The sequence below is a fragment of the Paralichthys olivaceus genome, chromosome 1 (assembly GCF_024713975.1).
Source record: "Paralichthys olivaceus isolate ysfri-2021 chromosome 1, ASM2471397v2, whole genome shotgun sequence".
NCBI classification, from domain to species: Eukaryota; Metazoa; Chordata; class Actinopteri; order Pleuronectiformes; family Paralichthyidae; genus Paralichthys; species Paralichthys olivaceus.
This window is the reverse complement of record NC_091093.1, coordinates 20,913,314-21,042,423: the sequence shown is the minus strand read 5'-3', so window position 1 is coordinate 21,042,423 and position 129,110 is coordinate 20,913,314. Positions and strand designations below refer to the sequence as shown.

At 41.4% G+C, this 129,110-nt stretch overlaps 3 protein-coding genes across 4 annotated transcripts; 2 read left to right on the top strand and 1 right to left on the bottom strand.

Moving 5' to 3' along the window:
- The first annotated feature begins 19,132 nt into the window (after positions 1-19,132).
- On the top strand, positions 19,133-33,396 carry cdh15 (cadherin 15, type 1, M-cadherin (myotubule)). Its single transcript, XM_020079892.2, has 14 exons — positions 19,133-19,352; positions 26,184-26,351; positions 27,648-27,803; positions 28,298-28,442; positions 28,882-29,063; positions 29,144-29,272; positions 29,421-29,603; positions 30,301-30,545; positions 30,639-30,775; positions 31,105-31,335; positions 31,460-31,699; positions 31,898-32,046; positions 32,203-32,394; positions 32,513-33,396. Exons 1-14 carry the CDS (start codon positions 19,302-19,304, stop codon positions 32,711-32,713), a joined length of 2,409 nt encoding a protein of 802 aa, XP_019935451.2. The 5' UTR covers positions 19,133-19,301; the 3' UTR covers positions 32,714-33,396.
- Positions 33,397-33,495: 99 nt separating this feature from the next.
- Positions 33,496-41,193, bottom strand: spg7 (SPG7 matrix AAA peptidase subunit, paraplegin). Its single transcript, XM_020079893.2, has 17 exons — positions 40,760-41,193; positions 40,108-40,210; positions 39,929-40,018; positions 39,574-39,815; positions 39,331-39,470; positions 38,878-38,980; positions 38,650-38,775; positions 38,304-38,466; positions 38,017-38,190; positions 37,814-37,938; positions 36,731-36,833; positions 36,477-36,587; positions 36,159-36,274; positions 35,615-35,771; positions 35,124-35,287; positions 34,875-34,952; positions 33,496-34,613 (listed from the first exon to the last, which is right to left on the bottom strand). Exons 1-17 carry the CDS (start codon positions 40,961-40,963, stop codon positions 34,410-34,412), a joined length of 2,403 nt encoding a protein of 800 aa, XP_019935452.1. The 5' UTR covers positions 40,964-41,193; the 3' UTR covers positions 33,496-34,409.
- Positions 41,194-43,189: 1,996 nt separating this feature from the next.
- Positions 43,190-128,724, top strand: ankrd11 (ankyrin repeat domain 11). 2 transcript variants are annotated; one of them, XM_020079890.2, is made up of 14 exons: positions 43,190-43,631; positions 63,318-63,397; positions 107,562-107,707; positions 110,274-110,406; positions 116,981-117,154; positions 118,200-118,400; positions 118,505-118,647; positions 118,897-119,044; positions 119,167-123,607; positions 123,725-126,389; positions 126,538-126,636; positions 126,746-126,889; positions 127,001-127,093; positions 127,212-128,724. In XM_020079890.2, the coding sequence occupies exons 3-14, from the start codon at positions 107,621-107,623 to the stop codon at positions 127,395-127,397; spliced, it is 8,514 nt and encodes a 2,837-aa protein (XP_019935449.2). In that variant the 5' UTR covers positions 43,190-43,631; positions 63,318-63,397; positions 107,562-107,620; the 3' UTR covers positions 127,398-128,724. The 2 variants fall into 2 exon arrangements, with proteins under 2 accessions (XP_019935449.2, XP_019935448.2); XM_020079889.2 differs by having other exon boundaries at positions 123,722-126,389.
- Positions 128,725-129,110: the final 386 nt, after the last annotated feature.

Below are 129,110 nucleotides of genomic sequence, written 5' to 3'. Positions count from 1 at the left end.
TGAGGAGGGGATGAAAGAAATGAAAATGCAAAAGAAAAAGTCAGTGTGCGGTTTTGAATAAATGATACGCTAAAGATATGGAGATGAAGAAGGGGAAAGAGAGGATGTGCGAAAATGCGGTTGAGATAAACAGATGTGATGAACAGCCAGAGAACTAAAGAAGGAAAGAAACACAAAAACCTCTAGACAACCTCCCGTCCACACATACACACACACAAACACACACTCATCCGCCCACAGTCACCAGAGACCTGATTAAGAGAGCAGAGCTATCGATCTGTGGGCTGGCAGGCTAGGATGGATGAGCAGGCAGGGCTGCAGGAGCACCAGAGGACAGCTTCGGTGCCCCCAAATCCCTCGTCGCCCCACCCAACCACCCACGCCTGAGCTGAGAGCCGGCCAGGGCCACGGGCAGGAGGGCCGGGCTGCCACACTGAGGCCGCAGATGAGGGTCAGAACTGAAGAGTGTGGAGCTGGTGCACAGTTGTAGTTGATGTATTTTGGATGAGGGGTCTTCAGGACCAGGTTCCAGTGCTTGTGGGGAAACTAGTAGATATTCCCTCGACTTGAGCTTGACGGAGCACTCGTGCCCTTGAACCACCTCCACCTCCTCTTCTCTCCAACACACTTTCTCCCTGCCTGAGTCTGCTGGAGCATGGCAGAGGAAGTTGTCTGCAGATGGCTGCTTATTGGGCCCCAGGGTCCTGAAGGGTGGGTTATGGGGGACACCGGTGAGGTTGTTTTTGTGTGTCCTGTAGAGTAGAAAAGGTTCAAAGAGCAGGTGATGTTACAAAGAGATGAAGGAGAAGTTGGTATTCTCATGGTGCGATTTCACTTTTTATGTAAACCTCCTTTCGAAGGTGACATTTATTCCTCTGGACTAATTCCACCTCCTGTCCAGATGACGGATACATCATCTCAGAACATGAATCAGGTGGCATCACAGGATAACAAAGGATTGAAAGCGAATTACACTTTTATTACATCGAGCGCACTGATTGAATTCCAGCTCATTCAATCACTGATTCATTTTCTCTGACCGCCTTTCAGAATCTTATCCCAGCATGCACCAGGCCGAAGGCAGACAGGAATGCTCGACAGTTTGCAGCTCACACTGGACGGAGACCAATGGTCACATAGTTCAGTTGTAACAAACAGAAAAAGGACACAGGTATGAATGAAAACAACAAATCTGTGTGAAAATGTGCTTCAGAGCAAAAGCAGTTGAAGAGACACGTATTGGCGGCTGAGGGGTTCCAGTGGTTTAACCTCTCATCTTGTTGCGGTGATGTAGACGCAGGATGCTTCAGTGCACTGTTGAGTGTAACCACATGTGCAACCAGCGTATTCTCATTAAACCTGGTGCCACAGAGTCCCTCTGATCACCATGAACACACCCTCAGCCGTCAGTGATACTTTTCAAAGTGGTATGAAATTAGTCATAAAACATGAAACAGTGGATTTAAGGCACAATTAGAACTGATGAGATGTTTGTTGTGAATTGGGTGAGAGGATCTATACGCGTCTCTTTCCTGTGTGTTGGATCCAGCAGCCAGTTGTTTCAGCAGAAGGACTGGATCAGAGGATACAGATAACCTAGAAGTTGCTGCTCAAAGGTTCTCAGAGGTGCTCAGAGGTTGTCCAGCAGTAAAACCACAGCTTCCTGATGTACACTTATTTTTACATCTTGAAGAGACTTTATGTAAGTTGTCTGTGCCACCACATGTGGTTCACACCAGGAGTGGGTGGTGGTTACTTTTGAACAAAACCAAGGTAGTTCTTTCTCGTTTCCTGTCTTGGTTTTAAAGATTTTTAAATGACTCAGAGTTCAGATGATGATTTTTAGGCGTTTATTATAAAAACAAACAACAGATCCCCGGCTGGTTTAGCAGAGGTTCTGGACAGGAGACGTGGTTGTGATTGACTGAGCAGGACAGGCAGATTGTGTCTTAACAGGAGTTCTGAAACCAGGCAGGTTGGAGAGGGTGACGGGCAGATGGTGAGGCTGGCAGAGACTCTGAACCGGACAGGCAGACAAAGACGAGGCCGGACGTGGTCGGTCACAGGCACAGCTGGGGTGGTGAACCTGAGGCAGAGGCAAACAAGTGTTTAATAGGAGCGAGCAGACCGACTGGCAAAGCATCAAAGCAAAGGTAAAGTGTGGCTATAACATTTGTACCACTGCTGGTGACTGAACAATCTGGTGAAGACTGGAGGGAAGATGATGGTTTAACTGCTGCGTCTCATGAGGAGCTGACTGACACACATGTACAGGACAAACAACACATTAGAAGAAGGATGGAAACACATGGAAACATGAGGAAAAGGGGGATACAGAGGGAAACCTCCACACATAGTCCAGAGTTGAGCTTTTATTGCTCAGACATGACAGTGATGTCAATCTTCTCAGCACACTGAGAAATGATGAGTAAGCATACCCAACACATTGAACTATTTCTATGTTCCTTGACTGATATGATCTAATGGTGAGTAGTAAACTATTCCAAAGGTTAGAACATGAAATGTAAATAGAGATCGAGGATGTGGCTCCACTTCCTGCCAAAAATAAAGCTCAAATGATAACAGAGACTGCGCTGTAGTTTTTATAGTCGCATGAAACTAATTAAAAAGAATACTGGTTAATGAGCACTTGAACATACTACATACTAGTTTATAACCTGTACTGCAGCCATCAGCCACCATGGGGAGATCCAGATGATTTGGCTTAATTGTGTTCAGCTCTGGGAACATAGTAATGTGACGTGAGTCCCTATATGAATACAACAATTCCAAAGTGTGCCCAGGACCTGCAGCATGTAGAGCCTGAGATGCAATAATTAACATTTAATTTTGAGGTAAAATGAATATTTAAACATTACAGCCAATGCAGGGTGATGACACTGCATTAGAGGATTCAGAGGATTTGCATTCAGTCTACACACTGTGTTACTTTGAAAGTCATCCTCCGCTGCTCCGGCTCCTCAGAGGTCTCCGTCAGACTGTCATTCTGCCGCCAACATGAAAGCCGTCCATCATGAATGATTCTGCAGAAGAAAGAAGTTCATCCCTCGTCTCTTTTTAACACCGGCTGCATAATAAACAGGTCAGACTGAAGTAATGAGTCACAGACACACAGTGGCCTCTGCATTCATGGCAGAGCTCTAACAAACTGCTGCTCTGTTGTACATTTCTGGCACAAACAGAAATATCAAGCTACAATTATACAGTCAAACATTCACTTGTGCACACTTTTGACAGTCGCAAAAGGCTGCGGGCCTGCAGCTACTTGATCAACATGACAGGCTTTATGCATGTAAGTGGGTAGAGGGGAGGAGTGATCGGAGAATGACAGGCAGGGCTCCTCAGCCCCGGGGACACCCTGAGTGTACTGTGCACACACACACTCAAATGCACATCAGTGAATCCAGAACCCCACCAGGTCCGTGTGGGTACATAACCGATGCTTGTAGTGGCAGGTTGTTGTTTACATGGAGCTCATGTTTATTCTAAAGCTACTTACACCTCACTGGCTCAGCCTCAGGCTCCGTTCCTGTGAAACTCCTGCTGACTCGCTCTCTGTTTTCTCTTTGCCTTTTTCTCTGTTGACCTTTTTCATGCTTTCTATTCTTCTCCTCTCTTTCCCTCCTGACTCGTGACTTGTTTTATTTGTCTTATCATTTAAGATGAAGCATGTTAGACTTCACATTTCAGAGGGCTGTATGGTATAGTGTGATAATTACCTGTTTTCATCTGCGTTTGTTTGTTAGCAGGATTATTCCAAAACTACTGAATGGATTGGAAACTTGGTGGAAGGATGCAATATGGGTCACTGAAGAATCGTTTCAATTTTAGTGTGGATCCGGGGATTTTTATTCTCTTTCTTCAGGCGAGAGGGCAAACATCTGAAATTCTTTCTGACTTCCCAGTGAATAAATCATGGATCTTGATGTGTGCAATTTGGTGCAGCTTGATTAAATTTAAGGGGACTGTTGATGGAGCATGTGCTCTACTCAGTAACGTTCTAGTTTTCATTTGTATTGGAACATCTCATCATGATATTGCCAGTCAGTAAATATTTTAATGCTTTTTTTCCCATCGCTATCTGTGTCATTGGATTTGCAGTTAAATTACATTTCTTGGGAAAAAGTTAAAAAAACAGAATCAATACTGAATTATCATGTTTTAGCTCTCATAACTCGGCCCACTCCACAATGGAGAGAGACAAGGTCATGAGAGAATAAATAGCAGGCAGACTAGCTAATGATCTATCATTCTGGACAAGCGGCTGCACCCAAGAGCGGGCTGGCTGACAAGATCATTAATAAAAGCTGCTGGGAGAGTGATCGATCGGCTTGATGGATGATCAGAGCCACAAATACTATAAAACACCTGGATGTCAAGCCTCGTCTCTTTGAAGAGAGAGAGGGAGGGGGGAGAAAGAAAAAAAATCTCGACCCCGATGGGGAGTCGTCAGAGGGGATCAAACCCTGGCGCTCAACCTCTGTACTGTGCTGGAAAATGAATTCAGTATTGCAGGTGTGCTTTTATGCATGTAGCCTATCTGGACATAGCCGAGCTGTAAATCTGTCTGTTCTTGGTGCAGTCGGTGTGTGTTGTCGTTCCACAGACGCTCAGTGTGAGAGCATCGTTGTAATTTGAGGTGGATGAGGAAGCCGGCAGGTGTCGTGTTGTACAGGCTGATGCAGCAGTCCACTGTGGTGTAATGGGAGGTATTTATTATTGACGTGCTCCGCTCACACCATTACTGAGCTCTGTGGTGGTAATCTGTGTCTCGACAACGTACCTCCTTCTATCTCCTCTTTCTCCCTGCTCTATCTGTAGTATCTGCCAGTGTGTTACAGTGTCTCTTTTGTCATCTACACACACACACACACACACACACACACACACCTTACTCAGCAGTTCATCTCAATTCCTAATCTTTTCAGTAAGAGAGAGAATGAGTTCAGAGGGAGTGTAGTCTCCTTGCATGACTGCGTGTATCAATATCTGTACATTGATCTGGCCTCGCCTCTCCTCCATTCGTGCAGATATAGATTGGTTTTCCCAGCAGGTATCTGTGCCTAGAATCTGACTGATGGGCGGAGTGCATAAGAGAGGGTGTATTGAACCAGGGTGTCCCACATGCCACTAGAGTGTGTTAGACCGCTGAGCAAAAAAGCTCTGGGAGGAGGAAAGGCGGGGGGGGGGGGGGGGGGGGGGGAGGTTCTAATTCAGGCGAGTGCAGCAGATACTGGGTAAAGAGGAGTCACTGTCTTACCAATATCTATATTCATGCAGAGGTAAAGACAAAGTGCTGCAGTGATCGTTTTCATTATCGATTAAACTTTTGATTACTTTTCAATTTATTGATCAACCATTTAGTCCATAAAAGGTCACCAGTGAAAGTGGTGAGAAATGCCCATTGACCAGGAGTCCAACTTTTAAAGATATTCAATGTTACATTAGAGAACATCGAACCAGATTTGATATCATATTTTAGCTTTATAAAATATGAATTTCATGAATATATGAAAATATGGACTTCATAAATGATAAAAATGAATTATATTTCATATGCCCCACTCAACTTTCCTTGACTATCTGTTTCAGTATTAAAGAAGTGGACAGCCAAGTGACCTGATACTCAAGTTATTCAGCTGCACACAAAAACAACATTGAGTTAAACCATTTTCAAACATTGCATTGATATCATACGTTTTCATTAAAATACAATTTCTTTCCTTCCACTTATATTGAAACTAGGATTACTGGCCTGTGGTTGTATGCCTCCACCAATCAGTACAGTTTCAGTGTACAAACATTTTATTTCAGGCTCGTATGAAACCACTGTGACCTTTGACCACTAAATACGAATCAGTTGATCTTTGTGTCCGAGGGACAGCTGTTTAAAATCTGTGAGTGAACATTTGTGCCAAACGTGAAAGGATTCTTTTCAGGCGTCCTTAAGATCATTTTAGAATATTTATCTGAACATATATATAATAAGAAGAAATGAGATCCTGATTTATGCATTTAAAATTAATTCATTGATTTGTCCCCTACAGTTAGAAGCACCAGATTGACTGCACTGACTATTTTGTTGACTGATAATATGTAAAACCTAATGGATAAACTCTATAGAGTAAATAGAAAGGTGTGTAATCTGTGTTTGGGTTCGGAGTGTGTAGGATGTTTATGTGTGAATGCATTTTGTCTGTACGTGTCTGTGATGTTACCATCAGTGCCTGACCATAAATCAGAGGCCCTCAGGCCGTGGGATTGCCCATCTCTTGGCTCCACGTGTAATTACAAAGCTGACATTTAAACAGCAGCAGCCATATTTCACTCGCGCCAGCACCGGACGCAGAGTGGTCTACGGATGGAGTAAAAGTTTTCAACCCCAAAAAAAAAGTCAGGAAAAAAAATCAATAAGACATAGAATGCATTCTAATGCCTTGTTAATGGACCCACATATTAATTATTCAGCGGTGGCCATTTTGTCTGCTCATTAAAGTGGCAGCTGTGAGGAGAAATGTGCAGCATTACTCTGGCCTGCTCTGCAGCTCGGGCAGCATTATTACCTCATTGTCCTCCTCCCACAATGCAACATGTCCGCATGTGCTTATACCCTCTCATAAAACTGATGTGGATTTGTTGGTCTGAAGATCCATCATGGTTCTATTTCCTGGTTCCTCTAAGATATGTTATCTCAGTGTGTTTAGAGGAAACATTGTTTTTTAAGTTGAATGCACCATGTAATGTAATGTGAATTATTTCACATCAATCATGTCATATTATTACTTTTATTTAATTGCTTGTGTGAGATTCCTATTCGTTGTTATTTTCTACTCATTGTGAATGAAAAAACACCTTCATCTTTCACTTACCTTCTTCGATTGCTCTTCTCCATTATACACATATACTGTATATATGTCTGAAAGATGGTGAAGTGTTTGTATACAGGCTGTGAGAACTGACGTATAATTTAACTTCAAAACTGTCTTAAAAGAGGCAAAGCAAGATTTCAAATGATGAAATGACCTGATCTTTGTTTGATGGCTTTTTCCCATGGCTAAGTTTTGTGCTAAATCTTTGAACATCATCCATATTTACAAAATCAATATCATTTTTTCACAGAGGATTTCACAGTTCACTCTAAAAGGGAAATTGGAAAATAGAAACATTTAGAAAATGGGTTTTTAACCTTTTTAGGCATGTTTTTGCAGCCTGCATGTTACATATTGTGATATTGGAAGTAGATTTAAAAATCCATGAAGGTTCAGTAGTGTTGAGGATGAGGGTGAACGTTGCTGCTGGCAGGTTGACCCGGTGGTTAGGAAATGTATCTGAGGTGGGAGCTGTGAGACATGGGGGGGGATTAAAATTCCTGTTTGGCCTGCTGTCAACCTGCGTCTGCTGACTGCTAAGAGAAGCCACTGCGTGACGGGATTCCTAATGACACTGCAGCAGCTATTGCCACAAATTGCTTTGACTTGATTTATTCCTTCTTTTACAAGCCATCCACCCACTGCTGATCCTCCTTCTTCTTCTTCCTTCCAACATTGCCATTCAAGCATTCAGTTTCTGTCTCTGTCTCCCTCTGTCTTCGTAGACACATACACTGTGTGCACATGGGATAGCTTCTCCTCTTCGTCGCCATGCCAGTGGCAGGGAACATCTGTCTCTAGGTCCCCCTGCCACACAGTGTTAGAGTCAGGGTAGGTCACTCACTCGACTGGCCAGTTTTCTAAAGGCCTGTGGGCAGAGCAGAGCAAGACTGGCTCAGAAATGAGGGCGTCCAGGCGGAAACTTGTCCCCAGGTCCATCCTGCTTTGCCTGCCTCATGCAATTTGTATCTGTTTGTGTGTTGGTGTATGTATGTATGTGTGTGTGTTTGTGTGTGAGAGAGAGAGAGCTTTTGCAAGTACAGACAATGAATTTGTAGGTCAGAGGGCAGCAAGGCATCAAAAACAACTAAAGGCTGTTCTACAAGTCCTCGCACCCTGTGTGTCTTTTTCTGAGCTTGTTCAATGCTTGTCTTTCTGTTTGACTTTGTGAAATATGCGTGTGTGTGCGTGTGTGTGTGCGTGTGTGTGTGCGTGTGTGTGTGCGTGTGTGTGCGTGTTTCTCCTTCTTGCAGCAGTGCACAGCCCGCAGTGATGCATCCCTGTGCTCAGCCACTGTTTGGCCAGTTTTAATCTCCTTACATTTAGACTGTTTAAATTGTCTCAGTTCAGTTAAGTTCCTATTTACCTAAGCAAAGTGGAATGCTATCAGAGGCAGCAGGCAGTCGTCTGCCAATCACACAACAGATAGCTCCTTCATGCAGCAACCGCCCAGATAAGAGGAGAAAGTACTGTTTCATCAAATACTGGAGGGAATAGGGGCTGAGCACAGGCAGTCTGGACTGGGTCACATCAGCTTTCTACATACTCCATCACAAAGTTAGTCTTTCTTTAGTTCTTAAGTAATACTATAGCTTCCAAGGAGTGATTTACAAAACTGAGGAGCACCTTTAAAACTGTGTCTGGATCTGTAGTAGTGTCCAGTCAAAAGCAATAATCAGCTATGTAAACATGAAATCACAAATGTGACTACTAATTATAACCGTTTTAGAGAGGCTGGAAATATATATTAAGGTAGGTATCTCCTTGTTTTATTTCTATGTTCAATAATGCAGTTTAGAGTAAAAGGGAAATGTCTAACTATGCCAACCTACAGCTAATGCTATTTAGCTAGCCCTGGTTTGAAGAAAAATGACATGAATCTGTGTGTAAAAGTGTGCAGCAAGAAGTTTAAGACTCACATGTATGCATTAGAGAAGGATTTATTTAAATTTTTATTTTTATTTTATGGGTCTGCAAATTATAATTAATTTACAAATGATCCTTTAAGATTTTTTATAGAACTAAACGTGTTATTTCTTTGAAACAGAGAGATCCCTTGATAAACTAGCTATTTATTAATGCTAAGGCAGCACAAGATTTTTACCATGCAACGTGTGAAAGAGTGACTGTGAAACAGTTAACACAGTTCAGCATGAATAAAGAATGAAGTTCGCAGTAGAAATAAATAAACTATTGATAAATATTTGCTGGGGAGAAAACTGAAGCATTTCTCTAATTCAAATTAAATATTATTCTCAAAACAACTAATTGAACTGAACTTCAATAACTGTTTTTTATTTTGCTTGTTCCAAATTATTAAACTATATAAATGAAATCTCTCTGTGCTGAGGTTATAGTGAAGCTGAATTTGGGCTTATAAACATAGCGGAGGTTTCTGGTGCGTTCATGGTCGTCCTGTCCCTTTCTCTGTCCCTTTGTCTTCTTCAGTTTCTTTCATCTTGAATTCCTCGTCATTCCTCTTCTTCAACTCCACAGTTTTTTTTCCTCTCCCACAATCAGTTCATTTTGATATCTGTAACTGTCTCTCTCTTTCCATATCCATCCATCTTTTCCGCATGCCCTTTTCAGGAGGTGGGGTATTTATCATCTTTATACCTGGAGGTTTGAGGGCTGTGCACTGGCCTGATAGATGGGCGAGCCACTGATGTGCAACCACCTCAGGAGACACAAACCAGACAGCTATTTAGTAACTGAACAAGACACATTGCTTTTTCTTTTATTGTTTTCAAACTGCAAGGATGTGTGTGTGTGTGTGTGCAGGTGTGTGCGGTTTAAGAGGAGCAAGACAAGTAAGGAAAGAGAGGAAGAAAAAAAAAACAACAGATGCTCCTTTGCTGTCCAGAAAAATGCAACAACTGTGCACAAGATGGGCCATTATCCATCTATAGTGTATCACAATGTTGTTGACAAATCAATGACTGACAGTGATGACTCTGTGTTACAGCAAACACAAAGCACTCAGACAGTCTCCCTGCCTGCTATGGAGACTGCAGCGAGGGAGCACTCGGGGCAAGGGTACTCAGAGCCAGGAGGAGTGTGTGCATGTGTGTGTGAGTGTGTGTTAGTGTCAGTGTGTGACATGGAGAGTTTTCATAGAGCATGTTTGTGTTTGCTTGCCGCTGTGGGTGTGCAAATTTAATGTAAACCCACCAGAGATCCTCATTAAACCTTCATGCCATTGATCAGATTTTATGAATCGTGCATATTATTGCTGAGTTGAAATATTAACATTAATTTAAAAAACTCCTCTCAGCCTGACCCAGACTTTTTCCTGGTTTCCTGGAGTGCTGAGGTTAACACAGCCGCTTTAGTTCTTTAACACAAATCAGTCTTTTCACAAGTGTCTGCAGAGGCTTTAACGTGAGACCTGACCTGTTCCTGGCTAAAGCTGCTCAGCATTCATATCCTGCAGACTGGAAATCTTCAGGAATCACACGTGCAGCCTGAAGCGGACTGTGCTGCAGAACAAGAACCCATCTGTGCAGACAAACTGTACAGAACATGGGATTCATGGTTAACATGCATGCTGAGACAGGGTCGGAGAGGAGCGTGTAGTGAGTTAGAGAAGACTTGCAGCGTGAGCCTTGTGTAAAGAGAGGGGATGGGCGTTAGTATGAGTTTGATTGACAGGTAGTGTCAAAGCCCCCTGTGGACGGTGCCAGGGGCAGGTCACTGGGGTGAGAGCACTGTTGCCCATATAGATATAAACGCTTGAGCGCTTGACTGCTGTCTTTGCATATGGGCCTCACTGCTCAAGACCATGAGTCTACTGGTTCTTAGTGAGTGATGCTGGTGTATTAGTTCTCTTGTTCTTCAGGGACACATTGATAAACATGTTTTTCATCTGTTGACCGTGTTCAGCCGTCAAAGGGCAAGACCGTCCTCCCACAAAAAAAAATTCAAAAAACCCAGAGGACATTCGTGCAGATATGACCCAGAGTTATGTTTTATCAGGAGGTGACGTCTATTAGTCTTGTCAGGCGGCATCAGTCTTTTCAGCAAATGCCCGAAAACATGTTTACATTCAAGTGACTGAGTCGTCTTTTGGCTGAAATAATATGACGGAGGAGGGGAGGCGGTCAGGTGACGTTATAGAGTGATTCCGCTTTTTATTTCCTGTTTCATACTGAGGGTCAGCGTTGTTTCTTTTATTGCTTTTCACAATGACAAAGATTGTTTAACCTTAAAGAAGCACAGCCAAGTTGTTTTGAAAGTTATTGACTTTTAATCATATTTATCTGACATAACTCTTGTTGTCAGAAGGGATTATAATTCAGATAAAGCTCCTGACGGTACTGCTGTGTGTGGTCATTTATTTGAAGGGCTTGTTGTAAAAGGCTCCTCAGATGCTACATTTATTGTTTGAAGTAATGGAATTGAGTTGAGTACAGTACAAGCATCCAAGGAAAGAATATAAAAATCACGTCATAACTTTTGTTCATAAACTCTTGATTCAAAACCCTTGAATGTTTAACACCAGTATGAATTACAACAAAAAAAAGAAAAAATACCAGAAAATGATTGGTGGAGAAAACATATTTATAATGATAATGTAAATATCAGATACATAATTTAAATATATGGATATTTTTGTGAGTGTGGGGAAGTGAGTGTAATTTTGTTCCCAGCATTTAAAGCGCTAAGAAACAATTTACCTTCAAGTCATAGAGCAGCTGTTCTTACAAAAAAAAAGTCATCACCATGTTTTAAAAACACTTTCTGCTGTTATTTCCAGAATCCTCCAACCATCTGCTTGGTTCCTGTTCAAGATAAAACTATTTTCATACTTGAAAATGTCCACTATAGAAAAGAAGAAGAAACATGTATATTGGAATATTACAAATTCTGACAATCTTTTTCCTTTTTTTTTTATTAGACAAAAGAGATGATGTCGTGCAGCAGACGGGACTTTTTTTTCATGCAGATGGCGAGGAGGTATTTTTGAAGTACCTTCAGAGTAGAGATGAGTGTTTAACTACTTAGAAAACTGATGCAGACACACACACACACACACACACACACACACACACACACACACACTGAGAGGTCAGAGTTCAGGGTCAGTGCAGAACAGCCTCCGTGCTGAGGGACAGTCCCTGTACTCAATACAAAAGGCTTCAAAATCTGTGGATGTATGTACAGAGGCTGGAGGAGGAAAGTAAAATCCCTGTGAGTGTCATTTTCAACTCATCTGAGCCTCAGACGTTCTCCCTGCACAGACACAGGAGGGAGGGGAGCAGCGGGGGAGAAACAACAGGGGGAGCTGAAGGGGTTAAAAGGGAACAACGTCAGCGGCACACAGGCAATAAGACAAGTGTCGACAGCGACAGGAAAAAGACGGACGCTGCCCATGTGCCTATGTCTCCTCCGTCACCCGACCCCCACCCCCCCTCCTCCTTCCCCACCCCCTCCACTGCAGACGAGCATATGTGGGCTGACAACATGACATTGCCGGTGAAGAGAGGGAGGGACAGACAGAGAGAGAGAGAGAGAGGGGGAGAGGGAGGACCAGGAGCCTCTGCAGCCCTGACGTCCCCGACTCTGACAGCTGATGGAGGCAGATTAGGCTCACGCATGCACATAACTGTCACCCACCTCCAACTCCACACACACATCCCCGTCCAATCCTCTCCTCATTCTACCCCCCCCCCCCCCCCCCCCATCCACCCAAAAAGACCTCTCTCCACTCCTCTCCATCCCTCAGCTGCTCCTCCTCTCCTCCTCCTTCCCTCCATCCCTGCTCCGGCTGCACAGAGAGCAGCAGTGACTCCAAAACTCTCCTCCCTTTCCTCCTTTTAGTGTACACACACAGAAACAGACACTTTAACACACATGGTTTGCAGAGAAAGCGACCATTACCGGCTCAGCACCGAGGGGATGATGTTACACAGATGGCTTTTGCATCACACAGAGCTTTGTGAATTTACACTGGTACAATGTTTATGCTTTTGCTTTGCGGGCCATGACCCAGCCGTATTGACAGTCAGGGTCGTAACAACCGAATCGAGATGCAAGCCAGCAACCGCAGTGTCGAGACCTGTTACTGAGAGCAAGTTCACGCAAGCCGTCTGCCTATTACAGTACACAGCGGATATCCATTACCATAATGTCTGTAAGCCCCATGACTCAAGTGCCCTCACGCAGCCCTGACACGGTGAGCTGGAGTTATGAACACTGATGCATTAGCTGTACAGGTACACACATAACTTCACTATGCATTGAGATCTTTGTGTCTTATCTCACAGTGGATAATGGGGTGTGTTTGTCTGGTGGGAGGTCGTTGTTTGAAACATAGAGGAAGACAAAGAGTGTGTGTGTGTGTGTGTGTGTGTGTGTGTGTGTGTGTGTGTGTGTGTGTGTGTGTGTGTGTGTGTGGCTTGTGTAGCTTGTGTAGCTTGTGTAGCTTGTGTACTGTATTTCTGAGGAAGAAACAAAAAGCTGACATTTTACTCTCCAACAGAATAGGTTGAGGTGAGATAAAGGAAAAGGAGGTGTGTGTGTGTGTGTGTGTGTGTGTGTGTGTGTGTGTGTGTGTGTGTGTGTGTGTGTGTGTGTTGTGTGTGTGTGTGTGTAGCAAGGCAGACGTCCACCCTGGGACAGTATGTCATCGATTGAGCTGCAGGAAGAGGCCTATTATCTCCAGCCATGGTTCAAGCGGGGGAGTCAAGTGTGTCATATGTGTTGGCTCTAATTGGCAACCCACCCTGGTGGAGGCTGACTGGGGGTGAAGGCAGAGCTGCAGCGACGCGACCACCTCACACACTCACCCCCCACCACTGGTGCCTTTGGTTATGTTTCATTATTCTGTTTGGTGTTTGAGTCGCTGTTGTTCTGCACGGAGACAGATTTGTAAACGAGATGAATGTTCACAAATATCCTATTGAGCAAAATGACAAGCTGACGTAAACAGAGGGATTATTACAGTGCATTGTGTTGTCCTATATTTGTGTTTGTAGTTATATATGATGCAAGGCTTTTTGGGATTAGCCGGCTGCACTTTACTGTTGTGAGCCAGTCTCTGTGTTTTTTCTGCTCGATATTTTGCCCTCCATCCTCAGGGTCATTATTTGTTCTATTCTTCAGACAGATCTCTTATCAGACAAAACCTCAAGTCTCACAAGTTTCCTCTTTTCTTGTCTCTGCAGCTCTGTGCTTACACAGTCTAACACTGCCCCCTACAGGTAAACAAAATCACTGCATTCTATGCAAAGATAACTTTGAAAACACAAAAAGACCTGGTTTTGGCTCATGAGATTACAGTGGATGGAAAACACACGAAAACAGCAGCATGTATAATCAACAGCCACAATCTGACTGATGCAAAAATTTAAAGTAAGTTCTGTATATGAGCCAATTCATTTGTTTGCTTGGTTTGATATTTTGAAATTGTTGTGATACAATATAAATAATTCAATATGAATAGAGAAAGATTGATGTGATGGGAGATTTAAAAACAAATGACTCTGCCAAAACTTAAACAGATCTGATGCTTTGGCAGCCAATCAGTGACTCGCACTGATGATGCCAGAGGTCTTAGTCAGTTGTTCACTGACAAATATCAAGAGACACAAGCTGCAGCTATAGAGTTGAGCAAATATAAATAAATCAAAGTATCCATATAATAAAATGATAAAAGTATAACTATGAAGGGGCAGCAGAGTGGATCAGTGGTTAGCCTCACAAAAGAGAAGGTTGTTGGTTCAAATCCTGAGGGTTCTAAAGAGATAAATGTGTGTCTATGTATGTTGGCCGTGTGATTCGCTGGCGCCCTCTCCAGGGTGTACATCGCCTCTTGTCCAATGTCAGCAGTATACAGTAGATAGTGGATTGATCGATAGATAATGATTTCTGTGAGGATGCTGTGTTAAACCACGTATGTCACCATTAGAGATTTCATCCTTGTTTGTGATTCAAACCTTAAAGAGATATTTTGTTTTTCTCATCAGGCAACAAAGGTTTCATTATTTTTTCAGTGTTAAGAGCTTTTAATGAAACCATGATAACCTTCTTCATTGTTTCTTCACAGTAGATATGTCGTCAGCACTGTAGCCACTGACGACAGACAAATGTGAAAAACAAGTTCCTCTGCCCCCTCCCCACAATATCCATCATTAATGGTGTTACTGTCTGCCTGGAGCGCAGACAGATCCCACGTTTGGTGCCTTATTTTCCGATCAGTGGGGCTCCGAGCCACCTGTATGTTCACAATATCGTGTAGTTACATGACTACAGCTTCAAGAGTTCTACAAGTCTGCTTCCCCATTATCACCTCAGTGGGTCCAGAAAGGAGCAAGCCTTTGAAATTCTCATTTCTTTGTGCTCTGCTGTGTCTGATGTTGACTATGAGGTGCAGTGCACGAATGTTGCCTCTGTCTGTCATCGTCTTCCTTGTTCAGTAAAAAATCAAGATGTATATTCAAGAAGTTCATGTGTTTTTTGTAACATCTTTAAATATCCATAAATTATATTTATTACCTCCACCAAGGAACTTATATTTTCACCGCAGTTTGTTTGTTAATTTGTTTTTGAGCAAGATTAAACAAAAACCACTGATTGGATTTCCCTGAAGCCTATAGGAAGAACGCTGTATAGGTCAGGGATGAACCAATTCAATTTTGGTGCGGATACGGATCAGATGTTGGATCCAGGAATGTTTTATCAATTTCTTTATCACTGAGAAACAGAGAGTTTTCTCAGGGAATCATTTATGGATCTTGATGGAAAAAATCAGACACAATTAGGGGACTGATATTTAGAGTGTGTGACATTTGGTGCAGCTTGATTTGATTTAAGGTGAACGTTGGGCCTTGGTGGAGATATGCACTCTATTGTGTGCTTTTCCATTTGAACTGTCACCCGAGCAAATAACTCTGAAACTGTTCCTTCCTTGTGGATTACTATTTTGAAACAGAGGCTGAGCTATAGCTGCATTGCTAGCGAGCATGGATAATAGAGAGAGCACAATGGACTGCAGAAATCCATCATAACATTTATTTAAGAGGATGTATATAAAAAAAATTTTTTTTCATAAAGCAGATAAAGATATATGATCATTAATCATCATTGAGATGATTGTGAATAACACATTTGTATTTTTAGAAAGGAACCTCTTAGCTAACGCGTTAGCAAACAGTTTCTTTTAACATTAGAAATAGACGTATTATCAACTTCTGAAGTGATCATTTCCTAGAGTTGTGTTTACATATTATTCTTTTAATTGTAGAGGAAACTTGGCTTAGATTGAAACTAGGCCACATCATTCATTTATGTGGCAAATAAATCCTCTACTCAGGATTTCTGAGCACATTTTCCGTCAAGGTTACACTCTTATTTTGAATAGATTCTGTTTTTCTTGCTGCTGCTTGTCCTTGTGTTTTCTTTATTTCATTTATATTTCTGCCAACAGTGGGCAGCAGAGCTCTGTCTCTGAATGTGTAGGAAATGTTTTGAGCAAGATTCTAATTGGTTCAACTTTATAACTTTAGCTTTACCTTGAGTTTATGAGAAACTCACCTGGACGCCTTTTAATCTGATCTATCCAAACTAGATTATCAACTGGAGAAGAGGCACTCCTCTAGTACATCTGACTGTCAGGTGTGTGTGTGTGTGTGTGTGTGTGTGTGTGTCTGTCTGTCTGTCTGTCTGTCTGTCTGTCTGTCTGTCTGTCTGTCCAGGCATTCCTCATATTATGGGGACAAGAAGAGGTCCTGTAATGGAAAAGATGAAGACATGTTTTAAGGTAAGGTCAAGTTTAGGTTAGGTTTAGGCAAGTAGTAACTATGGTAACGGTCAGAGAAAGTCTGCAGGAAATAAATACAAATCAACGTAATGTCCTCTGAATGTCTCATGGAGACATGACTGTGCGTGTGTCTATCTATAGTTGTGAGGGCCGATTGTGGTTCAATACCATCATTGTGAGGACATTTTTCAAACAGCCCACAAATTCAATGGGCTGTTCGACGGTTAAGACTTGGTTTTAGAGTTTGTGTGTGTGTGTGTGTGTGTGTGTGTGTGTGTGTGTGTGTGTGTGTGTGTGTGTGTGTGTGTGTGTGTGTGTGTGTGTGTGTGTGTGTGTGTGTGTGTCATCAGTGTGGCTCCTGCCAACTGCCCCATCCTAGAATGACAGAGACAGGTGCTGTCAAATCGCCCCTTTATACCAGACACACACACATTCATGAACACACATGGAAGCATGCGGACACCCACTCAGCATGCAGGGCCAGTCTGCCAACACATTCTCGCTGCTCTGCTTTCTAGCGCCAGTCTCTCTACTGTAATATCAACAGTCTCTCTTCTCTAACTGTACATTCATAACTCAGCCGTGATCTTCATTTGTGTGTCACCATTTTCTGCCGGAGCGAGTCTTCACTTCAGCTTTTCAGTAGAATTTGTTGTCTGACCTGTGAGCAGAGCAGTGTCTGCGGTAAACGAGGAGCCAATGTGGCCCGACTTTGTTTACGTTCTAAAGATCCGTATCGACCGTTGACCTGTGAGCAGACTTGCTGAGAGGGTGTTGATGAGTAGCGTGGAGGAGACCTGGACTCTGCACGTCTAATGGTCCCATAATGCCAAACACATCTTCCTGCAGGTTTTCTCTCCCTTGAGGGCGTCTGTCCTTCAAAACAAACCAACCTTCTCAACTTTTTCCCTCTGAGGCGGACAAGCAGCAAAACACTTGTACGCAGGCATTCCTCGCTTGTACCTGATGGGTCATGGCAACGTTTAGTGACATTTCAAGCATCACAGTCATGGCAGTCTGTATTTTGACATCACTCATAGAGCACCATAGATCTTCATCTTCTGCTTTGACAGAGAGTCCAAAATAGCAGGCGATCAAAGGGTTGTGTGTGAATGTTCTGAATATGTGAGGGTGCAACTCACACCACACGGCACAGGGAGGTCGCACATCCGACCTCACGACATCAAGAGTCATCTGAAGAAGATGGATTCGAAAAGAAATCCTCTTCTAACCCTCTGAGGACTTTGACAGAACAGTAAATTGTGTTGTCGAGTGGGGTCTGTAAAATACACAAACATGTTTTATTTCTATTTCTTTGTTATCATGTTGATGTTAGAGGACCTACAAAGAAATCGAACTGTTGAATTGATTTTCGTGCCTATTTAGTTTTAGAATTGACGTCATTAGCTGTTTTTTATGGAAACTAATTTCCACCACTTCATCATTAAAATTAAAACATTTTACAAAATAATAACTCAGTATCTCAAAATACTGAGAAATTCTCAAAAATGAGACATACTAATATAAATAGTGACTTACCTATTGGTATGTTTTGCTTTTTTGGTTTTGTAAATCTGGGTTTTGGGCTGTTGATCAGACAAAAACAAATTGTAAATGATTTGTATTTGCATCTTACTTTTCTCGTCTTGATAACTACTCAAAGTTCTTTACAGTACAGATTTCCATTCATCTTTTTTACAGACACATTCATACAGTGCATCTATGTGCAGCACCTCTCTCTATGAGAAGTGGTTCATTATCTTGCCCAAGGACGCTTCAGCATTCAGATTGGGGAAGATAGGGATAGAACTGCCAACCTTCTGGTGGGAGGACGACTGACTTTACAAGACATGTAAAGATGTCAATTTGTCTCTGAGAAACTGTGATGTCCATTATTTCACCAACAGCAGAAATGTTATTAAAGTAATTTGAAATGCAAGCCCTTATTTGTTAAGGCTCCCAAGGTTGAACTACTTGACCCAGCTGCTGAATGGTGCAGTGCCAACACTGAAAACAACCAGCGTTGCTTCTGACTTCACATTATTCTATGTTTGCCAGAGCTCAAAGACTTTAGAACACCTTTCAGCACTTTTCAACAAGCTACATTTAAAAAGAGAATTTTAAAACACATTTTTTTTAAATATATTTTACTGAAATGGTGATTTCACATTTCTGCTTCGTATGTTTTGCTCAGAAATGTGTTGAAGTTTACTCACACACTCATTTTCATCAGGTGGAGACAGACTCCATCCACACTACCAACAGCTGCCCTGCCTCTCTCTCCATCTCTCTCCCTCTCTCTCTCTCCCTCCTCCACTGGGTTCATGAGTGACAGCACATGTGCTGGGGTACTTGGGAGGGCCGCTGCTGAAATTCTAACCCCCTACCCAGCGACTGTGAGACATACCCCAGCTATGGACAGGGAGGAGCTGTGAGAGACGGGCGCTGGGAGAGGGAAAGGGGGAGAGACAGAGGGAGAGACTGCGTGAGCAAGAGGACAGAGAGAAAGAAGGAGAAGGTTTAGGGTTCGAGAGTTTGGCCTTGTTGTCCAGTGGAGCCACTCAGGAGCTCAGGTCCCAGTTGGAGGAGCCTCAGATCTTTGATTCATCAGTGGTCTGTTTATACTGAGTTTCTGAGTGCAGGTACTGAGGATGGGGATGAAGATGATGATGGTGTGTCTGCTGGGTTCACTGCTTAGTCAGGTAAGAAACAGACTTTACCTCATGTTGATTTATTTGAGAATTGAAGTACGTTTGTCCTTGTTTCCCGTTTGAGTTGAAGACTTGAAAAGAATTTAAGGGACAGGTGCCCGAGCAATGGAGCTTGTAGGAGTGGTGTTTCCGAATTGTTTAAAAATGTCCCCACCCCACCCCTTCCTCTGCTGTATGGGTCTAGATTTAACCTACTTCCAATTTTTGGCTCCTCTCACTTCCTGCTCCTTCAGAGTGCGAGCTTGGCTGCAGAGTGACCTCCCACTGGCCCTGCTCCTCAGATACAACATTTATATTCTTACCTGAGTGATGTCCTCAACAAAACATCAACTTATTTTCATCAATATGGAGGCACTGCACCGGCTCTGCAATCAGAGGTTGCGGCCGATATAAACACTCGAGTTGTAACGAGGATGATGAAGCGTCCTGAGGAGGACGAGACTCCAGATGTGTACAGAGGGCTCCGGGCATCATTAGTCGCCCCTGTCAGCAGACGCCATTATGAGTTCCAAAATGGATGACAATGTAAACTGACGTATTACCAACTGCACTTCCAAACACCATCAGTCTTTCTCTGTGTTTGGAGTTGTAATGCAGCCAAGGTTGGGAGGGTGAGTGACGGAGCCATGGGGGATTCTTGGGGAACGTCATAGTAAATAATTTAAGCCATTGTGAATGTTGCAGATTCTGTGTAGCTTTTTTTGTGTGAAGATTTTTGAGAATCTTTGGAGTCTTTATTTTAACCATGTGCTACTTTTGTGGTTTATTTTCATATTCCACTATCTGACTTAAAGCCCGAGAAAATATTTTTTGTGTATTTTGACCATGGAAGTCATAAATCACTGACACAGCCAGGGGGAAAACCAATTTGTCACAGTGAGGCCCTGACGTCCTGTGACATTACCCAAAAGATATTTCTGCTCAAGTACTCAGGACTTTAGTTATAATTTTATTTCAGTCACCAGAAGTAACTTCTGAATGATCTGAAGGCAACAACCTGTAGTTCATGGATCCTGATGAAGACAAATCTCTCATATTAAGGGGTCTGATGATTTGTGCAATTTAGTTTGTGTTAATTAAAGAAAGTCGATTTTTACATTCATGTATAAATCCATTAACTTATGAAGTGATGAGTCGATGACTGTAAAAAACATTGAGGCCGAAAAACAGAGGAAATGGACTTGACTGCTCAGTCAACCAGTTTTATGATCGGGACGTTGTCTTTTTATCGTTTGCTCCCCCTGAAACCTTAGTCAGTGTAAAACAGCTCTCAGGTATCCACGCCCAGCAGGACGACTGATTCAGACTCTAAATCCTCTGACTGATTGTTTCCGATGAGTGAGACCTTAGCGCCAGCTGGCCTCTGCTACAGTCTCTTGATTTGTACCCAATTTCATGGTCCAGAAGTGGCCCACTCCTCTTTCCGCCAGGGGGATTACAGAGCAGGACAAATGGCATCACGTATGCATCTGGGAACAGCTGTGGCTGCAGCCCACTCCTCACCTCAACAGACACCCACCACCACAGGCCCGAGCGCCGTCCGGTTCAAAACGAAACCAGCTCCCTGAGAATGAATCGAGCGCAACTGACGCACAAGTGGAAGCTATCAGGTGACACTGGGAGCTTTCACTTGGACTGCACTGACAGCTGCTGGTGGTTGAATTCATCTGATTCAGATTATTTACTAATTAGAATTTATAGCATATTTCTGTTCATTTTACTTTTTGAAGAATAATATACAAAGAAAATATGAGTAATATCTGTAGTGATTCCGCACATGAAACCATATACGTCTCTAAAAAAGTCAAGTTCAATACAGTTTTCTCTGGTGACTTTTGTTTAAATTATTAATTTGATACAATAACTGTGGCTCCATGATCACAACCCCACAGACTTTATTTCCATATTACGTCTATTTAGTTTTATTTTCTGACAAAGGAAGTGGAGATGTGTTTTCCATGTCATTTTAAACTTAAACTCTGGAAATGCATATTATATGTAGGCTAATCTGTAGTTTGGAGCAATAATACAACTTTTGCTTTCTTTTATTAGTGTAATTTTTTTATAAGCTTGTAGCAAATGTTAGTTAGCATCTAGCGATTTGGAAATACAGTCTTGAAATTCTGTAAACAGACTCTATCAGTGTTGTAAATTCACTCTTCAAAGGAATTCACCACCAAAAATGAAACTTCTGAGTTTCCAGATGTTCAGTATGTTCCAGACGCTTCACTGTTCCTCGTGACGCTTCGCTGAACAGCTGTATTTAGTAATGCTGCTGTTTAATATGAGGGAGTCATTTATAAACATTTTACAGCCCCTTTAAAGCCGTCATTGGATTAGTAATTTATATTTCAAAGATGTACTTTTTTTTTTTTCCAAATCAGATTTGCACCACAGTAAATAGACTGAGTGGCACTCAGTAGAGGGGATTCCTCAGCCAAGGCCCAACAGTCTCCTCATGGAACCACATTTAAAATCACTAGAAACAAAGGTTTTTGATTAGATCTTTATTATTAAAGGATTGTTTTCACTAGTTTGTTTCATCTAAATTGTATGAATTGTTGTTTTCTTTACCGTAGAATGGGCCCTTTATATTTAACAACTTTATATTTACATGGGGGGGTCCTCTCTGTGGAGGCTGCCATGTCGTCCAAACCAGACAAACCTTCAGCTGCAACATGCAACTTCACCTCTAGATGTCACTAAATTCTACACACTGAACCTTTAAGTATCTTTAATCCACCACTTGTCAAATAATTTCCATGTACATTTTTTCCGTGCCTCCACATTTCTCCCTCTATTGAGTCCTCCCTTTAGACTTACTTGAATGTTATAACCTTGCTCAGCATTCCTACAGATCAGACATCTGCTCCAAAGAGGACACACACTGGTAGTGGCACCATAAATAGGGTGTCCATACCGATGCTGGGCAGTCATGACTTAGCAAAGAGTGGGGTGTGGGACCAGGGTGGTTTATGGTGACTGTGGTTGAACGTCCAGTAACAGAAGTGACCAGGGAGGCACCTGTGCGACCTCTTGGCCTGCGGCTGAAGGAGGTGTCAGACGTGCTAGACGTTGCTTCTCAGGCTGAGCAGTGAGTTGTTCCTGAGTTATTTGCATGACTGTTCCTCTCACACAAGTCTGGAGAGGAGACACTCTGATTGAGATAAAGATAGAAACAAAGATTCATAAACAGTTAGAGTGGGCTGTCTCTGGGCGGAGGTGCTTTTTTACTTACTCAAATGTTACAATGAGGGATTTTTGAAAAATCTGTCAGTTATTAAAAACATCACAGGAATTGTGGTTTTCCCAGTTACATTTCTTTCTTTCACATTCAGTCTCATTTGTGTGGCGTAAACATTCCCCACTTCCTGTAGGCTACCAATGCTTTAAGCCTGTGCCAAACAATCTGAAATCAGGGTGGTTCTGAGGCATGCTGGGAAGGCCGATTGTAAATGCTCATTAATGTGTCCTTAAGGCACAATGCAAGAAACAGGAGACAGCATATACCTTGGCCAACAGTCCCCTAATGAAACCACATCTAAATTCATTAGATCTTATTTTTATCTGATTCCGCATCAAATAATAATAAATATCAGTCCACTAAAAATGACTGACATCATGATCAGTAAATTATTCTCTGACAAATCAATGCGATGTTAAAGAAATTAAAGAAATGATCTGATCTGAATACACAACAAACTTTAATGGTTAATTTCTTTACCCATCACACAACCTTCCAACAGGTTTCACGGTAATCCTTCTGCTCGTTTTTGTGTAATTTTACTTACAAATAAAAAAAAACAAATGGACAGGAGTGAAAACATACAGAGATGATGATAAATTCAAAACTGAATTTTGATAGTCCCATTTCTATTTACCAGTCCTTTCCTAAAGACAGGACATATTCAAAATAGGTTTCTAGTGAACATCTGTACTTAAAATCAATAGAATACTAAGTACACTTTAATTCTTGAATCCAGCATCAAGGAGGAGGAATCAAGCAGAACTCAACAAACATTCCTCCTCAGCAGCAGCAGAGTGCTTCATGACTCCTGTAGTGAGGGCATATCTTCCCCAAACAAGCTGTCCATACCTATGTGAGGGCCTGAGGTCAAAGGTCAAGCTGTTTTAGTGTCTGGGAAAAGCCTCTAAAATGGTTGATCTGTGTGTGGTGTCGTCACTTTGACTGTCAGAAGAGGTACTTGTTGGTCTAATTGGTAACGTGACACTTCCATTCAAGTTTCCTCATCTTGGTCTGGTAAAAACATTACAACAGATACTTGCAGCCACTGTTCCAAACACAGTGTCATGTTCAGACTGAAGACACAGGACATGACAGAGATAAAGGGTGTTAAAAAAGTGTTATCTGACTTTTTGTTGTGGTTTTCTTCAGTATTTCCACATTAAAGTTTGTGTCTTCATTTTTGCTCAACTTAAAAACAAGCAGCAGACTTTAAATTCAGTCCACAATTCTATATTGACCAAACATTTTCAGATTTATTGCATTCATGTGCTGGTGTCTGAGATTGTTTTACATTTCCATTTGCTGCATGTAATTGATGATCAGTTACATAACGTACGAACAGATATACTATTTACTTTTTACATTCTGCAATATTTACACATACTGAATACATCAATTTAGAAGAGAAATGTAAATGATAATAAACAGGAATTAGGAAAAATATTCTGTAGCACATGCAAGCTCTCGTTTTTTACCATTAATGGATGAATTGTTTGAATCACGGCATGTTGGTCTGTCAGCTGGTCATCAAGAAAATAAAAATAAAATAAGAGAAATTATTCATATTTTAGTTGCACTTTTGTGCACTGAAGCTTTAAAATGCCATAGAGGAGAATTAAGCAGCCTAAAGAATAAGAAGCAGCGTTAAGATTTAAAGAGTTGTTAACAAAAATCATTAGGTTCCAAATGTAATGATGAGATATAGACCAACATGTATAATTAGTTATTAATCCACTCCAATCCAACAATGAATCCACACCAAATTTAATGAAAATTTGAAAGTCTCAATGAATCAGAACAGTAATTCTAAAACATTATTCCTCCATGCATATTAGAGGAAGAAAAATATGACCTAGACCAGCAAATTAAAAAAGCTACCATCTTATTTTCTAAAATGAAATCTCCAGGACCTGATGGTTTTAACAATGATCTAGATGTTCTGCATTTGCATATATATCACGCATCTTTTTGCCAAATCAACATTCATCCTTAGATCCTGATAAAATCTTTGAATTTAACCAAATGTCAAAACTAACATCAACCATTATCAACCATATCATTTATAGTACTAATGATGAAATTCTAGCAGGATTTTAGACTAAATGTAGTTTTTTTTATCAAATTCATCTTTGTATATTCTCATGTAGACGTTATCATGTCACACTTTCATCCTAAATGTTCTATGGTAGTAAAACAGGATGTACTACAGAGACGTTGTGTGTCTTCATGATGAATTTGCTGTGTGGGCATTCTTAAAGACGAGGTGGTTCACAAATCAGTCAAACTGAGAAACTACTATATTTGGCAAACAACTGTGATGCAGCTGTTATTGATTTTGAGGTTAAATATCTATACACAGCATGTGCTACACTGGAGGAGGTTTGAGAGCTTGTATATGGAGAAGGCTTAAACATGGAAGTGGATATCTATCAGGATGAATTTGTGTGGGTGACAGGCACTGCTGGAATGCGACTGTAAACATCTCTGTGGATGTGTAGATGAGGACGGCTTCGAAAAGTTAAATAGGTACGGGCCGAGAATATAGAACAGTCTAAGATTAGCCTGCCCCCTGACTTGGCCGGCAGATGCCCGCCATGGTTGCCATTCCCCGCTGTACTGTCCAGCAGCGTGCCAGAGGATCGGAATATTAGCCCACCCACCCCTGAAACGAGGGATCACAGGCCATTTAGAAAATATTCACAATTGTATCCACTGTTTTAGTGAGTTCATGTTCAGTTATATCTTAGTTTATGTCTGGTCTCATTGGACTGTGACTTTGAGCTGTTAAACATATGGGACGTAATGCTGAGTCCAGTGAATTCCCACAGAGGAAGCAGCTCACGGAAGTGTAATGTTGGACATGAGCGTGGGATGGTGTTTTGTTGATGCACGTGCATGTACTGTATATCAGTGTGTGGGTGTGTGTGGATGTGTGTGTGTGTGTGTGTGTGGATGTGTGGGTGTGTGGGTGTGTGGGTGTGGAATCCTGCAGCAGAGCAGATCCGTAAGGTGACCCCAAACTCCCAGTCAGGTGCAGAGCTAAGCATAAAGGGGGAATTTGTGTGTGTGAGTGGGAATGCGGGTGGGAAAGCACAGGGTCTAAATCCACAGTCGACAGCTGTAGCGTGAGTGTGTTTCTCATGTGTGGGTGTATTTGTGTGAACATGGTGGGGACAGCAGTGTGTTGGAGGAGGAGGGCTTGTGAAATGAGCGTGAGTGTTTGCGTTTCCTCGTCCTGAGATGAATCTGCGCTCAGTTCAAAGGGAGCTGACAAAGACGTGTATTAGTGAGTGAAACCTGAAGCCGTGGCCCCTCAGACCTTCTGCCCTGAACAATCCCCGCTACAGCTAACATACACAAATTCCATCAGGCCTGTGAGAGTAAATAGCACTGAGGGATACTTAGGATATTGATTTTAACAGCTGCATATAACTATAATGACGTTATTTGTGTCGTTCCCTGAAGGAGGAAGACTGGAAACAAAAACTTCAATTGACTTATCCACATATTATATGTCTATGTTTGATGTAATGGAGGTTAACTCTGAATTAACTGCATGTTCCTGTGACCGTCAGGCATGGAGCTCTACAGAACATCATCAAAATGAGGAAGAGCTTCATCCTCAGGCTCTTTATCCCTGGAGAAATCAAGGAAGGGGATTGATCCGGGTGAGGAGAGACTGGATCATCCCTCCAATCAGAGTGTTGGAGAACAGCAAGCAGGTTCCTGAAAACCTTGTCCAGGTAAAAGCTTCAGTATATAACATCATGAAAGATAAATGCAGATCTCTGGTGTCAAAAGTACTTAAACTAAAGGTTCACAATAAAGTCTGTTGAAAAGCACGAGTCAGATGTCTGATGAAACATATTTGTCCGGATGTGGTGCACAGTCCTCACACAGAAACACCCTCCAGGTAAAGAGCATGATCAACCTGTTCACATGGCTCATGCACAGTTTTCAATTTACCTCTCACATTATTTTGAAAGCTTCAACACAATAGTTCTGTGACTTTCAAAAGAAAGTTTTCTCCTGCTGTGAAATCAGAAATCTTGGAGAAAAGACTGAGGCTAAAGCTAACAGCACCTTAAACATTAACAGTTGATTCATATAGTACATTGTTCTTGCAGTATAATAGATATAGAGGTGGTCTGTTGTAGTATTGCAAAGTACATGGATGACAAAAATGAAAAAATCTGACTCTGATATCATGTAACATATCGTGTTTGGCTGCTCAGCAAGCTAATAAAGTATTCTATGTAAATCATTCACATTTTCATTCACTTGTAACAACAAGAAAAAACACCCTGACATTTTAACAGGGGGCTGACAGGAGAAGTTCTGGAAAGTGTCCAGAGCAATGGACACGGACATTTGCATTCTCATATGCAGCCCATCTGGAAAAATGTTTGTCAGTACATGTCTGAAAGCAGCTTTACTTTAGTTTTAGTGACATTTAGCTTCTAATGTTTCACAGCAGTTGCTAACGTGCAGATATATGTGTATACAATATGAGTAACAGTGATACTTAAACTATCATTAAAATTAGACTGTGATTAAGGAAGAATCTGGTGTTTTTATCTTTATTATGCATTTGTTTGAATGAGCTGATGAGTGACTCCAGTTAAACACACTGCTGTGTAGCCATGCACCGTTGATTTTAAATGATCACACACTGCACCAGTTTTTCAAAGACGCGTGTAAGGTAAATGTTGATGGTGTTACAGACGACCAGTAATATATAAATCCTCTCGTACAGGAACAAATATTGAGGCACTTTTATGAAGTGATGACTTTGCTGTAAAGACAATATGTCAAAAGCAGTGACTACAAAATACATGAAATATGGACTCCCTGCTACTATTACTTCAGAATCTCATTTCCTGCTGTAAGTCACAGACCTCTCTGAGTTTAAACACTCCTGTCTCAAGGTCCCCGTCAACATCCTCACATCTGGTGTTACGACATATGGTTTACAACCCCCCACGCTCCTTCCACCTTCCCCTGAGGTTGTAACAATCGTATCTCCTTCCTCTGTCCAGATCAAATCGGACAAAATCTTTACAGGTGAGGTGATCTACAAGTTGGAAGGACCGGGGGTGGACCAGGAGCCCAAGAATCTGTTTGAGATCGACGATAAAACGGGAGTGATCAGGAGCAAGCGGCCGCTGGACCGAGAGAAATACAGGAGCTTCACAGTAAGAGAGCATTTATTGGTTTGGCAACTTTTAATCATCCAGACTCTTGAAATGTGTTTTAAAGCCCAATCAAACAGAGGCACTTAACACAAGCCACAAAGCTCAGAGAGACACCGGCCATGTGTTTCAAAGTGAGGGTCCGTGTTTTCGTCTCAAAGTGTAGATCTGCTTCAGACACCAGCACAAACAGACAGAGGTCAGTTTCCATGGGCCTTAATGGGCAACTAGGGAGCAACTTCAGGATGTTTCACACCAGATGACTCGTGATGTATACTCATGATGTCCAGGCAAACATCCTGCACATTTACCCAGCATATGTTGTGTACATGGATTAAAGATACCTGCAGATTGTCAAATATTTCCCTTATGGAATGCTTGATTGGTGTTAATTAACGTTTAACTTGAGCCAACATTCAAATAAGTTGTGGAGCTTTGTTATTATCATTACATCAAAAGTCAAATAAATTAAGAGTGTGTGTTTTGTGTTCCTGTAGCTGAAAGCATTTGCGCTGTCGCCCAGTGGAGAGAGACTAGAGAATCCCACCACCATAGAGATAGTGGTGCTGGATCAGAACGACAACAGACCCGCTTTCACCCAGAGCCAGTTTGTCGGTGCTGTCTCTGAGTTCTCTGTCCCAGGTACGTCCGTGTGTTATATTTTACATTACTAACCTTTCATTTTCTCATCTTAAACACAGTTTCCTAAAGATCCCAGGTTACATCTCCTTCTTGAAGTAGCCTGAGTAGCATTCTGGTTTGAATCCGGAATTTGCTTATCCTGTGTACCCCGGCTGCTTCACACAATCCACATTTGAAAGATATAACATTTATCACTTTGCTGCATAATGTGAATAAAACTTTAATACATGACCTCATCCATGAACATCAGGTAGATTTTCATTGGTAATGGTGGTGAAGGATCATTGATCCCCTGCTGATCACGCTGCCATCAAAGCAGATTTTATTATTGTTTAGATTGAAAGATCCCCCCCATTTTAGGAATAGGAGGTTTAAGTGAAAACATTAGTTAAGTCCCGCAGCCTCAGCTCTCCCATCACATTACTATTATTTCTCATAGGCACATCAGTGATGACAGTTTCAGCCACTGATGTCGACGACCCAATGACAGAAAACGCCTTTCTGAGCTACTCCATCATCAGCCAGGAGAGTGTTCCTGCCAACGCCATCAACAAGACCATGTTTGGTATCAACAACCAGACAGGAGCCATCTACACGAGAGACGTCGGCCTCGACAGAGAGGTGAAATGCAGGTCAACGTTAAGATTTTCTCACAACCTTAAATTGTTCATTTCATAAAAATGTGCTGAATTCTGTTTCAGGTGGTGAAAAGTTTCAGATTAAGACTGCAGGTTGGAGACATGGGGGGCATGGGACTAACAGGCGAAGGTCTGGCAGTCATACATGTATCTGACATCAACAACCATGCTCCGCAGTTTAGCCCTGTCTCGGTGAGTCTCACACAACCATACATGGTTTTCTGTTGTTTTCCATATTAAATCACATAATTAGATATTACATGTTAATTTCCTTCATTTGTTATGAGATACGTTGGGTCACAATGATTTCAATGCTTCGACCTGTTCCGTGTGCATGCAGTACAGTATGACTGCAGTGGAGAACAAGCAGGACTATGAGATCGGCCGGGTGAACGCGACGGACAGAGACGATCGGGGAACAGGAAACTGGGAGGCCAAATATTTCATTTCCAATGATCCTGATGGAAACTTCGCCATCGCTACAGACACAGTCACCAACCAGGGCATCGTGTCAGTGGTGAAGGTACAGTTGGCCGGAGGAGAGTGTGAGGGAGGGGTCATGATCATTGTTAGGTATCCTTCATACATTGAGACTATAGAGCCAGACTGATTTACAATAATATTAACTTTCTACAGATATATCCTATCAGCATTTATGTTTCTGAATATTTTTTTATATATTCATTTTTTTCTCTTTGTTTATAGTTCCTTATTATCAAGTGTATGAAACTAAACTTAAACTGTAGAAATATCAAGACTCAATTACATTTCATTGTCATAAGGGTTTGATAACATCTCAGGAATCATTGCCAATCATTTGTAACATACAGATTTCAGCTGATAGATCAGTTTCAGGAATTCTTTCACTCCACATCAGTCGGGCTCTAATTGAGACATCACATAAGTCTCAGTGTGATCAAACATGTGGATTCATGTCAAGTATCCAAAGTTACTCTGACAAAGACAAATGACTCATGTATGTGTTGTTGTGAGGTTTTCAGAATGAGGTCCACAGACACAGCTCAACTCAACACCACCACCTGGTGGTTAGGTCTGGAACTAGAGGTTCCTCATAGAAAAGATTATAATTTGGCTTTTCCTGCATGTGTGATGGTTAATTAGTTAGAAATGACTGAAATGTAAGTCTTTGCTATGAATGTTTATGATTTCTTTCTTATGTTTTCCTTCATTTAAAAACTGTGTCCTCTCCTGTGTTGCAGCCTCTGGATTTTGAAGCACATAGTGAGTATGTGCTGAGGTTAACGGTGGAAAATGTCAACAGTCTGAGTAACAAGGCTCCCAACCTCCCAGCGAGCTCTGCTATGGTGGTGGTCAGTGTTGTGAATGAGAACGAAGCTCCACATTTCAGGGAGGACCCGATACAGATCGTGGTCCCTGAGTCTGTGGTTCCTGGGACACTCCTGAAGAGCAACATCGCCTCTGACCCGGATAATTCTGAGCTGAGGTATGAAGATACAGCAGCAACACATAGGGACGATATCCTGTTTTTAAAACTGTCACTAAACTAAAGAATAATCCTCCTCGTTCTGTGTGGTAGATATGAGATCATCAGAGATCCAGAGAAATGGCTGGACATCGACAGAGATACAGGAGATATTAGAGCCAAGAGAACCTTCAACATGCGATCTCCAAATGTTAAGAACCAAATCTACACTGCTGTGGTGAAGGTGACAGGTCAGTTCATCCTCTTATCATGACCCTGTTCCTCTAGCATTGTATATATATATATATATGTATTTATTAATAGGACGCTTGAGTGTTGCAACAGTTTGAATCAACATATCTGGTTTTAAAACAGTCTTGCAAGTTGATTTAAGTTAAAAACATGAGTTTGGTTTTCACCTGCTTTGTGAGGAAATAATGTCTTAGTACAAAATGTCATCTGCTGGTTTTTGCATTTTAAGAGCGATTAGCAAACAATAGATTGTTGTGGTATGTTTTAGCTGGACGTTGATAATAAGAACAGTACGCTCATCGCTGTGTATTAATGTTCGTCCCTGTAGATGGTGGTGGTGTGTCGACCACAGCCACAGTCGTCATCACACTGAAGGAGACCAATGACTTCCCCCCTCAGCTCTTCCCTCTGAGCGGCTCTGTGTGCAGGGGTGCACACCGGACACATTCTGGTCTGATAGTGACGGCGGTGGATGAGGATCTTCCTCCGCACACTGCACCCTTTACCTTTGAAATGTCTGATTATCTGTCAGTGAACTGGACTGTTGTGCAAGTTAATGGTGAGGAAACAGTGAGGGTGATGGTAGAGGGAGTAATGTGGATTTGTATAAAGGATGTTTACTCTCCTCCTGATGTTAAACCATCCTCATGTTATCCCTCTGTCCATGTTCCTTCCCACTTCAGATACTCATGCAGTGCTTCAGCCCCTGGTGGCGCTGGAGGCAGGAGAGTATGCAGTCACAGTGCTGGTGTCAGACTCTGGCAGCCCGACTCTGAGCGCCTACGCTCAGGTTAACATCACCGTGTGTCTCTGCGACTCCTTCGGGGACTGTAAGTCTGAGACCGGGGCTGTCTTAGGCTCCAGTGTGGGAATCAACTTCATCGCTCTCATTATCATCATGGCCTGTGTTGCACTCCTACTGTGTAAGTCCTCTTCCACATGGCTGTCAGGCTTTAAGTTGTTGTTTTCAAACCTTTGTGCTGATCTGTTGTTTGAACACAACAAGACATCTAATGACATGACGACTTTAAAAGTCAAAATAATACAATATGACAATAAAAATGTTGGCTACAGATCTGTAATGAATGAATGGTCACTGTTTTCCCTGTGTTGGACTGCAGTGCTGCTCCTCCTGGCTGTGGCAGTGACCACCTGCGGGAGACGCCACCACATCAAGAAAGGAGCGGGTCTGCTTGTCGGGGAATCGGAGGATGACATCCGTGACAACGTCATCAACTACGACGAGCAGGGAGGGGGTGAGGAGGACGAGGTGAGATGTCACATGTTTTATTTGTATTTGATTTTAAACAATGGTGTCTGTGTGTCACCAATAGATTTAGTTATTGTGGATTTGTTTTGTTTGTTTTTGTGCATCATTCCTTATCATAAAGGTACACGTCGCCAAACTGTTCATCTTATCTTGCAGAACGCCTTTAACATCGACATGCTGTGGAATCCCCATGATGCACCTTCAACCCCGGGGTCCTACTGCCCAATGCCTCGTGTTCCTCGATGCAAGCAGCCCCTCAGGAAGGACGCCCCACATAACCTGCCCTCACCCACCTACCCAAGGAGACCTCCTGCAGATCCCACTGACATCGAGGATTACATCAATGACGTGAGAGACTTCACCCAGAAAATTCACAACAGGCCCAAATCAGAATCTAATGTCACACAAAAGAGGAAAGACAGGAAGTCACTATCACTGTCACTGATCACTTCCTTTTTTTCCTCAGGGCCTTGAGGCAGCAGACAATGATCCTAACGTGCCTCCATATGACACAGCTCTGATCTACGACTATGAGGGAGAGGGATCCCTGGCAGGCAGCCTCAGCTCCATCGCTTCAGGCAGCTCTGACGGAGACCAAGACTACGACTACCTCAACAACTGGGGACCACGCTTTCAGAAACTGGCCAACATGTATGACCCACGTTAAGTTGGACAGTGACACCCCACGGAGAGAAGCATCACGAGTAGACAGAGACACAGATCCTGCTGCGGGCGTTTTTTTCGAGACACGTTTGATGAGTGTTTTTTGTCCAGGACGAGAATTGAAGTGCACCAGGGGAAAATGAATGTGATGTATAAACCGTGGGGCTTTAATCTAATGTGCCTTATGTTGAGGATCATTCGGACACAAGTGTCAACATGGCTCGTGCCAGTGTTTTGAGGTGAGCTCAGGAAAAGTCGATGAGAATGTAAAATCAAGTGTTGACGTGGTCACAAAGACAGGAGCTGTGCATGTTACAGGGCAAACAGAGTGTGTGTTGAAATGTGAGTCCATGTCTGGTGGGGTTTATCTTCAGACAAGGATTACTCGGTAATGATGCATACAACAAACCTGAAATATAAAACAAATCTTTTAAATGTATTTCTTTTTTATATCAGTGATTATTTTATAACATGTTTTGCTTTGATATTGATTGTGTTTGTTTTTCTGTTCATAAATCCTCCATTCCAGCATCTGTTTAAATCTTTTCAAAAAGCCAACAAAACATGACTGAAGAAAACACTATCACACTATGTTCTGTAATCAAACTGTTTGGAGGTAAAACATTTGAATGATGTTTTTTAATGTTAGATTATACCGGTTTCTTCAGAATAAATGTAATTCTTTTATTTAGTGTCTACTTCTTATAATGTTCATAATGAAACACGCTGCAGGGTTACTCATACTACATAAATGTTAACAATGAAATGAAATGCTGCAAGAACAAGAAGAATTTAAATATTTATTCATTTAAATTTTTAGCAACACAATCCTAACACAGATATTGTTTTTATTCCATCTGTTGATTCAGTCTGTATCTGCTGCCGAATCACCAACATGACAGAGTCTTTTGAATTTCAACTCTTAACCTATTTCAAAATGTGCAACATAGAAAAGTTTCCTCTGTCGATGGAAAGCAGTTTAATTTGTCCTTTACCACACTTCTGTTTTATTTAGTACACACTAAAATCTCCACAGCAATTTACTCATGTGAATACCAAACACAGTGATGCAGACCTTGATGTGTTTGTGTAGATAAATCCAGATATTTTTGTTGCATGTGGCATCTCTGACAAAAGAAATCTCCCTTTGTCAACCTTTTCTTCAGTGTGCAACTTGAATCCAAACCTGTGTGTGCTACAGTGTGTCTGCATCAAATGATCCCACATCTGTTTCAGGTATAAACACAGTTTTGTGGAATCCAAAGACAAAGCATTTAATTGTTGATTACACACAAAGTAAAATGCTGATAAGAAGCTTTTTCCGTCTGCGCTTTAAGCGAGTCAGAGACATCCTGTTTGAATAGACTTGTTTTTATTGCTTCCAGGGTATAATAATAATATGGCTCTGCAGCACACGACTAAGAATAATGGACTTCCTCCGAAAATAATCATTCTGCACTGGCTGCACATTTCATCTCAATGGCTCCGTACACTGGAAAATAAGTGCAAATGTTCATTTGGACAAACGTCTGCATGGAGTTCTAAGAAACTATGATGATTTCACCTAAAGCTTCAGACTGAGGGAACAGTGCCAGGTTTAATAAAGCTCAACCAGCCGCTGATGAGCCCCTGATGAGCCCCTGATGAGCCCCTGATGAGCCCCTGCCCCCCAAACAAATCCAGTAGTTTGTATTTTAAGATCAGACTAGCTGTGTATTCATGTCGTCTTCTCTGTTTTTCTGAGGTGGTTGAGGGTCGTCCTCTCCTATGTCTTGTTTGTCCCTCTCAGCTTCCACCCAGCTCTGAGGGATGATCATCTTCTTGGGCCCGTGAGGGGGTGAGCCGAGCAAAGCTTCGATGTCATCGTAGTTCACCACCTCGCGCTCCAACAGGGCATTGGCCAACTGGAGAGACAGAAACAGACTGGGTGTGATTTAGGCCCCTGATCCGATCACGAGTGGACAGTGCTTAGTTCTTCTGTGACCACTTGTGATCAGATCTCAATACCATGGTTCAGAGGAAACATACTTAGGGTTGACCACTTCGGTCAGATCACTTTGGATAAAAGTTAATAGCAGGTCTGAACTGGGTCTTACTGTAACTTCTCACTAAACAACAGAGAATAACACAGAACGGTTAAGACAAAAAAAGGAGGAAAATCTGACCAGTGTCAGTTTGTCGTTGTTGTCCTGTAGCAGCTTCTCTGTTTGTCTGTAAGCACGAGCTATCAACAGCTTGGCCTCCTGAAACAAGAACAAGTTCAAATTTTAAGTTTCTGACAACATGAAATTACATTCATTGTGAACTAGATCAAAGTTTCAAGGATTTTAAGGTGATAAACAAAACTGATTATGTCGACTTTCACAGTGTGCTAATTTAAGAACAGAGAACTAATCCAATTTTAGAAAACTCACGAGGTCCATCTGTTGCTGCAGGCCCTGGCTGAAAGGACGACGTCCAATGGCACCTTGCGCCTCTGTCTCTGGGAATGAGACCTGTCCGACGCTGTCACACATGCCGTACTGCTTCACCATGGAGTAGGCCACACGTGTCACCTTACGCAAATCATCCTGAGCTCCTGGGAACACACAGCGGGGATATTTAAATCACAGATTTTCACTTTAAGTAAAAATAAAAGATAAACCACACAGAAATGGAGAGTATTGGCTGTGTAGTCGGATGTATTCAACAATATATCTTTTGTAACTCTTGTAGCAAGAATAAAAATACGATTTCATGTTAGGAACATTTAAAAAAAAAAAAGATTTGGTGATTTTAAAATTTAGAGGGGTTTGGAATTTAAAGAGTAGAAAGATGAAGAAGTTACTTGGAAACAACCAGCAGGATAAGTGAGCAGCGTTTATCAGAAGGTGATATGCACGTGAACAGGCTGTGGGAGATGTACCTGTTGTAACTTTGTTAAAGGTGATAGCTTCTGCTGCTCTTCCTCCCAGAGCCATACACATCCGCTCAAACAGCTGCTCCTTGGTGAACAGATACTGGTCACGGGGCAAGATCTGAGCAAATCCCAGGGCTGCATTAGTCCGTGGAGCAATGGACACCTGGAGAACACATCACCATCAGTAACTGTTATTGTCTTCAAGGCCTTTCTCTGAATCTATGCATATTTGCTTACATTTTATCAGCCAGGGTTGCTGCTATTGTTTTCACCTTATCAGTCTGTGTGTGCATGTGTCTTCCTGCAAAAATCTTAAAGATCCTTTCATTCATAATTCTGGCTCCATAATTTATACACATTCATAGATACGGGAGAGAGAAAAAAAGAACCTAGATAATTTATTTCAACTTATTACACAATTGCTGCAGCTTTATAAATTGCAAAAACATTAACACAACACTGTTCAACTTTTTTTTATGTTAAAGGGTGTATTTACCCAGGTCCTGCATTTGAAATAAAAGCCGACCCCACATCAAGCAGCAGACGTTACCTTCATGACTGCCTCTGTGTGCTCAAGTAACCATCCCACTAGGGCATGTCCAGACTCATGGAAGGCAACCACTCTCTGCTCCTCTTTACACAGGATCTTACTCTTCTTTACGCTTCCTGAGGACACACACATGTACACGTACACACACGTACACACACGTACACACACACACGTACACACACGTACACACACACACACACACACACACACACACACACACACACAGACACACACACACACAGACACACACAGATTCCAGAGTAGCGAGTGAGACATATGTGAGACGTATGTGTTGGTGTGCTGCTTATAATATGGTACCTGCTATGACTCTTTCCACTGCGTACTCAAAGTTGAAGGTATCGATGGACTTGTGTCCCTCTCTGGCAGCATGCAGAGCGGCTTCGTTACAAATGTTAGCAATGTCTGCACCTGCAGAGAAACAGTGATTTCGGGAACAGAGATTTTTCATATTAGTTGGAGAGTATATGTACATCGGGGGTGCGGGCCATTGTTTTATTATGGCCACAGATGTTCATCACTTTACATGAGGACAGAACAGTAAATATGCGTACCACTGAAGCCTGGAGTAAGCTCAGCCAGACGCAGTGAGTAGACATTAGATGGCTGGGTCAGCTTCAGGATCTTCAGATGCTGCTCGTAGATCTCCTTCCTCTCCTGAGAGACAACAATAGAAATGAAACAAAGTAGATTTAGGTGACACACACTGTGTAAATCTGCCACAAAATTCACATGCATCATTTGTCCCAGTATAATATGTTCATACATTGTAATTGAGAATCTACAATGGAACAGCCTCATCAAAAACGAATGTGTAGGAAAGGAGTAGTTACACAGAATGGAAGGTTTCGTTTGTCGGGATCACATCTGAGATTGTGAAATAAATTCTAGTTTCATTTAACAGATACAGAGATTTGTCAACACTAAATAAACACACAAGGGTGGAGATGATAAACACACGTGAGGTAGAGATGCTCCGCTACAGATACCAGCATCGAAAAAACCTCTGACACTGCAGAAAAGGCCAGGACAAGCATCGACGAGTACAAATCGATGCACCGTCCTTTGAGTTTATAAATAATCACCCAGATGAAACTTCCATTTTCTTCACTTCTTCTCCAAAACAGCAGTTGCGTTGTACTGTCACAGGCAAATACTGTTTCTAGAGCTGTGAAGAAGAAGTGATTTCCAGTACTGGAGCATGAGACAGAGCTAGCTAAAATTAAATTTGACAATATTTCACACTGGAAAGTCCCAAAAGTAAAATGGATACAAGTAGTGTATGCAGGACTTCAGTTTCAAACTGTGGCCCTACTTAAAAGGTATTTTTTCTGTTTCATAAACTGGGGCTTTTCTTTACAGGTATTTATAGGAAGTAACTGTTGTGTATCCCCGTCTTAATTTATCAATGATAGCAATCATAACTTCCATATAAGGTTAGTAAAATACAGCTGTTAAAATATAATAATATTAATAAAATATGTTTGTTATGCAACCACATCACCAGCACTTTGAAAGAGAAAGGTGCATTAACTAAAAACTGAATATGCGGTTTTGAGTCAAAAAGATCCAAGTAAATGTAGTACGGTAACTACATCACTTTTTAAATTGTGGTGAAAGTGAGGCTAGACGTCTACCTGCAGTGTCGGCAGGTCGATGAAGATGTGCCTGTCCAATCTGCCTGGTCTCATGAGAGCATTGTCCAAGATATCTGCTCTGTTAGTGGAAGCGAGGACGATGACATGGTCTGTCGTTCCCATTCCTGTAAGAGAAGAGTTCAGTGTTTCATTGTTCTGCCTCTGATGAAAACAATCTGCTCTGAAGTCCCAGGTTCTCTCACCATCCATCTCGACCAGCAGCTGGTTGAGAGTCTGCTCCTCCTCAGTGTTGGAGAAACCGGACATGTTGGTCGAGCGCTTCTTTCCTACAGCGTCGATCTCGTCGATGTAGACGATGCAGGGCGCTCGGGCACGAGCCTCCTTGAACAGACTCCTGACCCTAGCGGCACCCAGACCTACACACAAAAATGCAATATAAGTCAGATCACAACTGTAACATACCCACATCTAATGAGTCATGAGAAATTAGCCTTCTGATAAGGTTGCCATGAACCGCCGTAAGAATTACCTCCAATGACCTCCACAAACTCAGAGCCAGCCATAGCCAGAAAGGGCACCTGGGCCTCAGTGGCTACAGCCTTGGCCAGCAGCGTTTTCCCACAGCCTGGAGGACCAAGCAGCAACGCACCCTTGGGAACCTTGGCTCCCAGCTGGATGTATCGTTCTGGATTCTAACATCAGATGAAATCACTGTGGTGAGCATTGCACTGCAATCTTAAGTGTTCAAAGTTTGCAATGACATCCTTTAGCTAAGGGGGACTCCCTCCATCTTTAGCTTACTTAATGGAATTGAATATTCAGGGGCTAATATATCATACAAGAGTGACAGACATTATTTGAGTCTGGTTTCTTACCTTGAGGTAGTCAACAAATTCCTTCACTTCTGTTTTTGCCTCGTGCATCCCTGCAACATCTCTGAAACTCACACCTTTACCAGACTTGCCATCCACAATGGTGAACTTGGCCATCTTCAGCTGATTCTGTAAAGTGTGTTGTAATACGCAAGATCAAGCAGTGGAACATAACAAAAACCCTAAATGTTAATGATCACAAGTAGATTTGCTAATGCTGTGTAAACTCACAAAAGCACTGAAGCCACCTTCCCTGCCACCCATGCCAGCAAGTCGAAAGATATACCAGAGAATGGCCACGCCAATAGCTGCCATCCCCAGAGCATAGACTGCACTGTGAAGAGAAGAGATGAAAAGGCATCGTATCGGAGCTTAGTATCAGAGAAGACATAAAAAATACAGCTGGAGTTGACTGCCAACATTACAAGTCACAAACATAGCCAGATCATAAAAATAAAGAAACTCTACAGAGACTATGGTAACAATACGTAATGATTGGGTCTTGACTGGCTCTTTATGAAATTACCACTGAGTAGAAAAGGAAGAATTCAACTTAATAACAAGTTAATTGACAAGGTTTTTGTGATTGACATTCCCTTTGACACTATTCGGAGACAGCATTCCTTCAAACTGCAGGAAACAGTTTTTTGATTTTAAGTACAGTGAGAAAGTTCATCTTCTTACTTTCCGAAGAATCCAGTACGTTTGTATGACACCGGTATCCTGTCTTTGGTGTCAATATTCAGCTCCTCTTCAGCAGCTCTCAGCTTCTCCTCAAATTTGTCTATGTTGGCGACCTGCATTCTGTACATGAGCGCCAACCTCTGCAGAGCGAGAAAAATATCAGGATATGAGGGGTTAGCGTGCCAATGTGCTGTGAAAGCTCTGGTGCTAATTGCATGTTAGCATTAATCCTGCACAACATACAGGCCTCCCAAAGATGACTGCGCCAGGATGTAGGTAGATTTCTACGATGTCACTCTCAGGAACAACTTGCACACGTGACACCTCCCCCTTGGCCAACATCTCATTGACAAAGTCATTCCAGGAGATGTTACCACCGCTGGTGTTAATAGAGTTCAGCAGACTCATGATGAGCGCTATGATGAACAGCGTTCTCAGGCGCTCTCTGTACATTTGGTCTGCTTGCTCACGCCGTTTCTTCTCCTCTGATATAGGTGGGGAGGAAGAAAACAAATAATATCAGAGAAAAACATTAAGATCACAGCCGGATGTTGCAAAGTTATTGAACGTCCATCTGCCAAAGCAATTCATCACATACCTTCATCTTCCTCTGGAGTTTTTCCCTTCTGTCCATCGCTTTTATTTTTCTCTTGTTTGGATTGAGACTTGCTGAAGAAGTTTGTTGACCCTGAGATCAGAGTGTTTTTAATCATGAGTCAGTAAAAAACAACTAACATAATCACATTCAAACTAAGGTTAACAAAACTGATTGTTTACCTAAAAGATTTATCAAACCAACAGGGTTCCTCAGTAGGTTGCGCCTGATTAAATCTTTGCTAATTCCCAACAGGCCAGGACTCAGTGGTCTGTGGAGAAGACTCTGAAATAGGAGTAATAAATATTAGGGTCATTCAGTGTTAAATCATCACAATTAAAGGTTGATCCATCACAGATTTGATCTGACACGCTGATTTGATCATGAAAAACCAGTGGAACTGAAGATAAGTGCTAACAAAGTTTGATCATTTTTGGGGAAATCTGTCACATTGACAATCTTCTTTAATATAGATCACGTGGTTCTCATATTGTTTTAAAGCTCTTTTCCAGCTAGATATATTTATATAGCATGCTATCAAGCGGTTATGAAAGCTCAAGTTATAAACCAACACAACAGTGTGCACAAGATATTCCTGAGTAAAGTTTGTAAATGACAAACATGAGCTAAACAGCAAAACATTTTACAGATCTATAAAATCAATGATGCATCATGCTGCCTCACCATGCATGCACAATGCATAAGCAATATATAAACACATGAATGCGTTTGAATAGATCAGTTTTCTACATGTCACTCACAGTCTGTGACAGTTAATAACAAACCACACGTTGACTCGTCCTGTTTGGTGGATCCGTGATGTGTTGGGCTCACCTGGATCACTTTCTGGGGCTGACTCGTCAGTGTCCGCTCTGACTGTGAAAGCAGCATGTTTCTGAACAGCACATTTTTAACACTAGCGCTGAAGATCGTCCTGTTGGCCAGAACATGAGCGCCTCGCCTCGATAGCAACCACAGTGAACGTGAGCTGTGTTTTCTACACAGACCTACACGGTGCTGTAACAACAGCGCTGACATGACGCCGGTGCTCGCTGACTGCGCTGTGTTAACTGAACCAGTGTTATGACATAGTTATTAATGTCGCATTAAGCTAACAGTACTGCTGTTTACCTCTAGCTCCGTGCAGCGCTAGCTAGCTAGCTAGCTAGCTTGATTGCTATGTTATTCAACTGTGCAGCGGAACCAAGATGTCAGCTGGAGGGGGAGGGACCTGGCTGCAGACAAGATGGCGGACCTTCAACCTCTACGAGCGCATGCGTAGTAGATACGCGCTTGACAGGAAATGATATAATCCCAACTGCGGAGGTTGGTCTTCTGTCATTTTCATTCCCAACACACAAAGATATCAAAATATACAAACTTTATCCATTAGAAATGTATTTTAAAATCAAAAGTCGATATTTGCATTTTGTACCCTCTCATTTATACAGTTTTTTAATGTACCAATTTTAAGTCTTTACGATCTAGGGTTGAAATTATATTTAGATACAAATAATATATTTTAAACACTGTATAAACAATGTGAATATAGGCGGTTGTTATATATATATATATATATATATATATATATATATATATATGTATTGTTATATATATATATATATATATATGTATTAAAGCAAATCGTCCACATATATTGTGTCCTAAAAACAAGTGTTTTCGTGTCAGATTTGAATTAGAATAGTTTAGAGTTTGCAAAATATATGCACTTTAATTACAATTTGACCAGGTGTGTTCATCTCCTTTCTTGTTTAGTTTTTTTCTTTTTTTGTGGATTATATATATGTATTTGTGTATTATATACTGTAATATATATCTTCTTGAGTGCCATGAATGGGTGCATGTTTTGCCAACTTTATAAAAAAGTGCATTACAATATAAATACTGAAGATTTGGTTTACAAATGTGTATTTATTCATGTGATATTAGGCCAGTTTAAGCAAAACAGTTTGTCTCTTCCTAAATTTTATGGTACCAAGAATTTAAAAAAGCATAAAACTATTAATTCAGCCTTTTATCTAGTACTAGTACTGAAATTATTCTGGGTTCAACCACTATCTGCACTTGAACGTGGTATCTGCACCCTAGAATAAAATACGAAGAGTATATTATAAATAAGTTTGTTGACATAATGTTTGAACAGTGGACCAGCAGAGAGCACTGTCGGTTAACTTCATGAACCACAGCTGTGGATTGACTCGATCCAGTTGGTACGTGTGAATATTCCACTGGTAAAAACCTCAAACACGTTTTACACTGGAGCATGGTGGAGCTTCGTGTCACAAACAGTGTGTCGCTGATTATTACCAATAATCAGCGGAGCAGATCGTTTCATTAATTACTTTTTAGTTCAAACTTCAGAGGAGCACAAATCATTGAACTGTACGAGCAGAATCTTTATAAACTAATGTGCGAACAGCATCAACGTGTTGCTCCTCGTGTCCATGTCGCTGCTGTAAATAACGAAGAAAACACCGTAGTGTTTAGCGACGTGTCCGGGTCACTTTGAGTGACATGTGAAGTCAACGAATGAGCGTCCGGGAGGTTTCTGTGAGCCAATGGGAGCTTTCGTTTTATTCCCTACGCGTTTCAGCTCGACTTTGGGTGCGTTCGTTGTTCCTACCGATAAGCTCCGATATCTTGCGAACGCGGTGTCACCCTGACATACAGTATGTAACCTTTATTTGAGGTCTGATTCTCTCCATTGAACACAATATATACAGAGTAACGAGAGTCCAAATATATGGTGTGCACCAGCCCGTGTGATTATACGTTTATGAGAAGTGAAGTGGTCATTAACGGGAGGTAACACATTCATTCGTAAAATGTCTTACTTAGAAACTCTATGTGCGTTTATAGATATTAGGTGAACCTTTGCAGGGTACATCAAAGTTTAATTAAGATGTGAAAAATCTATATGTATCAACAAAAACTCCAAATAAACAAATTACACTTTGTCAATACGCTTCACGGTTTGTACGGGTGTAGAAAACGAGCGCATCCGACGCTCGTACTCCATTTCCTTTTCTCGGTCTCCAACTATATAATGGAGTGTGGTCTATTGCGTTTGAAACTGTGCGCGTCGGTCAGCCACGTTGGGGCCTCGCTCGCGTTCGTTGTGAATGGAGAACGGGACGCTGCGCGGATCCAAAATGGCGTCACTTTCACAGAACGCCGAGACAGTATCCGCCCACAGCGGCGGAGCCAATCAGAGCGCTCGTTTTTATCTCGGAGCATTTCCGCCCCGCACGTCCACACAGCGAAGTCAAAGGCCGTTCGAAAAGAGCTCGAATGTGTTGACAGAGAGGATTAAACCGACAAAAATATGATCTTCTGATGGTTTACGACCACCACAGCAAGCCCGGCATCGTGCAAATGGACTGTTAAAGGTTCCGAGTTGGTGGTGGAGACGAAATAACTGCGCTGTAAACGAGTTTTCGTGGATATTTTAGTGTTTTTTCCCCCGCTGGACGCCTGTTCGCACTGTTTTAACAAGCTAGCGCTACTAGCATCGACACCGCGGAGCTGCGATGGTCGTCGCGGGTTTATGCGGATGTGTCCTGACCACTCTTTACTGAACCGACGACAACAAATGGGACCATCCAGCATCGGCCGAAACCATCGCGGCATAGACTAACCATTAAGAGTCATTTTTCTCTTTGTGTTTGTGGGAATTGAACCCAAGGTAAGTCACATTCTACTTTGCCCTGCACAGCTAACGCGTTAACAACAACAAACTGACTATTGCCAGCCCCGTGGGTAACTCGGGTGGTTGTGTGTTGCATCAAAGGTCAACTTGCAATATCTTCATTTTACTCAGGATTTTCAAGCGTTTGCTTCATCAGTAGGTTAACTGGTTTTCATTGGTTTTTGCCACGCTGCTCTGTTTATATAACACAACCCCCCAAATGCTTCTGCTTAGCTGCTTGTTGAATTGATGGTGATCCGACCAGAAATGTAGGTTATTACGTGTATTACACCTCCTGACACTGCTTTTGGTAAATGCAGTGTAGCTGTCATGAATCGTTGCTCTCGTGTGATGGGTCTTGCACGAACAGCGATTTGTGTTCCAACTAAATTCAAATGTTTTGAGTGAGATTCCAGTGCTGCATGCCTCCATACCATGCATACATGTATACGTACCTTGTGTATTGGGAGTCTTGTCTTTGAAGCGATGAGGAATTTACTAATAACTATTTACAATAAGTTTAATGTAATGTTTGGTTTTGTGCACACTCTCGTGATCAGCTCCATCAATATCACACGCTCCAATAATCATTGCATTTTCAAGGAAGAGAACTGGCAACGTCCAAATGTTGACCTGTTTTTGATTGTTACATTGGCAATGGTTAGTTTGCAGGTGACCCTAGTCAATACTCGTTCATCAGCTTATCCAATGATGTGTGCATGGCGTCATAAACTGCTCTCAATGAAGCACATCATGTTTTGCCCATTTGCTGGTGTGTTCGTGCCCTAAAGCAAAATTGATGTGTCACGAGCCTGTGTGCAAGGACTAGATTGTCAGAACTACACAGCACCAAATATATACGTGCTTTGTAGTACTATTTAAAGAACAGTGCTTTAAATGCCCACAGGCGATCTGGAGTTATCAGTAAATAGTAGACTAACTGTGGGCTGTATGAATGGATAAGTGTCACCGTGATTACCTAAGTTGGTTGAGTGGAGTGCCTGTGCTTTCTGTGGTAAATAACATGTAAAGGAGGCACAGCATGGTTGGATTTGAGAGACAAGTTGCAGAAGGAAACTGAGTGTGGATAAGAACCTCTCTACTTTGGTGCAGTACCAATGCTGAGGAAAACACTGCAGTGCCGCTGGTGGTGTTTTCCACCAAGATACTGAGAGTGTTTTAGTTTGTTGGGGCGTTCATGTTGACTACACTGCAGAGGCAATGATGCATATCTCTTGAGCTTGCGTAGGTCCTATATTTCTGTGCCATATTAAACCTATACGATGTTCAAATGGTATCAAATACTCTTCTCGGTTATATGAAGATTATGATGTTTGGGATGTAAATATAATCAAGGCTTCATTGCATAATTCTTCACCGACATTATATTATCTCTTGCGCATTACAATTCATCACTGATGTGTTTACATCGTTAAAGTATGACAACCCCAATACTAATTGAAATCTCATTTGAATTTAAGTTTTCCTTCAGCACATGTAGTGATGTTGCTGTGTTTCTGGCCCATTTGGGCAATGTCATTATATAGTCTTTGACATCCTGTCACATTTCATACACATTTTTACAGGTCTGCAACATAGGGGTCTTTTGTATGCCTTTTATTGATCTGTTTCCTTATGAAACTATTTACTAGGGTAAATGTAAGTGTTATTTATGATATTGTAGTAAACTCACAAGTAGTCAATTGTAGGCAATATTGAGGACCCCTGAATTCGGTAGAATCAATATCTAATGCTTACTGTAAGCGCTGGGCATTTTTGGTACGGCTAATTGCCATGTCAATTGACGCTCCTTAACTGCATGTCTCACCTGGTTCCTGTTAGTGAGGTACGATTTTGCCCCTGCTGCTATAAGTGGTACCATATAAATAAAGCATATCTTCTGTCTGCAGCAGGAAATGGAGATTTGTTGGCATCAGAAAGGTCACGAGCTGTGATTGTAGCTCCAGGATAAACATTTTGTGTCGTATCAAAACAGGTAGCATTTCTAAGTTTCTGCTCCTCTATTGTTGTTGCCTCTTTGATTATTTGACATCCTGATCATACCATGTATTTTTATTAGCTTGAGTTTAAGGCAAACAAAACTGAGTGAATGCATCATGGCAAAAATACAATTAGTTTGAAAAGAACAAGATGCTTTAGATTGCTGTATTTGGACAACACAACAGTAACGGTTGTACAGGATGAAGCAGAGGATACTTGTCACCAAATATTTTCCATAATCAGTATTGTTATCATATATTTATATATAGGGGCTGTAACAATTCTCAAATCAAAACCATGATCCAGATGTCAACGGTTTCGGTTTGCGATACGAGAAGACGGAACTGCAACACGTCTCCCTGCCCAACCCCATGCGACAGCTGCAGCCTGTTGCGTGTGTGGCTATGTCTCACACTCCAATCTAATCACAACCACGGGACGCCAATCCTGCGTAATCTGAACCAACACAGAATTGACCAGTAGCTTTGGAGCTATGAGTGTGGAGGTTGGAGAGGATCGTCTGTTATACCTTTACAAAAGTGTGTGTTTTAAAGTTTGCGTGTTGTCCCCACCCGGAAGCCGATGCCTCATCTTGGAGTCATGAGGAAATCAAGTGTCGGAGTCAGGTGGACTCCATGCCTTATGGAGGTTCCCTAGAGTTGCTGGCCAGCTTATGCTCGATTGTGAGTGCCCTGTACATATTGTATATAGGAACGCTGTTGTTCTTGTAGCAACACGGACGCTTCTCTTTCTGTTTACTTTTCTGAGTTGTTGGTTTGTGAAGATTTGCGGTAAAACCTGTAACAGATTATATTTGTTGTATCTGTTTTTCGTAGTTTGAACCAAACTTTGTTGGGTCTGTGGGGGAGACTGAAACTGACTGTATATTTATGGATTGAATTCTGGACTTTGAGACTGTGGGAGATGCCCCCATACCTCTTTCCTATTCTTTGGTTAGTTTCACGTGAAATCTGGTCCAACGTGTTCTTTAGTGTTCTTCTCTTTACTGTTCCAAATGGCTTTTTCTTACGCACCCACTACACCCTGCCTAAAAAAAACATGGTATAAGCAGAACTGGAGCTAAATAACCGAGGTCCGAACTGAACCATGGATTCGGCGTATCGTTAGAGCCCTAATGTATATTTTACTACGATAACTGAGGAGATGGTTTTGTCTATTTCTGCAATCATTATTCAGTCAAAAGAAAGTTAATCTTAGTTTTGATAATTGGTCATTGAAGTAATTTAATAAATGAAATGCCAGACTGCTGATTTCTGGTGAGTGTAAGAATACACATGAATATTGTTGCTTTTTCGATCAAGTGAATAGTTAGTTGTTGATGGGGAAAAAAGTTGTGTTTGAAGTAGTCGCTTAAATGCTGTTTGTCTTGTTAGTGTTTCTTATTGTGGGCAGAATCTGTGCCATTACACTAAACTTTGTAGTTTTGTTTATGTATCAGTTGTCTTTCCAAGAAAAGAATGGGCGTAACTTTTCCTCAACCCATGCTCTCTTTATAAGATCTATTATATAATGATAAAATGCGTAGGTGGCTGACACTGTACACGATTCATTTTGCAATTTCTTCCTTGAATAATGCTAAGGAACCTTCTTTAGGATCAAATCGAAGAATACAATGGCTCGTGCTGGTTGTAAGAAGGGGGAGAAGCTTTTTGCTGCAACTTCAGCACTCACTCTTCCTGCCCACTGTGTATGCAAGCTCTCCCCTCCCCCTCCTGTGCTGAGAGTGTGGTCCTTTTAGGTAAACAAGCATGGCTACTCCTGTTTCTTGCCTCTCTGTCTCTGTCTTGTTTTCTCTCTCTCTGTCGTGGTTTCTCTCTTACTCCCCTCTCTTTCTCTCTGTTCAAGTTGTCTAAATCTTTAATAGCTGCTGTTCTACCGGCACAATCTCAGTGGATACTCAAATGGCATCTGAAGCCCTTTGAAATTCAGCCTAGTCCTTTGCCCCCTCTTCTATCCTCAAAGCAAAATGGAACAAAATGGCGGGCCCCAGTCCTGCTGTTTCCCTCGGGGACTGTAGGGCTTTATTTTGGGGTTTAGGAGATCCTGGTGGTTGACGGCATCTTTAACTCATGTGAGGTTGTGGTTACTTGCTTGCCTTCCACTGCACCACTCTCGATAATATTTTCTTTCCCGAGTCGCTTGAACATCAAAAGAAAGGGTTCTCTATTCTGGCATGCTGCTGCTTTTTCCAGAAATATGCATTTACAGATTTGGCCTTTAATCTTTCTGATTGGAGCCTGAAGAAGAAATATTTTATGCTCCTATTGTTAAGGGTGCATTACCAATATGCCATGTCAGAATTCCAGGCACCCAGAATGTCTAAACGCCTGTATCACAAATGTGTTGGCTCCTGGGGGATTAATATGACTTTTTATTCTTTCAAAAAGAACAAATATTTCTGGAAGGGAACTAATCTTGTGTATTTGAAGGATATTATGTACATGCTATTGTAAGTAGGAAGCAGATTGCCTATTTGTCGGTGGAATTGGTAATGAAAGTTAGCACCTGCTTTGCTTTGCAAAAAAAGTTGATGATGCTTCAAACATGTGACAGACGCAAGGATGAAAAAAAAGAAGACAAACATCTCCAGGTGAAAAGACGATGACATACACATAGAAGACACCGATGATGGTGTCTAGAGAGTTTGTGGAGATAGGAGCAGATAACGGCGTCGGTGTGCTTTAAACATGATCACTTGATCTACGCAGCAGAATTACGACACTTCCGGCCTCTTTCTGCTGCACCCGGCTGCTCCACCTCTTGCCTGATTAATGCAGAGGACTTGATGCTGGTGTGAACGGGTCTGTGCAGAGAACCTCCAACTGCATTGTGCACGTGTGAAAGATCTGGGTAAACTCTGTAGTCAATTCTCCAGATTTTACCCGAAGGTCATGTCTGAATACGGCTTTAAAGCAAACTCCAGAGTCACTTGGAAACCAGGTTTACACTAAGCAAGAGTGATTCTTTAAAAATGATCAATGTTGACACAGGGGCAGATATAAATCAGGGTTGGTACAAATCGTAAGACAACAGTAGGTGCTTAGTTTGAATGTGCTGGAAGTAGCATGGGATGATGTATTTTCCATACATGGCAGAAATGGATACTACTGGAAATGTCCTGAGGTCAGTTGGCCAGGTCTGGGAGCTGATGGCAGAGAGTCTGTGTGATGTGTCCCTCTGGGCTGAGCAGTTATGGTCTACTCAGCCTGTAGTTGACACACAGTGAAAAAGACAAGACAAGCTTCCTTGCCTGGACTCACGTACCTACTTTGTCTCTACTCTTGAATCTTAAGCCCTCTTCTTAACGATTTGTCATGACTATCTAAAGCTAAGGTATCAGGCTCATGTGTTTGTTTTTTTTAAACATCTTAACAAATTGTGTTATAAAACAAAATGTAATTCATGCATTGCAGCAATAACTCCATGAGTGAAAGAAAATTAGAACTAGCTCATGCAGTGTACACATAATATTTAATGAATAAAGCTTTATTTTGAAGTAACCATGGGCAGTTATTGCTGACAGAATCCTAGATTGGGTTAGTTGCATATTATATAGACAAGAAGTTGGTCAAAATCTACATTGGGTAATTTTAACCAAAATGCTTAGATTAATATGCAGAGGGCTCCAGGTCCCAAATACAGATTGGAGAATGTAATCAAATTGATGGTAGGCATGATAAATTAAGCAGTTTTGTCTTTTGTGCTCCCCATCACTGCAGAGATGGAACATGATTTGTGTTGTGTCTGTAACCAACCTTTGTCACCCTGAGATAAATAAAATATGTCTGGGATTATTGCCACTTTTAGAGATTGCTTCATGCTGACTACTTGTGCTCAGAGGCAAATGGCTATATCAGTTTTCTTTAAGCCGTCTTGTACCAAGACATCCGCTTCATGTTGGACATAAGCTATAAGCTGAGACAGGGGGTAAGGGTGTTGTGACAAAGTGTTGGGTGGGGGAGGGTAGAGGTGGTGTGGCCTGGCTGAATCTCAATCACCAAGGCCCTTCAGCAGGGCTGGCCTTTTGATGGGCCAGCTGCAGCCATTCATCCACCCATTTACATTGAAATGCAACAACAGGAAGGGGGAGGGGAAGACTGTGGGGAGATGGGCCTCTGCAGTTGTGCAAGTGGGATGTGAATGAAAAGCAAAGGCATACCTAAATACCAAAGAGAGGAGGTCCGTCATTCAGGCCCACGCCCCTGCTAGCCAATACGTACTTTGTTTTTCACCCAGCATGCTGTGGGGCAGTATACTTTACACAAAGGATCTAAGCACCCTTTTGACCAGTACATGCATTTCCACCACTCAGCTCTTTTCTGTCTTTACAGCCAGGCTAGTGGCTATAAAGAGATTGTGATTCATCCCACTGTCCGTTTTAACAGACTCTAATGTTACACCTGTTGACCGTGATGCTTTTCTTACTTTTCTTTCATATTGTTGGGGTAATTGCCTTCAGACAGATGATTTACAGATGTGAGTTCTTCATCTAGACTTATTTATGAAGTTTGTAAGGGCTGTGGAATTTAAAGTTCTTGTTCCTGGCTTGCTATAATGGAGGCCGTGCTGTGCTATTGGCCTGGAGAAGAAGCTTGTTCTTATTACAAGCTTTAGACACACAAATGAGGCCAGTGTGTCATTTTTCTGAGTTCATCCAGCTTTCCAGGATAACTCGGATGTCTTCAGAGGTGTGCATGTGACAATGTTCGAGGCGTTTTGGGGAACGTGTGAAAGCCAAATTCATGCTGGCAGTAGCATTGCATCACTAACCGCAGCCTTATTTATTTCAGGTAAACTACTACATTGGTACCCCAGCTAAAGGGCTGCAGCAAAGAAACGGACAGAATATAAATCTGGCTGAACGTTTGCCGCTACACAATTCATCATCAGCCAGCAAATATACTTTTTCAGTTGGTCGAATAAGTTAAAGTTTACTTTCTAGGTAGAATTCTTGGTAGAGTAAATTATCAAGATCTGCTGTGAAAGATAAGTGATAAGAAGTTTGAGAATGTACAGAAATACATTCAGTACAGCCAAATAATATACATAATCCAAGTTTTTTTGTGTTAATATTCTTAACATGGGGGCCAACCCCACAAATGTAAAAATCCATGTAATGAAACACCATCTGTTGGCTGGATCAAAATCTTGTGGCGCTAACAGTCACCATAGCCATTTTCAGACATGACCTGCGAGTAAAATCGGGAGCATTGGTAACGGAGTTTACCCACAGTTTGCTTTTCACACATGCGCAACACAACGAGAGGTTCTCTGCACAGACACATTCACAACATCATCAAATCCTCAGCATTATTCAAGCCAAAGATGGAGCAGCCGGGTGCAGCAGGCAGATGCAGGAAGCAACATATTAACTCTGCTTCAGAGATCACGGGATTGTCTTTACAACACACAGACACTGATGTCAGTGTTGCACCCCTGAATTGGGGAAATACATAAAACATAGAGACTGTTCAGCTTTCAAGTCTTTCAACAATAAACAGCGTTAAGCTCTGGGGATATTTTGTTGGAGACTATCTTGTGTGATGCTTAGTTCAAGTACTCATTCTAATATAGTGCCACTGAAAATATCATGCCTTACATAACTTTTAGATTGCAGGCATGGTACCTGTCAACCAAGGCTGGTGATCATTTCTGGACCACCTCACCAAGACCTGCAATCAGATCACTATTTCATGTTTTTTTTCATGCATTTCATAACTCTTCTGACAACAAAAAGCAAGATGTGTCAACTGAACCATCTAATCACATATATTCACATACAGATGTTTGATGTTTTGCTTTGATTTGCTGTATAATAATGTGAGATTCATGATCAGGTAATGCCCTTTGTCAAACACAACAGTTGATGTGAACTTGTCAGAGAAGCATTACTATTTTTGAATTGCCACAACTTAAACACAACTAAGCATTGGAGGTGTTTGCTGTGGGTCTGTTTCCCACAATACTAATATCAATTTATTTGATATTGTATTTAACATTCTTCCTAAGTCATCGAGATGGTGAGAATGAAACATGCAGGAATTAGCTCGTATGTTTAACTAGAGCATTCAAGAGGTAGTGGAAAATCACATCATCTTCAGTCAGCCTGCGCAGGGACTTTCCCTCCTGAATATGTGGCAGCACAGAGCAGCTTTTAAAGCTACAGGCCACTATGTGTTTGGCCCTTGTATCGAGCCTTGTACGTCCACATTGAATCCCTGTGTCAGACATTGTGGAGGTAATTCACTGAGGTATTTGGTTTGCCCAGAAAGGCAGCAGCCTAAATGAGAAGTGGAAAATAGGAGAGCAGGAAATATAGAGGACATTTTAAGTTGGCCCCGAGCTACCAATAATCTTTCCAGCATTTCACTATGTTCGTCTGCCAAGACTCGCAACAGTCATAGATCTGTGATTGGGTGACTACAGTTAACCAGACACTGATCTTTAAAGTTCTTTTGATGCAAGAACCTTCTTCCCTATAAATACACTGCCTTGTTTTTGTGCCCATCTCTGTGTTTGTGAGGGCGTGTGTGTGCGTGGTTTTGTGTGCTTGTGCCACTCATACTCCCTGCAGTGAATCTTTTTATAGAAACAGCAGCCAGCAGTGTAATCTCTGGCGTGGATGTAGGACAGCCTTTTATTCCTACTCATTACTTATGCAAAGCCATTTCTCACCCACAATCACTGCATGGCCTGTTTGAATGTACAGTTTTCAAAGAAAAGGGTGAAGGATCATACCCATGTTTTTGCATAGTTTAGCACATGTTCTACAAATTGTGTATACTTTATCACTGCTGGTCCTTTTTCTGAAGTGTCATATTTTGTTATTTTATTTTGACCACATTTTTCCTTGCTATGAGCCACCATGCCTTTATCTTAATTTCAGTGCAGTTTCAAGTGCCTTGTATCGTTACAGTTTTGTGATAAAACAGGAGTCTTCCACATTGAGGTGGACTAACGGAGAGGAAACTTAAGCTGGCAACAGTATTACATTCATGGTCTGTGGTGTCAGAAAACACACCTGGAAGACAGGAAGCAAACATTAGTGTCATAAAAACAGTATAATGAATCGGATGGCTTCCTGCATTAAAATTTCCTCCTTTGTTGCCAGCTCTCTCAAGTCAGATTTTAAAGCCCCACCATTAAAAGGTCTAAATAATGGAAAAACACAGCTCCTGTAAGCTTTAAATGCGCACATATTTTGCCTCAGGATTTTCATCTCAAGCAATATATGTCAGAGGCTATGATTTAGTTGCTGTCACGTTAAGTTTCCCAAGTGTGTGATCAGTGATAAGTATTGTTGTCGAGATTTGTTTTGGGACCATGTGGTTTTTACAGAAGAAGCTCTTTTTTTCCTTTTTAATTATGTAGTTATAAGTGGCTAATTTGTTAATTGATAAAGCTGGGATTTAGTTTTTTTTGGCAATTTGTGTCAATTTTCATTTGCACCTATTCATACATCTTGCTTGTTTATGTTGATTGGCAATACACACATACACCCTAATTGTACTCCACTGGAATGTATCTATCAATTTCACCGTGTCATCCTCTGTATTTCTTGGACAGAATATATTGTAGTCTATTGAACTCATCCCTGTGCTGCACTGTTATGCTGCTCTCTCACACACTTGGATCACCCCCCCTCCCTCTCTCTCTCTCTTTACATACCTAACCACCTCTGTTCTTGCTCCTCTTCCACTTAAACCAGTGACTATGTTACAGCAGTACTTGTTTAGATATAGTTAGGTTAAATCTCTTCAAACTTAGTTGTAGAGATGGATGGAATTAAAGTCTTAGATGGCAAATAGTCTCAGAAGTCACACCTCTGTGACAAACATCATTGCATTGCGTTGATTTGATGTGTAATTAAATGTACCTTTACTGAAGACTAAAGCCAGTGAATGATCTGCAGAGTCTGAAAGCTGCTTATGTTGAGCTATGTGAGTCTCTGCAATACTCTCCGTATTTTTTCATACTGCATCCTCATATGCCCATCCTCCCTCTCCTGTCCCTGCCCCCCTGCCCCCCACCCGCCTTTCCACCTCGATGCAGTAGCCCTGGGTCCTCAGGAAGCTCGACTTGCAGGAAGCTAAGGGCGTTGGACCTAATTGTTGGCCTTCTTTTCTTCTTTGACAAAAGTCAGTAAATTATGCCCACACACACCGACAGGTTTGGTGTTTTTCGATATTTAGTCTACTGCATTTTGTGTAAAGATTATTTACATGGCATGTCTTTTCTGTAGTTCCACATTCAAATATACATTTACGTAAAAAAGCCTTTTTTCATTGCTGGAAGAGCCTGATGCCTAATAAACATGCAGTGCTGCTATGATAGCAGTGCAAATTACACTCTATTACCTGATTTAGTGGAAGTGATTGAGATCCCTGTTCTGTTTCTACAGTTGCCTATTCACCATATGTCCAGCTTTTATATGAAATGTTGGTAAATATAAATATTTACTAGGTTTTTATCATAAATGGCCTGAGTCCTGTATATTTCATACTTCCACAGAAGAGAGTGGAGAGAAGAGTTGTCACCAGCTTTTTATCTAAGGGATCAAAGCCCTCTGCAGCAAGCTTGTGTGTGATTTGTCTTTTCCCTCCAAGGAGTGAGAGGGAAAAAATATACATTACACATACCATGTGGGTGTGTACATTCATGGAATCATTTGGTTATTGGTGTTCATAATAGTAGCTTGACAGCCTTTGCTAGCGTTCTTACTAAGCATGGTTATATTCAGTGGCAACTCTTTATCGGGTTATGTTGTCTTAATATATACATGCATCAACCTATTGCTGTAGTCATTTCCCCACTGTGTGCACCGTGTGCTTTGCAGTACTTTTCACACAGCCTTTAATTTATGCGCACCCATCTAAAAGCCTTTCCATAAACGCCTGCTGTCGGCCAAACAGATGACTTCTCATAGAAGTCCAGCTGGCTACTCTATCACGGTATTTCCGCAAATAGTGACCACAACCTTTATTTTCCTTGACTGCAGAAGGTAACAGTTCTAAATTTGAGGCTGGCTTGTTTTAGAGATATACTTTATTTCTAATTCCCTGTGTTTGCACACAGTGAACCAGTTGAAGTTGATGACAACAACTCTCATTTTAAGTCTAATTAAAAGGCCCATACTTTATCAAACCCCTTGTTTAACACGCATGTATAAAAACAAATAATTGAGTCAGCCAACATACATTACACAACCGCAGCATGCCGGTTTAGCTAACAGGAAATTTGGATGGGGAAGCTAAAATATGTAGTTTAGTTTGCCCCAAATTCTTGTAAACGTCCCTACTGCATGAGACAATCCAGCCCACCTTCTCTACCAGCAGTACCTGCAGACAGTGAATCACAGCAGCTTCAGAGGGAGGAGGATCTGAGGAAGCAGTGACTACTTTGACGGTTGCAATTTCAGGAATGTTTTTCATTCTACTGACATTTTAGATTCCTTTGCATTGAGAGATTATTGATGTTATTGTAATTTGCTGCTCTAAAACAATACTTTGTTGTCATATCAGATAATCCAAATAATGTTTTTAAAATAAGTAATATATCTTCCAGTAATATACATGATCCTTGTGATATATTTTTATATTATCATGTTCTACCAGAGGCTACCAAATCTTAGCTTTTCCCTGCTAAGGACACGCTTAGCTGACTACTTTTACTTGCTGGCTTGTTGCTCTGTATACTTTTGTCAAACTCCTGTTTCCAATGAGGGCTAAATGTGAGTTGCTCAACCCTTTCAAAAATGAGAAACGGGTTACAGACAATATGTCCCAACAAAATACAATGTCTTTGACAATGTAACCGTGGCATCCTGCATGATGTGCATGCACTAGATGCAACAAGTTGGGTTTGTGGTGTCAATAGGTTTCTGTTACCAACATATTTGCTAGCCCATGTGCATGTCAGCTATCGGCACCACCCATTGTCACACCTGCTTAGTGGACCCATGCTGTCTGACAATTGCTATGATCAAGAACATGGAATTTGCACCAATAGAAATAGGAGTTGCACATCCTACTGTAGAATTGGAAAGTAGACTGACAATGTGTGTCAGCTGGAGATGTGTATTAAATGCCTACTTTTTAACTGGCAGAGAATTGTGTGGGTGAACGGATGGCCGCAGGCTTTCAGAACCAACACATTCGACTTGTTCTGTGGTGTTAGAGCATGTGCGGGTGTTTATGTCGATAATGTACCATGTGCTGCTTTTCCTCCACTTCCAATATTCATAGAGCTCTGTCTTTCACTGCAACCATGGTTACAGAAAATGACAAATGGCAGAACTGTGGAAATAGCGGTCAACTGATATTTAAAACCAATATACATTTCCATTGAAAATTATAATCTAGATGTCAAAATGTAGAATAACACACTGGTAAGTGAGTGACTTGCAAGAAAAAAGTGTTAAAGCCTATGTTTTTTTGCTAGTTAGCTGTCTAAATTATAGATCAACAAATGAACTTAACTTTGACGTTGGCTATCACATTCAAATTAGCTCTACGAGACATAGAAAGACCAACTAATTTAGGGCGAGAAATGTTGTATTTGCGATATGGTAGCTATAATAAGTTCCAGTTGCACCAACATTACTCAAAGGATATAGCTGTTACTACATAAATAAACTCTATTGTCTCATTATAGTTAATTGTAGGCTGTATCGCAAGTGCATTATTTCGGCATTTTCAGTGTCATCATAGAAATAGATCATAAGATTGTGTGTTTTGGCAACTTTAGCGTAGAGGATTGGGATGTTTATGCAACTTCTTCTGCTGCTTTAAGCCCAGGACACACTGGCTGCGTATGCGCTGTGGTATAGCTTGATTTTCATTTCAGCGCCCATGTATTTGAAGCTAGCAGGTGTAGTGTTTGAAATGAGCAAATATGGCTTAGACACCACTGGCTTAAAGAGAAACTCTTTGTAAGTGCAGATATTATGGTTGTGTTATAGTCAGTTGATTTTCAAGTGTATTTTCAAAGTCATAACTTAGGAAGAATACATTTACATTGTCTTAAATTAAGAGCAGTGTTATTGTTTTTTGGATTTACTGAGAAAAACCTGGTTGTTGTAATGGTGTAATCGATACCCTTTAGATTTAGTGCTGATGTGGCTTGACAGATGCAGACAGTTTGTCTTAACAGCAGTGATCGTTCAGTTATCAACATTAATTGCATGATAAATCCAAAGCCACACTCTTTCTTGGCTTCTTCTGCATTCACAAGTTTTGTCAATGCAGCAGTTCTGGCCCTTGCTTCTGTAACATTGCTTGAAGTTGTTTTTGTAAAATCTACTTTATCATATTTATATTTTCAAAGAGCAGAAAGGGAATTGTGCATTCAAATAGCAATGATCTCACACACATCATTTATAAGTGTTTGTGGTTAAAGCAATAAGAAGTTAATTAACTTGATGGCAGGCCTAAATTAAACTTGGTTGTTGTTGGTTTGTGTGCTGCTGTCAGTGTTTATCAAAGATGGTTTGTGAGCATTACATTTGTAATGCCACTGTACCACCATGAGTTTGTGATGATCCAAAAAATACTACAAAGTCAAATATTATGTATTTATGTTTTAACCATAACCACTACAATTTAAATTAAAATGCATAAAGCGTGTGAGATAAACTACTCTATATAATTAGTGTTATTTCAGTGTCAGATACATAGGCTATTAGTCAAATGTTAAATAACGTAATCAGACTTAGTATCGACATAAATGCAGTGTTACAATTTCCACTTTTCTGTAAATAGTACAGCTGTTACCACCTTACTGTGTGACATATAGTGCATATATTTGTCTCAAATAGAGGGGGATGGAGCTGTGATTGAGGTAGATGACGATATAAAAAATCGACAAGCTGGGCCCAAAAGTCTGTGACCAAAGTGGTGTCAGGCTTTTTGACCCTGCTGTATATGTTAGATAATAAGGAAAAGCCTTTAAATTTGACTTCATCAGAATGTAAGCCTTAAGGACACAATATGCAACAAGCCCAAGCTTTTAACTATACAAGTACAACTTCTATGCTTTATATGGTAATTATACACATTTTAATTAATCCATATGAGCAACAACTAGGTGCAACCCCCTGGATGTTTCACTGAATCAGAAAGGATTGAACATGCTAGTCAGGACTTAAACTGGTTTAGCCTCTGTCTTGAATGAAGCAGCTCTTAAAAGCATTATTATGAATGTTAAAACAATCACCGTGTTGTCATTGCTGTTCTTCATTTTCATTCCAGCTACATCAGAGAAGTTACAGTATGAATTCTGAAATCCATGGAAAATTGAAAGTGTTTTCCTTTGTTGCACAGCCAAGCTGAGGATACGTTCAACTGCACAGGCTGTATATTAAGAACACATGCAAGTTTCTGGTTGTAGCCAGCATTTAAAAGAAAAAGAAAGCATCTTTTGAATGTGAAGGTTTTTCCCAGTCCAGAGAGCTTGTTACCTTGACAACAGCAGAAGATTCGTAGCAAGGGGAACTGAGCGTGTGAGCTGAGCTTGCAGTGGCATGGCTGTGCTGAACAAACAAGCGCTGTCGCCAACCATGTCATGAGCAGTGCTGCTGCTGCTGCCGTTTCATTGCAGCTCTTCTCCACTCCATGCTCCTCCTCCTCTAACTCCTCAGCCTTGATTTAATATCCCCACACACACACACAAACACACACACACACCTCCCCCACCCCCCCTCCTCATGCTCCTTCCTTCATTTGCTTTTATATACCTCTCATTGTTGTCCTCTATGCAGATGTTTTATCTCACATTAGGCTGTTTGGATAAACTGATTTCGATAGAGCTGTCATGCTGCTGTCTGTGCTGGTTGTTCATGCTGGATATATGGAGGACCAGTGTGCTGTGGTCCCTCCCTGTAGAAGCCAGGCTTTATCAATAATTTAGATGTTTTTGAGGAGGAGAGGTGTGGTGTGCATCTCTTTATCTTTCTCCTCCCCTGGCCAATCTCTCCACCCCCCTCAGCTGTCTCCCCATACCCTCCAGTGTCAGGTTTCCCCTCCAGTATTTGCGCATAGAAGAGCAGATGACTGAATCTAATTAGTGAAGATATTACAATAAGCTCTGATACCTGATGCTTTGACATACTGCAGGCCAAATCCAGACGGCTATATTAAGCTGCTGTTGCTTCCTATTGTTCATTTGGTTTTGTGCTCTGATCTTATATAGGGGTTCTTCACTGACAGACAACCCCCTGGATATTATAGGCAGTGTTTCATCCATGCGTAGTAGATAATTTTAGTATTTAGGTGTTTCAGTTGGAAGTTTTTCACAATTAAAATGGAACAGGCTAAACTTATTTTAAAAATGTTGATAAGAGATGTCACAATACCCAAACTTTTGTGATCAATACTGATACCATGACATTTCCTTGATTTTCGATACCCATTTCGATACTTTGTCAAAAAACAAAAACAATACTTACAACACATAACAATTACTTCTACATACCTTTCTAAAAATATTTGAACATACAAAAAACAACAGTGGCTATGTAGCCTAAGAAAAGACTAACGTTATAAAATAGAGCTGAAACATTGCGTTGCATCCCAATCTGTGCAAAGAACTTTTTCATAAGTGAATAACTTAAGCTGCTTTCAGACATGCTGAAATCTGGACATTTTCCTGAAATCCTGAGAGTGGCTGTATACGAGAGTGTCCACGTCAATTGCTAATGGGATTTTCTGGAACTTTTCCTGGCAGGCCCCTGGTAAAATGTCTGAGTTATTCCATGTGGGGAATGCAGCAGGAAATTGTTTGGAAATGAGAATGAGTGGGCATGTTGATGAAGTCTCTTACACACGAGACACGTGAAATGGAAAGAATAAAATTTTATCAGGAGGAAAAAGAGGTACCATACACTTTAACGCCGATGTTGATGTTAACTTGGAAAGTTAATAAGATTTGACCACTTTTGGCGATCAGGACTGATGCCTGTGTCGTTGTGCTGTCAGCCACTTGCTGGTTTTTATCACATTGATATGGGAGCCAACAACATAAATTAAGGCTAATGCACTTTTTCATGAGTCTATCATCAGGTTGCTTTGGGCCGATATAATTTATTTCATCATGTCAAAAGGCACTAAATGTTGGTTTTGTCTTGCTGAGATTTTCTGCCAACATTTCTATTCCAGTGCATACTGTTTCCTGTATATGAACTCTGCTAAAATTTGGCTAGCCTGGGATAAGGTACCACACAAACAAACGTTATGCCTTCCCATTGTTCATGCACATTGACCCAGGATTCTTAAATTTTTTCAGTTAATTTTAGTTGTTAGCAGTGTGCAGGTTTTGGTTTGTGTAATAGACCTTTCCTTAATAGTTGACTCCATATTGGACATCAGAGCGCACAGGAAGCTTTAGTCAGTGAAAAATTGTAGGACAATTGTTGCAATGATTGAATGGGTAAAACCGACTAGCAAGAAGCCATGTTTGGCTGCAACTAAACGTTTCAGTCTCTCTAGTATAAAGCCATTGCCCCAGCTCCAGTGAAGAGATTTATCCTTATCTGCATCAAAGACAGCCTCTGATTCTTGTTGAAGGTCACTGTGCAAACCATCATTGGTCTCACCAGCTCTCTCACTTACAGCAGTGTTTCTAAAGAGCTTGTAGTGCAGCTGCCTCGACCACACATGTGCTTCTTGCCCCCCTGTGCCTCACAAACGGTTCAGATCCCCACCAATATGGTGACATCTCTGTTGCAGTGATGAGCTTAGATCTCTAAAACACGCAGCTGATATTTCAGCTGCTTGTCAACAGTGACGTCCAGTGAACATGCAGATGAATTAATATGCAGACATGTTGTCATGGTGATACAAAACTAGAAGTTGTATGTATGGCTGCACTTGCACATTGCGGAGGCAGGCTTTTGACTCAGGGCAAGGTTGTATTGTACCAAGGTTTAAAGCAGGGGTTTGGCCTCTGACCTCTAATGTTTCATCAGCTCCACCAAATTGGCCCTGTGCACAAATATTTAATTGCACATATGGATTGTAAACATTTTGTAAATTTGACCATTCACTATTTTTGCATCATCACCTCATTCTCTTTTTGTGTAGCTTAGTCAAAGCTAATAAGCTATAAGGCCACTGTTACCGAGGAGCATGGGTTTTGATAACTTTGAACTCTCCCAATCTAATGGGGACTGCCAGGTTGAACTTATTGAACATTTGTTGAATTTTAATCAGAAGCAATTCCAAAATAATTGACACCATGTCAGGTCGTTTGTGTTGTGTTTAAAAGTCAAATTGCACTTTGCATATCATAGCTTAACAATATAATTTGGATGCTAAGTCCACTTTATGTTTAACACTGAGACTTTTTTGAGTGAACATATGACAATTGACATATTTAATATGCTCGGTCTAATAATGATTGAATAGAGTTCACTCAGTGTACCATGGCCGGTTTAGTTAATCTCAACATGACCCTCAGGTTCTTTTTTCCTGCAACCAATCGATTGGTGGAAGAGTAGGTGCAATTTCAGTCAACTAAGATTAACCAGCTACAGCCCAAGCTAACTCTAAGCTTCTAACAAACTGATGCAACCAGTTCCACATGTGTATTTATATTCTTAAGCTATCGTTAGTCTTATCTGTTATACCACAGTTCTTGTTGGCTGAGCAATGTGTCCTATGTCTTTGTCTTATTCCCACAGAGGGGTTAGTTTTCTGAAGTGTGCTATACAGTGAAGTGTAAGGTTTTGGGAGTATAGGGTTCTGGTTCCTGGCTGTATTATTACATTCTGTCAATCCTGCCATCCCCCCTGTGAAAGCCCCAGAGGTTCCACTTCAGAACAAACACAAATACAGATCTAACCATCACCCTTCTTATCACTTAGTCCTTTCCAGTGAGGTCTGGCCTTAATCCTATCCTGCGTACCCACCTGCCACCCTGCCTGTACTATGAGCTTTTCATCTATCCAGTAAAACCCTCTACAAGGGTCCTGTTTGATATTTATCCCAAAGCAAAGGTACAAGATCACTCCTACCCAATAATAAATAATAAATTTTGCATGAATGTAGATTGTGAGATAATAGTACTATGTCTATTTAAATGGTATTAACCATGACAGCTTGTTCCAAACGACCATTGGACTCCAGTCCCCTTGTGATGCCTTTAACCAGATTGATGGAACAAATGTGGGTTCAGACTGGGGGGGTCCAATAATCACTGGAATGTTACCAGTTTACCCCGACAATGGACCTCTGTTAAATACCGTCCCATGTCCCGCCTCCTAAATCCTGATAAATCCTTGTCCTCATAGTTGGGAAGGGACTGGGGGAAGGGCAACTCGCCAGACAGGTTAGGAACATTAGCAGATCTCGGATGCTGGACCATGGGTGATATGTGTTCCAATTTGGCTCCTTACTATGGACCAGATATGGAAATGTTCTGAGGACAACCAGGTCCCATAGCCTTAGGGGTTTAATGCAACAGTCCTCTGTATATGTGCTTCTTTTACAAACCATTAAACATGACACAACTAATGTTAAAGTAAAATATTTTTACATATAACGATCTTTGTTCCTGAGGAGATTGATGCATTGTGACTAAACACCAGAAATGCAAAACACTGAGTTTAGTTTATAGTTGTAGTATTGCATTACCTAACCACGTCCTGTTTATAAATTCTGAAACATTTCTCTCTTTCTGTCTATGATTCTTAGTTCAGTGCTTTGATGAGTGCTTTTTGAGACCCCAACCCCCATTTTTCTAACTGGAGTTGTTGTGATCTTACTTATGTCACAGAAATTCAGGTTGAAATGTTAAATATGGGGAAGGACTGCCAATCATTTTACACCAGAAAACTCCAAGCTATTTATTCCAAGTGACTTTAAAATCAGATGTTCGTATGTAGGATTCCTTACAAAGCCATATGAAGAGGCCTTTTTGTGCAAATGGCCTATTTTTAGCATTTTGTGGAAGTTTTCCAAATTAATTGAGAAATAGCAGAGAGGCCATTTTCATTTAATTTGTTGACACAGATAGACCCTCACATGTATTTTACTGTCATACCTGTAGCTGTGTACAATTATTCAATGATGAACAGTTTATTGGCTCCACTTGTATAAAGTTTCTATCTCATTGCTGCATACCTCAAAATGCAATTGTTTGCACATTTGTAATGTGAACGAATGTTCCATCATAAAAACCGAGTATGTTTTGGATTGTTGACATTCCTATGGCAGGTTATCAGCTAGTAAATCTTAAATCAAAACAAACCCATAAATGTCATTTAACTGATAATGTGTCTATACACAAGTCGTTTGCTTTGTCAGGGAAGGTGGGCTCAAGACATACAGTTAAGGACAAGACAATATAACAGTTTGTGATAATGATGGAAGTACAGGGACTGGGTGCAGATATTCTCCTCCTTGTCCTATGTTCTAAAAATGGATTTGAGGTTTTGAAGGAACAAAAAACAGGAACAAACAGCTCACTACATTTTAGTGCCTGCGTACCCCGTTCTCCCAGCATAGGCCTCTCTCAGCTTGTAAGAGAACTGTGGGAGAACCGATCCTGGGAGGAGAAACATGACCCTCTATATTCACCCCTATACCCATCCATTGCAAGGAATGTGAAACTGCTTGTGCTGTCCAAGTAATTAATGCCTGGTTTTCTTTTCATCTTGTTTCTCAGGATTCTGTGGACTCTGCAGCAGCAGGTGTTTTTCTAGTTGGATTTTAGCCCACTGACGTTCTCCCACAGCCATGGAATCGGTATGTTAATGAAAATCATCTTTGACATCTTCAAGCTGATATTCTCTCCTTTAATGGCGTGTGTGTGTGTGTGTGTGTTGATGTGTGTTGATGTGTGTTGGGTATTTTTTGGTAAAGCAACTTGAGACCCTATGATTTATATTGGTTGGTGTCAACCATGTATATAACTCACTTTCATGTTTGAGCTGCTTCGTGCTCACTGCTAACATAGAAAACAAAAAATGAAACACATTTCAATTTACTTCTCCTCTCTGTGTCTCTATCATTCACGCTAACAGACAACCAAATTGAGCCAAACCAAGTGTGCCCCGCCATCTCCTCCGACTACAAATTCTGTTGTTTTTACCCAATCTGAGTTTACACATATGTCCGATGACACTGTTTTTGTGTGTGTCTGTGTGTCAGCAAGAGACGAAGAGAGGGATGGGCTGATGAATGTGTGCGCTGCTCTGAAGAAAGATTTAACCCATTTAAGAAAAGTATTAATCATCATGTGATGATCAGCAATGTTTCAAACAGATCAATGTTTAAACTGTAGCTAGAGAGAGAATGAGAATATACAGTATTATATTGTGTGTGTATATATATATATTTATATATATAGTTATATACAGTGTATATATATATATGTTATCCTGAGAGTGCAGCGGAGTGTGTGTGAAATCGTTATTACCTTGCCCTCAGGTTCTGAGACTATAATAAATAAGCTTTTATAGTAATCAACCACTTATAGACATTAATTTGGCCCAGGACAAACTTGATCACTGCAGTTTCCACTGTACTAAAATTTTTGTTGGAGACAGCACGAAATTTGATGGAAGTGGCTCCCAATTCTCTATGCAGGAAAAACCCTGGACTGGCCCTTCATCGTACTATCTTTATTTAATATCTAGGGCAGTAGGGCTCCTTCTGATTGGCCAAATCTATTGACATGTAGAGCATGAATACATGGAATACCATTTATTGCGGTTCAATGCTTTGCGATACGTATATCGCTAGCGATGTTTATATCGTGATGACGGTAAATTTTAGATATGTCATGCAGCCCTACTACAAGGTTTTAGTGCTTTAATCAGTCTTTGTTGTATGATGATATAGGTATACAAGAGCACAATGAAATGGCTTTGACCTTGCATGCAGCCAAGAGGGAGAAATGAAATGAGAAAGACGGGAGGGGGCCCTCCTACACAAGAGTACACTCCTGCTGTGGAGCTGGCCCTTTGCAATAATGAGGGTCGTTCATATAAAAAAAAATTGTCAGGGAATTCCAAAGGGTTTTATGAGTCTCTGAACACTTTTGCGCTTCTACGAGATCATGTGATGATACACACACTAAGCTCCATGGGCCTTCCACAAATAGTGCTGCTATTTTCCAAGATAATTAATTGGCCAATAGGTGGTGCTTTTATATGCATTTATTAGTTTTGATCGAAGTTAACCTACTCCTACACAGATTAAGTGTGCGAAGTTGGTTACCATGGCGAACCATGGCGAATCGCCCTGAATTACCTAGAAAACCCAGGGTTAAATATGAAATTATCAGAACAGTCTGAGGCATATCAATCTTTTTTCTTTTTAAACCAAACAACTAGTGCATTGTGTTTGATTTAACCAGTGTTGAAAAAGACTGCCTGTTCATGAATGCACTTGTATACGTGTATGTGATTATATATTATAAAAGTCAGGCTCTACCTTTTATTGTCAGTCATGCAGTGACTGTGTGTGTGCAGAAGTTGCTTGTACCAACAGGCAAGTGCAGCAGCATTGAGCTCTATCCACTGGAATGCATGTATTAAGAACAGGGCTTAGTGCATGCCTAAACTCTGCTTTCCTATCCCTTTGTCAGAGGCTGTGTCTGTGCGTATGTGCTTGTGTGGTAGAGACTGTGAAAAATAGGTCACAGCTTCTGTAGTGCAGAGCTAGCATGTGTCCAACCAAAGCCCTCCATCAACCTCTCTCCGTCCCTCTCACACTTACATTGCATAAACACAACTACATCTACTTCATTTAAGTCAGCGTACAGGAAATCACATTTTTTTCTAGACTTGTTATTGAAAAAGAGACTGAAATATGTAGTAGCCACTGAATCATGGATTTAGACTCCTAAACTGTTTGATAATTTTTTGTTTTGATGATGTTTTGGACAGTCCAAAAATCTTGGATCTTTGATGCACTAGAGCATTACTCAGTATCACCCCTCCCCTGAAAGTTTAACAGTATAAAAACTGTTTCCATCTGTGAGCCACAAAACCAGTGAATATGTGTTACTAGAAATCTGCAGCCTGGTGATTGCTGTCTGCACTGCCTACAGTCCTGACCAACAGCTGCAACACTGGCTTAGCCCCCCTCTTCCTCTGCACAAATTCATCTCTCTCCTCTGTCTCTGACTCTCTTACTCTCCTCCCACCTTCCTCTCTTGCGTCTGTGTGCCTGTAGCTGCGCACCAGCAAGAGCTGCTACTGTTTACCCCTCCGTGCTGCCTATATCTGCTTACTGTCAGTGGAAACCAAGGAAACTGATCACAAAGCTTATTGTGGTGCTGAGAGTAAAACAGATGCAGTCTGCATGGTGCCTATTGGGGTCTGGGCATGCACGCACGTAACACACACACACACACACACACACACACACACACACACACACACACACACACCTTCTGCCACTCTCCTCCTGCCTCCCCTCATGTGATGCCAGTCACATGGTTTCCAGGCAAGCGGCTCAGTAAATCAGACTTTTATTTTTAACTGCTTTAAATCCTCCACCTGGTCTTCATCATTAGCAGAAGTGACTGAGGTGTGTGGTGATTAAGACGGGTTTGCCACTGATTTTTCTCAGTCAATTGATTCTAAATCACACGATTAGTTATGATTCAATATCTGTTTGTTTAGTGACATTTTAGTAACCCCCTATTACCACTATATTTCAGCACTGATTATGTGAGAGAGATGTGTGGAACTAAAGTTATGGATTCAGGCTTTGTAGCACACATGAACACATTAAATTTACATTTTTACAAATAGTTTTGAATAAGTGACCAAAGTGTGTTGAATGTGCTGTAGCAGCAGTTCAGATATTATTCTGACTGGTAGATCAGTAGATAAGCTCAGAGGGGAGGTGTCTGTGTGTCGATTTGTTGCAGATAAAAAGCAAAAATTCTTGTTATCACACCTTCTCGACTGGTTCCATCAAAGCTCGCCTTCTATCCCCTCCCCTTCCTCTAAAGCAGGGCTCGTTCCTCAGTGGGGATTAGTGTGTGCGGCAGCTCAGAACAGGGAAGTGGGCCCTGCTAGTTGCATTACATAACCCGCCCCCGCTAGTGCAGCTTGGCCTGGCCTGGCTGGAGAGACGACTATAGAGGCTTTGTTTTCCCAACCTTCCCTTCTTCCTCCCCTCTGCTGCTCCTCCTCTTCCCCCTTAAGCAAGCTGCATACTGATGTCGTATAGAAGGAGTCTGTTTGCCGGGAACAGGCGAGGCACTGTGGCATGGAGTGCAGAGAAATACGCTAATAGCAAGCTGAATGGTGTGGAGCGCACCTCTTAGGCTGAGGAATTTGAGGACTGCCATAGGTCATACAGTTTCAGGGAGATAGGGAAACAAGGGAATGCAAAACGGTGCTTTAGTATCCGCCCAGGGGTTCCATATCAGCATTCCCACTGTTTATACAGAAGGTTAGAGTTATTTTGAGTGTTGGAGCTCTGTGCCAAATTTCTAAATGTTGACAGGTTATGAGATGCTTTCTAAGTATTTTTTGTGCAGCACATGAACATAAACGCACGCACACAGGCACGTACACTATTCCCCACCTGGCAGTCTGCCACTGTAGGGTGGGAGTGGGAGGCCAGTGTGCTCTGTGTAATGGAGGTTCAGACCAGTTAGCACTCTGACTGAGAAGAAGTAACCCGTAGGCGTGAGAGTGAAAAAGATAAATAGCAGTGCACAGCGGCAGCTTTATGCACAACATCTTGCAGCAATGATCCTTTGCTTGCTCTTTATTTCTGCATTTTCCCTTGAATTGATGAGGAGGGAAGGGACTCGACACCAGAAGATACTTGGTGTTATGGGTATGAGTAGCAGTTATTTTTCCGTCTCAGACAACAAAACACTTATTTGTTTCTACTGGCTTAAATTCAGATTTGTGGGGTATTTGAATACCATGCCTATAATCATGCTAGAAGCATATTCAACAAGTTATCTCTTGGCTTGTCACACATTGCTGCAGCGGTTAATGTAGTTCATACGGTTTTTCTACATGGTAAATTAGTCTCTGCCTTTCTCCCTTGTTTCTGACTCTTCAGGGGTTCGGTTATTTATATCTGTGTAGAGGGATATATGTGTTTTAAGGTCTCAAAAGCCATCAAGCATTTCAAAACCTGTTGGCAATGTTTATAAAGAATAGGCGTCATATGTTGATAGTGTGAACATTTAATTTACATCCAAGCCCCTCCTGCTATTTAGATATGAATACAAATAATGTGGTTACACAAATTTGGGATAAAAATAGTAGAATCTGTGCTTGTGCATTGGCTCCATGAGCACAGGATGCTGGTTTGCTTTCATCAGGATTTTTTCCTGCTCTTGCTGGGAGGTCATGGTTTCTTCCCAGGCACTGTTTTCCACAAACTTAAGTACACGTTAATACACACACGCAAACAGGATCTGTACCTGATGGTTAGACTGATTTAGACTCATTGCTTTATAATGTTGGTGGTCTATGAATTGCTATGAATTCTACTGTCTACTTATTCCATCAGTGTCTTGAAGCCTGTATTTTTAAGAACTGGTCTGTTTCATGTCATTCTCCCTTTGACTCATAGCCGCTGTCTTCGCCCTTCCTTTATTTCTCTTTTTGTGGCTCACCTCACTTTATCTTTACAAGAGTCTTGTCATGGAACTCTAGTTTTTTGGTTGCTTGTAATTAGTAAAAAAAGAAAAAAAAGAAAAGACGATTACAGATGGTTTGATTTGGTTGAATAATTCTTCCAGTAATGTATCACATTATGGAAACGGTAAATGTTTTTAGCAATATTATCTTATATGTTTATACCAATGCTTAATTTATGACTTTTAAAATCATGTTTGGTTGGAATGTTTTTTTTCATATTGATAATGAACACAATTGACACAGCAGTAGACACCACACCATTATTATGATAGATAGTTATCAATTAAGTTTATTATACTGTGTTACTGAGCCCACTTTCATCCAAATGCTTCCTCCCTGGACATAAAATTTGAGACAGTCAAGGACTGTGTGTCTCTAGTTTGCATTTGTATACTATCTTGGCGTCATCTCTGCATTGGAGATGGGCTTGAGTGTGCTTTCAGTACGTCAGCCATGAGCCAAGTTCCCATCAAAGAGTTGCTGCTGCACCAAAGACAGTGTTTAGATGTGATGGCTAATTTTAGAGCAGCTAGGCCCTTGTCCAAGGTGGGGGAGGATAAGATAACATTGAAGCAGCCCTCCCTGCTCACACAATTTGGTTTTGATTGTCAATCCAATATCCATCACCCCTTATTCAGCCCCTATGAATGTTAGGCACAAATAAGATTTTTGGGTGTAGATAAATACAATCCTTACTCATGGTTACCAACTCTCAGTGTGTCTATGATCTCACTGAGGATCAAGTGAGGACATATTGTCATCATAATTTACTTAAATAAATTGGCATTAGTACAGTTAGTGTTTGTCATATATTTTTATGAAGTTAAGAGTTAAATGCTTCATCATTCCTTCTATGTCTTGCTAATGCTCAAGTCCACTCGGGACCATATCTGAAGACAATGTACAACAAAGGGACACATACTGCCTCATATGTCTCCACATCAATGTGTAAGAGCTCAGCCTTGATAAGCAGCTAGTTTGAATCTCTAAACTAAACCATGTGTTTGACTGTGTCGAGTTACTACGGGTCATTGTACCATAATCTCGTGCAGTGCGAGTCAATTGCCCTTTTTCTCTAGGAAGGTAGTCAAAACCAGGCAAACGGCTATTCAGTGTTGAATGAGAGCAGATAGCAGCTAAGATCCCTTCTCTACAGTTTCTGGCCATAATGGCAGCGATAATGGACTCTGTTCTGATTTGTTTATGTCAGAAAGGCATCTGGTTTCAGGAAATCTGGCCCTCAATGGTTGTGGATATGTTACTCCTTCATTTATTTATTTATACTCTACCAGAGATCTGAATTCCATCAATTTGGACACGCACATGTACACACAAACACATGCAGTTACACTACCACAGCACATCAAACTTATACACAGACCATGTGGCAAAGCTGTCCCTGTCTGGCCCCACTCCCCTCTCACAGCCACAGAGCAGTGACCTTGGTTTCAAGTAGCTGTGCTCTGTTAGAAAGCCAACACCTCTCCCGGGATGGGCTGACCTTGTTGTCTGACACACTGTAAGTCTGCACGCCCCTCTCTGTCTCTCTTATTCAGTCACACACACCTCAACCTCAGCGGTCTGAACAAGTCCTTCTGTGTGAACTTCACCTTTGCAAAATCTTGTAAATTAGACTGTACAGGAGCCGGTCTCTTTGTTGTGTTGTTTAAATATGATTGTGGAATAACTGAAGAGTTTAGCAGGTTTGGGCTTCTCCCCCACCAGGTGTACCTTCATCAGACTACCATCTCTTCTCTCAGTGACAACATGCTCTTTTATGATGGTGTTTGCAGCAGTGCACATCATTGTCCCCTCCCTTTATGCTCCTGACTTTGATTTCCTGCAGCTGTCCAGCTGTGCAGTGCATAGATGGGTCCAGACATGTATATCAATTTCATTGTAGGCTCATAACTGAAATAGTGTTCATATGCAGAGAAGTTTTTTCATCCATCCATCAAGCTTGTCTCTTTCTCAACTTGTGTTTTAGTCACAGAGGCATAGGTCAAATTTATGGAGAAAATTATTGCTAGTATTTGCAGAAAGTGTGTGACATTCCGCTTGTCATACAGATTGTTTTTAGAGTCAAAGGATGAATACTCTATTTTGCAACTTCTTAGTAAACACTGCAAACAGGTTGTTGTGTATTATGTAAGGTCATTATCGGAGCACGTATATCCAGAGCAGGGATAAGCAATCTTTCCATTTACCCTTTACGTACTCACACCAAAAGCAACATGTCATTGACATGTAACAGTGTGTCTATATTGTGTTTCAGACATGTTTTACATCATCCACTCCATGTAGGTCTGACAGAAGACATAAGCTAGTATATGGGCTTGCATTTCACTCAAGCTATATACCGGTAAACACGACCCAAAGCATAATTTTTCCATTTCCAGTCAAGTCGAAAGGAGAAAAATGTTGTTGGAGAAGCATCAGAAATGCTGCTTTGGCCTCTATGCTTCTGAGGTGGTGGGAACGTTTTTATATTTGACTGACAGCTGAGCCTGCAACAGCACAGAAGCATGATGTAAACAAATATGGCCCTGTAACTAGCTCACCTGGCAACAAGAGTTGGCAAAAATGACCCACACCATTTCACATCTTAGATGAACAATTGACATTTGCAGGCAATTTATTATGTTATCCGAATGGCTACAGACCATGAAACTGCTAGGTTAACTATTCCTCCACAAAACCTCTCCACATGGATCTCCTGATGTGGTGAAAATGTTTATAGGTCTTGGCTATACATATAGCAAAAATATTTAAAAGAAGTAGCCCTCATGGTATGTTTCACCTACACCTATTTTGAAATTCTAGTGTATTTTACCATTTACGGCCCTCATTCTATCACAAACTACTCCTAGGAGCTTAGTTTGATAGACTTGAAACTTGGCTAGCTTATTTAAAAAAAACAACCAATAAGAATTTGTTAGGGTTGGGTTCATAATCCTTTTCTGATGTTGTGGCCGTGGCGTCGACTTTCAATGTTTTGCCACAAAACAGGAAGCAATTTGTAACTCGATTGTAATTGTAGAAATTGTAAATGGTCAAATCTGCCTCAAACCCCACATTTGATAAGAGTCCCAGTTAAAGCTTGCAGCTTGCAACTTCCTGTTATTCCTATATTGTAATCCATTTCTTCTCACAACTGTCAAAGGGTATTTCCAAGGAGTAAAATATGTTTTTGCTCTAAGCTTTCTGTAGACTACTGTATAGAAATGTTAAAGGCATCCTCAGATGTTGACTCGGCCAGGTCTTTTTCGGCCCAGGGCATTGGTTTCTTGTTGAAGGCCATCTGTAGAACCCTTATGTACAAAAATGCTCAAACCTGTCAGCATTGTGGTTTGGTTGTGTGCAGTCCAGTTGTGTGTATGTGTTTATGTGCTTTGTAAAAGTTGGGCTTGGGCCAATAGCCAGCCAGGAGGACAGACGAGGAAGCAGATGGATCTGTTTGGACTTAACCCTTCCCACGCCACTTCATCCTCTTGGCCCTCCTTTTCAAACCTGCACGCCTCTCTGCAGACTAGAATGAAGTGTGTGTGTGTGTGTGTGTGTGTGTGTGTGTGTGTGTGTGTGTGTGTGTGTGTGTGTGTGCGTGCGCGTGCGCGTGCGCGTGTGCATGTGCGTGCGCGTGAAGACAGCAAGCACGTGCACGGCAGTGGGTGAAGACAGCAAGCAGACAGACAAAACCTGAGAAAGTCTTTGCCTTTGCAGACCTCTCCATACAGATTCAGTCTGTGTTGAACTATGCTGACATATGGCTCCTGCTGCCATGTAGGAAATGCTCTGGTACTCGGCTCTCTCTCTCCAGCTCTTCTCCCCCCCGGTACTCTCTGCTGTCTGCTCTCTCAGCCAAACCAGCACTTTGCTTGTTTGTCCCACGAATGTCTTGCTTTTTCTGGGATGTTGAGTCACCACACCCTATGACTTCCACTGGCTGTCTGCCGATTGTTTTAGCCACTCGTCCTCCCTTTTTCTTGCTGTGGCTGTCTTTCAGTGGCTGACGTTTCACCTGCAAGCATATAATTGCTTTGGGTTCCATGCTAAAAATCCTTTTTCCAAAGTCAGGCACACACCACTAGACACAGTATACTTTTTTTGTGCTGAGAGGTGGTTTGATCGTGACCTTGTTGTTTATCCCCATTTCAAGGCCTGGCCAGTGTCTGTCTACAAACATGCTCAGAAGAGGGTTTGCAAGAGATGTCACCACAAAATGTGTTGCAGTCACTCCATAGAAACATCAATGCAACAATTAAAATATAATCCTCAAATGTTAAACAGCTGGTGAATTGAACAAACTTACTCAGACTTGTGTTATTTAAAAACCAGACACGAAGGAATGGAGGTTAGTTTCCTAAAATAATAGACTTCTATATGCATTTTTCAGGGTGACTTGACAAGATTCAAAGGGAGATTCACATATTCTAAGTGTCAGAAAGATCAATATCTTGCTGCATTTTGTGTTTACTAGATCTGAATCTCATTGTTTTATGGAGTCAAAATAAGATATGTTCTGCATGCATACCTTGAGGCATTCGAGAGTCATCCAGATTTGGTGGAGAAATGCAGGGTCCCAGTATTATTGGAAATCAGTGTCGGCTGAGTTAAGTTTCTGGAAGACACCCTCCGTCCTAACCAGTGGACTGTAAATAGAAAACCCTGAAGGTAGATCAATACCAACTCCGTTGATGAGTATGGAAGCTCACTGTGTGAAAGAGATGCACGGCATGTTTTACAGAATAGATGTGCTCACATGGAAACCCCAAAATTGCCACCATCTTTTTTCACCATATTGTCATGGTTGGATAGATGGGTCTACTTTTGTATTCTGTTACCTCTGTTGAGGAGGTTATTTTTTCACCCCTTTTAGATTTGTTTATTGGTTTGTATGTTTGTCAAGAGTACTACCCAAAAACAAATGAATGGATTTTCTCAAAATGTTTCTTTGTATCGCATTGGCTGCCCTCCTCCACTTCTTTTTGGAAGAGAGAGCAGCTGTGGGTCAGTGCACTGATGTCATCTGTTGCTGTATGGTAACAATAGCTTTAGTTCCTCTTCCCATTCCTTCCTTCAACCCATTCATTACAACTACTACAACCAATACCCATCTACTACGCTCCGACCCCCCCTTTACCATCTACGGTCTACTAAGACCGTCAACAGAAGTGAGAGCCTTGGTCTTATTGTTCTCAGTGATGTAGATAACCATAACATCAGGGGAGCAGGAGGGCCACAGTCAAGTATAGAAAGGGGCAAAGGGGGGGGGGGGGGGGGAGCATTGGCAGCCAGCTTTTGTTAAAAAAAATAAAAAAAGTAGTGTTGAGTCTCTGGTGTGGGTGTTTTATGGATAGAGGGTAGGGGATGGTAAGAAAGGGTTTAGAAAGGCACTGACCTCTGATCTGAAAGATGTATTCAGGATTTTTTAAGTCAACTAGCTCACCACCCTCTGGTGTCTGTCTCTTATCATTATCTCAGAGTGTCGACCACCACCCCTGGAAACACTGTGCTGTTCTTACATAATCAAAACTGTGTCCTTCTCATGCTGCTTATTCTTACCTCTCGGCCTCTTTTGTGACCTTTGTCCAAACCTTAATGGCACTGCATTGATGGCATCACAAGCCTTGCAGCCTTTCAAGAAGCTGTTAAAGGGAGAAGGGATTAAAGTAAAACCTGTGTTCAAATTCAGCAAAGTAAGCTAACAAAGTGTTGTAATGTTATTTGCTTGTAATGATATGGCATGGCGAAGCAGTTGTCAATGTTGATATGATGAAAGTTACAAAGGTTTGACCTTTTTTGCATTGTTGCCTCAGTGTCAACTGGAGATGAAATACAATATATGTCTGAAAAAACAAAGTCATAATAGCTTACTTTCACATTTTCTTAGAATATCTAAGCCCCAACAACAAGCCATAGATATGTGTGTTTCAAGTATTGTCTCTTTTCTATCAGTAACAGAAGATTTGTCACCGTTCATTGTAGTGTTTGCATGGTAGCTGAGAATGGACCTATAGATGACCTTCCAGTAGTAGTAGTACTTGGACATAAGGATCAGGTATGTGCGTGTGTGATAGCAGTGCAGTATTTTAAGGCTTCAAGACCTTCATACATAATGAAAATTAAGACAAAATCCTTCTACATTTGTGTTTTAGCTCGGCTTTCTCATACTCGTGGTCAACAGTGTTAGGAGTAGTAGGGATCACAGGCATGGGGCGCTTGAAAAATAGAATATTGTAGTTTGGATATAGCTTATAACTAAATAGTGTATGTCTACTGTACTGATGCCTTTCCACTTACTCACTGCTCCTGTTTTGTACAATATGTGACTGCTCTGACTCCACCTCTGCTGTTCAGCTCAGAGAAGACAGAAATCAAAAAAATTTGGAGAGCGTCTCTGCACCCTCATGTTATGTAACTGAGTAATGTGCCAGTAATTCTAGAGGACCACGTCATGATCACATGGTTCATAAACTTAAACAATTTATTTCTGACATGCTGTTGATGTCATTCATATAGCATTTTGTTTTATTAAATTCTGTGATTATAGACCTTTTTCTTCCTACCTTTTTTTTTTGGATTAGAGTAGGTCTATGGTGCGGAGCCATAAAAGCTACATTATGTTGTGTGAAAACCCTTGTTGGGTTTGGTGTCTTCCAATGATTTGTTTATTTAGCAGTAATTCCTTTGCTCTTTCTCTTTATATTCCTAAAGTGGACTCTTAAATATAAATGTGATTGTTTGTATCGTGTAATAGGCTTTGCCAGCAAACAGAGGGGCAGATCACAAAGAGCTGGCAGTTGAGAAACTTGGTTTCTTCATATTTTTCAGACACAGCACCCTGCCAGCTCTGTGAAGACATTTTCTGTCATCGTGTTTGACAAGCTTTGTTTTCCCATCCACATCATAATTCAAAACTGGCATTTTGAGATCTATCCACTTTGGAGATTATTTTCAAAAAGCACCATGATGGTTGGGAAAACATTGACTTTGGCCCGAACTTAGAGAAAAAGATGCCTTTTCAGATTTAGCAGGCTTAGTGTGGATATTCCCTTAACTGGCAGTCATAGGCAGCAGCCACTCATAGTATGATGTACCATTAGATTGCATCAGCCAGATTTAAAGCTGGGCCATCTCTGTCTGCCTGCCTGTCTCTTTGCTGCCTTATAGTTTTTTCCCTATTTAATGGACAACACAACATCCTAATTGTCTTTGATAGCAGTATTGGCTTTGACAGATGTGATGGCAATGCTACAACTTACTACTAATGTCACAGGAGACTTGTGTGCAGTTTACTTGCTTTGTTTTACTGTCATAGCCAAAAATGTATTTTAATGGATTAAAATCAGTCCTGATCAATTAATGAATTATTGGGTGCATCAACCATTTGGGGAAAAAAATCAATTGCAAACTATTAAAGCAAATTTGTTAAGGTCTAGTATATCTGCCATGAGTGCTGTTTTTTTTCATGGCCAGAAGGGAGAGTGACTCACGCTCATCCGCCCTCACATTTAGAGTTTGTGTGCTTGTGAGGAGCGTGCGGCTTGTTTGTGTGACAGTGATGTGTTCGGATAAGACATCAGAGGTGTGGCAACTGTCTATTTTCTGCCCTGCATTGTTATCTGCTTGCTCCTGGCCACGTCACAATGCTTGAAACTCACCCACTGCACATGTAGGGTTATATTGTATTTTTGTCTGTTTGTCAGTCAGCAATACGCTGCTGCACGCTCTTCAGAAATACCAGTGTTTTGTGGATTGTGTGGAAGTAAACCGGACACAGATCAAATTAGCAAATATATCAATTTAATACCTTTTCTTTATTATTCTTGTTTTACCAGTCACCACTCACATAGAAGTAACCCACTAATAGTAGCTATGAGGCAGGTTTTGGTCTGGTTGGGTCACGTTGGCACGGCTATTTACTTGATCTTTTTACACCCCAAGTGCCTGTAATTGGGGAAAATATTGGTCTTGGGTTAGGTTCGGACACAAAAACAGAATTCCTGTTGGTTTCTAGTTGGGCTCAGTTAGTTTTCTCTCTGGCTTGGACAGAAAATTGCTTCCTGAGCCGCATTCTAGTACTGATTGGTCTTTGCTGTATATGTTTTGTGTTGCGCTTTGCAGCATTCATGTTTTAACTGTCTCTGTCCTAGCACGTGAAATGCCCTTAGAAGGAGACAGAAAATAATTGTTCATATAAAGTATTACTAAACACATTAGTAGCTGAGAGAGCTGTGTTTGTAATCCAATCTATGTCATTTAGTTTTGTTTGTGTTTACTGTATGTCATCAGAAGGAATGGAAACATGCACTTTGCAAGGCCCGGCTTTTGTACTCGTGCACCAGTTTGTGTCTGTGTATTAGTGTTGAAAACAACTAAAAATGGCAGTTTGCCTGAAGCCAGAATTGCAAAAACTCGTGACGTACGTTTTTTGTTTCTAGTGTTTCCTCAGATGTGTTGATTCAGATCTGTGGTGAATCTGAAGCTGGCTATTATGCTGTTGAAGTATTGCTTTTCATCTCTTGGCATTGTTTTTACAACACAACACAAATCTTGTTGTATGACCACATGCAAAGCTGACAAAACTGATTTGGCAATGTGATGTCCTTTGTTATTTTGGCTTTTTAGTTTTTTTTCATTCACATCTTTGCTAAGTACTTTTAACAATCATTTAATTTTAACTAATAGTTTAACGGCCAGACAGCAGGGCTTACCCAGTGTAAAAGTGTTGCGATTGTTCCCTTGCTTTTGTTTCATGTTAATGCTGACCAAACTGTTAATGACTGTTGGACAGTTCAGGCAAAGTTCACCTGACTGTCCTGAGCAACTTCCAAATATTCCATTGTCATTATTACCTTGACCCCAAACACCAACTATAGCAAATACAGTAACTGCTCACCTTGACTACATACATTATATTTCCACTGGAGACATAGGCTGTTTTCAGACGTGAGGTTATCCAGACAATTGGTTTTGCACATTATCCAAACTTTGCCTTTCACGTATGAACAACAACAGCAGGACATTGTCCAGGTCAGATGCATTCACAACAACAGGAACATGTTCAGCGCACTCAACTATGGGGCTCATCTGGGTGGAAAATGCAGAAGGCAGGACATAATGTATACATTCTGATGTGGAAATCATCATGTTTTTGTTTTTAGCACATCGGCACTGCCATCTGTTCTTATTGCCAAACATTCTTGAATCTAACTGTCTTTTCAAGATGAAACCTTTATTGGTATCTTCTACATGTATGGCACCTCTTTTTCATCTAGATATTATTACTTTTAGTTAGGCATTTGTTGCATGTTAGAAACGTCATCAGCAGGCCCTCTTGCTTGCTGTTACTTCTGTGGGTATTCTCCTGCTGTATTTTGTATTGACATTTGTCGGGCATTTTACTGGTGAGCTGTCAGGAATAACTCCGGAGAACGTCCAGAGCAACTGACTCCTACATCTGCATTCCCTCATACAACCCCACTGGATAATCTGAAGTTCAGTGCATGTCTGAAAGCAGCATCAATCAAAGCATTTTATAAAGACAACCAAGAGGAGTTTTATTTTAGCAGGGTGCCCTTGTGACAATTTACTAATGCATCTATTCAATGCATTGGATCGGTATCTGCACTGTAAGTGAGCAAATTATTTCTCATTTGATTTTGGGAGGTAGCAACAGTTAAATTTAATATTTGTATTAATATTCACAAACATCACATATTCCATTTTTCTCATTGTGGTTAATTTCACAATTCCACTGCATTTAATTTGGGTATACCTCAATGTGCAAACAAGTTCAGCACATGATAAGGTGTGATGTTTCTGGCGTGTGAAATACTTTATTTTAAAATGTTTGGTGGTTTATCAGAGGTGAAAGCGTCAAAGGGCATTTTCTATGCTTATATTAACTCAAATCATCCCAGCAGGGCTCTTCTGTATCCACTGCAGTCTATCATGAGAAATTCTATCTCATATTTTCAGTTTTTTTCATATTTATCTCAATGTGACCCACAATTCCAATTTATAATTCAATGCAGTTCCGCTTTGATATGGAAATTACATTTTGAAGTATGGATTGCATGAAATCTACTATTATTCTGTGAAGACAGAATCCAGTAGATGTTGCTGTGGGTGCTGCTAAAACTGTCACTCTGATGTGGTTGAATGCCAGAATTGGAACAGTAAATTATCCCGCTAATGCCTGTATCACACAGTAAAAAGCAGGGGGAGGAATTTATCTTCTCACATAAATAAACAAGTGACTTGACAAACATGGAAATGGATGAAATGATAAAGGCAGATTTCTTTCTCAAGAAGTACATTTTCACCTTATTCTAATAATGGAAAATGTTTCATATTTGTGTATCTTGGCAGATGCTTGTGAGCTTTTTCTTCTTAGCTTTGCTGCTGTGTAGTTCTTCAGTTTGTGTTGGCTGCCCCTCTAGTATTGAAGTGATGTAGAGCACTGGAGCCTGAATAGGCTGAAATAAACAATAGGAAGTCTAATCTCTTCCCCGGCGCTCTCCCCCCCCCCCGAGTTTCATAGTCCCGTGTTTAGCCCTGAGCAAAGTGAAATTCCTAATTGTGAACAACATGGCTGCATCTCAACAATTTTGAATTATAGTGAAAAAGCTGCTTGTCAGTTTCTTCAATCTTTTATGTTTTCCTGGCTATTTCCTCCCACTAAATTTAGTTCATTGAGTTCAACCAAGGTGTAGATATCAAGCTTTTATTCCAGCTCATTGTTTTCCTTTCAAACCAGATAAGCTCCAGTTTCTTCATTGAGCTGCATGGTTTTTATTTTCCGCAGAAATGTTGTTGACCTCAAGCTCAGTTCACCTGTGCCCCAGTTGGCATTGTATACTCCCAACTTTCCAGTGCTGTTGCTCACGTAGCCAACTGGGGTGAGTTGCAGGGAAGCGAGGCCCTGCATAGCAGTGGAATAAAACACAGCACCTGTCACAGAGGCCTGAGGGGGACAAAGAGGACAGTGCTATATCAGCAATGCTCTCTGTATGTTTCTGCCTCTACATTTGTATTGTATATATCCTCTCCACTTAGCTAGTAGAGCTGTACTAAGTTTTAGTTTAGACTGTAATGGTGTGTTCACCATCAAACTATAATTCTAGTCATAGTGTTGTTTTTACCTCTACTGTAACAATACCAAGTTTGATACAGACTAGCATTCATTTTTGTACTCAAGTGTTCTAACTACTAAACTAATGTATGTCAGTGCATGTTTGTGTGATCTAGACCACTGACTGGTTTCTACTGGTAGTAGGCTTACAGCAACATAACAAATCCTCTCCAGATGGAGGTTCATGTGTTAAGAGCTGTGACTCAGTGCATGCACAAATGTAGCTACCTCAAAATAGGATAACATGTCAGATTTCACAAAGGATTTAGTAGTGAATAACACATATGATAAAGTAGAAACTGGGTCCATTTTGACTACAAGAAGACAATAAGAGAGTCAAGTCTGTAACATTCAAATACTAATAGCAGTGTTGAGCTCCCAGGAGCTTTTTGTTATGTTTCGTCTGCCAATTTATGAACCACTCTACTGTGTCAGTGTTTGTACCATTATGCGCTTTCTGTGTTTGAGCTTAAGAAGAATGGTTGTTTATTACTTTGTATGTACTGTAACACATTCATCTTAATATATCACGATGCATATGATAAAAGTTGTCAAGTTAAATTTACATTAGGTGTCAATGATACTCAGCAATTTCCTGCAAAGAGAAGTAGTTAAAAAAATTTAAATTGCAGGGGAGCGCTTCCTTCCTGGGAAATATGAGGTGGAAAGCAACTGCCTGGTTTTCAACTCATGTTCATAGTTTCAGACAGGGAGGGTGGCATGTTTGTGTGCAAGTGAGTAGGTGGATGGGGGAGCTGAGTGTGGCATCTCCTAATGGAGCTGGATTTGTACGTGATCAGGAATGAGACGAGGCAGATCTGCTCCTCACCTGTCCTGTAGTGCAGGGTAAGACATGCACACATACACAAACTGTGTATCAAGGAAACCTGCCCTGAGTGCGGGCTGGATAATCTGATGAATCTCCCAAGCAGCATGTGTGCCCACCTGTTAGTTCAGCCCCTTGTTCCCCTTTCAATCACTACCACATTACTGAGAGGGGGGGTAATAGTGTGTGGATAAGTGGGCAAGAGTGGCTAGAGGAATGTAAAGCCACTTAACTGTTGAAAGATGACTGGTTACGGTGTGGTGGGTATAGGACAATATAGGGGTGGAGTGATGTGTGTGCTTTGCTGATTGAACCGTATAGATCTGTAGATTAGTGCTTTTGCTATCAAACATGCAATACATGGGCTGCTTTTCCTGGAATCTTACATCCTATCTACTGTACGTTGGTGTAGTGTTCAAAAGACCAAAGAGTCCTCCAGTTCTTTGCCACAGTGCTGTAAACGATAGTAGCTAGATGAGCCAAACCTGAGAAACTTTTGAATGACAAATTAACCAGCAGGTTTGACTCCTGTTGGCATGGTTTTAAACACCAGTAGCATAAATTAATCATACAGCTATCTGGTAAGGCTGCATGGCTGACAGCTGTTGAGTGTAACGTATGGGTGCTGACCAGCTGCTTTCCCTCCTTGCCAGTGTAAATGCAAGAGCTTTCTCTTAAGGGGAACTCTGCTTGGGCTGATTGTCATGCTCAAGAAAGGACAGCTGTTTTTGTTGATTAGCTTCTTTTCTAACACCAAAACAATGTAAGAATAGAGTTTTCTAAATCTGTGTTGTGGTGCATGGAAGCTGTGTCAGTGAATTAGAGACTGGCCAACACCAGAGTACATAGCTTAGCGGCTAGAAGCCACTTTCAGACATGAACTCCAGAAAATGTCAGGAATATTGTGTCTGGAATTTCACACCAACAGGAAATGTCACTAACATTCAACTGAGTGTTGGTGCCTGGTTAGAGTATGCAAGAGGCAGGTGTTATATTCTGCTGCGTAATTCCTTTGTTTTTGTTTACAGCACCTCAGCCTCATACCTTATCATCAAAAGCTGTCCTATCTTGTTGTCTTTCAAAATTGACATCTTTTGACGGTACCTTCTACGTGCATGGCTCCTCTTTTTCTTCCTGAGATATCCTGTTTTGTGTCTATTGTGTGTTAGAAACATCATCAACACACGCTTGCTGTGAAGTTACAAACCTTCTGAATTCTGTATTCTCACATGGGCTCACTCTGGCATTTTCCATACATTTTACCAAAGAGCTAGCAGGAACTGACTCAGATATTTGCAGTGTCACATACAGCCTCTCTGGACAATTTCTGGGAAATGTCTGGACTTTAAGTGCATGTCTGAAAGCAGCTAATGACTGGCCAGCGCCAGAATACACAGCTTAGCAGCTAGTAAGAGCAGAGTTGAAGGTGACCATGGTGATCCTGATGATTCACCCACAGGGCTCCTGCAGATAGGGAATATTGAGAAAAGCGAAAACCTTATATAGTAGCCATCAAATGGTACATTCCTGCTCACTCAACCAAAACACCATAAACCCTGTGGCTGCTTCACACTGTAGCGTACATCTCAACAGCGCCACACCTTGTGTTTTACTGAGCAGCCCCAGCAGTAGCACAAGGGTTGGGTAGATGGAGAAGTGTGCTGCGATGTAGATAACATAAAAGCATTAGGTAGAAAAATTAACAAGTGCTGAAGCCACCGAATTACGCAAATGTGATGGAGCAAATTAGATGAGGCGGTGTGTCCTTTTCCTGCTGTGTGGTTGCTGAAGTTGTTGGCTGGGTGTCTCTCGAAGTAACCAGCACACACTCATTGGTCTCCTGCACTTCCCCTCTACCACTCGGTGGCTTTCACACACTGCAGAAACGTGAGCCTGAATAAATTGTCACACGCTCGCAGATTATCTTCCCAGGATGTTATTTTGTGCAGGGAGGATGTTTGAAATGCCAGTCACAGACACACTGCACCCTCCCCCATCCTCTCTCCCACACACACAGTCTTTTATAATGTACCGTTGAGCAGCAGTGGAAGAGTGCAGTGTAGTATTGCAGAGCTCTGCAGGGCTTATTTTTTGTGTTTTTTGAAGTGTGTGAGTGTGCCGGCACACATTGTGACAGTGTGGCGTAACGAGGCAACACGTGAGCCGTTCTCACAGTGGGACTTTATGGAGAGGCTGATTTACAGCACAGCTATTCACACCATCCTGCTTGTTCCTCCAGACCCTCCCCTCTGTCTTTCTCAATGAGCATCTTTCTTTTTACCTCCTTTCAGTCTCATTCTAGTCATCGTTCTTTCCAGCTCTTGCTCCCTTTTCCCCTTTAAAAAAACAAAACACATACAACCTCCTCAGTTAACAGGGGGAGATGAGGCAGTGAGGGAGAGTGGCTGAGCTCAGCCGAGGCATTGACAGGAGTAGAGAGACCCAGAACGGGTGTGAGCAGCTAAATATAGAGCACTTCTTTGGAACGGTGATGATGTCACAGGCTGGAGAGGAGAGGAAAACAGGGGAAAAAGAAGCGATGCAAGACGTGGAGACAGCGGCTACTTTTACTCACTGACTATTCACCAAAAGCCATACACAGAGACCTGTGATGTATATATATATTACTGAAGCAAGGTGACTTGCTATGCAATTATGTCATACCAGAGATTAAAATGTTTGTTTTGAAATCTGATGATTTATGATCTATGGTAGAGATGCAATGAGGGCTAAAGTGGTGACACCAATCATTTGGCATAATGTTGAATGTTTAATCATGATAGGTGCTTTTTATTATTCTTGATGTCATGGACAAAAGTAAATTTTTCTTTATTTCCTTTGCTAAAGTACTGATATTCTTTGTAGAAACATATTTGCACAGTTCTACTTGTGTGTACATGGCATGACAGTCCCACACACCCCCACCCCACACTTCATATCAAGGAGACTACCTTTGTTGCACAGAACCTATATGTAATCCTGTCAGATCTCTAGCACGGGATAACTGCATATGTGAAAGCATCTGTAATGGTTTGCAGTAAAAGGAAATGTGGAGGAGCGCTCGATTTACTGTAGCAAGATCTATGTGGATGTGCACCATTACGAGCCTCCTTGTTTTTTTTCCTGCTGGGTATAACACATTTCAGATGATGGCTACTACAGAGGGATGTATAATGAGAAACATGTAACTGAAATTCAGAGTTTAAGTTGCCATATTATGCTTTACTGGATTTTACATTTCTTATCCGGTGTCATACAATTTGTGTGTGTGTAAATGTTTGCTAATGTTCATGGCAAAGGGACAGAAAACAATGCTTTTTAAGTGCTTGAATCACCTTGTTTGCATGACTGCATTTTTTGTATCACAGTGTCACATGCAACATGTATAGGAATCGGAATGGAAGATTAGACACCATTTTTCCTGTGGCTATGGCGGTATTTACTGCTGATTGGCAAGCCTGTGATTTATGGGTGTGACAGTTCTGATGCACGCTCGACACAGCTGGCCAATCACACAAGAGTGGTCCAGCTGACCAATCAAAGCAGTCTGGGCTTTTTGCGAAGCAGGCAAAGCTAAATTGGAGAATTTGAGATAGAGAGTGAAAAAAGTCACTGTGATTTACAGTATGAGGCAAATAATTTTGAACATTACAGCATTTAAATGACCCCCAAATTATCAACCTGTAACTAGCAAATTTAAGGGCATTTTTAAGTCTGTGTTACAGCACAAAAGTTGAGAACATTGTGTTGCTGGTAATCCAGCTAACAAAGCCTTTTTATCAGTATTAACTTTCTTCGAGTCAGGGCCGACAAGGCTTTTATTGCAATGCGGCAGCTGCAGCAGAGCCACGGCATATTCCTATTGATCACTAAGCCTGGTGGATTCTTAAGTACAGAACGTTGGCTAGCTGTCTTATCGTGTATCATCAGCATCTGCTCAACCTTCTCATGCTGATCTGCTGACTACCTATTGAACACTACACACAACAGTAAAACTACCAGCAGCATGTCTCTAAAATACCTGACGGTTCATTTTTCAGTTTGACGTTTGAATGGATCTCAAAAGTAAAAGACGTGTGGTTAAGCTGAGCAACACTGAACTGGACTATGCTCTTAACCTTTTGTGTTGGTAAACATGACAGCTGTAAAAGTGTAGAGTAAGCCCTCTTTATGACCCTTCTTTAAACCGAGGAGTGTCTGCCTCATAATACCTTCCTTTTCTATCATGCTCTGCATCTCTCCCTGTTGTTGCCCTTGTTTTTCAATACATTATATAAGATGTTGCTCTTCACCTAGCAACTTGCAGTAGTGCTATAGTTCCCTCAGTCAAATAATATTAATATGTTTTAGAACTTGGACTTGAAAAATTTGATTGTCACTCATTATGGCAATAAAACAATTTGGAAATAAAGAGTTGTGACTCACCTAAAATTAAAGGTCTTTTTACCTTTGACCAAGCCTATAACAGATTTATCACTTTCTATTATATAAATAACATTTCTTAGCAATATGAACTGCTTTTATATTCCAATCATTCCAGATTTGGCTTCAGGGGAGCATAAACCACATATTATTGTGTGTGTGGGTGTGCATGAGCCTGCACATGTCCCTCATGTGATCTGATGTAGAGTGGCTTTCTTGTGTAGGTTGCTAGGCAACGTGCTGTAGAATTCTCAGTCATAATCTTTGATTTTAGCTCAGAGAGACGGAGACGAACGAGTGGAGGAGGAAGCAAGAATGAACGAGTGTTTTAGTGTGCATGGCTAAGCCCTCAGAAAAACACATTCACTGCCTTAACAAGCTGCACTCCTCTGACTGTGGTCGCAGTGAATTAAGGGTGGCTTTTGCAATTGCTATGATTAATTTAGTTCTGTGCTAAAAAGTGGTTGTGAAGCCCCTCCTGTTCTTGGACATATGACTTTTTTAAAACATAATATATATGAAATGTACCAAGATGAACCAAAACAGTTGGTTGAATTAGGTTGCTAAGAGGAACAGAACATTTATAATGTGGGATAAGCATTGGGACATTTAGTGGAGTGACGTGGGATGGTTCCAGGTCAGTTATTGTGTCCTGTGTAGAATATAGTGGTAATGAGAAATATTGGCCCAAAATAAAACATATTTAGTCTGGACTTTATTTATTTATTGGAAATTGTATGTTCATATTTCTCCCCTTTACTCAGGGGGGACATGAACAAGAGGTGCAATTCTCAGAGGAAGGTGGCTTATAGTTGTGTTGCCCAATAGATAAAGCATGATGTGAGTAGTAATTTGGCCTACTGTGTTATAATCTCTGTTAAGAATAAATACAGCTATGCCAAACAGCCAAAATCTCCTCCTCCAACCATATAAGGTTGACCCCAATTGTACATTTTCATTAGCTGAGAAATTCCATAGAGAGCCTGATCTCTGTTCTTATCATCTCATCTCGTCTCATATTATTCTGCCTTGTTTACACTGGTCTTATTTGTACCTTAACACTCCATGTGCTGAAAGCATTATGGTCAGACCACATTGAATACCTAATGCTATTCAAATCCACTTTCCCACTGTTTAAATGCATTATCTGTCATAGTTACAGTGCCACTACTGTACTAACAATAGAACAATCTCTAATGTCTACAATTGAAGGGCATTTCACAGGCTTATCTGAATATACTAAAAAAGAAACTAGCAAGGCAGAGAGAGAAGTTTTGAGAGATGTTTTCAAGCAGGCCAAACTAACCTGGAGGGAAGGAGGAGGTGCAGACGGCCTTGTAGTTGACTGAATAGCTAAAGTTGGCGATGGGTACAGGAGGCAAGTCTGCGAGAATGAGGATGGAGGAAAGCAGCCGAGTGACGGCACAGAGGTAGTGTGTGGTTGATGAGCTAGCTAGCACCCTAGCTGGAATGAAAAGCCTTTGTGTGCTTAATAAGATTGCTGGCAGTGCTCCAGCAGCTCTGGCTAGTGTGGGATTAGGCTTGGACAATCAGGACTGCAGGATCAAAACAAGGGGCAGGAACACCAGGGTCATTCTGCTTGCTAGGATACCATCTGCCCTGCTTGCCTGCCTGCCGCAGTCAGGGGGAGGGGAAAAAGAGAGAGAGAGCGAGAGAGAGAGAGAGGGGGGGGGGGAATGGGGGAAGGGCAGACCAGAGCTCTAGAGGCATCAACAATGTTGAGGCAGAGCTAGGCAGCTTTGTATGCAGCTCAGCTTTGCTCTGCTCAGTTCAGCATGCAGTGCTCTGCTTGCATACGCACACACGGAAACCCAAACTATATGCCTGTGCACCAATATCATCTACAGATATTAAAGACCGTCTGACGTTGCTACACCCTCACAAGGCATTTCAATCGCACTGACTTATCTTGATAATAAAACACACATTTTTGATAAAATAAATCATAATAAATCTCCTTTGATTTGGATTATTAAGAATTTCTGCATATAAGACAACTTATTTTTATTGAAAGTCCATTAAGGCATACAATGGTACACATTTCCCATTTTGTTTTGATCTCTGCACAGTTATTTCTTACATAATCTGTTTGACAGATTTTTTATTTCCCTTTATCCTACTTTGACTCAAATTTTATATTTTTGGCACCCTAAAAATAGCAAAAATAGAGTGCACAGAAATTTGGAAATATAGTTTTACTTCAAAATGCTCTGTGTTTTTATGGTTCAGATCTTGCCAAAGGTACTGTAGCATAGATGGAAATTGCATACCTTATTTTGTGTGTGTGCGTGTGTGTGTGTGTGTTTGGATGGACGGGTTTCTTGGACGACTGAGCTGATTGCTAAGGCTCTTTTGGGAGCTAGTTTAGTATTCCAGCAACATCTTGCAATCAAAAAATAATCTGCTGCCTTCGTTTTGTAATGAATACACTTTACTATTTATTCCCTTTCTTATTTCTAATTTGTTCCTCATTTCCTTTTCCCCTTCGTCCGGCTTCAGCTTTATGCTTATCCTTTCTCTCCAGTCTCAGACACAACATTACCTGCAGGCCCCATGACCCCCCCCCCGTTCTCACACACAGACACGTACACACAAAAGACACGACAAGCTCAGAGCAGGGGTGGCGTCATATTGGTTCAGTCCCCCCTTTGTGTTTGTATAGAATGGATTTGTCCAGCAGCCCTGTGTTGTGCTTGGCCTGCACACTGTATTGTTGGAGGGGGTACTCTGCATGGCTCCTAGCCTCTCTATGAACTCAGATCTTGTGGTTAGCACTTTCCAAAGACTGCACCTGAACTCTCAACACAAGTATTTTTGTTAAATCATTAGTCTTTTTCTTGGTGTTTGATTTCCATAACAGATGTGAGACGAGTGGATAAAAAATATCTTGTGTTACAGCAGACCCTGTGCTGGGGAGGCTAAAAGTGTTGAGGGTGAAAGCTGTTGTGGTGATGGTGTGACAGAAGACAAGAGGGCAGGTTGAGGTAAAGAGATTAGAGGACCGTCAGGATTAGTTGAGGCAAAGGTTGTGGGTGGTGGCTTGAGAAAGAAAAAGAGAGGGGGACGTGGCACAGCTGATGTAATGTGTAACAATATCCATGCTCCTTGTAAATGCCTGTGTGCACCTTTTAGAGTGTGTGTGCATGCGTGCATTAGTACTAAGGGCCAGCCTGCTGGCTCTCATCAATAATTCACCAGTCCTTTTAGTGAGTCTCTCCTCCTCCCTACATCCCCTCCCCCAGCTGCCTCCTCTGTCCTCCCTCTTTGCCCTAACCTCATCTCCTCTTTGCCTATCACCAAACACCTTCCAAAAACACACACACCACTCCCTCCATGCTTGCCATAGTCTTGATAACCTATCCTGTACTACAGAGTCCCCAGCTAGTGCAAGCCAGTGTCCATATCAGTTCCCCTCCCCCTCTACTTAGAGATATTTTTGTAGTTTCTGTTATCTGGTTTATGGTCCAGGATTCATAATAGGGACATATCCCAAGATAATTCCAGTTTGTGTCAGAGAGAGGGCTAGTGGACCAGAGTTTTTCAGGGAGATGACGTAGTTGGTTGTGTTGGTTGCAGCCATCCTCTTGTGGATGGCAGTCTTACAGTTTTTTGGCAGAGCTCCCATGGTCACATTTAATGGTGATGCAGCACAAAAACACAAAGTAAACTAAAGGAGACAGTGGGGGGAAGAGGAGGTCTGCCTCTTTATTACAGAATTGTGTTTCCTGATTAATTTTCCTATATATGACTCAGTTGAATCAGTTGCAATGTTATTTTTAAAAGCTTATTAGTGTAGTGGCTTCAAACAATGTACCATAAAGCATTTTTCAACCAAATACATGAATAGTATATCATTAAATGCACATATACTGTGATACATTTAGACCAGGTTATTCTGTAAAACTTTAATAAAAGCAAATGCCAATTATCCTGGCCTTGGTTTAAAGTTATGGCTCCTACTGTAGAGATTTCTTTGGGAAAAAATCTTTTCACATAACTTTGCTTTAATTTCAAAAGTAAGTTTAAGGCTTTATTCCAATCAATAATGTAAAGGGCCTCAACACAAACCCTACACAGCCTGCTGTGAAAACAATTTAAGCTGTAAATAATGTTAGAATGTTTGACTCTTGCTTTGTCTCATTTACAGAGTGATAGCTTTTCCATTTGTTTTACCACTTGTCCTTGTTCTCCTTTTGCTTTGCCTCAACTTTGCTTCTCACTGACGGTCTCTGCTCATCCTCTCTTCCCCTCATCGGGTTGCTTCAGCACAGGTCGTCTTGTAGTGTGAAAACGGCTCCATTGTATCAGGAAATTTGTGAGAGAGACAAAGGGGAAGAAACAGGGTGCAGTGTTGGAGGTAATTAGGAAACCAGATCCACAGCTTGGCTTCAAAGGCAACTGGATCCCTTCGCTGCCCTTATTGATCAGCCAGGAATGTTGCTGGTCTTCTTGGTGCGGGAGTAAGATATCATGGAGACACTGCACTCACACCACAACATCTGAATCAGTTGGTGGTTTTTTGCTTCTTTTTTCTGCACGACGATGTCTGTCCATTGATAAGCAGTAGAAACTGCATGAATATTGCGAGTCCGTGATTATCCAGGTTTCTTTACATTTTGCGTTTTATGTAGGTTTAAGGAAATTTCAAGGCTGGATTTTGTGTGTCTGTCATGAAGTGTAGAGATCAAGCGAGACCACAACTGTGACAGCCATTGTATTATTTAACTCCTTCTTTCCTGTTCCCTCATTTTCTTTTCCATCCTCACGTTATCTACCCCACTCTTGCTTTCCTTTTTCCTGTTCCCTCCCTCCCAGAGAGCAGGCACATGCAGAGCCAAGTAAACACTTTGATATGCAGAAGGAATCTCTCTCCTACCCCCCACCCCTTCTCTTTCTCGCTCACTCTCTCTCCCTCCCCACAGCCTATGTAGGTCATCATGACTCACTCCTTTATGCTTCAAAAGCCGGATCCCTGCTCAGTTGCTCTATCTTGAGCCCTCTCACGTTCATCGTTGTGTAAGAGGAGTATTTGACAGTGTGTGCAAGCAATGGAATTACAGACGACCATTTTACGTTTGAAATAGTTTTTCTTTTAAATTCATATTGTAGGTTTTTAGTGTTAATTCTGTTGTTGTTTGGTTTGTTTTGGTAGTAACAGACATGTTTTTTTTCCTTGAAGCAAATACATACAAAAAAACAGTCCTGCTTGCTTCTTCACTGCACTGTCTCTGACCTAGATGCCACAGCAATCAGATTTAACATTGTGTTGTGTCAGAAATTAAATGCTTAGGCCTATTTCCAGGTTCATGGCTAGGAATTAAGTTTAACATTTTCTTATCTTGAATTCCCTTTTCTCCTTTTTTATAGGCAGGTTTTAACATTTAAAATATTTTATTCTGATTATTTATTCATCCATGCACATTGATGGTGTACTATTTTGGATTAATTTTACATATGTTCCCTGTTTTTAAACCCAGATTCGTTGCGTGACCATGTTAGCAATCCAATTGGGTCAAATGCAGGCCAGCACACACTGCACATCTGTTGCTTGTGCTCGTTTTTACTACTCCTCCAGCCGGCTACCTGTTGACTGGTTAGCTCACTATTTGTGTGCCTCATCCTTGTGAGGGGATGCAGTTCTGAGGGAAGCCCCTTTTTTGTGCTCCTTCCACACATGGCAGAGTATCTGCATATGAAAGCTGCCTTCTGCTTCTCTTCACTGCCACCAAAGAACCACCCCCAACAAACGCCAGGGCCTCTTGATATGTATGTGTGCTTACATGCATGTGTCTGCACTGTCAAAGAGGATAAAATTGTTCTTTTGGCATTTATATTTGAAGTTAGCAGATGAGACAAAACTTTGCTGATTGTATTAACATCATCTAAATTGTGAGTGAGTGTATATATGAGCGTGTAAGTGTGTGTAAGGGTATGGTGAAACTGCCAAGGGCTACAGTCTGTCAGAGGCGTTTACTAGTGAAAGCAAGGCTTTGAGGACCAGCTCACTATTCTGACCCAGATCCCAAAAGGCCTTAGCGTGTCACATGTGTATCCTTTTGTGCTCCTCTCTCCAGGGCTGCTTTCATATTGGGCAGACCGTAGATGGATACAAAAGAGTGCACAGGGGCTTTTTTTGATGAGTCACTCAACCGAACAAAAACAGAAGGAGGGGTAAAGGAAAAAACACAATGCCCAGCAACCCCTCCACCCCCCAACAGTGCTCACTGTAAAACAGTCCAATATTACATCACATACAGCAAGGACTGACAGTTAAGATTGGGTCTAGTGGTCTTAATGGTGGTCAACCGATACACGCTACATTATGCCGTAACATAAAGGGACATGCTGAGAGCAAATTTAAATCGCCAGGCGAGCACAATAAAAGGAAAGGCTGAGGAGGTTAGTGCATCTGTGTGCAAGATGAATAGAATAGAATGCCTTTAATTTCATCACACAATGAAGCATAGCGAAATTACAGCAGCATTTAGTAAAAAAGAAATAAAATATAACAATAAAATAAACATGTTTACAGGACGTTAAAAACTATACAAAATAGTGCAAAGAGAGGTGCAAGAGGAGGTAGTTGTGGTTTGATTGTAGTGCAGAGTAGGGGGGGGGGGGGGGGGGGGGGTGGGTGTACCATGGTAAAATGAAAGCTTTGTGAAGGAAACCTGAGAAAGCTGAGGTCTTGGGCCTATACATTCACACACCTGTATCATCTGTCCCTTCCCCCCAGCCTTCTCTCACAGTCACTCTTGTACTACTTAGACCACAAACTATGGCTTGATAAGTAATGATGTCCCATAGCATTCTCCCCTTCCTGATACCGACCTGAACTTGGTCATTGGATACCAGTGCATTTAAATAAACAACTTATATAATCTATTTTAACACCTGTATGCTATTCACCATGTATGGAAGCGATAATTGCTATTATTGCTCTATGGCCTGGCTCAGGTTAAACACAAAACACTAAGAAAATGATCATAGAAGTTCCTTTTATTATCTAGTTTGACAGTCATAAGTGGAAAAACTACAGAAATAAATAAATCTAGGAATACACAACTACTTCCTTAAAATAGCTGTTAATGTGCAGCAAAACTAAAATGTATAATATACGATGTGTTTGTGTCGATACATAGATACGCATGGCGATCTTGCCAGTGCCAAACTCAGCAGTCTCGTCAGTTTTTGAGGATTTTCGAATGCTGGTATCAGAATCTCTATTGATAAGTGACTCCTTCAACAACCTCTGTCCATGGATCAATCCCAAACAAAGACTGGGACAGCCTCAAATTCTGTGTAATCCTGTCCAGTACAGTGTGATGCAGTCCATCTTTGCCTTCCTGTCTAATATTCTGTCATTATCATCAACCTCCTTTTAAAGCCTTGTCAGCAACTTCTCTCTTTTCCTCTCCAAATGCACTTGTGTATTTTCCATTGGTGTAATTTTAGTAGTAGTCCGTCTCTCTGGCATGGGTAAATGGTTAAGTGTGCCAGCAGTAAACTTTGCAGATTTTGCCAATAGGCACCATTATGACATGAATTTCTATTCAGTAGTTTTCTCCCTCTGTCTCTCATGCTCATCTTCAAAGTAACTTTTCCATAAGAGAGTGGGCGTTTGCACTGGGCCATCAACAGGAAATTCCAGACTTGGAGTGTGGGGGTAGGGGATGGCTGGGAGAGAAGTGAGAAGATCAGTGTGTTTGGCAGTTTTATAAGAGCACCCAGAGGTCTCTGACTGGTTTGGGCTGCATGAGAGCTCCCTCTGGTCACTTGAAGGGGAGACAAAACAGAGTATTTTCTTGGCTCTCCTTTGTCCTCCTCAAAACCTTATTTTTCGTGTCATGTTTTATAATACTATTTTTAATCTTTCTTCTTAACTATGGTTTGCATTTTTCCCTCATAATTACTCCTACCTCATACTTGATTTATTTCATCTCCCTTCATATCTTAATGCTCAAATTCTTTGTTCAGCTTTATGAATCTAAATTTTTCCCACAATAACTAAAAACTCCAGAAATTATGCTCACGAAAATCCTTAATTGGTTTTCATCGTTATAATGAGGCTGATACTAACCATCAATAATCCCTAAACATGTATTATTTATATATGATCCAAAATCTTTATTTTCCTCAACTATTTATTTTAAAGTATATTATATTTAGGCATATGTATATGTAAAGTTCCCCAAACTTCACCTGGGTGGTAATTCAAAAGTTTGTGGGAGTATTGTTCTCTTGTTTCTCAGTTAGATAGTGTTGTTTTTCATGTTCATGCATGTTCCCATACTTGCATATACATTTGCTTTAAAAGTTGTAATATCATGTGTTAATCATTGTTTAAGACACAACAGAACTTGCCACCATGCAAACAGTTAATGCAAACCATGTGTGGTATAATTGCAGGGCCGCATTAGTGCTGAATTCATATCAAAGTTTTGTGAGGGAAGTGGCCTTAAAAAGTGGCCCAAGCAATGAAAGCCACTGCCGTCCTTAGTTTATACATGATTCTCATCTTTTCTTCTTTCTTTTAGTCTTTTTACTCCTCTCTCATGAAAACAGTGTGTACTGCCTCTGCAGTAGGGTTGCATGGGTTATGGGTTAAATCTTTCATTTGCTAAATTGCATACATATGTTGATAGCTGTTGTCTGGCTGGAAATTTGTGTGTGTGTGTGTTGTGTGTTTGTGCACATCCGTGTGCAGGCTCAGATGCTAAGAAGTGATACCTTGTGAGCACCAGAAGAATAATTCCCTCAGGGTAGTGCCTCTTTCAATTATTGCAGTTTCCATTCCGGACGAAAATAGTCTGTGCACATTCACACACACACACATTAGACACGCATACTTATACGAAGGGATAAACGGATGATAATTCAAAACTGAATGTAAAAATGTTTGGGATGTGCTGCTTGGCTTAAGCATTAGATCATAAGGTCAGGCTATTAGATAAGTTGAATCTTCAAAATAGTCTATTGATCAAGTTGCTGGCTGGGGTCAGAACTAGTTTTTGTAGTCCAGATTGAGGGATAGTATTCTTCCACTACTCCATAGCTGGTTTGGAACAACCCTTTAGTGTCCATGGCAATATACTGAACCCCCAAGTTGCTCCTTCTCAAGTGGTGCACATAGATGTAATTTGTGAGTGAATGGGTAAATGTAAAACTGTATTGTAAAGGGCTTTGAAAGGCCATCTAGAAATGTGCTATATAAATACAGACCACATACCATATGACAAATCTTAGTGGCAATAGTGTAAGCAATGAGTTTGAGTTGAGTTTTTACCTGACTTGTGTAGAGCACCCCATTTTGTCGTAACAAAATGCACGTTCCCCTCCAAGCCATGCTGATGATGATTGCTGATTTCAAAAGTTTCTTTAAGCTCTACTTTCAGTGCCAGTAATAGAATATAGTGATGTAGTTGCTCTGTGGCCTCATTGATGACCATTCAAGGTATCCTCGAAGGCACTTTCTCATACCACTAATGGGAGCCTTTCTTTCCAACTTGATGAGTTTATTGATTGTTCCATTATAAGGGACCCTACAGACCCTACCTGGTCAATTGCCTACCTGTTTGTTGCATTTGTTCTGCATCAATATTTACTCTAATGTGGTTTATGTGAGGCTTAGATTTGCTACAATACCCTTCATGGCAACAGAAATAAGCAAGAAGTAAAGTGAAATAAGCCAACAAAAGCTGTTTTCAGACATGAACTCCAGAAAGTGTCGGGAAAATTGGGTCCAGACATTGGTCTTGCACATTTGTAGAATTCAGCAGGAGATTGTCCAGGTCAGTCACATTTACAACAACCTGACAGTTTCCGGAACATTCAGGAGAGGGGTCATGACTGGCTAGAGCATGCTGGAGGCAGCACACTATATATAAGTTCTGCTGTGAACAGCACTGTGTTTTTGTTAATAGCACATTGACACTAGCGTCAGGCCGTGACACCAAAAGCTCTCTCAGACATTTGCGTTCTCACAAAGGTCCTCCGGAAGACATCAGTGCATGTCTGAAAGTTGACTTTTTTTGTAAGTGACTGCATTGTATACATCATACAAAATTACAGACAAATTTGAACCACAATTTTCTCATCCTCCCATCACATTGTTTGGCTGTTAACAAAGTTTTTGTTTGGTTGTACACCTTAAGACAATTCACAGACAATTCACTTCCCTCACTCTCATTCCTCTCACGTAATTATTTTCCCTGACAATTTTTTAACTATAATTCTTTTTAAAGATGTCATGTGTGACAGAAGTAATTCTTGGCTGTTTGACAGATTTGATCTATTACTTAAATTATGTCATCTAATGTCAGTAAATACACTTAGAACATATTCTCACTCATAAATTATTTTCCTCTGTGTCAACAGAACATGTTACACCAGCTTTTAGAATTCCTACAGTTAAACAAACACCTATAAGGCCGCTAAACTCTGAAAGACATACTGTCAATGGAATAAAATAAAAAAACATTTACTAACTGAGCAACATTTAGGCTACATACTACCCAATATGCAACATTGCAAGACTGTAGTGACACTGTTACTTGCTCCATTCTAAAATAATCTGTTTTATTGAATTGACATGCTAATGCTTGTCTTAAAATAAAACAACCCAACTTTTTAATATGTAATTAGAAGAAACACAAGGGCATAACCAGAGACTGCTGATTTGTAAGCTCCTACTCTAGATTATACTTTTGAAACAGACCTTTCTTCCATCAGATTTTTTCAAATCAGAAACTAAACTATAACTTGTAATCAAGTGACTTATTTATCTGTTCATCGTGATGGAGACATGGTCTGAAGCTGAATAATGACTGAACTTGTCCAAGACTTTCAAGTGGCATCCACTCCACACACGTCGCCCCTTGTAGTTTCATGAAAATGCTTTCACACACAAACACGCCTTGAAAAATGTTAACATGCAAATTCTTATTACGAATATGCACATACCCTCAGTTGCCTCATTTTGGCGTCCCTGCCCCCTCTTTAAGCAGGCACCGCCCTGGCCCTCAGCTGGCTGTGCACTGCAGTAGTAGGCCTTTCATCCCTCCATCCTTCCATCCGGCCCTGCCCAGTGATTTATAATTCATCTGGGATCCTGTGTCCCTCCACCCCTCTGCACCAGGACAGCATTAACATTCTGTTTGGTCCCCAGCTACTCTGTACCCACGTGTGTGTGTATGGAATGAATCCTAGGCCCAGCCAGTGAGGCTCCATTTGGAATGGTTGTTACTGTAGCTGTATGTGTGTTCATTCTGATCTGGCTCTGCCCCCATTCCTCTGTCATTGTAGGCATCAGGTTGCTTGTCTGGCTGTCAGTCTGCTTCTAATCCCTGCTGTTTGTTCTCCTTCTCCTCTGTCTTCATAAGTCAGCTGCCTGTCCCTCCCTCTGATCCCTGTGTAATAACAGAAAGCAGTGCGGCAGAATGTTTTAAGAGAGCAGCTGTAATAGGGCTGCATGATTAATCGTGAAAGTGCAATATCAATTCATACCTCTCCACAATCTAATTTGTAAATGACAACTATCCTCCTGCATTTTCATCAGGGATGTCACCTACATCTAAACAAGTGCTTGTACTTTCTCCCTCAACAAATTGACAATGCACAAGTTACACTGCAGCTGCAGAAACCAGCAGTAAAGAAAATAAGCTCAGATATTAAGAGAAACATTTTTGAGGATAAATAGAAATAATCCAGGAGAAATGTGGGAATGTGACCATCTAAGAGGGTTTTTGTTGGAAGTGCGTGTGTCGTGGTGTTTGAGAGAAGCACTAGCATGTTATTGTAATCAGCCATAAATTGTGTACATTAGCTCAGATTGCAGTTTAATCATTACTTAAAAGTGAAGAACTGGGATACGACCTAAACTAACTCCGATTGGATTAGAGAGAATGAAGGACAGATACGTTTTGGCCCATTCAACCTGCTTTCTATGCAAGTAGCTAAAGGCGTTTTCAAGCTTGACCTACTGGTAAAATCCAGAGAATTAAATACGGAGTTTACTCACAGTTTACTTTTCACACAGCGGGAGGTTCTCTGCACAGATACGTTCACAACAACACCAAATCCTCAGCATTATTCAGGCAAGAGCTGGTGCAGTGGGATGCAGCAGACAGAGGCAGGAAGTGAGGTATTAATTCCGCTTCAGAGATCACGTGATCTTCTTAACACATAGATACTGGTGTCTGCTCTTAACATCAAAAACAATCTCAACACATTTGTCGTTGTCTTCTACATGTGGTGCTCCGCTTTTGTTGTTGTTCTTTATTCCCTAAAGTTTTGGAAGGGAAGATTGATTGGTTTTGATGGGTTTTTTTATGTCACAGAGAAAGGTGACCACCAGGAACACTGGTGCAATTCCGGCAATGTGCTGCCACATTCATGCAAACTCTCTCAATGATTAGTGCTCACTGCTTGGTAAAGCTTGACAAAAATGACACTATCACGTATCTCGCTCTGCACATTGGTGGATAGCAGGGGTCAATGAAAGAATTGTAAAACGTAGTCAAACCGATTTTGTTTTAGTGAATAAGGCTTGTAGTGAAGTACACATTTGGTGAGTGGTGGATGCTAATTTTGGACCTACATTTTCAAATACAGCAGCAAAACAAGGAGACATACTTGAGTGCAGCATGTAAGGCAGCATGTGTCTAATGTTTACTACTGAATGGACCTCTGCCTCTCACAAATTAGCACATTTTTGGTTATACATGTCCTAGGGCATTTTGGCTTTTCCGAGGTCATTTCACCCGTCTACAACACTGAATGAGCTCATGTCTTCTGGTCTTGTTCTCACATGATGACAAATGGGAGCCATTAGTGAGAAAGTCAATATAAGGAGAGAGCTATGAGTGCTTAAGCAAAACTAGTGTAAGTTTAAATGTACAAGAGGCAATTAGCCATTACAATGAAAAAGAATTGCAACAAATAGCAAGGAGATAAAATCTTGCATCACATGTAGTTAGGCCTACAACAGACAGATCATACAAATGCTACCAACGGTGTTTTGCGTGTGTGAAGCTTATACTTGAAACTGCTATGGTTTTATCAGGGATGCATCACGACATACAGTTTGTTTCAAAAGTGTAATGCTTTTCAAATGTTGGCAGTTTCTACATCAGTCTGTGTGTGTGTGTGTTTGTGTGCATGTGTGTGAGAGACATTATGATGCTCATCTGTGGAAAGGTCATATCCACCCTCTGTGCCTCTCTTGCCTTGCCTCTCTCACTGTTCATTATCCATCCAGGCTTTCTCCCTGTGCTCTGCATTTATTTTTACCTCCTCACTAAATCCTTAATTAATGTAGATCTAGTCGTCGTGCTTCACATTCTACGACCATACACACTTGCTTGAACACACGCTCATTCATGTACCCTCCAACAGGCACACACATTCAATCATTTATCTTCTCTGTCAGTCTCTTGCTGGAGCATAATGATCTTGATCACACACACATCTTAACATATTGCACAGTGTACAATCACAAACTGATTGAGTGGCTCAGGAAGCTAAAGCATTTACCTTATAACCATCATGCCCTGTTCAATTAGGAATGGGACCTCTCGCACACACCAGCTCTTCCTCATTCTCCAGCTGTTAGTTTACAGAAAATGTGACGTTTTCCTGATGTCAATTGGTGACTGAGTACACATTTTAGATTACATTTTAACAAATGTGCCTCTGAATTTGACAACAATGGAATGGATGCAGATTTGTCAAATACTTTTTATATTTATTTACTCCATCAAGACAGTTTTCACCCCTGTCCATTTGTTTGTTTTGTTGGTAGGTTTGTTTGATCGTAAGAATGATTACACAAAACCTACAGGATAATTTGAGTCAGAGAAGAACCTGGTAAATGTTGATGTGGATCCAGGAGCATTTTCACTCTTTTCCCAGGGGATAATTTGTGCATCCTGATGAAACAGGCATGTTAACTGATTTCTATAAGTGTGCAATTTGGTGCAGGCCTCGGCTGGGGTTTGCGCTCTACTGAGTGCCATTCTAATTAGAACTTTGAGAACAAAATCTACAATATGATGTGATGAATAGTTGTCCTTGTGTAAATGTTATAGTATCTTAAAGCATTACTTGGAGCAAGAGCTTGTTTCTTACTGTCTGTATGATTTCAGAAAACCTGAAAAAAGTCAGTATAATTGGCCTTAAGCCTTTTTAGTTTCATATTAATATGTTGAATGGAGATAACATATGTGAAATTATTTTTGGAAAGCTTGTTGCTAGCTGTCACTACAGTGTTGAAACCAGAGCTGATACTTTTGTACTTCACAAAAAACAAACAAAAGCACCCCCTCCTAGAAGCATGGCTGTGTTTCAAAGCTGTGCTTCCCCTCCAGTGTCTGCCCTAAGCTATAAGCAGCGAACGCTCAGTCTTTAATTGACGTCACTGGTATGATTAGTGTAAGAGCCTGAATGCAAGAGGCTGCAAATGCTGTATGAGGAATGGGACAGCACTTCAGGCTGTGCTGTTAACCCCTAGTGCTTTAAATCACATTTAGATGTAGTACACTCATGCTGGTTTTCTGTCTTCATGAATAGGACCTGGGAGTTGTATGGGTAATTTTTTTTACTTTTTCATTTTAATCTGCTTATTGAATATTATGTCTGTATTCAGGATTTTGGAATGACCAAGTTTATATTTGATGTGTTAGCCACAACGTAAACATGTTACAAATCTCCTGTTGGAATTTTTTTATTGTAACTACTCATATCAGTCTGAAATATGAAATCAGAATGTCGTCAAAATGTGAAGAGCCCCCACTGATCATTTCTTTCGTCTTTCATTGTAGAAAAAATACTGCTTTCTATGCCATCGATGGCAGTAAGCACATACAGGACTGTACAGGTGCACGGACTTGGCTCCAGTGCTAGATAGCCATATTAATTCATATTTTGTCTTTCAAATGTGAGGTATAATAGTTCTGTTTTGAGAGAGGAGCTCCCTATCTTCATGTTTAGCCATTGACTTTTGTTTTGAACTTCATACGAGGCATAATTTGATTTGCATAAGTGATGTAGAAAGGATTTAGATTTGAAAGCTTGCAAGACTAAAAGTCTAGATGTCATCAGTTATCTAATTCAGTGTTGGTGTAAATTAAAGAGGGCAGCATCGAAGATTTAAGCTCAGGTTGATTTGGTGTCTCTTCTAGTTGGTTGTAACAGCAAAAGCAGGCAGGGCACAGCAGCATAACCAACGGTTGTGATTTTATTCAAGAAGTAAAGTAATAATTGGTCTGTTTTCCTTTATTCTATGAGCAGCTGTGATCTGATGTTGTGCTGCAGACCTATGAGTCTTCAAAGAGCAGGGCACAGAGGAAGCTGTTGTTTACCTCTCTGAGAGGTTGGAGGTGTGCAGGCTGTCGCTTGCAGCTCTTTACCGAACAGCTCACTGTGGCTGACCCACCTTGTCTCATTACTCCCCACAATATTTCAGACTGATCCACTGTCAAAATTATGGCAACAATAAATGTTTTGTAGATTAATTTTAGATGAACGATTTGTCAAGTGCTAAGCTCACTGTCACATTGCCTTTCCTGTGACACCTTCATGATAAGAAAACTTGTGATTCGCCACTTGCATGCTTTTAGCATGAGACCACAACAGTAGGAAAGTTTCAATTGGCATTAGCAGTAACTTAATACAGCATTTTTGTCCAGCCACAGGAAGAGAATTAGCTTGTGCAAAACAATATTTAACTGGAGTTCCCCTTGTAAAGAATCGTGTCTGGTAACTAGGACACTTAAAGATAAACTTGCTATTTTGGTGCATTTTGTGCTTTGCTGTGTGATTATCATCCTAAACAGCCTGAGTACATTCCCTGCATGGAAAGATGGGTCAACCAAACATGCTGCTGTTCTTTCCATCACTCCTGCTTGACAACATGTGAAAATAAGGCTGAGTTATCCAGAGAACTGGAGCAGATAATGTGGCTTCAGCTGATGTTGTGTTGTGTTTGTAGTGGTGCTGGTTGTTTCACTGATTTTCCTGCTGCATGGTGTGATTACAGTTTTAATGTGTTTAGGACTGTTCAGCTGCACTCACAGTATCAACTATTTTGCATTGTACAAATACTCTTGTGTTGTGACTCCATTCCCCTAACTGTGTACTGCTGTAGTATCTATGTTAGAAATGACATTTGCCAGCACATACGTGGCTGTGAATGACTGAAACAGCTCTGTTTGGTCAGACGGTGATCCAAAGGTCATAAAGTGATTGAATCTTCATTGCTTGAGGTTGAAATGTAGAGGCACTGTTTTATCAATTGGTTCCCTCTCTCCGTTCACAGCAATTTCACTAGCTTCTCTGATAGCCCTGCATCTGTCTCATTCTTGAGTTGCTAGGCAACAGGCTTTCCATGTGTGTTTGTGTGTGTGTGTGTGTGCACGCACGTGTACGTGCGTGCGTGTGTGCGTGCTGACACGTTGCTGTGGCAATGTCAGGCTTTTGCTAGTGAGAGGAGAAAGTGAGGGAGAGATTGAGAAGAAAGAGAAAGGCAGATGAGAGAGAAGTACTCAGAGAGGAGAGGGGGAAGAAATGAGAATGAGTCAGAGCACTGATGAAGCTGAGGGATTGGAGAGGAGAGAGCCAAAAAAGCACTAGATTGTCTCTGGCCTTTCCTGTAGCCTGCCTAGCTGCTCTTATACCATATATATACACACACAGATACAGATACGCAGATACAGGCCTGCATCTATCTTAGTGAGGTCACTGGCAAAGACGGTATGATTTACCAGACTGGCAGGCAGGCAGTAAGCACTGAGCTCTTATTGGATGGAACAGAGAGGTATAAGGGAGAGTGAACGTGCTCAGAATAGGAAATCAGAACAAGTGATTGGATTCCTCCCCACATCTCACTCCTCTCTTGCTGTCTGGCTCTCTCTACTCCTAGAGCCTTATGGATAATGGAACCACTCCCACTTACTCACATTTCAAATATATTTTTGTCATTTCCAAATGCCCTTGTGTATCACCTGCTGCTCATATCGATATTTAACCATGAGGACCTTTTAGTGAGTAGAAAAATAAATCAAATATTGAACTAAAAAACTTTTGTTTTGCGAAATACAAACTAAAATGCAAGTTTGTAGGTTAAAATTCTAAATACTCCTGTTTCCCAAATGAGTACTTGTGGAGAGACTTGGCCCCCACCCTCCAAAAGTATAGATAATCTCTGTTCTTTGATTTAATGCTATGCACACAGCAATTCTGCTCTTTTCTTACTCCTTTTGAAAGCACACAGTTCTTGTCTCGCATAATGCAGCTTTCCTCCGAGTGCTTGTGTATGTGTTAGCACACATGTTTGTGTGTGCTCTCCTCTTTCTCTACACAGGTTTATAATGAAGTGAATGGGCCCAGGTCAGGGACTGAGCAGCCAAGCTGGGCTTTGGTTGCCAGGATACAGCAGCCAAGCCCGGCTGGTTTATTTGCACACCAAACAGGCTAGTTAGCTGCTGCTGCTGTCCTATAGAATGTTTCCCTGCCTGACATGTCAATAGATTTCCATGGGCACTACTGGGTAAACACATAAGGGATTAAATGGTTCAAGTTTGATATAACAATCACAAGAATTTCCCTAATTTCATTCTTGAAGTATTGTCAAGACCGCTTTCTAAGCCTGATGACTTTTTTGCTGTTGGAATAAAACTAGTACACTTGAATGTATCAATCTTTAATGAGAATGAGGAATACTGATGGAGGAAATGGCATCACTGCAGATGACACCAGAACACTGAAAACATGTTCCAGTAACCATCCAGATAAAAACACATTGGTAGCCTAGTGAAAGGTTTGAGGCAAACATTGGCAATCCAGAGACACGACTACAATAAATTACACTCTTTCCCCTGCCATAGCCTGAGGGGAGGTGGGCGCAAGTCAAAAAAAGAAAAAATATATATTATTTACCTAATTTATCTGCACTTGTGTCTTTTGAGCTCAGTGTGGGAGCCTCGGCTGCAGTGGCCGCTCTCTCTGCTTTTTGTTTCACCCCTGTGTCTTAGCCTCTCCACTGTCTCTGCCCTTCCTACACAAACACAGAGGCAAGTGGAGCAGAGAAAGAGACAATTCGTTAGGTTAAGTGCAATAAAAGCTTTCCAACAACAAGTGTTATAAATCCCTCTAAACCAGAGGTAGACAGACATGGAACCCAATCGTCTTGAGTGTCAGCCTTTTTAAACCCTGTGACAAGTTGTACATTCTACCACCTTCATATAACTTCTCCGAGAGCGTAATATTGGGTGATGCCTAAACAGAACACAGCAAGCTGTGTCAGTGTGTATGGTTGATATTGTGTTTTTGTAGCCTTTCTTTTCAGGGACTTGAAGTGCCTTGATGTTAATAGAATACAGTTGTGTGCAGAATGTGGGCAAAAAACTGCCTGTGATTTTTTGAGCTGTTAGCCATAGCCATTAGCTAGTGGCACAGAAAATATTGCTGCAACATGATTTGTGTTGGATCCTTATTAACTTAGTTCAAGCTGCTTGTTTGATTTTTGTATTACAAGTATTATTGTAGCAACACATATTATTACCTCACCCAAAGAAGCTCTTACCTTTGAGAAAAGAATAAACTTGAGTTGACACATAAACATCTCTGGTATGAGGACAACTGTAACATTTGCTTCCCCATTTCTGTTTATATTCGTGAGCCATAGCGCATATGTTAACCAACACCAAGCTATCAGTTATATGGCTGCCATAAAATTTGCTACTGATTCGTGTGTGATTGTGCAATAGGCAACGAGGTTTGTGCACACAACACACATGAGCAGACAGACAGACGGAGAGCAACATGCCCATCCCTGTATGCAGCTGCTGTGTTGTTCAGCTGTTAGTGTGGAACATTTGAGGTGTGTTTTTGTGTGTACAGTGAGAGTCATGAGTTACGAGTGGCATGGGGTTAGCGCAAACAACTGCTTTTCATCTCTGCACCTTCACTTCCTTTATGCGCATTGAAATATCTGTTTTCCTGTTGCTGTATTTTATTTTGCCATATGATAAAGAGTGCATGTCTTTAAAAGGTAACTTTTGGTATGGTAGAAAAAGGTCCATGAGCCTTGCAGGTTTGGGGTCACGTCATTCAGTAATAGTTAAAGGTACAGTGTTTAGAATTTTGTGATATCTAGTGTTTAAATTTCATGTTGCAGCTGAACACCCTTCACCTCACCCTCTCCTTCCAAACATGAAATAGAAACTATGGTAGCCTTTAATTGTCATAAAACTCAAAAGGTGTTTAGTTTGTCCAGTCTCTTTCTGCCAGTTTCCTTTCACCTATATCTTACACACTGGACCTTCAAGTAAATGTTTTAAACTAAAATATCGAACCCGTACCCAAGGATTTTACACTACCCTGTCACATTATTTTTTAAATATAAAATTAATGAATATAACAAATTAAAATGCTTCCCCGCTCTTTAAAAGGATTAAATCTAAACATGCATCTGCCAATATTAAAAGTGTCAGCTTTTATTCTGAGGGACTGACTGTGTTATTAAATCTGCTTTGGGGGCCACTACCAAAATCTTTTTAGCTGGAGAAATAGTTTCTTCCTAATTAAATGGACAGTGCTCATTTTGCATGACAGTTTCATGAGTTGTGAAATTGTTTGACACTTACAAGGTAATTTAAATTACTACTTATTAATGTAATGTGTTTGCTAAATTAAGTAAGCTTGTACTATGTGTGTGCCTGTGGTGTGTGTTAGTGCGTCTGTGAGTGTGCACACAGTATGCTGCAATATGCTGAAGCGTTGGCCTCTGTCTGACCGCAGAGGGAGTGGCTCAGAGAATGGAGAGGATGCTACAGGAGAATGAAGGGAGAAAGTAACGGGGAACCGAAAGAAAGGGGTGTGTGCATTTATGCTAGAGACAGGGAGAATGGAATGGAGAGTTGTACTCTCAGGTCCTGTCCTTTGTTTGGAAGATATTCTTTCTTTGGCCCACCTCTTACCTCTGCAGTCATCATCTCCACGGCCAAGTTTAACTTGATTGACGTCACATTAAAGAAATTTAAACTCAACATAGCTGTTCCTCTGTCTTTTCCTCTGGTGTCAGGGCATGAGTATTATTATGATGTAGCCATAGTCTGTGGGTCATTCAAATATTAAACCTGACTATGTTTGAAAATGTACTTAAATATGATCTAATTTAATTTATTTTATTTATGTTTGTTTGGATTACACAAAAGTTTTTCCAAGAAAATTTGTGGAGGGGTGGGTCGTGACCCATAGAAGAACTCACTAAATTTCAATGTGGATCTGGAGCTTTCTTTAAGAATGCACGATTGGCTATTTCTGACATTTTCACTAATTTCCCAAAGCATAATGGGTGTATCTAGATGGAAAAAGTCAGGCATATTAAGGGGACTAATATTTATGAGTGTGTCCAATTAGTGTGGCTGAATTTCTTTTAAGCAGTCTGTGCAAATGTATGCAATCTTCTGAGTGATATTCTAGTAACAATAATGTTTGGTGGCAGTCTAGAAACAGGATGCTGGCCTACGACTGCTTTTCATTACAATTACCTGTTACCTTGTGATCTGCCACTTATCTTCTTAAAACGGTATTTCGCCAATCTAGCAAGTGCCTAGTAACAGCTTTTAAATTGCTTGCTAAGCTTAATTTAAATAACTTGGTTCTCATTAGATGCACAAATGAAATTAAGTGGCCTGGTGGTCTTGGCTCATGTTGAAAAGCAGTTGATGTGAAAGTGTACGTACATGTCGACCTACCTAATGTAAAATGTGTTAAATGTTTTAAGGGTCATACAGTATAGGGTTACAAAAGTGCCGCTATCACCTCAACTATTTTCATCATACAGGCAACAGCAGAATAAATAATTAAAGGTAGAGTTTTGGAGTTCTATTGTATAAGTTGTTTTTAAGACTCTCATAAATAAATGTTTAATGGTGTCATGTTTTTCCAGCCTTTCATTCTGACATTCATGATTCAAAGCATTGTGCTCACTCTAATCCTGCTTGTTTTTCAACACTTTGGCAATTTCCACCACTTGTTGTTTTTGTTTTTTACAGTTTAAATAAAAAAGTAAAGCTCTGGAGAACTCATGATCATATGCAATGCTGCTTGACCACATCACAAAAGATGTATTCTATTGTTGGTATACTTAGTTTTACATGAACAAATTGGTTCAAACACTCACACACCCATGTACACACAAATACACATATGGAACTACTCAAGTATTTATGGTAACAACACTTGACTGAGTGAAACACACACACACACACAAAGTCAGTCGCACACTGTTAGCAGATGTGTATCTTTTGATTGGGATGAAATTACAAAGGAAATGAGGCCTGTGGTTTTGAACAGGGTTTCCTCTCCATGACTGTACCTTTGTGTGACTATGAGCTTACAAACATAATTTTTCTGTATTTCGCATGTCAGCAAAATATTGAGTGGCTATAACCGCCCATCATAGTAGTCCCAAAATACTGCTGAGATTATTGTTCTAGAAGCCCAGCTGACCCAGTTTAAAGTGTGTGTGGGTGGGTGGGGGCCAGGTTTGTTTGATTCTGAGAGTAGTTGACCTTCCCCTCCACTTTGTTTGGTGTGGTGAGAGGTGGGAATTTAGAAGATGTTGAAATGTGCGCCTCACAGTAGTATCGAATGGGGAATAACAATGAGCCATAGGAGAGAGGAAGGGGGGTGTGGTTTGCTGCGTCTCTTGTGTCTCTCTTTCCATTTACCAGAAAAGGGGGAGCAGTACATCCTCTGTAGTTGTGTGCCTCTCCGGTTGGTTGGCTGCCTGGCTGGCTGGCTGGCTGGCTGGCTCGGTGGCTGTCTTGACTTGACTGACTTGACTGGAGGGATATAAATAGCAGTCTTTGAGTAGGATAACTGCGGAGGGAAAGAAAGGGGGGATGGGCAGGGAGATGTAAGTGGCGCTAGGGAAGATAGGAGTGCCAGTGTCTCAGAAAAAATAATGCAGCCATGGTCTCATCTGTTCAGTCACTCAGTCAGTCACAAGGATGATTATACTTGGACGCACTCAGAAGTGAAAGTGCATTACGGAGGGGAGAATTGAAGGGATGGAATGTATGATTAATTCATTGCCCTGTGAAGCTGAAGGCCTTGCTTCATGAAACTAGGCAGTGTGGGTAGTAATGCACATGTTGTGTACATGCACAAAAGGCAACAGACAATGAAAACATAGAGCACAAATAATACTGCAGAACTCTGTGTTGTTTAAGTTCATGATCAAACCAATCACTTCTACCTTATAGATTTTGAGTTTTCGCTGTTTGGAGACAATGGTCAATGTTGTTGGCTGACTATGTTGGGGATACCATGAATCAGGACGGGGTGAAGCCCACAATAACAAGGGACGGCTTTCTTTGAGAGGCTGACTGCATTTTTGTTGAGACTCGCCAGTCACGTTCCTGGAGTCATTCCTCAGCTGTTCCTAGTTCACTCAGTAGCTGACAACATTGATGCAATATCCTACATTTTGTGTCCTGGTCTGTCATTCCTTAACTCTAGTGTATCAATGCTTTGGTTGAAGTATAGCTGATATATAGATATATATTCCCTTGCTTAAAAACCACCACATATTACTAAGCATGTTTTTAAGTTCTTTAGGCAAACGTTGCTTCCTCTTTTGTTTGAGAATAGATATGCTTTTTACCTGCCACAGCTGCAACCTAGCCTGCTGTCCTCCCGCTCAACTGCTCTTCCTCAGGAGCAAGGGTGTAATGGTTGAAAATAGAGTGCTTGATGTACCGCTAATGGCTGCATTGTCTGGCAGTGTGTAAATGTGTTTTCAAAGAAACCTAGTGGCCAGGTGCTAACCTCCCCACCATCTCTTTTTCCCCATTCTCTTTGTTCCAGACGGTTGATGACGATGCAATGGCAGCGTGAATGAAGCTTGGCGTGGGGAGAGCTGAACGATGCCCAAAGGTGGGGGTTCTAAAACCCCCCAGCTGGACCACTTCCCACTCAACACCGACATGGTGGAAAAGCAGGGTGGGAAGAAGGTAAGACTGAAAAACACACACACTAACCAAATCCACATATACAGATAAAACCCCAGTGTGTGTTAGCTGATGGACACACGAGGTGATATTGTCTATATACATCTCAATCACAATATGATTTTGGCCATTAGCATCACTGTACGTCATGGCCTTTGTAGAAGCCCAATTTCAACCTACCTATTTGATGTACTTACCAGTATATAAACATACAACATACATAGTTATATATTTCATATTTCCTAACTTTTCCAAAAATTACTGGCAGTAACAGTTTTTGTGTCCTTGAAATTCAGGCAAAAAAAATAAACAGGATTTCTTAGCCACATTCAGGAGCAACAACAGCTATGTTAGCAGGTTAAGACATATTCAAACTGATATGTTTGGAAGGAAGCATGTCCTTAATTTGACACAGGTTCGGTCATGTTGTTTGCAGCGGAGCAAAGTGTGAGGCGCAGCTTGATGATGTCACAGTGTGTGCCAACTGTTAAGCTACACGCAGCAGCACCAAGAGGCAATGAGAGGAGAGGTAGGGCTTATGCAGGCATGGATTTACAGCCCTCTGCAAAGGATTGCATCAGACTCTGGCATGGAGGAAGGGAGGGAGGGAACGAAGAGCACAGGGGTGGGTGTAAAACGGAGTGAGACGAAAAGAGCAGGCATTGCTAGGAGACCACCAAACAGAGTGTCTAATGAAGGCAGATCGGAGAAAAATCTCAATGTCAGAGCTGTCGTTAAATTTTATTTACGAATGAACAACATGAGATAAGGTTGTTAGTGATTTGACCATTTTCTTACATTTACTTTCTATTCAATTGGTTTAAAGTAGAGCCAAGTTCTACATTTTTTGTCATCTGTTTTTTGTTTTTGTTTTTCTCTTTCTCAAATCTCGCTCTCACTATGCACATGGCAGATGTGTACAACATGCTTTTGTGTGAATCGTGGGTTCTCTTGTAGACGCCTTTGTGTAGGTAGGGGAGATACAGACAGCGAGAGAGAAAGGGAGAGAGAGATCCGCTGACTGTAGCTGACAGTGTTTTTCTCTACTGTACCATGACATCATAGTCTTATGACTCGGGCAGGGCAGGGGGAGGAGTTCACAGAGTCAACACATAATGGAAAACCTGCCCTGAGGGTAGAAAGAGATGAGTAGGGGACAGAAGGTAGGACTGAGAAATTAAAAGAAAGTGAGCATGTGTTCAGTGTGTCTGACCTGCTCCTGTATCTCCATTATGAGAATTTAAACCCTCACTCCATTGTTTGTACACTTAAGCTTTGTGGCCAAATATTAAGGATGGAGCAAATCAACTAAATAAAAACAATCTCTGTTCAGAGAACAGGTTTAGCTCCCCATCAGATATAATTTCGTCTCTATCAATACACCTGAAAAGGCATATCACATGGCCATTCCCTTACACCCAGCATGAGTAAATAGGAAGCTCATTGTCTATTCTGCAGTTGGTTGCTTAGTTGCAGGAAATGCTACAAACAAGAAAAAGAAACTTACTGAAAGTAAGGGTTGGCAATGCTTATAATTTATTATCCCTGTTGCATTCACCACTTGGTGACCCAATTTGAAAAGTGAACGTGGATTTCTACGCCATTGTGTCTACAAAATCTGTTTCTGCCTATACAGATATAAAATGCAAACTCAAGAGTTTTCAAATTAAAACAAGCCTAGCAGTGTTTAAAAAAGTTTTAGAGGTTTGAAAACTACAAGATATTAGTACTTGGGTTTTCTACTGAATTGAAGCCTGTTGCATTTATAATGAAATTGTTAAAAGCCACAACAATATTTTATGTATCAGGAACCATCTTAAGCATAACCATCATAATTGATTTAAAGAAATATTAGCTTTATAATTGTGAATGATCTGTGGTTTTGGGATGACACTATTTTTGTGTTTAATACAGAGTGCATTGGATAAGTCTAATTCCTCAGGATATATTCTGACCTGATAACGTTTTTGTAGTGTCCTATAGGGTATCTATGACATTATCACAGAAACCAATGATAGGCATTTCTGTATTTACACTGTGTGGACAAAGCTCCAACTCTTTCTGTTTTTTGGTTCTAACTGTTGAAAAGCTGCTAGTCAGGATAAGCAAGTCATTATCACTATCATATTCCAGAACAACAAAGAAACCTGTTGAACAAACACAGAAGTATTTACATTTGTTGATAGCACATACAGTTGGGCTGGTGATTGTTTCCAGCAGCTGTAGACCACAAAGTTGAGTTGGCGTCAGTGCTGTCTCCTCTCCCTTGCTCTTTCTGCTGTGGCAAGGGAGACAGGAATGTAGGAGGAAAGTCCATTGAAAAGTTTTGCTTTGCAAAATCTGTAATGGAAAGAAGAGTCAAGGCAGAGAACAGCACTTAATTCAGGAGGAGGCTGCACGTTCCCTGCCAGCTTAAACGTGTCTGATGGCCAATGTCTCATTTTAACTTCTTATGCTCTCTATTCAGAAAACAAAATAGATGTTGTGGAAATGAAAGGGATCAATGGTCTTAAGCTCTTAACCATGCCTTGCTCAGTGTTCTTCATGTTCTGATTTGTCTCCTTCACAGGATAAAGTGTTGTCAAACAAGACACCCAAATTGGATCGCAGTGATGGGGTCAAAGAGATGAAAGAAAAGGCCCCTAAAAGGAAGCTGCCCTTTACTGCTGGAGCTAATGGAGACCAGAAAGATTCTGACTCAGGTAAGAGATAATGGCATTTTTATATGTCCCATCACCATGTGGGAATTAAAAGAAGAAATGGGAGTTATTGCATCACATCCACTAAAGCTGGCAGGAAGTAGTTAGGTATTCTTTGTAATAGGGGGTTGGGCTTTTAAGTAAAAGAGCTCTCAGCTCCTGCTTCAAGTCATTTGTGTGTCTGTGGCAGACCCAAGGAGTTTGTTCCTGCAATCACAGTCAGAAAGGAGAAGACGACCACACAAAATCATGATCCAATTAAGTGGGGATTTGTGTAACGTACAGGCCTGACCAGGTCTGGCTTTGGTAAGGCTCGGCTTTGTGTTTTCTTTAATTAGGGGGAGAAGGACTACTGCTTGTGCTTGTTTGACTTTGGGCTTTAAGGGTTCAGGATTTAGTTTGTTGATAATGGTCCAACTCAGAGGCTTTGGTAACAGCCTTCATCATCAGCATTGGCTGAGTCGCTACATTGGTTTATGTTCAGCGATTAGACTTGGAAAAAGACTTTCCATTCCAGGCTAGAGTGGAAAACTAAAAGTGTTTGTTGCACCAAATGACTGTTGTGGTTTGGGGTCATGCATTTTCTCGACATGTGGGTTTGTGTGCAATTACGTGTGTAGCTCAAGGGAATTGTGAATAGGTTAAATGTCTGATTGAGAAGCTGTATCTTACATGTAAATTCAGATTTAAATACATTTATCTTGCTCCCTCACTACTTTAATCGTAACTCTTGAATTCCTGTTGTGTTTTGTGCATGTCTTATACTTATATTATATATATTAGACTTATATTTCAATTATTTATTATGTCCTCACGAGTAGTGTGTGCCTGTTGTATATTATTATTATTATTTTATTCTCATTTGCTGGTTTCATGTTATTTACTTGTTGGCTGTCTCAGACTGCTTCTTGTAGCTTCTGGGAGAATGAGAGTAACCCCACCCCCACCTAAAGGAAGGTGTGAACTTCTGTCTCAGAAACAATGGCAGGACAGTCTGTTAGTATGCTAATAGCGTGGTCTGTTATTCGGTAGGGCTGTATGGTTGTTGACTCTAAACTCTCTGCAACATATTCTCAACAGAAGTCTCTACCACAGAAGCCTAGAAGTTTCTAGGCCTCATGCCATTGTTGTTTATTAGGATGGATTGCAACACATAAGCAGAATTATATATAAAAAGTGGTGGCTAGGTTAATGCTTGGTTCTAGAATTTGCTCATCAATGGCATATTTTCCTCAACTGTGTGTTGAATTGTTGTTTTATAACTGTGTTGTATAATCTGACTTTGTTGTGTCGCCTTTCAAGTTCTGACCCTGCTGGGTCAGTGTCTAGCTGCTCTGCAAAATTTCACACCTCTGACACATCACAGCACCCTCCCCCCTTGCGACCTTACCCCACTACATTGCTCTCCTTTCTGCTGTGGCTTTGGCTGTTCAAGATTAACTAGGAACATGTAGCACAGTATCATATACCAAAAATATTTTTCTACAATCTTGTCTTTGCTGACATCAGTGTTTAATATATTATACGCTTATTATTGGAAATAAAGTGCTGAAAAGTTTATATAACCTTTATATAAGACCAAATCTATTTTTTTTCCTTTTATTTTTTTAATCAGTTGATTTTCTGTTCAGTATTTTAGATTTGTGGTTGCTTTGCAATTACCAGGCAAAATGCAGTAGGAAAAATATGGAATAAGTGATTATTTTATATTCAGCCACCACAGGCAGATTTCTCACTGTGTAGCTCTTAAGTCCTGTCCAATCACTTTCCATTATATTCAGTTTTTTTTATTTTGGCCTCCCTAAAATGCTTCAGCTGTGTTGTTTATATTTGTGTTGAAATCCTTTTTTTGGAAATTGTCTTCTGATGAATACAGAAGCAGAGTTGTTCACTAGCCTGAGCTTGGGCCGATTTTAAATCAGTATTGCTTATTTGCTCTGCCAAGTAGGTTTTTCTGTTTGTCTGTTAGTCAGCAGCATTACACAAAAACAACTGGACGGATTACCATGAAACTTGGTAGAAGGATGCGGTGTAGGTCAGGGAAGAACATTTAATGTTGGTGCAGATTCGGATCAGGGGGCATATACAGCACAATTTTCTTCACTTTAACATTGCGAGATAGTACATTTATTTGGGCAGGACATTTTCACCAATTTCCCAGGGAACAATTTATCGATCTTGATGAACTCAGCCATTTTGTGTTACACACAGCCCCTCCGGAGTTCAGTGCGTGTCTTAAAGCAGCTTATGGATGTGTGAAATTTGGTAGAGCTTAATTGAATTTAAGGGACTGTTGGCCTTGGCTAAGGTATGCGCTCTACTGAGTTCCCTTCTAGTTTCTATATCCTGTACAGTAATTCTAATGTTGTTTGTGTGCATTGCTATCATCTCAGCCTCTAATTAGCATGCAGATGGAAGGTACCTGATTTGTGTTTACAAATATTACAAGCACCTACTAGCAAACTAGAGAAGGTATTGACTTAATGCTTTTGGATAGTAAACAGTAGATGATTTGAGATGAGGTTAATCACATCCCTCAGAACTACAGCTCTCATCATTTTGCAGAATCGCCAAGTCTCCCTTGACCTCCTCAAGAGGAGCATTAGACAGCAGCATTCTTCCTTTCTGAGGTCATCCACCCCTTGTCCTCTTCACCACCACTTTCCACAACAGCAGTTAGACTTCAGGGATAGATGCGAGAACAGTCTTGTCAGATAACGACTACGCCCACACTAAAGATGGATAATTCTGAAAGTACTGTTTACTTGTGAAAACAGCCAGCATTTTCAGGTCATTTTTGTGGACATCAATGAAGCGCCAAAGGAAAAGGAACAAAAACATTTCCTCTTGTCCCTCCTTGTCTTTTAGTTTGCAAACAATCAAAATTTGAAATACTGACATTATTAAGTGTTGAGACCATATGGACTGTTTTGTTGTGTTTGAGTCAACCAACCATATAGTTGTCACTTGGCAGTTAGTCAAGTTTTATGCTCCTTAAATGTAAGGATGTGCTGCCATCGGTTCTTGTTGTTGGTCAGACAAGAAATTAGAAAAGGTTACTTTTTTGTGGGTTTTTTTTTTCAAGACCGTTATCTTTTAGTTTGGGAGCAGGGCTTATACTTCTATATTTTTTTCTTGGACAGATTTCCTGTGCTCCAGCTTCAACTCACTCTCATGCTGCTTCTGTGCATGTGTTAAATGTCAGCTCTCGGACTTCTCCACTGCTCTTAAATTTGTTTGTCTGCACATTTTTCTGTGCAACTAGTCTGTTAAAATTCCCTAACAAATACAATGCTAGGTATAGTGTTGACAAATGAAACTTAATAATCGAACAAGACAAACTACTGTACCCGAGCAGATCATTACATTTCGACTATAAACTCTCCCGTCTTCATGTTCGAATTTTGAATAAAAAGTTAAAGCTTAAATATACAGAATGCCAAAACGCATCCGCCAAACACATTTAATCAATTTGCTGTTGTGTGGTCTACGTCAATGTGCTCTTTTTGTGTCTCTGTGCAGCTTACATAAATGTGCTTAAAGTAAGTCACTTTACCCTCCTTTGTGCATTCTTTTGTTATTGCAGCCTTGCTTTTCCCATTGGTTCTTTTTGGCGGTACAGTAGTGACGGTCAGGTTTTGTGAACGTAAGCTGAGCCATGTATATAGGGTTGCGAAAGGAGACTGCACACCCTCCCCCTGACAGATTATAATATACAGAGATGTGTCTTTCTGTCTGCCAGACTCACTCTGAATACAACCAGAAGACAGAAGCTATACACTCACTGCCTAAATGATTCAAGCAATATTCAACACATGTGCCAGCTGGACAGAGAGGACAGATGGAGCCTTCTGCACCACTATGTTCATTACATATATTTGTGAGTCTCTCTTGCTCAATACAAAGCATTGACAAAACATCCTGTTGGCCACTTCCTGCCTCTTCTCTCTTAACTTCCTGTTTATGCAACTTTTATGAGTCCCTAAACAGAACAGGTTTTTTTTCAGTCCAACATGCCTTGGTCAGAGATACCTGGTAGGACTGGTTAGAGGAGTTCTTCTTGTTGTTGAGTTTGTTTGCTAACTGAACCAGACAGTTTGTTTTGGGATTGGCTAACACAGAAGGATTGTCTGCCTGCCATATCAAAATCTAACTCTATTATAGCATGACATCTATGGTTTATGTGGTCCCCTCCCACAGTTGAGGTTGGCAGTCTATTCATGGGCTGACTCTCCCTAGCTAGCTTGCGTTCCTTTTCATATTCTCCTTTTTGCTTATCTTGTTAGTCAAGTTTCATGCAGTGAGGAGAGTAAGGTTTCAACCCTGTCTGTTAGCTGAGCAATATCATTTTACTGAGACACACAAAGGCCCCAACAGTGTTCCCTAAATGGACAACCAACTGCCACACTATGGGAGACACAACCTTGTGCAATTGTTCGTTTGTGTAATTCAGTAATCCACATGTGATGTGATATTTTTGGTTCACGTGATGATGAATAATAGACAGTGTTGTGTTTAATTTCTCCAAATTTGATCTAAATCATCTTTCTTTTAATTTTCAGGATCACATACTTCATGACAGCAAAATCATATCTAACCCTATACTTTATATTTTAGCTAGCTATGGCTAATTCTAAACTACTGGAAATCACTTCATTGCTCTAAAGCAGTACTTGCCAGTGGCAGTATAGCACTACTGCTGTGTTAAAGCAGCAAACAATAAGTGATTACTGAGAATAGAGAATTGCAGTTTGATGTTGGTGAAACTAATATACTTTAAAGATGTGGTATCGGTTGGTTATATAGATTTGCATAGTCGTTAATGCAGAACATGGGGTTTTCTGCAGTATCAGATGCATTTCTGATGCTGGTATTGGTTCCAGAACATCTCTAAAACAAACTGGTCTTTCTGCATTTTGTGCCAACTGGAGTCTGATCCATGTGACAATGACTCTTGTATTAGTAACTTTGGCCTTGTTGGTTTTTTTTCGTCGCAGTCCTCTGTGTGTGTAATAGCTGCCTTCCTGGTTCCCCATCTTGTAAACATAGTATGGAAAGGCAAGCATAGCACTTTTTTCTCTTCTGCTGCCCAAAAAACATGTTTGGACTGCTTCTGTGGTTCCTGCTGTTAAAGTCTTAGCAGGAGGAATGTGTCTAAATGGCAAATGCTTTGGAGAACGTGAGAGTGTATCAAAGAGGGGTGGGAGCACATTAGCTGTAAGTGCTCACAGATGTTAGTGAAAGTTCATCAGCTCTGTACTTGTGACTGGAAAAATATTTTCCTGGAAATCTTTAAGCCACCGGAAGCATGAACCGCCATGCTTCCTTCTGGCCTTATTTACTTGTGTTTTTGTGGCCTTGAGCAATGAGACCATACTTGGAATGAAAAAATGTGCCACACAAATAATGCTCAGACCGTTCCATTGTTCTGCTGTCTTCTCTTTACGTGCACATGTGAATTTGCTGGTTATTTCGCTGCTTTAGGAGTCTGTATCGTTGACAGTGTTTTTTTGTAGTGAGCTGTGGGAGTTGTTTCCCCTCACTGATGAAGTGTTGCAGTCCTGTGTAGCTTTACCCTCCATAAGGGTCATCAAATGGTATGTTGCCACTGAAAATAATTGCTGGGTGTGTCTTTGTGGAGCAGCTGCTTTTGTCCAGTAGCACCGTGTCTCCAGTAAGCCTGGCATGCAGGCAGGCATGTGGTGACCTTGGCAAGGCCATGTTGAATTGAAATGTACACCAGATATTTCATAATAACTGTGGGTCTGCCAAGTCACACCCTCTTTCCTTTCCTCTCGATTTGGGCTGATTGGCTTGGAGACAGGCAGACATAAACACACCGCCTGTTGGCCCCTCCCTTCCTCAGGGGCAGCTGGGTAATAACAAAAATTTGCCCCCTCCTACCACCCAACATCTCACATACTGGACTACATATGTGTAGTAAGTAGTATGTGAGCGAGTATGTTTTTTCTTGGGCTGTGGAAATATGAAGTGTGAGTTGCATTGGAAAGACTAGATGTAAATTCAATACTTAAACTTTTTTTACTTAGGTCTGACATAACAAGTAATTTAAAGACACCAAATAAACATTTTATAAATAGTCTGACTGTAGTGATATATTTAATGTGCTTTTGAAAGTTTGTCAGATATATACTGTATAACTCTCATATGAAATGAATGCAGTTTAGTTTACATGACTAGTGTTATTATTGTTTGTAGTCACAACAAGAGATGATCATCCATCTACTAGCTCTACCTCTTTTCCTTTTGTGGGTCACAATGTGCTAAAGCCAATCCCAGCCGGCATTTGGCGAGAGGTGGAGTAAACCCTGGACAGGTCGGCAGTCTGTCACAGGGCTGATGTACAGAGACAAACAACCATGCACACTCACATTCACACCTACGGACAATTTACCCAATTCATGTTTTTTGTGGGTATAACACTCATAACACCATAACACAACCATTACTCTCCCCTGTCATAAGTTTCAGTAAATTACATTTGTGATTGAACATGTAGTGTTTATACAACTCAATAAACTTAACTTTGCTCCTTTCTTTTCTTTTATCGTTACAGAGAAACCAGGTCCAGAGCGGAAGCGAATTAAAAAGGAGCCTACCAACACACGGAAGGCGGGCTTGCCGTTTGGGATGGGGATGCCAGGGATCCGGGCCGGGTACCCCCTTTCTGAGCGGCAGCAGGTGGCCTTGCTCATGCAAATGACAGCTGAGGAGTCCGTCAACAGCCCAGGTGCGTGCTTATCATGGAGGCCACGTCCTCTGTGGACGGGTGGCAGAAGAGGACAGGGAGGGAGCTTTATGTTGAGTGTGTATGTGTGTGTGAGCTCTTGTACAGCTATCTGTGCGTGCGTGTGCTGTAGATGAATGGTCTTGAAAAGAGATGTGGATGGGGCTGATTGTTTTTGTTTTGGTTTTTTTACTCTGCATCTTGAATCTAGTTACACAAACTAATCCACATTAATTCTCATTACAGCTACAATGTAGAGCCATGCTGTCAGTGAAAGTGGTTGTTTTTGTAGCAGCTGTAATAGTCACATATTGGTTCATCAACAGCAGTGAAACTCTTTTCTAGAATACAGCATGGGGCCATCAAGGAAATGAAACTAAACTACCCTGGTTGGTATTGCGTTAGACTGGAACTAATGGCGCAATTTCACAATCTGAGCCAAATCACAGCCAGACATCCAGACACAAAGCTCCTGCGAGGATTTAGTTTTTGTTATAAATCATATCTGCTGATAGATGGTAGATCTGCCTCAGTTAATTACATTTACAACCTACTTATCCTCTCAAATGGTACATTTATTTTTTTGTTGAGTAAGTAATTTGTCGATGAATGTATTGGACTCTTAAAAGTATTATTGTTATACTTTTTCTCTCAGTGTTGACATTTGAGATGAGATTGAGTTGGTGAGGACCAATGCGTCGCCACTTTTATTTATATGTTAATTCCTCTGTTGCATGCCTGTCGGCATGGACAATGATTAAGTGGGTCTGTCTCAAATATTATTTGGGACAATAGTGATATAAACTCAATAATGTAAATGTGATTAAGTCTTGGGTTTAATCTTGTAAATGTGATGAAATGAGTGAAGTAGGTCCAGCCACTCTGCTGCTGACTGGTAGGGAAAGACTGCCCCCCTCTGGCTGAAAGCAGTTCCGATATATTGATATTCATAGAAATCATAATAGTATCAATAAAATCGTTGTCTTAATATATGTGACCTACAAAACTCTTTTAGTGTTAAAGTACTATTTCAATCTCCGTTCAACAGACACAACACCAAAGCATCAGTCGCAGTCCAGTATGGGTCAGAAGGGAACTCCAAACTCTGCATCTAAAACCAAAGACAAAGTGAATAAACGTAATGAGAGAGGAGAGACGCGGCTGCACAGAGCAGCAATCCGTGGAGAGGTACGCCGCATCAAGGAGCTCATTAGCGAGGGAGCTGATGTGAATGTAAAAGACTTTGCAGGTGAGAAGCTCTTGTAGAGACTGTCCTTTACTTTTTGCGTGAAGCAATATATGTTACTTCATATACTGCATACAGCCCTCTTACTGAAATTCTTCATTGTTTAGGCTGGACTGCATTGCATGAAGCGTGCAATAGGGGGTACTATGATGTGGCCAAGCAGCTGCTGGCAGCCGGAGCAGAGGTCAACACCAAGGGTCTGGATGATGATACCCCTTTACACGATGCATCCAACAATGGGCATTTCAAGGTAGCAAAAATAAACACTCAGTCAAATCGGATCATGTCTGAATTCTGTCAATACTATTATCGCACTAGTAAAGCTTTAAAGAACATTTTAAAATTTCCAAAGACTCTCATTATGAAGTGTATTAATACAGTCAAATAGTAACTAAGGTTATTGTTGCATTAACTTTAATGTCCTGAGACACTATATGTAATATAAATATTCTTAAATTAAAGAATATATTATTTTAATATTTCATTTTATTTATTTCAGGTTGTTAAGCTTCTCTTACGGTATGGAGGGGACCCACGTCAAAGCAACAGGCGAGGTGAAACACCACTGAAGGTTGCCAACTCTCCAACTATGCTGAATCTATTGCTGGGGAAAGGCACTTACACTTCAAGTGAAGAAAGTTCATCAGGTAACGAATAACAAAAGTTTTGTGTCACCTATTTACATGACTGTTACAAGTGATTCACAAGTTATTCATGTAGATGAGCTGTTAAATTGTGTTTTGATTGTGCCTCTCTTTACTTTCCACAGAATCATCAGAGGAGGAAGATGCCCCCTCATTTGCCCCGTCCAGCTCTGTGGATGGCAATAACACAGACTCAGAGTTTGAGAAGGGCCTCAAGTTGAAAGGGAAAACTATGGACCCTCCTAAATCTGCAGTCACACCAGTCAAAGATGAATATGAATTCGATGAGGATGATGAGGAGGAACGTGTACCTCCAGTGGACGATAAACACCTCTTGAAAAAAGACTTTCGTAAGGATCCTATTACCAAGCCCAACAGCTTCATCTCCATACCCAAGATGGAGGTCAAAACCTATTCCAAAAGCAACTCGCTCACACCAAAGAAAACTGTCAGGCGGATCATCTCTGACAGTAACAGTTCAGATGAGGACGACAGGACGTTGTGTTTCACGCCAGCGCCTACGCCGCGGCAACAAGCCCAGCAAACAAATACCAAGGCTAGAGACTCTGGCTGCATGAGCTCTAAACAACAGAAAGACAAGAATAAAGTCAAAAAGAAGCGGAAGAAGGAGAGTAAAAATAATGTCAGTAAAGAAGTCAGGTTTGGCAAAGTCAATGACAAATTCTGTACATCAGATTCTGACTGTGGAGACATGGAGAGTGAGGATGACAAGGGCTCAAATAGTATAAAGGACTCCTCTGCAGTGAGCCTGAAAGAATCCCCTGGCTTTAACGCATCCTCCTCCTCCTCTTCCCATGGTAACTTGAACTCACAGAAACAAGCACCGTCATTAGCAGAACAGCATCCAAAGCAGTGGAGGACAGATGGATGGAAGACCGTGTCCTCTCCCACATGGTCAGACGTCAGTTCTCTCTCTGATTCAGTCAGAACAAGACTGTCCAGTGAGTCTGACTACTCCTCCGCTGATTCCAGTGTAGAGTCAATAAAACAAGTCAAGAGGAAAGCACAGGAAAGCAAAAAGAAGAATAACAATGTGCACAGTAACGCAGTGGACAAGAAAAATTCTGAGCTCTACAAAACCTCCAATGCAGAAAGTGCGGTCTCGAAAACTGACGTAGATGGCAAAGTGCTGAAAAAGCATAAAGTGAAGCACAAGCACAAAAATAAGGAAAAGGACAAAGCTCCTAGTCTAGTGCTTAATCAAGACATGAATGAGAAATTTGTCAAGAGCTATTCTTTCGATTTTGATGATTCAAGGCAGAAGTCCCTAATTGTTGAGTCAGAGTCACCAGCTGAGAGCAAAGTCAAGTTAACCAAACACGAAAAAGATCATTCGAAAAAGGAGGACAGGCTTTTGAAAGGTAAGTCTGAGGACAAGGATTGGTCGTCTGGGAAAGACCTGCACAGAACGACAAAGGAAGAGAAAAATAAGAAAACTAAGGACTCCACCAAGGACAAGACAAGTAAGGAGGAGAGGGAGAAGCCTGTAAAATCTGACAAGGAGAGAAACATCAAAGAGAAGGAGAAGCCCAAGGAGGATAAACAAAAAGCTCACAAAGAGGAGAAGAAGAAAAAGTCCAAGGAGAAGTCCTCCTCAAAGGCAGACCGGAAAAGTGAGCAGAAAGAGGAAAAGCATCTAAAGGTGGACAAGGAGAAAAACACCAAGGAGGAAAAAGAGAAATGTAAAAAAGACAAAGCACAGAAGGAAGAGTCTGAGTATGAAGACTATGACGTCAACAACCGATTCCTCAACCTTGAGGACACAAAGCTCAGTGCCTCCGATGACCATCATGACAGATGGGGCTCCGAGATGTCCTCTGACTCCTCCCTCTATGAAGATGACAGTTGGGATGCTCCCATTAAAGAGTACAAGGAATACAAAGCGAACAACGCTGTAAAACTCATTGTTGAGACTGTTAAGGAAGAGACGAGGAGGAAAGAAAACAAAGTCAAGGACAAGAAATCGGATCACAGTGAGAAAAGGTCAGAGAAAGAAGCCACATCTAGAAAGAAAGACTCATCAGAAAAGACTAACGAAAAGAAAAAAGACTGGTCTGAAAAACAAAAATTAAACTTGAGTCACTCAGTTGAAAGAGAAAAGAAGCGTAAGGAGTCCACAGAAATGGTCAAAGACAAAAAAGACAAGGATTCTTTAGACAACACTCGAGACCGTAAAGATTCATATGAGTCCATAAAGGAAAGAAAGGACATGAAAATCAAACAGGAATCTATAAGAGACGATTATGGCAATGATACTTTCTTTAAAGACAGTGATGCTGCAAAATCATGTGATATCAGAGAAAGAAACTATTCTGGAAAGGAGAAAGAAAAGAAGGGTGATGCAACAGAGAAGAGAGAAAAGACAAAAGCAGACAAGCACAAAGACAAAACAAAGGACAGAGGCACTGATCAGGAGAAAAGTGAGAAAAGCTCGACAGAAAAACCTGCAAAGGAAAAGGATACAGACCGGGGCACCAAAGACAAGAAGGAGGGAGCCAAAGACAAACACAAAGAGTCTCATGGCAAAGAAAAAGATCGAAAGATGTCTTCAGAACAGATCAAGGAGAAGAAAGAAAAGGCCTCTCAAGACAAACACACTGAAAGGGAGAAAGATTTCTTGGAGATAAAGAAAGAGGAAAGAAAACCAGAGAAAATCCGAGAGAAAACGTGGTACAAGATTGCCGACGTATTCACTGATGAGAGTGACGATGAGGAGGACAGCTACAATGGTGGTGTGCTTGTGTCTGACTCCATCAGGAAAGACTCAACCCCTGATCAGGACGAGCTGGATCATTTTCCTTTAGAAAAAATTAGAAAATCTTCTGTGGAAGCTAAACATAACACTGAAAAGGCAAAAGACAAAGACCACAAAGAAAAGAAGAAAGAAAAAGCTACATTTGACACAGGTAAAGAGAGGAAAGGCTCCCTTGAGAAACACAACAAGGACAAGAAGGACTGTGTGGATGCAAAACACAAGGAGAGAAAAGACCGAATGTCAGTAGACTCAAACCAAGAGAAGAAAAATAAGCAGAAGCTCCTGGACAAAAGGGACACGAGTGAGGAAAAGACAAAGAGCAAATATAAAGACAAGCTGGACCACTCAAAGGAAAGGAAGCCATCAAAAGCCAGTGGTGAGAATGAAAAGTCCCTTTTGGAAAAATTGGAGGAGGAAGCGATGAATGACTATAAGGACGACTCCAATGATAAGAATAGTGAAATCTCCTCAGATAGTTTCACTGACAGAGGTCACGAGCCAGTCCTCACTAGTTATTATGACTCCATCAGTCTGACTGACATGTCTGAGGACAGGCGAGACTCCCTGTCCATATCTACACCCCAGGACAAGTTCAGAGAGAAAGAAAGAAATCGACATTCCTCTTCATCCTCATCCAAGAAAAGCCACGACAAAGAGAAAGAAAAGGTCAAGAAAGAAAAAGGTGACAAACGTGACAAGACAGAGGAGGTCAGAGAGTCCTACAGCCGCAGAGAGAGCCTACCTTTTGAGAAAGAGCCCATGCCCCTAGAAGCAGACCCTTATACTTTCCCTTACGGAGGTAAAGGAGATGGAGACGATGACTTTGAGAAAACATTGGAGTTTGAAAAAGAGATGTCCAAAAAAGACAAAGCATCGGGTGTCATCAGTGACAGAATGAAGGACAAAAAGAAAAAGGAGAAACATAAGGAAAAAGTTAAGGAGGAGAAAAATAAGTACATCGATGGCTTTGGGTCATTCAAACACTCCAAAGAAGATGTAAAGTCAGGCCTGAAAGACAGCCCACAGGTCACCGTTCTCAAAGACAGGTCAAAAGAAGACAGTCCTAAATTTGATATGAAAAAAGACAGAAATCGGGATGTACTGGACAAAGACAACAGGATGGACCACAGCAAATCTAAGGCTAAGGATGAAAATGAAAAGATCACTCAGTCCAAAGACACAGTGAGGAAAGATAATCGTCCACGTGAAAAACTGTTGGTGGACGGTGATTATCAAATGACGAGTTTTGGTCAGATGTTGAGTCTAAAAGACCAGGAGATTGAAGAGCGCCACAAGAGACACAAAGAGAGGATGAAGCAAATGGAAAAGCTGAGACCCAAGTCAGGGGACCCTAAACTGAAGGACAAAACCAAGTCCACAGAGGAAGTAAGAAAGAACCGCAGTGAACTTTCATCGAAGAAATCCAACAGCCTGGAATCTGGTCTTAAAGAAAAGAAGCTGAAGGATGTAGGTATCCCAGCACAAATGATGTCTCCGGGCAGGAAGTTCCAGCCTTCGGACAGTCAAAACTCAAAGGACTGGCTGGGTGGACCCCAAATGAAGGAGCACCTCCCTGCGTCTCCCAGGCCGGATCAAAACAGGCCGACTGGTGTCCCCACACCGACATCTGTCATCTCGTGCCCCAGTTTTGAGGAAGTGATGCAGACTCCACGTACCCCATCATGCAGTGCAGAGGATTACCCTGACATCATGTTGGATGGGTTGGATTGTCAGAACTCAACAGCTATGACCATGTCAATGAATGCCTGCTCTCCATCCTTCTTTGAAAGGTATTTACACACACAGACAATAAGGCGGGGTTACTGTTGTGATCATTACAATGTTTTGTTTTCCTGAATGTGGCATATTTTCCTAATAACCTCTCTTTTCTCTTGTCCACCCAGCAGGTATTCTAACTCCCAGAGTTTCCAGGAAGGCACCTGCCCTACCCCTGCGAAGAACCTTCAGCTTTCACTTGTAAGCCGCTCTGCATCCTCAGATGTCCGCAGGCCTCTGGAAGATGAGTTCAAGGCCGAGGCTGACAAGTTCCTTCGACAGGAGACTGATCCAGAGGCCGACTTTGATCCACCCTCTGCCCAAACTCCAGAGGACAAATCAGCAGATAGGCTTGAGTGTCTGTCTTCTCCTTATTTCTCCCCAATGGGACTGTTGTCCCCTCGGCGGGAGCCAGCACATCCTACGCCAGATGTGGCAGCACCAGCTCTGACTGGTTCTGAGGGTAGTGAACACCTTCATGAAAGTGTATACAGCTTCTTGCCGAAACCCTCTACACCAGTTCACAGGCCAGACCCCCAGGAGCCCTGCTTCGACATCGCTGCACCACCAACACCAGCTCCTGCTGCTTTGCCACCCCTGGACATCGATGACATCTCTGAGCCTCACCACAGTGAACCTAACCTTGTCCTCTCCGATCTTCCTTCTGTCACAGAAGAACAGGAGCAGGAAGAGGAGGAAGATGAGGAGGAGGAAGATGAGGAGGAAGGCGATATGGACGAGAGAGCTGATGCAGACCACTGTTCAGTGGTGGAGCCTGAGCAAACAAGGGAGCCATGTTCCTTCTCCCCACAGGTTGAGGACCCTTTGAGGAAGAGCTGGCCTGCAGAGTCTCCAGACCGACAGGATCCAGAAGTCCACAAGCTTTCCCCTACACACTCTGCCCCTAACCAGGGAGAGAACTGTTTTGATCACAGCATGGGCTGGAACCCCGACATGGACCTCAAATCTCCCCACAGGACATACGGGGAAATAGAGGCTGCTGTCTCCAAAATAACCAGTCCTTACTCTCATTCAGAAAATGATATACTCCACTTGTCTGGACACCCCTCTGTCACTCCCCCCTATGCCAACTGGAACAGGTGGCACAAAGAAGAACCAGAGGACTTTGATGAGCAGAAAGAGGCTGTGGCTGACATCCCCTCCCCAGAGAGACGTGACTCAGTAATCGATGTGGAACCCAACTATCTAAACACTTCATCCTCCTCCAACAGGCTGGAGTCTTTCTTCCAAGACTGCAACAAACCAAGTATGGAGGATAATCACCAGATGGATGAAGAGTCAACATGTGATGAACCAGACAGCAGACAGAGTACTCACACTTTCAGTGCTACAAGTGAAGACATCATGGGTCCAACAGTGGGCCCGGAGCCTGTGGTGCCCTGGGCAGACCCATTCTCAGCTGAGACAGATGAGCTAGATGACCTAGGACCATTCTCCTTGCCTGAGCTACCACTACCTGACAAGTCAGAAGAAGCTGAACCTCGAGACCCTGAACCAACTGACCTCAACAAAACTGTGCCCATCCACATCCAACACAGTATCACAGAGAGAGATGACCCAGACATAATAGAGGTGGACCTTCCAAGCCCGGCTAAGACCACATGCCCTGCTGGAGACCTTAGTTTGGGAGAACCTACCGGTCAAGATTTGGTCGTTCCATCACCACATGCCAACTTCCAGCAGGACTTAGACCTTGAGCCTCAAAGTGTGCCAGTCAACAACTCTTTGTCTCTCATTCAACAACAGGAAAGAACAGGACCTTATGCAGAACCTGATGAGCAGGAGACTAATCTGTTGTATTCATCTGCAAATCCAGATGCCAGTCAGCAACATCACCTACAGATCCACTCCCTCACTGAGTCGCTGCAGTTACCCCTGGATTCAGTGTCTGCTGTCAAGTCAGAGGTGAGACTAGAGGAGATGTCTGAGCCTGTAACAGAATCTGTGACATGCAGTCCTCTTCCTCAGCTGCCAGTGGCAGTCAGCCTCTCCAGCACACTGGAACTACCAGACACTCAGGAGACCACATCCAAGCTAACACCTGTAACTGTGACCACTGTGTCCACAATTATAGACATCCCCAAGAAAGTTGATGAAATCCCACAAAGGATTACCCGCAATCGCGCCAAGAACAATCCCTCTGCTGCTGCTGTCCCTTCTACCTCCAGCATAATAACCTCATCTGCTACTGCCGCCCCTGTAACAACCAGTCCAACAGCGAGCATTAATGTGATCCCCACTCGAACCCCAACACCCACCTCAGGCTCCTCCATCTCAGTTCTGAAGAAAGACAAGGAATCTGTGCTTCATGTCTCCCCTACTGCACCTAATTCAACCCCTGCAGTTTCTATACCTACTTCTGTGACAACTCCTGCCTCAGTGGTTCTCAGTAAGACGACAAAAGGACGCCCTCTCCAGGTGGACGAAGAGGAGTCTCAGACCCAGCACCCGCGGAAGAGGAAATTTCCACGTTCTGCTGGGCAGCAGGTCCAGGTCCAGCTGGTAAACACGGCCATGCAGCAGACCAGGGAAATGATTCAGCAGACTCTGGCTGTTGTAGTAAATGCCATCAAACTTGACGATATCGAGCCCTACCACAGCGATCGTTCCAACCCGTACTTTGAGTACCTGCAGATCAGGAAGAAGATTGAGGAAAAGAGGAAGATTCTGTGTTACATCACCCCACAGGCCCCACAGTGTTATGCTGAATATGTGACCTACACCGGCTCCTACCTGCTGGATGGCAAGCCGCTCAGCAAGCTTCACATCCCTGTGGTAAATTATGCTTTCTTAACTTTTTCCCAGATTAAAATCAAAGTAGTGAGGGGTTTGGAATAAATGTCTGATTTTGGTAAAATTCCAAATTTCTGTATCCTGTAAAGACATTTATTTATTTATTTATTTATTTGTATTTGTTCATCAGATTGCACCACCTCCATCACTGTCAGAACCTCTGAAGGAGCTCTTCAGACAACAAGAGGCAGTAAGAGGGAAGCTCAGGTTGCAGCACAGCATAGAACGGGTAAGAAATATACTGTCATGGTACATTTTATTATCTGGGATTATTCTCTCACCTTAATTTGCTGTTGGTCGGTTTATATAAATTTTCTTTGTTGTTTTACTGTTCACAGGAGAAGCTGATTGTGTCATGTGAGCAGGAGGTTTTAAGGGTCCATTGCAGAGCAGCCAGGACAATAGCCAATCAGGCTGTGCCATTCAGCGCCTGCACCATGCTGTTGGACTCTGAAGTGTACAACATGCCATCAGAGAGCCAGGTACAAATCGGTTGCAACACATGATTCATCACATATCATTTTATCAGGGGTGGCAATGTTTTTATTTCATTCATTACTTAGTCTATGTTATAACTCGGTCTGTGTTCTCAGGGTGATGAAAACAAATCTGTGAGAGATCGCTTCAACGCTCGCCAGTTCATTTCCTGGATTCAGGATGTAGATGATAAATACGACCGCATGAAGGTAAATATCTACACTCTGCAGTGATTTAATATGTGCTGTGATGTCTTCAGTTACAGACATTGCTGGAACATCCTGTGTATGTACCAAGCATGTTTATTCTTTGCTTCTCCTCCCCCAGACGTGTTTGTTGATGCGGCAACAGCATGAGGCAGCAGCACTCAATGCAGTGCAAAGGATGGAGTGGCAGTTGAAGGTTCAAGAGTTGGACCCAGCAGGACACAAGTCCCTCTGTGTCAACGAAGTGCCGTCCTTCTACGTGCCAATGGTCGATGTCAATGACGACTTTGTCCTGCTGCCTGCATGACACACCTGTGCTCACAGATAGAGCTCAAACTTTGTCTGAATCACTCCTTCTCAAAGAGACTTCGTTGAACAGAACGAATGGAAAGGGCTAGCAAGTTTGACAGAGGACTTTAGACAAGAAAAAATTATATTCTATAGAAAAAGTAAAGAGGAAAAACTTGCTCTTGATTCCCTTCCACGAAGAAGGAAACATGTTTTTACTGGGGAAAAAGAAAATACACAACTTGCACTTTCATCCTCAAACGTTTTTACGCTTTCATTTGGTCAGAGTGCGAGAAGCAGAAACAGTTTTTGCTTAAGGCCCTGACATCAGGACACAGCTCCTCAGTGCTCAGTTATGGTGAGACCGGGGACAGAGATATTTTTTCTGCATTTATTTTTAGTCCCTGCTTCAGTAGACCCACCACCACCACCAGGTGGGAGGTATCTGCAAAGAGTTATCTTAGCAGTGTGGTGCCTGTCGTGAAGGAGGACTAAGGTGAAGCCTCCCCTGTTGATCCAGGGCTCCTGGTGGGCAAGGAGAACCAGACCGAGTCAGCGCTGGTCTATCAACAGGGTTGGGGTGCATTATGTGGATCTTCAATGTGTATCTACCCCAAGACAGCTGGGACAGACGGACCTGGGAGCCAGAACCATACGCTGATGGTTTGGGTTTATAATATAGTACACCCAGAGGACGCCGTTTCGGGTCACTGCACCAGCCCTGGCTGAACGGCAGCGCAACAGAGCCTGCAGCAGGTCAGAATATAGCAGAGGGTTAGCGATATGTGTACACGTCAGGGCCCAGTGTCTGAGGGGAAGAGACTGACCCTTCAGCCGCTCAGCCTGGCTTAACAGAAGAGGACAGGCATGGATCGCTGAGGACAGACCGGAGTGTTCCTCGGCCACCTTGTTTGCTCCGACACAAACACATCAGACCGCCGTGGACTGCAGAAACACCACATGACAACCAGAAGACACAAACATAACGAATGTTGAGACTCAAAGAGACTATTGAGAAATAGTGGTTTAGCAGGAGAGAAATATTGTTTTTGTCTATTTCTTTACTTGGGCATTTCATTGTTTCTGAGGAAGTGACTTGAAACACTACAGAGCCAATATTAGTTTAATGGAAAAAAAACAAAAGAAAACTGAAAAAAAGTTGTATTCCGTAAATTATGTACAGTTTTTATATTCGTTAACCAATGTATTCTTGCTGCCTTCTAGATAATTTATTTTGCCACACATTACTGCACAGTTGTAAATAACCTATGTACTGTAATATCACTCAGTTAAGTGTAAAGAAAAAACATAAAAGAAATAAAAATGATCTTTTTATGTACAGTTCACTTTTGGGCAGCACTTTCCCCCCCCCCCTTCATATCCATGGGCCAAAATGTGTACACGATTCTGTCAGTATTTGAAAGACTCCAGTGCACAGTCATAAAATCCCATCTCTAGATTCAGTCCAGGCTTGGATTAGATGTCTCACCTGGACTCGGATCACCACAAAACACAAATAGGTGACAGAAAACATTTAACCAGCCTACCACAGGCCAACCACCATATAGTCCCTCGGATGTAGCAGAATAACTGTTGAGGATTTATTTAAAGAATAGACAGAGGAATATTATTCATTGCTTTACTACACAATTATATCTGAAAATTTTCAAACCAAGAAAATGCCTTTTTCAGTGAAAAAAATGTACTCATTGTTGGGCAAAGTCACATAGAT

Coding starts and splice junctions, on each gene's coding strand:
- cdh15 (XM_020079892.2), top strand. CDS start 19,302: ATGGGGATGAAGATGATGATGGTGTGTCTGCTGGGTTCACTGCTTAGT. Junction 28,443..28,881: donor CTCTGAGTTCTCTGTCCCAG/GTACGTCCGTGT, acceptor TATTTCTCATAG/GCACATCAGTGATGACAGTT. Junction 30,776..31,104: donor TGCTGTGGTGAAGGTGACAG/GTCAGTTCATCC, acceptor TCGTCCCTGTAG/ATGGTGGTGGTGTGTCGACC.
- spg7 (XM_020079893.2), bottom strand. CDS start 40,963: ATGTCAGCGCTGTTGTTACAGCACCGTGTAGGTCTGTGTAGAAAACAC. Junction 38,467..38,649: donor AATTTGTTGACTACCTCAAG/GTAAGAAACCAG, acceptor ATCTGATGTTAG/AATCCAGAACGATACATCCA. Junction 34,953..35,123: donor TGCAGCAACAGATGGACCTC/GTGAGTTTTCTA, acceptor TTCTTGTTTCAG/GAGGCCAAGCTGTTGATAGC.
- ankrd11 (XM_020079889.2), top strand. CDS start 107,621: ATGCCCAAAGGTGGGGGTTCTAAAACCCCCCAGCTGGACCACTTCCCA. Junction 117,155..118,199: donor GGAGTCCGTCAACAGCCCAG/GTGCGTGCTTAT, acceptor TCCGTTCAACAG/ACACAACACCAAAGCATCAG. Junction 119,045..119,166: donor AAGTGAAGAAAGTTCATCAG/GTAACGAATAAC, acceptor TACTTTCCACAG/AATCATCAGAGGAGGAAGAT.